This window comes from Spinacia oleracea, chromosome 5, assembly GCF_020520425.1.
Source record: "Spinacia oleracea cultivar Varoflay chromosome 5, BTI_SOV_V1, whole genome shotgun sequence".
NCBI lineage: Eukaryota > Viridiplantae > Streptophyta > Magnoliopsida > Caryophyllales > Amaranthaceae > Spinacia > Spinacia oleracea.
The window spans coordinates 62,153,606-62,297,784 of record NC_079491.1 but is presented as its reverse complement, the minus strand read 5'-3'; the positions used below and the strand labels follow the sequence as shown (position 1 = coordinate 62,297,784).

Sequence of the window (144,179 nt, the reverse complement as noted above, 5' to 3'; positions counted from 1 at the left end):
GCTAACTGTAGACACCTACTTTTGTCCCCATTCCCGCAAGGGAAAGGTTCGATGATGAAAGCATAAAAACTCCACTTGACAACGCATCTCCTATAAAATAAACGAATCTCGATTCCCCATTTCATTTCACCCGAAACCTGCTGTTTATGGAAACCTGCTCAAAATAGTAACTGCTGTAAAAGGTAGCTTCTAAAAGTGGCAAATTATAAAAGATAGAAACCTGTCAGAATTAGATGTTGCACTCCAACATAAATCCTAAAATGAGATAGAAAACTACGAGAATCCTATTCCTAATAGGATTCGGAAATAAGAGTTACGTATTAATTAAAATCCTAACGAACCTAGAGTTCGTAACGGGCCCAGACGCATTCCGTCATGAAATTGATACGCGCTAAAAGACTCGAATTAATCTCAAACTCTCCCGATTCTAGGAATCCGAATCTAACAAAGAAACGGCCCAAACAACAATTTCAACGCCCAGCCCTGGGCGCTGAAATTGCCAGGATCCTATTTTCAACGCCCAGAGCTGGGCGCCGAAATCTTTGACGCCCAGAGCTGGGCGCTGAAAGTACCTGGGTACGTGTTTTTTCCTAACTCTTTGCGGATTAGAACTCTGCAATTCTATCTTTCCACGAACTCTTCCCTATAAATAGGCCCCTAGTTTCGACGTGAAACAGGACACAACAACACATAATATATTCTGAGTATTGACTCTAAACCCCTTAGCCTAAGCCTCTCGCTGCGAAACTGTTCACGCGTTCTGTCGCAATCGATCCATAAATCGAACAGAACGTATCCTGTCCCATAATCAAGATTCGTTAAATAAAAGGAGAAATAGCAAAGTCAAAGTGGTTAGTTTTCTGAGAACCGTGACACACCTCTCAAGGGTGCGTCGTAATGTGTCCCTTTTTGATGATTTAACCGCTTTCCTCGCCCTTTTTATGAACTGTTAAACTAACCTAATTTGAATGTTCTATCACGCCTAACGAATATAATATTTTTGGGAAATCGGATTATCATGCTAGGTCCCTTAATATTATTTAAATTTGATAATCACGATCGAATTAGTATTATATGTTGCATATTGCTAAAATCAATTCAGATTAGTTTAATAGTTAACGCATGTCCCTTCAATTATTTATGCTGAGCTAGTAAGGATATCCTGCCTCTGGAGTTATCGACGAGCGAATTACTCCTCTCGGTAGTTACAGTCCCCCGAACCCTCAATCTCTACCTTGCGGGTGTATATTGAGAGATCCCCACACCAGGGATCACAAGGGAACCTACGGCCGTCGTGGTCAAACATAATTGCACTCCCTTTATGTCACGATAACCGGGTTTTGTCAGTTTTTTCTCATTGTCGTTAAAAACTGAATGGCGACTCCTATATTACTAGTCAATTGGGTGTATACTCACAGGAAATCCAACTACACTTGATTGAATAAAAAGAATCGTCACACCCACGAGGGACAAGGTCACGGATTAGCCTCGCGCTTTTTACGACCCCCTCACAACGTCGAGAAGAGGGGCGCGGATTTCTAGTATTACCCCGTTATGGTTAAGTTTAACCATTTGGTGCAAGGTAAAAGCCACACCTCCTAAGTCATGGAGCCAAGGTCGCCCCAAGAGGAGGTTGAAAGTGGGCTTGATGTCGATTATTTGAAACTCCGTGGTGCGTGCCACAGGCCCGGTTCGTATGGTAAGGTTGATTTTCCCAATACAGGCCTTCGGGAGTTATCATAAGCTCGTACCCCTTGCGTGGAGGTTTGGAAGTCATCGTTTCCTAGCCCCAAGCAATGGGCGGTTCGCAATGGGCAGATATTAACCGCCGAACCATTATCTACGAGCGCTAGGGGGATGTTTTGTCCTTTGCATCCAACCACTAGGTAAAGGGCTTTATTGTGAGCACCCCCCTCTTTGGGTAAGTCTTTATCAGTGAAAACTATGGCCTTTTCTCCGGCATCTCTCGTGACATGGCTAACCAATGAGTCAGGTGTGATATCTGTAGGTACTGAGATGAGGTCAAGTGAGCGAATGAGCTTTTCGCGATGTTCCTTTGAAGTACACATGAGATCCCAGATGGTAATCTCGGCCTTGGTTCTTTTTAGTTGTTTCAGGAGAGGATTTTCAATGACTTCTGCGACGGTGGCGTGCCGTCCATTCTCAGCAGTTTGCCTAACCGGGATGTCGTACATAGGAGGTGGGTGAATATCAGGTTGGTATATTCTTCCGGATCGGGTGAGGTTGTCGACCTCGGGCTCCTGAGGGGTGGTGTCAATGAGAGCATACCCGGGCCAAGTTTCAGTGAAGAGGTCCTGGCCCGACACTTGAGATAGGTAGATATCTTCAGCATCATCATTCCACACACCGCACACTTCTCTCTCGATTCGATCCATAGGGACCACAGCGAGTGATGCACCTTGAGGTGTAATATACACCGTGGGGTCGAAATTCTCTGGTTGGTCGAGAGAGATGGGACAAGAGCCGAGTGGGCTCTTGTTGTTGTTGGGTTTGCCAACGTTAGGGAGAGGTATCACTTCATCCTCTATCATGTCCTGGATCGTATGTTTTAGATTCCAGCAGTTTTCAGTGTCATGCCCATTTCCTTGATGGAATTTGCAGTAAGTACCTTCGACCCAATATTTGCTTTTGACAGGGGGTCACGGGTGGGGCCTATAGGTCTCAGCTTTCCTTAATTGGTTAGTCTTTCAAAGGCTTGTACCAAAGTCGACCCGAGTGGGGCAAACTTTCGGTCTCGGACCCATCTTTCAGGGCTTCTTCGGGCGGGAGTCTCTTCTACAGCATGGACTTCTTGGGCTTGGGATGTGTTACCCCGATTATAGGTGTTGTTTTTATATGTGGTTTTGCTTTGTATGGTTTTGGCGAGGTCGTCCTCGATCTTTATTCCCACATCATAAACTCTTTTGAAAGTGTCAAGTCCCAGGTACCTAAGGTGTTGTCTGTAAGCCGGGTCCAGGTTGTCAATGAATTTTTGGACCAATTCTGTTTCGGGAGGCCTATTGATTAGCTAGGCCGCCTGGTCCCTCCATCTAGCAAAGTAGGTCGTGAAACCCTCATTTTTCTTTTGGAAGAGAACTTCCAGCTCGCGCATGGTGACTTGGAAATCCATGTTCGACGAGTATTGTTTGATTAAGACATTGACAAAGTCTTCCCAAGTGGGGAAGAGCTTAGGGTCCTGGTGATAGTACCATTTGAGCGGCACAGGTTCCAAGGACAAAGGAAAGGCAGGTAAATACATGGACTTGTCCACGCCTTTCAAGTTCATGGCATTCACAAAGCTCAGTAGATGATCACGGGGGTTGTCCGTGGCCTTGAACTTTGGTAAGTCAGATGAACTGAACTTTTCTGGTAGTTTGCCAGGAAAAGGTTCAGGATCGAGGGAGAAGTATTTGCTCCCCATGGTTTGCTGTAGGACCATTTTTTCAATCCTCTTATCGTTATCGAGGTCATTTTTGGCTTGCGCAGCCGCTAAGGCTTCATTTTCCATTTTCAGTTGGCCCATGAGTCGGGTCATTTGAGCCATCTGCTCTTGCAAATCTTCGATGGACATGTTTGAAGGTGCGAATCGAGGTTGGGGAAGCGGAGATCCTTGAAATGAGGGATGACGGACGGAGCTTGGAGTCACTAAACCTGATGTTGGCGATGTATCTTTGAGACGCACTAACCGTTGATTCCCTGATCGGCACCAAGTGGCAGGACCAGTCCTAGGCATAAGATAAGCTAAAGTTTAGGTTCCCAAAGTTTCAAGCATTACTTAGTCTAGACTTCGACTCTCTAAATTGGTTTTTCCACTCTTTCTTTTGTTGGTACACTTTTTGGTTTTTTTTTCTTTTGGTCATTCTTTGGATTTTCGAAATACTTGCCCGTGTGACATTCATAGTTATTAGCATGTTCGGTTTTGGTGCCGAGCATTGTCGTCGTAGGAGGCCTAACAACGACACAAAGAGTTATTAATCTTTTCACGAGTCGCTTTTGAAATCGAGTGCTTTTCTTACGCCTTCGTAGCAATTTTTTTTTACGGACATTTTTTGTGCTACGTATTTTCCGTTTGCGCGGGCACCGAGGCTGCTGCGCCTGACCAGAAGGCCAAGCAGCAACTTCAGCGCCCAGCGAGGGGCGTGAGAAATACTCGCGCCCAGCCAGGGGCGTTGAAAATGAGTCCCTGGCTGGTTCTCGTTTTCTGTCTTCTGTTCATGCGACTTCGATTTGCGTGTTTGCCTAATAACGTCCTTTACGCGTAGCAGCGTTTGTGGGATTCGTTACAGGCCATCCCGAGCGTCGCTTATTTTTGTGGCGACCCTTCGGGTATGCGGAACACGTGTTTCGGTATAACTCCTTAGCAAATTATTCTATGAATGTTTGGGCAATTTTTAAGGTCGTTGGTTTTCTAGGATAGTTTGTCACACACAATCACATATTTCTCTACACATAACTACATTACAAGCATGGATTTGAAAATTAAATGTGTCACGTAGTTTATGATAGGCTTCTATGGGTAGTTTATTTGCGCCTGGCTTGGTACCGCTTCTATCGTAGATCCAACACATGCCCCGGTCGAGGTAGTGCCTTCAACAGACGAATTCCGCCCAAGAGGCCAACCCGCAAGTGCAAGCCAAGGGGGCATGCAGGCGAGAGGGACCTAATGAGCGAGCGATTGGGTTCGGGATAGGTATACTACCTGCACAAGTACCGAGTGGGAAACATGCGCGGCGTATGCACCCCCCTATTGGCGGAAAAAGGTATCCTTAGTCCCAACTCCCGAGGGAGCCGAGATTCGTTATGTTGTTCTGCCCGTTCACATTAATTTGCTGATTTTCAGGTCGTCCCAACTTGATGGGGAAATAAACGCGGGGTAGGATCGTTTCACCCTTCGGCTATTTTGATTACCTACAAGCACGAGTATTTCCTTCACTATCCCCAGTGGAGTCGCCACTGTGAGGGGGTCGAAAAAGCACAAGGCTAATGCGTGACCTCGTCCCTCGTGGGTGTGACGATTCTTTTTATTCAATCAAGTGTAACTGGATTTCCTGTGAGTTTACACCCAATTGACTAGTAATATAGGAGTCGTCATTCAGTTTTTAACGACAATGAGAAAAACTGACAAAACCCGGTTATCGTGACATAAAGGGAGTGGGGATCTCTCAACATACACCCGCAAGGTCTCATTGAGGGTTCGGGGGACTGTAACTACCGAGAGGAGTACTCGCTCTTCGATAACTCCAGAGGCAGGATATCCTTACTAGCTCAGCATAAATAATTGAAGGGACATGCGTTAACTATTAAACTAATCTAAGTTGATTTTAGCAATATGCAACATATAATACTAGATCGATCGTGATTATTGATTTAAATAGTATTAAGGGACCTAGCATGATAATCCAATGTCCCGAAAATATTATATTTATTAGGCGTTATAGAAAAATCAGATTTAGTTAGTTTAACAGTTCATAAAAAGGGCGAGGAAAGCAATTAAATCATCGAGAAGGGGCACATTACGACGCACCCTTGAGAGGTGCGTCACGGTTCTCAGAAAACTAACCACTTTGACTTTGCTATTTCTCCTTTTTATTTAACGAATCTTAATAATGGGACAGGATACGTTCTGTTCGATTTATGGATCGATTGCGACAGAACGCGTGAACAGTTTCGCAGCGTGAGGCTTAGGCTAAGGGTTGGAGTCAATACTCAGAATATAATTGTGTGTTGTGTGTGTTCTTTTCACGTTGAATTTGGGGCTGTATTTATAGGGAAGAGTTCGTGGAAAGACAGAATTGCAGAGTTCTAATCCACAAAGAATTAGGAAAAAACACGTACCCAGGTATTTTCAGCGCCCAGGCCTGGGCGCCAAAGATTTCGGCGCCCAGAGCCAGGCGTTGAAAATAGGGTCTGGGCTGTTTTCTTAGTCAGATTCGGATTCCTGAAATCCGTAGTGTTTGAGACTTAACCGAGTCTTTTAGTGCGTATTAATCTTGTGACGGGATGCGTTTGGGCCCGTTACGAACTCTAGGCTCGTTAGGATTTTAATTAATACGTAACTCTTATTTCCGAATCATATTAGGAATAGGATTCTCGCAGTTTTCTATCTCATTTAGGATTTATGTTGGAATGCAACACCTAATTTTGACAGGTTTCTATCCTTTATGATTTGCCACTTTTAGAAGCTACCTTTTACGGTAGTTACTATTTTTAGCAGGTTTCCACAAATAGCAGTTTTCCATAAATATTAGGTTTCGGGTGAAATGAAAAGGGGAATTGAGATTCGTTTATTTTATAGGAGATGCGTTGTCAAGTGGAGATTTATGCTTTCATCATCGAACCTTTCCCTTTCGGGAATGGGGACAAAAGTAGGTGTCTACACATTCTCAAATCTTTGAGCCCTAAGCTCTTCCGTTGCCACCACTTCAGGTGCAAACCTAGATAACTCTATAAACCTAGAATAGTATTCCGTCACAGACAGACTCCCCATTTTGAGTTCAATGAACTCCTGCGCCTTTTGCTTCTTCAGATAGGGTGGGTAAAACTTGTTCCTTAGTGCAGTTTTGAATGCTTCCCACCCAAAGTTAGGTGTGGCTCTAAGGGTATTCTCACTTCGTTGCCACCATAAATCAGCTTCACCTCTCAGGTAGTACACAGCACTGTTCACCCTAAGGTTTTCGGGGCAATTCACAGCTACAATGAGTTTATCAAACTCTCTCAACCAGTTTTCAAGCACACTTGGTTCGATCTCTCCGCTATATAGTGGAGGCTTGCTTTGAGCTATTTTCTTAAACATTTCCCCAGCCGGATCATGCACTAGGTTGGCTCTAGTTTGAGCTAGGTCTCGAACTACCTCAGCTAGTTGTCTAACCACTTCAGAAATCTCTTGGTTAGCCATATCCCTTCTCCTGAATAAAATAAAAAGGCTAACTTTAATATTGGTTGGACATGAAATTACTAAGGCACTAGTTCGACAACGAATCTACTCACAACAAGAACACGTTTAGGCGCACCCTAGGGGAAGAGTTGGCGCCATTTTTGGGCCTTCTCACCCCACTATTCGATGCAAGTAAATTTAGATGGTTGCTACTAGACCACCTTGCACATAAAATTTCATTGAAGAAATAACAATTAATCCCTTTGCGATACCCACAAGGCTTAGAATTGAGAACTGAACTTAAGAGATAACGAAAAGGAAATTCTATTCTTTTATTAGAACTCCAATGAATAATTCTTACATCCACTAATGCCATAACATTTATTCTCCAACTATAATAAAACTTAAAACCATAAATAGTAGCTTTGCCACTTTATTAATCAACGAAAAATAAAACTAAGGATTACATTTCTCTAGAGACTAACGTCGACACGACGATCATTTCTTTCCTTGTATTGCTCTGGAGTAAAGTCTTGATCATTAGGATCATCCAAGTCTTCTTCCGGATCCGAGTCTTCATCCATAGCCTCATCATTTTGCTGTGGTTCACTATCAACCACATTGTTCTCTTCAAGCTCATCTTCAGATCCACTGGATATCACAATGGTTGGTTCAGGAACTATAGGATTAGGATTTTCAATCTCTACCACATCATCATCACTATCCTCCTCAACCTCACTAGCTTGCTCATCATGGATCATGCCATCCTCACCATCACTTTCTAATCCTCCATAGCCCATACCTAGACCCGCAGAATACTTCCCATCCTCATAGCTATTTTCCGCAACCTCTAAGATAGTAGCAAGAACCTCAGAATCATACTTCCACCTACCATCACTAGTCCTATATTTGTACAAATTAGGGGTACCATCACCAAAATGCATGTCACTGAACTTGTTCTTGAGGTCTATGTAAGGGTTTTTATGGGGCAAACAATGAATAACCATACTAGCCATCATGTCTTTGTGCCTAAGGTGGGGCATATTCTTGGTCGAAGCCAAATAGTCACAAGCAAACACGATCTTCTTAACATACATGCGAGGAGTCTCATTATCCATCTTCTCTAAGTATCCTAGACTGGTGAACTTAGAAGGTAGCATTCTTAATTCCTGAAAATTCACAACTAAAAAGTCTTACTAACGCGTTTCCATAGAAATTCCAACCCCAAAAGGATACAATAAATAGTTCGTGGAGCCATACAATTTTCCATGCACAAATATATGCTCAACATGAAATATGATGCAATTAATCACATAAAGCAAGATAAAACACGGTTAGAACATATACATGGCAATTAATAATTCACATAATCACATAAAATGCATACTTAAACTAATATGCCCTTCTTAGTCTATCCATTTCTCACTTGAAAATAATATTAATTTTCGAAATTAATTAAGAAATAACTCCTAACTTAGTTGAAATTATTTAAATTAAAATCGAAAATTAATAAGAATTATTGATTAATTAAATAATTAAATAATTAAATTTCGGATAATAATAAAAGAAAAATCCGAAAATTAAAATAATAAAATATAAATTCGAAAAATACTCGAATAAATAAATAAATAAATAATTAAAATAATTCGGATAATTAAATAAAAGAATTTCTGAAATTAATAAAATAAATTCGAATTTAATTCGAAAATTTCAAAAAAAAAAAAATCGAAAAAACTAATTAAATTAAATAATAATCCAACTTTTCAACTTATTTCAAACGACCCATAATAATTAATATTTGACCCTTAAAATATTGAGTACTCAAAATAATACGTTTTGACTTTAGGAAAATAATATTTAAAAATCCTAAAGTTCCGCATTAGTCTCCGATTACCACTTTGTAGTATTGATTATTACAAAGAAAGAATGAAACTAAGCTCTAGTATACCACTTTGTAGTATTACTTACTACAAAGTAGCCTTAAGCTCTGATACCACTTTGTAACACCCTAATAATTCCTGGCTTTTATAAAATCATTTTCCAACTTAAAATAAAGGAATTACTAAAGCATTACCGCCACCGTGATAACGGTTAAGGCTATTACCAGAATTACGCAGCGGAAATTAATGTCAACTAACTTTCAAAAAACATAATTAATGCAATATTGAGGCCTCCTACAATTTGGAACCATAATGGCCCAAAAACCAAAGTATAAATAGTTTAAATACGAAAACATAATTAAAGTATAATTAAATAATTCAAAATACAAAAACATGCAACTCTCTCGATCATCCCAAGCCACATGATTCCGATCTACCAACCTGCTATTTTATTCTACTCCCCATCAATGCAAGTGCAAATGATAGATCATCATAGGGTCATTAAGGCAAAGGCCATGACCAAAACACACAAAGCACGTAGTCAGCAAAAGCTGAGTACTTACAAGAATAGAGTGAATGAAACTAAAACATGCATCACTCACTAAGTACTAATCAACATGCAAAAGCCATAAAATAATAAACAATCAATCATGAACATAAGACTCGACTCTTGACTCGACTCTTGACTCACAATTCAATTAGAATAAGCTTCGAACGGGCCAAAAGAAAGTTCCATAAAGGAATAAGGTGATGGGAGCCAACCATACACCAAATAATAAATAATGAATTCGGGCTATACCGAGTGTCGGGCCATACCGACGGAATTCCTGCGCATATTATAAATGAAACAACGTCTTGTATCATTAGTAGGAGTACGAGCTTTCCGGAAAGAGTCCACCCATTGTTCATACTCAAGGTATATACGTTCCAAGAGTTTTGAAGCTTGTTCTGGTTGCACTTTACGTTTATTAATATTTTATTAAAGGTGAACTCAAGACTCAACAATGTACATTCATACAATTAATAAACAACAACCAAAACAATCTTATTTTAATGCGTTAAGACTTGTGATCAACCAAGCAAGACTCTTGTGAAATTACTACCATGTTCCTCCTCACCAAAGTGAGACTTCACATCATGCATATTAACATGAGGGTTGTGCCCTTGCACGACAAATCCTAATTCGTTTCATACATAATATTCCCAACTAAACCCTACATGTGCGGTGGCTTACACGAGCTAACCCTTCACATGTGGTAAAATAAATAGTACAAAGAGGTACGAATAATTGGCTCAAAGTATGCTAGACATCTGTAGACACCTACTTTTGTCCCCATTCCCGCAAGGGAAAGGTTCAATGATGAAAGCATAAAAACTCCACTTGACAACGCATCTCCTATAAAATAAACAAATCTCGATTCCCCATTTCATTTCACTCGAAACTTGCTATTTATGGAAACCTGCTAAAAATAGTAACTACCGTAAAAGGTAGCGTCTAAAATGGCAAATCATAAAAGATAGAAACCTATCAGAATTAGGCGTTGCACTCCAACATAAATCCTAAATGAGATAGAAAACCGCGAGAATCCTATTCCTAAAAGGATTTGGAAATAGGAGTTACGTATTAATTAAAATCCTAACGAACCTAGAGTTCGTAACGGGCCCAGACGCATTCCGTCATAAAATTGATACGCGCTAAAAGACTCAAATTAATCTTAAACTCTACGGATTTTAGGAATCCGAATCTGACTAAACTAAACTGCCCAGACCCTATTTTCAACGCCTGGCTCTGGGCGCCGAAATCTTCGGCGCCCAGGCCTGGGCTCTGAAAATACCTGGGTACGTCTCTTTTCCTAATTCTTTGTGGATTAGAACTCTGCAATTCTATCTTTCCACGAACTCTTCCCTATAAATAGGCCCCTAGTTTCGACGTGAAAGAACACACAAAAACACATAAATATATTCTGAGTATTGACTCCAACCCTTAGCCTAAGCCTCTCGCTGCGAAACTGTTCACGCGTTCTGTCGCAATCGATCCATAAATCGAACAGAACGTATCTTGTCCCATAATTGAGATTCGTTAAATAAAAAGGAGAAATAGCAAAGTCAAAGTGGTTAGTTTTCAGAGAACCGTGACGCACCTCTCAAGGGTGCGTCGTAATGTGTCCCTTTTCGATGATTTAACTGCTTTCCTCGCCCTTTTTATGAACTGTTAAACTAACCCCAAATCTGAATGTTCTATCACGCCTAACAAATATAATATTTTTGGGAAATCGGATTATCATGCTAGGTCCCTTAATGCTATTTAAATCAGATAATCACGATCGAATTAGTATTATATTTTGCATATTGCTAAAATCAACTCAGATTAGTTTAATAGTTAACGCATGCCCCTTCAATTATTTATGCTGAGCTAGTAAGGATATCCTGCCTCTGGAGTTATCGACGAGCGAATTACTCCTCTTGGTAGTTACAGTCCCCCGAACCCTCAATCTCTACCTTGCGGGTGTATATTGAGAGATCCCCACACCAGGGATCACAAGGGAACCTACGGCCGCCGTGGTCAAACATAATTGCACTCCCTTTATGTCACGATAACCAGGTTTTGTCAGTTTTTCTCATTGTCGTTAAAAAACTGAATGGCGACTCCTATATTACTAGTCAATTGGGTGTATACTCACTGGAAATCCAATTACACTTGATTGAATAAAAAAGAATCGTCACACCCACGAGGGACAAGGTCACGCATTAGCCTCGCGCTTTTTCGACCCCCTCACAGTGGCGACTCCCCTGGGGATAGTGAAGGAAATACTCGTGCTTGTAGGTAATCAAAATAGCCGAAGGGTGAAACGATGCTACCCCGCGTTTATTTCCCCATCAAGTTGGGACGACCTGAAAATCAGCATATTAATGTGAACGGGCAGAACATCATAACGAATCTCGGCTCCCTCGGGAGTTGGGACTAAGGATACCTTTTTTCGCCAATAGGGGGGTGCATACGCCGCGCATGTTTCCCACTCGGTACTTGTGCAGGTAGTACACCTATCCCGAACCCAATCGCTCGCCCATTAGGTCCCTCTCGCCTGCATGCCCCCTTGGCTTGCACTTGCGGGTTGGCCTCTTCAGAGAAATTCGTCTGTTGAAGACACTACCTTGACCGGGGCATGTGTTGGATCTACGATAGAAGCGGTACCAAGCCAGGCGCAAATAAACTACCCATAGAAGCCTATCATAAACTACATGGCATATTTAATTTTCAAATCCATGCTTGTAATGTAGTTATGTGTAGCGAAATATGTGATTTTGTGTGACAAACTATCCTAGGAAACCAACGACCTTAAAAATTGCCCAAACATTCATAGACTAATTTACCAAAGAGTTATATCAAGACACGTGTTCCGCAAACCCGAATGATCGCCACAAAATAAGCGACGCTCGGGATGGCCTGTAACGAATCCAACAAATGTTGTTGCGCGTAAAGGACGTTATAAGGCAAGCACGCAAGACGAAGTCGCATAAACAAAAGACAGAAAACGAGAACCAGCCAGGGACGCATTTTCAACGCCCCTGGCTGGGCGCCAGAATTTCTAACGCCCCTCGCTGGGCGCTGAAGTTGCTGCTTGGCCTTCTGGTCAGGCGCAGCAGCTTCGATGCCCGCAAGAAGGGAAAATACGTAGCACAAAAAATGTTCATCAAAAGAATTGCTACGAGGGCGTAAGAAAAGCACTCGATTTCAAAAGCGACTTGCGGAAAATTAATAACTCTTTGTGTCGTTTTTAGGCCTCCTACAACGGCAATGCTCGGCATCGAAACCGAACATGCTAACAACTATGAATGGCACACGGGCAAGTGTTTCGAAAATCCAAAGAATGACCAAAATAAAAATAAAAAACCCAAAAAGTGTACCGACAGAAGAAAGAGCGAAAAAAAAAAAAAACCAATTTAGAGAGTCGAAGTCTAGACTAAGTAATGCTTGAAACTTTGGGAACCTAAACTTTAGCTTATCTTATGCCTAGGACTGGTCCTGCCACTTGGTGCCGATCAGGGAATCAACGGCTAGTGCGTCTCGAGGATACATCGCCAACACCAGGTTTAGTAACTCCAAGCTCCGTCCGTCGTCCCTCATTTCAAGGATCTCCGCTTCCCCGACCTCGATTCGCACCTCCAAACATGTCCATCGAAGATTTGCGAGACCAGGTGGTCCAAATGACCCAACTTATGGGCCAACTGAAAATGGAAAACGAAGCCTTAGCGGCTGCGTAAGCCAAAAATGACCTCGAAAACGAGAAGAGGATTGAAAAAATGGTCCTACAGCAAACCATGGGGAGCAAATACTTCTCCCTCGAGCCTGAACCTTTTCCTGGCAAATTACCAGAAAAGTTCAGTTCATCTGACTTACCAAAGTTCAAGGCCACGGATAACCCCCGTGGTCATCTACTGAGCTTTGTGAATGCCTTTCCTTTGTCCTTGGAACATGTGCCGCTCAAATGGTACTATCACCAGGACCCTAAGCTCTTCCCCACTTGGGAAGACTTTGTCAATGTCTTCATCAAGCAATACTCGTCAAACATGGATTTCCAAGTCACCATGCGCGAGCTGGAAGTTCTCTTCCAAAAGAAAAATGAGGGTTTCACAACCTACTTTGCTAGATGGAGGGACCAGGCGGCCCAGCTAATCTACAGGCCTCCGGAAACAGAATTGGTCCAAAAATTCATTGACAACCTGGACCCGGCTTACAGACAACACCTTAGGTACCTGGGACTCGACACTTTCAAAATTGTTTATGATGTGGGAATAAAGATCGAGGACGTCCTCGCCAAAACCATATAGAGCAAACCCACCTATAAGACCAACACCTATAATCGGGGTAACACATCCCAAGCCCAAGAAGTCCATGCTGTAAAAGAGGCTCCCGCCCGAAGAAACCCTGTAAGATGGGTCCGAGACCGAAAGTTTGCCCCACTCGGGTCAACTTTGGTACAAGCCTTTGAAAGACTAACCAATCAAGGAAAGTTGAGACCTATAGGCCCCACCCGTGACCCTCCTGTCAAAAACAAATATTGGGTCGAAGTACTTACTGCAAATTCCATCAAGGAAATGGGCATGACACTGAAAACTGCTGGACTCTAAAACATACGATCCAGGACATGATAGAGGATGAAGTAATACCTCTCCCTAACGTTGGCAAACCCAACAACAACAAGAGCCCACTCGGCTCTTGTCACATCTCTCTCGACCAACCAGAGAATTTCGACCCCACGGTGTATATTACACCTCAAGGTGCACCACTCGCTGTGGTCCCTATGGATCGAATCGAGAGGGAAGTGTGCGGTGTGTGGAACGATGATGCTGAAGATATTTACCTATCTCAAGTCTCGGGCCAGGACCTCTTCACTGAAACTTGGCCCGGGTATGCTCTCATTGACACCACCCCTCAGGAGCCCGAGGTCGACAACCTCACCCGATCCGGAAGGATATACAACCCGTATATTCACCCACCTCCTATGGACGACATCCCGGTCAGGCAAACTCCTAAGAACGGACGGCACGCCACCGTCGCGGAAGTCATTGAAAATCCTCTCCTGAAACAACTAAAAAGAACCAAGGCTGAGATTACCGTCTGGGATCTTATGTGTACTTCAAAGGAACATCGCGAAAAGCTTATTCGCTCACTTGACCTCATCTCAGTACCTACAGATATCACACCAGACTCATTGGTTAGCCATGTCACGAGAGATGCCGGAGAAAAGGCCATAGTTTTCACTGATAAAGACTTACCCAAAGAGGGGGGTGCTCACAATAAAGCCCTTTACCTAGTGGTTGGATGCAAAGGACAAAACATCCCCCTAGCGCTCGTAGATAATGGTTCGGCGGTTAATGTCTGCCCATTGCGAACCGCCCATTGCTTGGGGCTAGGAAACGATGACTTCCAAACCTCCACGCAAGGGGTACGAGCTTATGATAACTCCCGAAGGCCTGTATTGGGAAAAATCAACCTTACCATACAAACCGGGCCTGTGGCACGCACCACGGAGTTTCAAATTATCGACATCAAGCCCACTTTCAACCTCCTCTCGGGGCGACCATGGCTCCATGACTTAGGAGGTGTGGCTTCTACCTTGCACCAAATGGTTAAACTTAACCATAACGGGGTAATACTAGAAATCCGCGCCCCTCCTCTCGACGTCAGTTGTACTATGGTTGGAACGGCCGAAACTGCAGACGACCTTTATGGGTTTCAAATGGAAGAAACAATCCAGTTCATCGAAGATTATGATCCAGCATTCCTAGACCCGCATGCATCCCGAGTCATCCCTAGAATGCTGTTAGCTCAAGGCTATTTTCCAGGAACCCCATTGGGCATAAGGAAGAAGGAATGCACATTCCATCCTTTTCCCGACAAATTTACTCCCTTTGGCTTAGGCTATGAACCAACGGAGGAAGATATTGCTGACCGCCTATCTAGGCTACGCCTTAACAAAACCAAACAAACCACCCTCCTTCCCCCATATCAAAGGACCCTTAACGGGATGTTCATTCGGGAAGGAGAAGAACACCCATGCTGTGATTTCCCTAAACCCTTCGTTCAGGATGGCTTGCTAAAACCCGGATTTGAAATTTTCCATGACTGCCACACCTTGGATGAGGCACCCCACCTCACCAAGACTAAAATAGCTGAAATATTGGACAACCAGGCTCTGTGGACATTGTTTAACGAATTGAGGCCTATGGAGGACGAGACTGTGATGACTACCCTAGCTTTACAAGATGAAGGTTTCGATCCAACCCGGTTAATCTGTCCTGCATCAACACTAGAAGAGGTCGAGAACGGATGGGTGAAGATATATCAGTGGGTCAACGCAAAAGGAATGGAATTCAAGATGAGTACCGGTGAAGGACCGAAGTTTTATGAGACTAAACCCCAGGCTTGAGCCACATAGAGCAGCATTAGTAAAAGCGCCTAGTAGTTCTTTAGATTGATAGAAAAAAAATAATAGAGACTTTAGATGGTCCTAAGGCCCTTTAGAATATGGGTCAGTTTTATTTCAGTGTGTTTTCCTTACTTTCCAAATCAATAAAGGCGTAATATTTCTCCTGAAAATTTTATTCTAACACTAAATAAACACCAAATGTACTTGCAAAAAAATAATAATAATAAAGAAGCGGCCCACTATAGGCCCAACAGACAAAGCCCACTCGGTTTTGAAATAGTGCCATGAGAATCAATTCCCGAAACCCACAAAATAAACCACATTATCCCATTCATATCCCCAAAACCTAAAAAGCCAACCAGTGTCAGAACCAATCCATGCAACCTAAAATCAAAGGAAATAAAAAATTTAAAACAATGCAAATGTTACCAAAAAAACAGATTCATAAAACATAGATTCCATCATACCCTTCACTACCAACCTACCTCCAAAGCCTACACAAAGATCTTCATAAATTCCGCACCCTAACTCCATTTTCAAAACTGTTTTGAGTAACCAATAGAAAAAATTAATCTGGACAAAAATGCATTTCACGCTAACAGTCAAAAAGCCTCCAAAATAGCCTCAAAATTAACTTTAGCTACAAAGAAAAATATCAAGGCACACAAAAAAAAGAAATAGAAATAAACGCAAGAACATGTGAAGCAAAGCGTCAAAAACTGACCGCCCAAGTCATTTTCGGCGCCTAGGGCTGGGCGCCGAAATTTCTTACGCCCCAGCCTGGGCGTTGAAACTCTCTGCCTGCCAAAAGTTTTCGTTTTCGAAAAGTGCTCGTCATTTTATCCGCACACAACGGAAAAATAACGAACACTTGGGGGGTACAGTACGTATCCAAATAGGTTTACCAAGAATACAACTATACAAATTGGTCGAATTTTACGCAACCTATGAAAAAAAAACGGCAGATGAAAATAATGGCAAATGCTTCACTCATTTGACCAATTAAGTAATATGTTTCCACTTCAGGACATATCTACCGAAATCCGGCATACTAGAACTTATTCTAAAGCTAGAACTACGCGCGACCTGATTCTGACAAGATACGTAGGCAATCCTTACCAAAGGATTCGGTCGAAATAATAATAATAATAAATTATATTCTTTGTGTAAAAAAGTGTTAGACATATAAAAGAGGAGAAACAAAATCGAATGGAAACTAAAAATATGCCTTTATTAAAATATAATAAGAAGGAAAACAAAGTGCTAGGAATAAAAACAAACACAACTGAAATAAATAAAAGGGCACCTACACCCTAGCAAGAACTACACTACTCTAGTTCTTCCGGATCATCAAATAATGTCTTGTAGAGAGCAATGTTCGCAGGATCCACCCCCACAGTCTTCTGCGCAGCCCCAATATCAATCTCCATAAGAATCGGCTCCTGGACACTAACTTCCAAAGATGTCAAGGCTTCAGAAACATTCTCGATTATAGCCCGCTCAGCCTCGAAGGCACAGGCAATGGTGGGAGAAGGATTACTATCATCAACTGGACTAGCCACTATTTCTACAGGCGGCTGAACCTTCCTAACCCATACATTGTTCTGGCGACGATCTCCGCGAGAGCTTGCATTTCTTTTAACAACAGCAGGCCCCTTCATGTTAGGCATCTTTTTAGGCCTGACACTGGAACGGGGAAGAACTTCCTTTCGCTTTCGATCAGGACGAGCTTTCACAGTCTTAAAACTATAGGTACGAGGTCTGGCAGAATCATGACCCTCGTACTAAACACGAATATGAGGTATCAAAAGCTCAGCCGGCTCCCCATTACGAGCCTCGATCCTCACATCTTTGTCATCGGAACTCATCCACAACTTATAGTTTTCAGAAAGACCCACAAACCCATTTGTAGCTACGGCCCAACGCGGGAGACCATCATAATACTTGGCCCACGCTAGGACCCGTGTTTGTGCAAAGGTCGCTACCTTAGGTGGTACCGTATCAGAAAAGGGGATAGTCTGCCTTAAACCATATTGACGCATAACTCGGTAAGGGAAAATATAAATGGGACGAGATAGCCCCAACAAAGAAACATTAACCGATACATCAGACCCCCCTGTCATAGTAGTCAAACCCCACCATGGTACCACCCACTTAATAGAACAAATGCCATAAGTAAAAAAGGAGGTCCATTCGGCCTCGTCCTGGCCTTGGTACAAGTATTTTCGGTTACCCAAAGCTATAGGGCGATAATGTTTAGGATCGCAGGAGCTTCCAAAAGTCTAAGCCGTTCCGCAAGCCAAATCTGCAAAAACAGGTACGATCGAATCAAAAGAATGAAAAGAAAGAAAAAAAAGGTTCCTGAGGCGCAGTTTCAACGCCCAGGACCAGGCGCCGATTATTCCAGCGCCCAGCCCTGGGCGCTGAAACTCAGCCCCAGGCAGAAAGAAATATGTGCAAAAAAAATATACATGTGCGCAAGGAAAAGATCGATTACCTGCAGCAATAGGGGACTCCCCTTAAAATATTCAGATTTGGCGCCCTTCTTCAGTTCATCCGCATTCAGCAAAGTCTCAGCAACAACCAACGGCATAATAGAATAGCAACTTTCCATCTGGCTAATCAAGGGGATCAACCTTATGTCACCGAACTCACCATTATTATTCGACAGCAAGTAATGATTCAGCCAACAAAATACAAGGGCTCGAATGTTCAATTTTTGTTCGGTCATATTCTTACTAGGCCTAAAGTGATGTTTTACAAGTTTCGCCAAGTTAACCTTATCATCTACAACAATTTCAGCAAACATGTTATCATCTAGACCTAGGAAAGCCCTTATGGTTGTTTTACCCTCTTCAATAGTGCCAGGGGTAACAGGAGTAGCATTAGTAGGATAACCAAGGATCGCAGCAAATTCATCAGGCAAAGGACATATTTCATTGCCAAAAAAAGAAAAAACATGATGATCGGAGTCCCAAAAGCTTAGGGCAGCATGCAGAAAATTATAATCAATATTAATTTGTTGTAAGCCTAAAAATGTCTCTAAGTGGTATTCTTTTAACAAAGCTTTTTCTGTGGGAGTAAGGGCTCGTAGCCAACGCCTAACAGTCCGTTGGAGTGAGAAAGTAGGGATCGACATGGCAAAAGCAGTAAATAATTAGAGCACAGCAAAAAGAGAGAAAGAATTTTAGAGTGATGGAAAATAAGGACATATATAGCTGAACGCACCCAATAACATCCTGATCCCATTCGGAAACGTGTTTAGAAATCCGAAAATCAAATATTACCAGGAAAGAACTTTCAGCGCCCACCCCTGGGCGCCGAAATGTTTAACGCCTGATCTTGGGCGCTGAAAATGCAGCCCAAGGCCCAGATTTCACAAAACACGGAATAGGAAAGGACTTAAGACCGTGTTGCTAAAACACGAGGCCCTATTGCAAGTAAGAACAAGCCCAAAGCACCTTTAGCTCCCAAATAAGCAAAAAAAAAAATAATAACATTAAAACTTGGTCGAAACTTAGACCCGTCTCATGTACACTTTTCAAAAAAAAAAGCAAGTTAAACATCATGGTCATTCTTCGAAACACCAAAAATATGTGTCGTCAAGTCATTGGTTTTCCAAATAAAAAATGTTTGTCTTTCAAAGGATTAATCCGGGCCAAGCCAAAACCGGATGTCGCCTGAAAACTGAAGTCGCACTCCACGGCTTCGCTAAAATAGCACACTACTATAGGAGGTCGCTCGCACATACGAGCGTGACCCCAAACATGATTACAACATGCAAAAAAACAACCGATGAGCCCCAATGCTTGGGGGCTCACGAAAAAATAAACTCCAACGAGGGGCGCGCAATCAAAATCACATTCCTAGACTGCGCCACACACCATATCATGTTTGGATATCTCAAAAAAATATTGTTAAACAAAAATATACGCAGTGTGGACCCACTCATAGGACACATCTAATCAGGAAATATTACGACCCACCAACAGGTTGTAATCCCAAAAGCCCTTCTACATAGGCAAAATAAGAAATTCAAAAATGGCTCGCCCACCCTCAGCGGGCGGGGTCTGCGTCACTAAGCCGCGCATGTCCTCAGTTTTCGAAAGAAATGAAATCTTCAAATTTAAAATAGGCTCGCCATCTTCAGCCGGCGGGGTCTACGGCGCAAACCACGTAGGTCCTTATTTTCGAAAAAGCAAAATAAATTTCAAAACAGATTCGTCCACTTCTATCGGACGGGGCATCCACCCTCAGCGGACAGGTTTGCCATCTTCAGCCGGCGGGGTCTACGCCACAAACCGCGTAGGTCCTTATTTTCAAAACATCAAAACAGATTCGTCCACTTCTATCGGACGGGGCGTCCACCCTCAGCGGACAGGCTCGCCCACCTTCAGCGGGCGGGGTCTGCGTCACTAACCGCGCAGGTCCTTAATCGCTGCAGCGATAACCTTTTTTGGTTTTCCCTTTTTCCAAAAATTAAAGGATTGGTTTTCCCTTTTTCCAAAAATTAAAGGATTGGTTTTCCCTTTTTCCAAAAATTAAAGGATTGGTTTTCCCTTTTCCCAAAAATTAAAGGATTGGTTTTCCGTTTTTCCAAAAAAGAACGATATACCGGATTTTCCTTTGTTTTACGTCCTATAAAAACAAGGGGGTTTTCTCGTTTAGCTAGCCCTGAAAATGAGAATCTTTAAAAACGTTTTACCTCGTGATTGGGCTTGGCCAGGCCCAATTACACTTTACAGCTTTAATTTCGAAAACATCTATAGCTACTCCCAATGACAAAGTGAGGGAGTTTCTACGCACCTTTAGATCCTTCCAATGACAAAGGGAGGAAGTTTCTATACTATCAGTTGACAAATCCTGATGACGCGTGAGGGATATGTCGACACTTCAAGTGATGACCCTTAAGTCAAATGTTATCACTCGGGGGCTCGTGAGACCCTCGCAAAACAGGTCACATACACCATGGCTTGTGTGACGCACTCCGTCTAATACTTTGACCATCGTCTTACTCCAAGACTCAGTCAAAGTGGGGGCTAACTGTAGACACCTACTTTTGTCCCCATTCCCGCAAGGGAAAGGTTCGATGATGAAAGCATAAAAACTCCACTTGACAACGCATCTCCTATAAAATAAACGAATCTCGATTCCCCATTTCATTTCACCCGAAACCTGCTGTTTATGGAAACCTGCTCAAAATAGTAACTGCTGTAAAAGGTAGCGTCTAAAAGTGGCAAATCATAAAAGATAGAAACCTGTCAGAATTAGGCGTTGCACTCCAACATAAATCCTAAATGAGATAGAAAACCGCAAGAATCCTATTCCTAATAGGATTCGGAAATAGGAGTTACGTATTAATTAAGGAAAAATTGATATTGACAGTTCCAACTATGGCCGTTTAACTTTTAAAGGTCTCAACTTTTGATTATTCTAGAGTGGTCTCAACTTTAAGGTGTGTTTTCCAAGAATGGTCCTTTGGTTTATTAAACTATTAATTAAGTTGATTTAAGCATATCATACTGTTCCATTTACTTCATTTAATTATAAAATATGATTATTGCACGAGAGATATGAGTGTTAATTAAGTTATTTAGCACTTAATTTTAACTAAGGGACCATTTTTGGAAAACACTCTCTATAGTTGGGACCACCCTGACATAATCAAAAGTTGGGACCTTTTAAAGTAAATCGGCCATAGTTGGGACCGATAATATCAATTTTTCCATTAATTAAAATCCTAACGAACCTAGAGTTCGTAACGGGCCCAGACGCATTCCGTCATAAAATTGATACGCGCTAAAAGACTCAAATTAATCTCAAACTCTACGGATTTTAGGAATCCGAATCTGACTAAACAAAACTGCCCAGACCCTATTTTCAACGCCTGGCTCTGGGCGCTGAAAATACCTGAGTACGTCTCTTTTCCTAATTCTTTGTGGATTAGAACTCTGCAATTCTATCTTTCCACGAACTCTTCCCTATAAATAGGCCCCTAGTTTCGACGTGAAAGAACACACAACAACACATAACTATATTCTGAGTATTGACTCCAACCCTTAGCCTAAGCCTCTCGCTGCGAAACTGTTCACGCGTTCTGTCGCAATCGATCCATAAATTGAACAGAACGTATCCTGTCCCATAATTGAGATTCGTTAAATAAAAAGGAGAAATAGCAAAGTCAAAGTGGTTAGTTTTCTGAGAACCGTGACGCACCTCTCAAGGGTGCGTCGTAATGTGTCCCTTTTCGATGATTTAACTGCTTTCCTCGCCCTTTTTATGAACTGTTAAACTAACCCCTAATCTGAATGTTCTATCACGCCTAACAAATATAATATTTTTGGGAAATCGGATTATCATGCTAGGTCCCTTAATGCTATTTAAATCAGATAATCACGATCGAATTAGTATTATATGTTGCATATTGCTAAAATCAACTCAGATTAGTTTAATAGTTAACGCATGCCCCTTCAATTATTTATGCTGAGCTAGTAAGGATATCCTGCCTCTGGAGTTATCGACGAGCGAATTACTCCTCTCGGTAGTTACAGTCCCCCGAACCCTCAATCTCTACCTTGCGGGTGTATATTGAGAGATCCCCACACCAGGGATCACAAGGGAACCTACGGCCGTCGTGGTCAAACATAATTGCACTCCCTTTATGTCACGATAACCGGGTTTTGTCAGTTTTTCTCATTGTCGTTAAAAACTGAATGGCGACTCCTATATTACTAGTCAATTGGGTGTATACTCACAGGAAATCCAATTACACTTGAATAAAAAAGAATCGTCACACCCACAAGGGACAAGGTCACGCATTAGCCTCGCGCTTTTTCGACCCCCTCACAACATCCCGTACAATAGCATACAAATAAATAATCCATCCCTTGCATGTGAAACAAACCATACATGCATAAATATTGAACAATATGATTGAAAATGAAATCCATACTCATAATAAACTCAACATTCTTGTTCAACCAACAATTCAATAATTCCAATAATATTAATCCACATGATCGTTCACCAAAGCATATATGAATCCACATAATATAATTCACATCATCAACAATCATGTAATGTCCTTGACAAAAGTGTGGTCGCCCTAGACTTGTACGTACCTTGAATACCTAAGCGTAGGGGCCACTTTGCAATAACGAGCACTCAACTAGAAATCACCTCCTATCATCAAAATAATGAGACTTAAATTATTTTCATGTTCATTAAATTTCCAGCAACTTTATAAAATCTAAAACCTCATTTAAACTTTAGAATTCAATCGTTTTTCAATAATATAATCGTCTCAATTTGCAAAACCAATCTCTTGTACGAAAACATACTTTTTCCGCCTTTAAAACCAATAAAAATCAACACTTTAAGCCTTTATTCAAATCTGAAAATATAATTGATTATCATAATTAAAATCATCACCTAATTATGCTAATCAATTGACTCATTAGGTCTAGGTTAAAACCCTAACTTGAAAATCCCAATAAAACTAATTTATTATCATAAAAATCAATTCTTTATTCCATAAACAAATCTGAAAATTCGTCATTTAATCATTAAAACAAGCCTAATGAATCACAACACGCAAATCCTCAAACCACGGTATTCATAACCGGTTCCCAGCATTTTAATTACTCAAAACAATACTAATATTATAATTTAAAATACGGAATTGAAATAGAATAGGTAAGGAAGAAGAGAATTATACCAATCCGGCCTATAGCACGGAACAACCACGAATTAGAGTGATTGGGCGAAAAGGAATTGAATTACGAACACGAACAACACACACAGCGCAGGGACGAAAGGATGCAGCAGCGCTTGCGCGCGGGACAGGGCACACGGCACGCAAGGGCGCGCGCGCGAGAGGAGGGGCGAGAGAGCGAGAGGTGTGCGTTGAGCACACGAGCAACAACAAGGCACAGCAGCAGCGCAGGCACGAGGGCTCGCTGCGGGCTGCGGGCGAGAGAAGAGAGACGAGAGGGAGTGTGGGCGCTGGCGCGCGAGGGAGCAAGGGAGCGAGAGGGGGTGCTGGGCGCTGGCGCGCGAGAGAGAGCGAGGGAGGCAATGCAGCGCGCGCTGGGGTGTGAGGCCGAGCAGCACGACGCAACAGCAGCACGAAGGCACGAGCACGGGGTTGTGCGGGCGTGCTGACGAGCCGAGCAAAAGAGGAGAGAGGAAGAGTCATGGGCAAGCAAAGAAAAAGAGAGGGTTTATGAGATTTTAGGGGCTCAATTAATGATGAGGAGTCCTATTTATAGGCTCCTTATTTTTAATGGGCTAGGCTTAGGAAAATAGGATTGGGCCTAGGAATTAAGTGGTTGGGCTAGCCAAGAGCTTAGAATTAAATTCTTTTGATTGGGCTTGTTTAATAAACGAATTGGACTTTTTATTTAAAACCCGAAGCCTTTAAAAATCATTTGCAACCCATTTAATTTCCCTACTCAAGAATTAAATTCGTTTCGTAATTAATTAAAATAATAAATATTCTAATTAATTAAAATACATTTAAATAAAATACATTTAAATATTAATTAAATGCTAATTAATCGTAAAATTCTTTCTAAATATAATAAAATATACTTATAAATATTATAAAAATACGAGGTATTGCAGCTAGCCCTAAAGAGTTTATCTTATTACAATTATAACAACCAACCAGGAAGAACAACCTTCCGTAGCAATTTTCCATCATATGTAAATGCAGTTCATTACCTCAATCGTCTAGAAAATCAAGCATGTAACTCCAATTCTAGGTAATGTATTAGCTCCGAATATAACTGATGTGAAAAAATAGAAAATCAAGTTAAAAACAAAGCAAAGCTCCAAATTAAACTAACATTAAACTTTACTTCTCCAATGACGTTTTTCTTTCATTTTTATTCTTCTCATTTCCAAATTGATTCCTGGAACTAGGTCTAAAAAAGACTAGAGTGTTAAATTCCATAAAAATTTTCGGCATCAACACACAATATATTTTTGATCAAACTCTAGAACAAGAAAAAGCACAATAACTATCCAAATCACAAAGCTTACTCTTCTGCTATATCTATTCTCATGTTAGTTGGAATGCGCTACCCAAGGAAAGAGCGACTTTATAAATACTTTTTGTGGAACTTATAGCGGAAGAGTCATTAAGCGACCAGTTCCTGCTAGTAGCAATATAGTTCAGGCTCATCGTAGTTCTCATAACGAGTTTTCCACGTATTCATTCTCATTCCTTTCATCAAATCTTTGAACAACTATTTGTCAAGAAATGTAAGTTAGTGTAGCAAAACTAACAGGAAGTATAAGGAGATAACTGAAGTAGCTAGGTGAAACGTACCTTGATTTAAAGGGGATATTGTTGGACAGTGTCAGCCAAGGTAACATCAATTTTGTCATGAGGGTATCCATCAAAGATGTCCTCAAGCCTCCTTTCCCATCTATCCAACACAACTGAGTCTGTGAGATGGGAATTTGGACCATTCACTAGCTCATCAATCCTCTGTGTCCAAGTTGTCAACCATGGCAGCATAGTATTATCAGTGAAATCTTGTTTCTAGACCAGGGTAGTTTTAGTTGAAAGGAATTAGATTTAGGGAGAGTGGGAGACTGCACCATATATAGCCCATATTACTTTCTTCCTTTCTTCAGTCAATAACAAACTACCGTTACCAAGATTCAAAACATAAAGGCATGAACTGAGCTACAGATAACACACACAAAATAACATATAAATAGATAAACTAAGGTTGAGCCTCTGTGAGACATATATATCTCAAAAAGATAGCATGATTACAATTCAAGTGATATGATATATGTTATTGGGAATTGACTTGGTTATAATCCACTTTGTAACTTATGGCCAGGGTGCAGCTAGCTCCTAGGTGCAAATCAAGACATTATCTATGACAAAGTTCTTGTTTAATTAAGACAATATCTATAGCAAGCAAGCTAAATTCAAAAAATCAAACAGATGAAGTTTGCATTTTGTAAAGTAATATAGAAAACAAAATTTAAAATCCTTCACATTTAGAGTTCCAACTTTCAATTATGTTTGGTATTCTCTATGAACCTTCTTAAAATTTGGGCCAAAATCCTCTAATACAACAATTACCGTCCAAAATCGAAATAGATGAGAGGGATAATGTGCAGTTACCCACTATTGCGGTTCTGATGTTAGGGAGGCAACCATTAGAGGTGAGATTGTAGGGTTGGCAAGTAGAGTTGCTCAACTTGAAGCTTGAATAGCTATATTTGAAGCAATACCTTATCTCACATCTAGATCAAAATCCTTTTTTTATCAGTTTCAGCTAGTAAATACAAAGTATCAAAATTTCAGACCCTCTTTATTCATAATTCATGCTTTGAAGAATGGTCATGGTCCATCTTTGTCAACTACACAAATTACAAACTGCAGCTACAATTAAACTAATTTTATAACTCATGAACAAGTCATAATTAGATAAACATGAGCAGCATCACCAAAAGATGATGGTAATCCTCCATCACGCACAAAGGCCAAAACATTATAATTTTACATTTAATTAAAAAGATCATGAAGCTCGATTGATACAGAACCATAATAATCAATACATAAGTAATTAATTCGATGTCTTACCTCGTATTATAACCGGAGAGATCCACAAATCCATAAATTCGGTTAATTTGCAAGAAATTTGATGAACCCTAAAACAACCTCTATGTCGGTGAGTTGCGATTTCCGACTTACGAACTTCAAACCCTAAAAAACCAATTGCAGTTAATTGGGAATCCCGCTCTCCAGATCCAATTAACCCTAAGAAAACCTCTCTTAGTTGATTCATAATCATTCTCTTTAGATTCGATGAAGTTGAGTCCCTCTCTTCCTCTAATATGTCGTAAGTTCTAGAAATAGGGGAGTTTTGAGGGTTTCTTTTATTTTGGATTTCATTTTATTTTTTTGTTTTGTTTCTGAATAAGTGTGAAACGGTACTGAACTTTTGGGAGTAAATCCGAGAGAGGTTAATAAATTTTTGCCCGCTTAGACTATATTAACCATAAGCGTTGCATTAGCATAGTTTACCGTCCCATTAGATACCCTATTGCAACGGTTACACCTATCCGTCGCATTAGCCTAACTTTTTAGAGAGTAATAGAAAAAACTGTTGCATTAGCCTTATTTATTGCAACGGTTATAGATAAGATGTCGCATTAGCCTTATCTGAACCGTCGCATTTGATTAAAAATTGCTACCTTTTTAGTAGTGGAAAGAACAACAAAAGTAAAAGAAAAGAACATTCAAAATCTGCGTGAATACTAATAAAAGACACAAAGAACATTACCAGTACATAAAAGAACAACAACAAAGCCTAAACGAACATATTAAGATAGAGAAACGAACAACTATAAAGAATTTCAAAACAATACCAAAAGAACTGCGAGTAACTGCGAAGTAATTGCGAAATGAAGTAATTGCGAAATCATAATCATCAAAATATATAATCTAAATACATTAATCAAAGTAATTGAGAAATCAAACTTATCTAAATAATAAAAAACACGACAAGTGCGAAATCAAAATCATTAAACCATGTAATTCGTTATTAAAAAAATTAAAAAATTACCTTCACAAATCTGATTATCAGCTGAGGAATTCAAATTTGAAGAAGAAGAATCAATAGAATTTGATATTAAAGTAGAAAAATCAACAAATATCTGAGAATTTTCCATTACTTTCTCTCTCTAAAATCAAATTTACATTTTACCACATTTTCTCTCTCCTCTTCACATTTTCTCTCTCCTCTTCACAAATTCTTATTTCAACATTATGAAAAATACAGGAAGATATAACCGCAAAAAGGAGTAAAAACAAAAGAACATAGTAAAACACAGCTAAATAGAACAGAGCATTCCTTGTTTTTTTTTTAACAAAAAAAGTTCGTTTGTTCTTTTGTTCAACAAAAGATGTTCTTTTCTTCTCCAGATTTAATAAAAAAATGCGCGTTTTGTATTTAATGGCTGTCGTTAGCAATTGAGACTTCCACACGGAGTTGTTCCAACCACCTAACAAGAGTAATAGTATTCGTCCTCGTCCCATTATGGGAGACACGAATTAGGTGTCTACAATAGTTCATGTCCAGATTTGTACTGTTCATGTCCATATCAGAAACGATCTGTCCATATCATATCCAGATCAGAACCATATTTGTACATATCATCCTCAAATTAGAACCGATATGTACAGATCATATCCAGATCAAAATTGATATGTCCAGATCATAATCGAACTATCTAGACCATGTTCAGGTCTATCTAATATAAGGAATAGTTAAATCATGATCAAAGTCAAATAATAACAATATTATAAATTTGTGTAACATTTATTTTACACGTAAGTCGCTTAATATTAATAAATTTAGATTTTTCTTTAAAATTAATTCTGAAAAATTAGATCAGACTAGAGCAGATCAGAAAAATAAGTTCAGATAAGATCATATCAGAAAAAATAAGTTCAGATAAGATCATATCAGAAAAAATAAGTTTAGATCAGATCAGACCAGATCAGATCAGATCACATCACATCAGGAGAAATAAGGTGAAATAAACGATGCCTAAATCTAACGAATTTATCCCAAAAACCTCACCATTGTTTCTCTTGAAGTCGCGCCAATACATGTGAGTATATATATTCTTCTCCCAAATCCATGCACAAATTAAGAAAATAAAAGAAGAAATTGTGTGATTGAGATTTATCATTTTCGACTGATAAAAATCACACATTAGATTGTTATAGATCTTTTTAACATTTTCTTAACTTTTATGTAGGTAATTTGTGATGAAATATTGAAATTGGTATATATTAAACTATTGGTGAACTTCTCAAAAAAAAAAAAAATACTATTGGTGAAGATACTTTCTGAAGAAAAATAAGGTAGTCACCCTAAGTTAATACGGAGTAATTTTTATTTACCTTAATGTCAGCATACATGGATTCTAAAATCCACTTATGCATCTGGTGCATAAAATACTAGTATAAATATAAATATAGTTGTCTAGTCATGTAGATGGTTTGGGCCGGGGTGGCTGGGTACGGATTGGGTCACTACGAGCCTACGTTGCTTTTTGGTCATATTCAGGGTGTGTTCTATGTTATGATGTTCATTTATTTATTCCGACCTTATCTTATATGAGTTTACTTCAATTTATTTGAACTTATTTTAGTTATAGATTATAGTTAATCTACTCTTACATTTTATGAACTTATCTTATATAAACTTGACTGAAATCATCTTTTAGTAAAATAGGTGGAAATAAAGTAAACAAAATATAACCTCATTCGACAATTCGTATCATGGTGTACTAATTAGGTATATTGGAATTGGTGTTATTGGCCTATTGGGTACTAATTGTCTGATTCAAGACAATGTATTATTGGGTCATTATCAATTTTAGTCAACAATATAATTTGATTTCCGTGTTCCAAATTTGACTTAAAACAAGTCATTTTGAGTTACATATCATCGATTGAAATTGGATTATCACGTATGTCGGAATTGGTGAGTGGTGACCCCGCTAATCAAATATAGGTGCAAAACGCAAGTTCAACTTAAAATTGACATATGTCATGATCTACTTATTTATTTGAGATGATTTTTGTTGGAGTTGAAAGCTTGTTTCAATAGCTTCGCAATGTCTACTCATAAGCTCGTTTTGGATAGAGAAAATTATGTTAGTTTTACGAATACCTGTCCGGGAGGAGGGGTGTGTGCGAGAACGAAAAATGTATGCGAGGGCACACAATGTAGAAAATGAGGTAGTACCTAAATCGACTTTGGGCACACAAACATGAGAGTTTTTACGGGTTCAATCTGTTTTTAAACCGGGGTTGTTGTTCATTTAATGAACTAGCATAAAAACCTTTTTGGGGCATTAATTGTATAAACCCACATATTAGAGATAGAAAGATAAGGTTTATGAATAAGTTCTTCATTTTTTTTCACTCTTGTGCTTGTGATTGAGAATTACAAAGAATTTTTTTTCAAAACTCTCGTAAACTCTAATTCTAAAGCAATCCAGTATAGTCTCCTCATTTAGGATGAGTTTTATAGTCTTCAAGCATATTGCTTGAAAAAAAAATTCACCTACCAAAATTGTGTCATTTTGTTTTCTATTTTCTTAATTATTCCAATTTATTCTTCCTTAATCATAATTCCAATAATCACCAACTACTATGACAACGTAAAATTTATCTTAAAAACAAATAGATTGAATATATTATTTGAAAAAGACCTCCAACAAAACAAAATTAAAAAAAAAAAGACAAACTATTGTGGTCGAGATACATCTAAATATCTAATATACTATAGTATCCACACAAGTCACACTATAATAATGACGTTGTGGCATATATTTTAGTTTAGTGCTTCATGCTTGATAAGAGAACCCAAAAAAACAAAAACAAAAACAAAAAACTTAAAAAAGCATGGAAAATATTGAAGCTAGAGAAGTGGTTAACTTTGGGAAATCTCTTATAGTGCCAAGCGTACAAGAGCTAGCTAAGGAGTCCATCACTCAAATCCCTTCAAGGTATGTCAGAGATAACAGCGACGGAAGCTTGCCGGACCGTCCGGTTGGTGAATCGTCGGCGTTATCAGTACCCGTGATTAATCTTCAAAGACTTCTTGATGTCCATGGTGATTCTAAGGACTCCGAGCTACACAAACTTCACTTTGCTTGCAAGGAGTGGGGTTTTTTCCAGGTACTAGTTGTACCTTTTATTACTAGATACCATGTACTTAATTTTATGAAAACCTTTGTATTCTCCACTTTTAACGAATTTAATCCGATTTTTCGTCCAGGTGAGCGTCACTTAACCAACGTTTTTAATTTTAAAATTAAATTAAAGACGTATTATTAGATTTCTATGTAAAGAAGTTAGATAAATAGGGTTAATATGGATCAAAAGTTGGATGAAAATCATTAAAAGATGGTGAATTTTGCATATTTCAAAAAATTAAGATTGTAAATCTGAATTTATATTTTATAAGTGATTAATACAAAAATTTGAAATTTAAAAGGTGGTTAAATCAAAATTTTGATTAAAGCATTATTTATATAAGCCAACTTGTGAAAAGTTAAACGTCTATCTAAAATATAATTAATTTGTGGGATAATTTTGATAGGTAATAAACCATGGGGTTAGCACTTCATTGTTGGAAACATTCAAGACAGAGGTAGTTGAGTTTTTCAAGCTTCCAATGGAGGATAAAAAAAAACTATGGCAACAAGAAGACAACCATGAGGGATTTGGGCAATTGTTTGTTGTATCAGAAGACCAGAAACTTGATTGGTGTGATATGTTCTACTTGACTACCCTTCCTCTTAAATTGAGAAGGCTTGATCTTTTCAATAAGCTACCACGAAACTTAAGGTTCTTCTCTTTCTTTCTCTGTTTTTCTTTTACAAAATAATTAATATTTTGTTTTACGCGTTGTTTGGTTAACAATAAAATATGGAGGAATTGAAAATTCATGGAAATTTATAAATAGGGTAGTTATTTAGTTGAAATAAAAAAGTAAAAATAAAGAAAGTTGAAATGAATGGGAAGTTAGAATTTCTACAAAACATGAGAAATAAATTACCTAGCCCCCCTTGGTGAATCAAAATTCTCCGGATTTTCTAAAATTTGTATGGCCTGTTTCATTTGAGATTCTGGAATTTGGACAAATAACTTGTTTGGATAGTCCAAGAATTTGGATTTACATTTGGCCCAAATCAAAGCTTTCCAAAAATAAGAACAAAATAAATCATTCGAAATTTAATTTCTCTCTCCTCTGCTTCACACTGGTCCATCTTTTCATCTCTCCGCTTTCTCTCTCTTGGCCGTCATTTCTAACCTCACAACATTCTCTCCTTAAGTTCTCTCTACTCGTTATCCTTAGTTCTCTCTCCTTTTTCATGCACACGAACAGTGATTTCTATCTCCTTCCCTTGTAATGTCTTTGTTGTTTCACAACTCCTTTGTCGCCCGCCATCGTTGTTGTCATCGCCGTCGACTAGTGTTTCAAGATATCCGGCTTGACACTTATGTGCACCTCGAGATGATTCACGTGGAGCTGTAATGAGAGGGCAATGAACGTAACAAGATTATTAGAAGAGTTAGGGTTTGATTTCCCCCCAAATTTGAATCTTGTTTACAATATGATTTTGATTTTCATTGTTGATTAATAAAATAAACTAGCCTATTTAATTGTGAATTAACAAAAAAAAAATTAATTTTAATTCAAATTATGTGTTGATCTGACTAGGATTAGAGTGTTTAAATTATTGAAAAGTTAAAAAAAACAAGCATGCAAAAATACGCATCAACAAATTTATTTTCTTTGATTAACATGGTAGGGATAATTAATAAAATAAGATTTGAAGAGTAATTTATTTTGGATTTTCTAATTTCATGAAATAATTTGTGTATTTAGAAAGCAGGGTTGTGGAACTAAAATTCTAGAGTTCACTTTAAATCCCGTTGATTCCCGAACAACATATTAGCATTTAAAATTGTGGAATTGAATTCTCATGTTTCCCAAACATAAAATTAGGAATTGAATTTCAACATTTCAATTCCAGAAATTGATCGAATTCCATGATTTGAAATAAGGGTGATGGTAAAGGTCGCAAGTTGCAACAAAATCTAGTTGTATCCTACGTGTCAGATTCTAAATGGTACATATGGGCGCCACGTAAGTCATGCGTCATCAAAATATTTTTACTATCAATGCAATACTTTTATTATGAAAATATGTAAATAAAGTAATCGATACAAAGAAGAAAATAAATGTTTCCTATACAAATCATAAATTTTTTTTGAAATAAAATTACATTATTCAATTTGTAAACTAAAATATTAAGATTTTCGTGTCTTTTTTGTAACATGTATAATAGTTATATAAGTTAAATATTTTAGTTTTCAATTTAAATCATGATACATACCATGTCATGTCATCATTGTGACACGCTTTAAAGTTCGCAAGTTGCGGCCTTTATCATTTTTGTTAAAATTAATTCCATGTTTTTAAACACAACCTAACGAAATTCCCATGAATTTAACAAGGGAAGTAATTTTCTTTGAATTACAACTTCCTATGAGATTTAATTAAATGTCAATCAAGCAAACACTTAGTTTTGAATGACGGTTAATTCTTATAAAAGATGGCATAATTGAAAGATTTCGCATCGACAAAATTTAGCTAAATTATTTATTGGTACCTGTTTTGGACAAATTCTGCTTAGATCCGAGCTTGTCTTTGTTAGGTTATGATACATATGACAAAACATAAATCATGTGGAAAAACCATAAAGCCAGGAAACATATTATTCACACATAACGATTTAGCATAATTCAGATGCATACACTTTGTTGCGTGCCCTCCCTAGCTGCGCCCGAACCGAACAAGAACAAGTCTTTAGGACTCCAAGTGTCGTCCCTCCGTAGATAGTCCACAGCACGTCCGGATCCGCCTTAAGCTTGACCAACTAGAATCGCCCTTAAGGTAGTATAGATTTCGGCTAAATAGGGGCAAGAGAGTGGCTGATTTTTCTTGAAAATCTTACCTTTGAATACTTCAATTGTTTCTATTAATTATGACCCTAGGAACCTATTTATAGAGGTATGGAAAAGGAATTATAATCCTACTAGGTTTTGGATTTATTAATTAGAATCCAGCTTGAACTCTAAATAATAAATTTAATCTATTAGGATTAGGATTTAATCAATACACGAATTCCGATAGGATTAGGATTCGTTACGAACATGAGCATCGTGTGGCCACGAGCATCGCACCACCCGCGCAGGCCTTGCGGCCCACACGAGCAGTCGCTGCTCGCAGCCCAACAGCATGCTTAGCGTGCGCGCGCCAAGGCCTTGCGCTGGGCCTGGCGAGGCTGTGGCAGCTCCATGTTGGGCGCTCGGCTTGCTGGGCGCGGGCCTGGCTTCGTGCTGGGCCTTCGTCTAGCAAGCCTCGTCCGATGCTAATTCGTACGATGCGCTTCCGATTAAATTCCTTCCTTTTGAAGACCTTTTTGCCCCCACGCACCATAAGCACATCTTGCTTATCACTTTTGAGCGTCTTTTCAGCGGTCTTCAGCATACCGTGAAGCTCAGTGAGCGTTTTGTCCAGACTATTCATACTGTAGTTCAGTTTGAACTGATCATACCCTCTATGAAGAGAATGGAGGATGGTGTCTACAACCATTTCCTGAGAGAATTGCTGATCCAGCCGACTCATATTCTCAATGAGTCCAATCATTTTCAGAACATGTGGACTTACGGGCTCGCCTTTCATAAGCTTGGTCTTAAGAATTTGCCTATGAGTCTCGAATCTTTCGACTCGAGCCAGATCTTGGAACATGTTCTTTAACTCACTGATGATCGTGAAAGCATCTGAGTTGATGAACGTTTTCTATAGATCTGCACTCATGGTTGCAAGCATTAGACATTTCACATCCTTGTTGGCATCAATCCAACGATTGAGGGCTGCCTGAGTGACCCCTTCGCCTGCGGCTTCGGGCATCGCCTCTTCCAGGACATACTCCTTTTCTTCCTGCACAAGAACTATTTGCAAGTTCCTTTGCCAGTCAAGGAAGTTTTTCCCCCTCAACTTCTACTTTTCGAGAATTGATCGAATGTTGAATGAATTGTTGTTTGCCATAATTAAAACTACAATTGAAAAGAATAAACAAATAAATAACCATTCACAATTTCTCTTAATAAACTTAAATTCTAGCATACATGCATAATTCAATGTTCATTCAGCATTTTATTCAAGTTATGTGTTCCGGCAGGTGTGAATAAAATGATTCCAAGACCCTAAAATCCATTGAAGAATTAAGCACATTATGTATTTAGACTCAATTCTAAAATCTTTTAGGTAAGCAAAAGACTTTTGCTAATAGTCTAGAAACTACTCTTGGTTGATAGGTACGTCTTAGAACTTATTAGGTAAACCTATCGATTTTGCCACGACATAAAAGGACTCCTTACTTATATCGTTGAGTTTCACCAAAACTAACATGTACTCACAATTATTTGTGTACCTTACCCCTTTAGGACCAATAAGTAACACCTCGCTGATCGAGCGAAAACTATTACTAGATTGATGTAAAGGATATCCAAGCAAGTGTTTATTTTGGCATGGCACCTTTTTAACTCAATTTTTAAGTTTGGAACTTAAGGCTCTTACTATGTTGGTTAGATTTTAAGTGAACTAAAATCCTTAATCATGCAACATAATCAAGCCACAATCTCATGCATAATTAAAACATATTTAAAGCATTAAATAACTTAAAGCATGTATAAGATCAATGTGATCTAGTATGGCCCGACTTCATCTTGAAGCTTCAACTTCAAAGTCCGTCTCGAAAATGGTAACTTCGTCTTGAAATTCACCGAGGGAGACGCCATTTTCTTCAAATAGGATAAGCTATAATTAAACTAATTACAACTATTTGATGGTGCGCAGACCATATTTAAATTGAAAAACAAATTTGGTGCATTAGACCAATTACATTCAAATTAATGGTGCGCAGACCATATTTTCTATCCTATTTGGGCCATACTAGTCACTCCATAACCTGCAAAACAGTACATATACAATATATACCATTCACCCATTCATTATCATGAATGGCCCACATAGCTGGTTAGTAAAACACGTTATGCATCACATAAATATTTGCAGCAATTAATTAAGGGCACCAATAATCTACCAATTATTCAGTCCTTATTAATTCTAATCAAGTTGTTTAACCTTAAAGGATTTGTAGACCTAATCAAGAGTTTATGACTAAAAATGCTCCCACTTAAACCAATAAATTCACATGCTTTACTAATTTTAAACATAAAAATGTATTTCTAGTCTAACCGAAAACATACAAATTTAATTAAAATTTAAAGATCATATAAATTTATAATCGAATCCATTAATTTAAAATATTTCAGTTGAATTAAACGAATTTAAATTAATTCAAGATTTAATTTTAGTAAAAATAATTAGTATAAATAAAATTTATAATAATTATAATATTCAAAATTAAAATCCAAGAAAACAATTTAAATTACGAATTTTAAAATTAATTAAAATCGTTTCCGAACTGAAAATTAGAATTAAATTCAAAACGCATCAATCGGGTCAAGACGAGGCCATGGGCTTGCGCCCATGCCCCGTCGAGTCCACGAGGCAGCATCGCCCCTCACGAGTGATCGCACAGCAAGGCACGAGCAGCTTCCACGCGCAAACGCAGCAAGCCGAGCCACGCTTGCGCGCAGCATCGCTCGCTGCTTCGTAGCGCAACAGTTGTTTGGCGAGGCTGGGCGAGGCAGCGCTCGTTGCTGCGAGGCCCCCCTTGCTGCCCGCGCGCACGCGCCTGCAATTCTCGCTCGCCTTGCTTCTTCGCCCATCCGCCCATGCATCATCGCAGCACTCGACGCAAGGCAATCAAAGATTCAAGATTTATCAACAAGAATCGCAAATATTCAATTTAACATTTTAAATTTACAAACTTTTGCGTTCGAAAAACTAAAACCTCCGAAAAGTCATAGTTAGGCTTCGAATTAGGGAATTCTGGGTTCGGCCGAAAATTAATATTTTTGTCAAAAATTTAGAACGCCTTTTACATGCGGAATTGACACAAAATTTACTCGATTTGGATGAGTAACGAAGAAACTGCCGAAAAACTGCGTACATATAATTAAATAAACGCAATTTGCAATTAATTAACAATTACGAAAATTAATCACCCCTTTTAATTCTTTGCAAATTTGTAAAATTTAACCATATTTTATGCAATTTAGATTATGAAAATAATAAGAGGCTCATGATACCACTGTTAGGTTATGATACATATGACAAAACATAAATCATGCGGAAAAACCATAAAGCCAGGAAACATATTATTCAACATAACCATTTAGCATAATTCAGATGCATACACTTTGTTGCGTGCCCTCCCTAGCTGCGCCCGAACCGAACAAGAACAAGTCTTTAGGACTCCAAGTGTCGTCCCTCCGTAGATAGTCCACAGCACGTCCGGATCCGCCTTAAGCTTGACCAACTAGAATCGCCCTTAAGGTAGTATAGATTTCGGCTAAATAGGGGCAAGAGAGTGGCTGATTTTTCTTGAAAATCTTACCTTTGAATACTTCAATTGTTTCTATAAATTATGACCCTAGGAACCTATTTATAGAGGTATGGAAAAGGAATTATAATCCTACTAGGATTTGGATTTATTAATTAGAATCCAGCTTGAACTCTAAATAATAAATTTAATCTATTAGGATTAGGATTTAATCAATACACGAATTCCGATAGGATTAGGATTCGTTACGAACATGAGCATCGTATAGCCACGAGCATCGCACCACCCGCGCAGGCCTTGCGGCCCACACGAGCAGTCGCTGCTCGTAGCCCAACAGCACGCTTAGCGTGCGCGCGCCAAGGCCTTGCGCTGGGCCTGGCGAGGCTGTGGCAGCTCCATGTTGGGCGCTGGGCTTGCTGGGCGCGGGCCTGGCTTCGTGCTGGGCCTTCGTCTAGCAAGCCTCGTCCGATGCTAATTCGTACGATGCGCTTCCGATTAAATTCCCGGTTCCGGAATTCATTTCCGATACGAACAATATTTAATATTTCCGATTCCGGAATTAATTTCCGTTTCGAACAAATATTTAATATTTCCGTTTCCGGAATTATTTTCCGATTCCGATAATATTTCCGAATTTGACAATATTTTCGTTTCCGGCAATATTTCCGATTCCGGTAATATTTCCATTTCCAATAATATTTTCCGATACGTACCATGTTTCCGTTTCCGGCAACATCTACCACTTGGATAATATTTATATTTCCGATACGATCCATATTTCCGTTTCCGGTAATATCATCGTTTCCGGAGTATTCATTTCTTGTTTGTGACGATCTCAGCTCCCACTGAAACCAAGATCCGTCGATTCCGAATATCCATAGATGGAGTATTTAATGCCATTAAATACTTGATCCGTTTACGTACTATTTGTGTGACCCTACGGGTTCAGCCAAGAGTAAGCTGTGGATTAATATCATTAATTCCACTTGAACTGAAGCGGCCTCTAGCTAGGCCTTCAGCTCACTTGATCTCACTGAATTATTAACTTGTTAATTAATACTAAACCGCATTTATTAGACTTAATATTATATGCATACTTGGACCAAGGGCATTATTTCCTTCAGTCTTGAGGATGGTGCTAACAATCGATTGAGCTAGATAATGCAAAGTGACAAGAGTAAGTCGTAGAAGCATAAATGAGAGTATTATTATTGAGAGGAATTTCTTATTTTCAAACAGAATTACCTAAGCCTTTTTATAGGCTTTACACAACGGAATGTAACGTCTAAATAATAAATACACATAATTAGACGTAAAGTAGACAGTTAGGGCTGTACTTTAATCGGTTTGTAACCGCTGCTTCCTTCACAACCGTTAAGAGCAAGTTGGCAAGATGTACCGTTCTGCCTTGCTGGCAGCCACGTGTGCTCCATGGTGGCACATTTGGACAGGTCACCAAGAGGATATTTTCCCCCCTAGCAGTACCTTTTAAACATAGCTAAGCAAGTAAGCACACCTTAGTACATAGTATATCTTGGATGATCGCACACCCAACTGATGATGAGACATACAGAGTACGGAATTTTTAATAAGCAATCCATCAAATAACCAACACTACGACAAAAAATGCTTTCAATAGCGCTTAATAATGCTTTTAACAGCGCTTCTTAAAGCGCCGTTGATGGCTCCGCTATTAAAAGTAAAAGGCACCTTTTAATAGCGCTTTTCAAAAGCGCTGTCATATGTTATATTAGGATAATTCAAATGTTTCTTTCATAGCACTTTATAAGCGCTATTAAAGAAACACTGTTAAAGGTTTACCGCCAAATTTTAAATTATTTTATAATAGCGGATGTATATGAAGCGCTATCAAAGTTATATATATATACCTGAAAAATATTTTATTTTTTGCCACAAAATAACACCATATATTGAAGAATAGTAAATAGTTGAAAATTAATTTCCAAAACTCAAATAAAAGATTTTTTGCAATTGTCACCCTAGTAAAACTGACTACATAGATATAAAATAAAATTCTAAACATTAAACTACGTAAAATACATTAATTTAATAGCCTTATGTTTGTTGGTTCTTTCAACATAACCTAGCTATTGTACAGTTGCTGAACAACATGGTGCACCCATTCGGTTCTTACTTCGTCAATCTACTCTGGCATAACTTGAAAACTGACAATCTGAAAAGTAAAACAATGGGGTATAAGTATTCATACGTATATAGAAGGGAAAAAACCCAAAAGAATTACTATTACCATAAACAATAAGTGCCATACATGAAGGGAAAAAAATTGAACTTCACATTATAGGAATAGATTACGATGCCGTTGGAAAAGAATTACGGATAATGCCTTGCTGATTTACAGGGTCGTCTTGAACATTTTAGAGGTCCTATGCTATTCACAAAAATTAGGCCCCTATGTTTAAAATATGTCCATTTTTTTCATTTTAATTATGTTAAATATGCAGTACAATGTAAAAAAAATAGTACTTTATATTTTTTGTTATTAAAAAGTAATAATAAATATAAAAAAAATTAGTACTTTAAAGTTCAAAGTAGTATTTTCGTGCCCAGAAAAAAAAATGAAGCAATATACTCCATCAAAATTGGCTAAATTGATTTCCATCAAAAAAGAGGGTAAGTATGTAAAGTGCCTAACACTAATCAATTGCGATCTACACTATTCTGGATTGTGAGCAGTATTTCAGTAGACTGCAGCCCCTTCGGTCCTATGTGTTGGAATCTTCCAAGCTTCAAAGTAATTAGAAAATTAGGAATTCAATAATTCATCAAGAAAGATAGCAAACTCACGAAATACAGAAACAAGAAGTGTAAATAATCAAAATATTCACCAAAATTAAGAAAAACCATACCAGGAGGCAAGAGAAACAGCAAAAGTTCTGACTTTTGAGTTCACAGATACTCCATATCAAGTTTCTATTCGCAAATATTCCCTGTTTTTTTTTATTTGTAAATAAATTAGGTGGTTTAATTGAGGGAGGTATAGAATTGATTGTTAGTTGATTTAACCAGAGTGTTTTATGGGAGTTGGCTAGATGAAGGAGAAGAACTAATGAGCTTGTTTAGATAATTAATTACAAGAATTAAAGGTGAAACTGGTTCAGATAAGGATCATAGTCAGTGTGGTGGTAAGAAATTTAAGAATACAAGTAGCAGATCTCCTATCATTACGACTCTAAGGTTCCTACTCTTCCTAGGGCCTGGCTAATTAAATCATTGCAGCCAGTTCATGATTTCATTCATGTGTGAGAACCTTTTACACATATTGATAACAGAAAATTAAGTACTTGTACTTGGAGACTGATGCCACTGTTCTTCTACATTTTAAAGTCACAATTCCATCTCTGCAATTATTAATGCAATGTGCATGGTGATTAACAAGATTTCCTGATATAATCAAATTACTACAAGAACTCCTATAAAATTTGTTACTCCTACATTTGTTCTTTTTGTAACTGAGACAATTATTTTCAAACAGAGCGAGTACAATACAGAATTGGAAATGTCCTAGCTTTCGATCCAAAACAACACTGCTTGTTTCAGTATTCATAAACCATTGCATATGATTATATGAACATCTAGATTATTGGCAGTTAACCAGATTTTGGTGTAATTAAAAGCATGATCAAAACTCGGTACAAGGAAGAAAAGCATCACAATTTGGCTTCTACATCATGTTTATTCGAGTTTACCTGATCACTAGGCTTAGTCTGCAAGAGACTAAAAGCATCATGGACTCTTCCCCATCCAGGAGGCTGTTCAAATTCCACTCGTATGGATGCATTGATGGCTCAATCCAATCTTCGTTTGCTCATTCATGTCAATGTCTACATCAGATCATATCTCTCCGGTGGTGGAGTGTGAGCATGAGTTCGGATGGATATCCTAGAAAAACTTCAAGCAGATATTCTCCTGCAATTGAAATCCACAACACAAAAAATTCATAATCAAATCGAAATATAATCAACAAAATCAAGGAAAGGGAGGGTAATTAACTAAATCCATTTTTCTGTTCTCCGCAACTCTTTTCTCTTAAACTTGAGAAGGAGTATGCTTACCCCAGATCCATATTATATCAGTTGCATTTATACTGGTAATCGTTCCTGTAGGGTCTAAGACAACCATAGTGGGAATTTCATCGATTTGCCATTCCTTTTTTGTATAGTTAATCTTATTTGAGCTGAGTGACCATGGTTGTTGAATTGGGTACCTCGACGGGGAGTTTGATAAAACATTCAAGATTATAACTACATTATTGCTCCAATTTCCAAAAGTTGAGATGGGGATCCACAAGATATCATAGCTTATATCTAGCTCTAGCCTACTGTGAAGAGGATGATTGTATGTCTACTAAACCAGTGAAATAAATTCATCTACAACATCAGTTGTGGTTTTGAAATCAACAGGACAACCATTCCAAAATTATTACACAAGGTTAAAACTTAACACAATAAGCTTTGAATAGAATTTTCCTTATAAAATAGTTCTGATAAAACAGCAGTTCTGGTTCGATATTAATAGTTCCTGATAAAAGTTAATTGGCAGATCCAATTAAAGTTCCTAATAAAATCTTTCTCTGAATCCTATGATCTACTTTTTTAAGGCAGAAAGTGGAGCTAACTTCCATTAATTAAGCTCTAAGTAACCGAAAATCTATATCTCTCTCCACCTAATTCCAATTCCTTTAAATACAATCAGAATCAGTCAAAATTGGTTACTTGTTGACCAAATTGAATCATACTCATCCAACCAAACAATCAAAAACATATTTACTCGACAAAATAGCATTGAATCACAGAATCAGACAAGTTTAAAACCAAATCACTGAAAGAAGAGAAAGAAGACGTGATCGTGTTCTCTTACTCCATCGAACATTTTGATGAAAACCATCTTCTTGTCTGTTACTTAAGTGATGTGAAGCATGTTCTTGAGGTTAGAGATCTTCAAACCGGTTCTCTATTGCATAACTTACCCTTTGACATTGGATCAGTCGATGACATCTCTGCAAGGAAAAAAGACAGTGTGGTGTTTTTTAGGATTACAAGGTTCCTGTCTCCAGGCATAATTTACCATTGTGACTTAAAATCTGATGTTCCAGAATTGAAGATATTCAGAGAAATTGCTGTCCCTAAATTTGATCGTGATGAGTTTCAGGTTGATCAGGTAATATCTCTTACTCCTGTTGTCAGTATATTACGGAGTATATTTTTTGATCGTGTTAAGTAATGTTAAGCCGTTCTCTGTTTCTTCTTTTGTTGTGCTTGCTTTTCCTCACGACTTTGGCGTTTCGAATTAGTTTTGAAATATTGGCAGTCATGTACATGCTTTGCAAGTTTAAGACAACAGAGATAATATACCTTGATGTTAAGTTCCATCCATGAAAAGTAGTGAATTCGAATATGTTAAAACACTTGAAACACTATTGCGCATCAAGAGTCGCCTAAGGAGAATTGAGACTAGTAAGATAAAGTGATAAGCATCCTAAAAAAATATCTCACTTCCAGTTGGTATTATGTTTTCTTAAAAATGAAATAGTCACATTAGAAGATAAAGTGATCAGCATCCTACTGTGGTTTTCCAAAGTTCCAGAAAACGTAATACTCTAGTGCAATAATGAAATCCAAATAATCCAACAACATATTATCAAAATAGAGAATCAAAACCCAATTACAATCTAAATAATCACTACATACGTGAACCAATTCAGAGGAACAAAACCCTAAAACCATAATAATCAATCCTAATCGAATGCAAACCCCCTTCACCACAAAACCGTTCAAGAACACTAATTAACAATAATCCAACACTTAAAACGCAAATTAGGAACAACCAAACATAAAATCAACAGATATTGCACATTTTATGGATGGATTACCTTCATATTCTCTTTCGCCGTGAGAAGAAGAACCGTCGGGCGGAGAAAAGCCGCCACCTGAAGGAAATCGCCACCACCGTAATCGCCGCCATATGATTGATTTTTGTAGGCTGGTCTCGCCATCTATTAGGGTCTTGAGGCTTGAGGTTTTGCAGAGTGAAGAGAAGCCAGAGAAGGAAAAAATGCGGTTTTCTTTTTCATCTTTGTTTTAGTTTTTTTAATAGAAATATTTTTAGAAGCTTTATAATAAAGCAGTAATTTGAGAGCGCATACGACTTAATATGGCAGCGCTTTCTATATAAGCTCTACAATATTGTGTACATATGATAGTGTTTTTTATATAAGCGCTATAATATGTTGTTTTTTATACTTTTGATAGCGGAAGAGGTAAAACCGCTATTACAAAAACGCTATTAAATGATATTTCTGTAGTAGTGCAATTACGAATTACCTAGAACCCTCCTAAGTACTTAGTAATTAATAACCTCCTTAATAATAAGTACCTATTTATATTGTCAATTTCATTAATACTTTGTTTGGTTAAGAGGCAAAAAGGAGAAAGGGAAGGGAAAGATAGTGAAACAGGGTCCTTTGATAAAAAGGTTGGGAAGGAAGGGAGTGAGAGGGAAAATTCATTTTTCCTTCCTCTTTTTTGCCCTTCTACTTAGTACAAAGTATTTTGTTATTCACACTGTAATATGAAAATGATGCAGCTGTCAAAAACTGACCCGACCCGAGAAACCGACCTGAACCGATCTGGATTTTTAAGGATCCGGACCCGATCCGATACCCGAAATTTTGTTAAAATAGGAAACCCGTAACCCGATCGTATCAAACCCGTTAAAACCGACGACCGATTTCGACCCGTTAATGCATGACCCGGACCCGAACCTGATACCCGGCAGAAATATAACCGACAACAAAACTGAGTTAGCTTACCCGACCGAAAAATGACCCGAACCGATTCAACACCCGACCCGATGTCAACCCGAAACCGATTATAACCCGATGAAACCTGTTATTGACTCAATTCGTGACAACCCGTTACCTGAATTTACGTGACCTGTTGACAACCCGATTTGTCATTTACCTAACTAAATAATAACTTAAATCAAGTTAATATTATTTTTTATAATTACCTAATCTAGAACAAGTGAAAAGCGTGAAACCAAATTTATAAAAGTTAATTATAAGGTTAAAACTTAACTAATCCTAATAGCTATCGTACCTGGTCTTAACCCGTGTCCGATAGTGAACACGACCTGAATTTTAACCAACTCAATAATTATCCGATCCGAACTTGACCCGACTCGTTAAGACCCGAACCCGTAATTGTACCCGACTAGAAAAAGACCCGACCCGAACCCGAACCGAACCCGACCTATACCGAAATGGAAAAATAACCCGACATGACCCGATAAATATTCAACCTGACCGAACCCGACCTGAACCCGACTTGCACCCGGTGATAAAATGACCCGACAAGAACCGACCAGATAATGACCCGAGACCTGAGATGAGCAGACCCGGACCCGACTCGAGTAACCGTTTTGACAGCTCTAATCTCCAACAACGACCCCGTGATATACTCCCTCCATATTTTAATATATGTTGCAGTTTGACCGACATATAATTATAGAAGGGTAAGTTAATTTTATAAAAATAAGATGTAAGTGAGGCTAGTGTGAAATGAACAATATAAGAAAAGCTAACGAGGTTATTAAAGTATCTATAACTATATACTAAAAGAGACACCAGGAATGACACGTGTCATTTCCTGATTTTTTCCCGCCAAAATGTTTTATTTTTATTTTTTTACTTTAAAATAAATAAATTACATTATGTTTTGTAGGAAACTAAGATAAAAATATATTTTAATTACCATAGATGTGTATTGCATAATATATTATTGGAGGTAAATCAATATTATGTTTTCCTTTATGATATAATTTTTATTTATGTATTATTATAAATTTTTAATCTGATAAGAAATATAAAAAATATTGATAAATGAACTTCTAATGTTAGTCTAATATTAATAATATAATACATGATAACTGGTAAGTAAGAATGTTAATTAAAATAATAATACATGGTAAGCAGACTAACATATAAGTTTATTTATCAAGATTTTACTCAATTCCAAAATATGTTGTATTTGACTAACTCAATCAAAAATTAGTCTTGAGTCATTCGGGTTTGGCTAACGTTGTTAGATCGTTCTACATACAAGTAAACGACTATAATTTTTAACTTTGTACAGTAATATGCAAATTTGGTTCATTTGAATATATTTTTTTACACAACATTGAATTTATACTTTTTCATATATCCTTTTTCCTTTCATGTCTTCCTAATATCACAAGTCTTTTAGTTACTATTAAAATAATAAATTGTTTTAATAATAGACGTGCGTTGCACGGGCCCTAAACTAGTTTAAAGATAAGGAAAAGTGATAATTATTATTAGTGGGCCCCATAAGTTACTCCCTCCGTATTTATTTAAGGGATACACTTGGTCGGGTACGGGTATTAAGAAGAATAATTGAATGAAATAAAGTAATAAAACAAGCGGGGTTGGGTATATATTTTAATAGGTAAAACAAGTGGAGACCAACTATAACCACATATTAAAATACAATCGCTTTAAGAAAGTGCAACACATATTAAAATACAATCGCTTTAAGAAAGTGCAACACATATTAAAATATGGGAGAGTACATTTGTATTGAAATAAACTTTATTGTTGTGTATATTGGACACGTAAGAAGGTAGGTTATAACCAAGTCAAGAGGACCAAAAGATATTGCACGCACTAGGTGTATAACAAATTCTTTGTACGCCAGAGTAATTTTTAACCAGTTTTTGGTAACTTTTAACATGTTTTTATTAACTTTTATACTTCCTTCGTTCCATAAATATCGCAATATAGTTGACTTTTACTCCTCTAACACATACTTTGACTGTTAATATCTCAAATCGTGTATAAGTAAAAATTATAAAAAATTGACATTTAGAAAATATATATCTATACGAATCTAACATGACTCCACATGACAAAAAAATTCTTACATATGAATCACAAAAAATGGCCAAAATCCTAGTGTGAATAGTGTAAGAAACCAAATGGTGCGATATTTAAGGAACGGGTGAAGTATTATAATTTTTTAATGGATAAATACTAATTTTAAAGGGTTACATAATTGCCTTTATACATGACTAGCAATTTTGAAAAGATTATTTTTATTAAAGAGGAATATTTTATCGCTAAAAATTAGATAAATTTTACATTATGTCTTTAACTTTTAAACATTTTCATTTAATTTTACTCTAATATATAATATTTATTAAATAGAAATTTGTGAAAGAAGATTGAGGGTTTAATTTTCACTAGAGACACTTTGGGGGTGGGCTTCCTTTTATCCTTCCCCACTCCTCCCAAAGTATATATCTCGCTAATCCGAGTCAGGATCACTCAAAGAGAGATTTCGACCCTGAAAGATCCTTTATCTTATCTTTGAAAAAAAGGAAAAAAAACTAAGAAGTACGTCAAACGTGATAGGACCCTAGTAGTATATCAACTACCCACAAGTATCACCTCCAAGACAATCAACCAAACAATACAACTCCAATACACCACAAATAATCCACCAAACAAACAATCTAGAAATCAACCAATAATGGACAACAATTAATAATCAAATGAGGAAGAACAAAATGCAATCAACACACACGAATTATACGTGTAAAAACCCTTCGATGTGAAGAGTAAAAATCACGGGACTTGTGAGGAGTCCACCCTTGTCACCTTCTCTTATTATGATAAAATTGAGGGAAAAAGAACTCAAATCAGATATTCAAAGTTTCACAACCCACCAACACTTCCATACATAAGAAATGAACAATTAAGAGACAAGAGATGAAAAATATTACCCAAAAATGCAAGTTCTATCCAACAACTATCAAAGACAAACCAAAGATTAAAACGACGATCCAATTATTCAAAATGAGGCCCTATGTATTCTCAACAAGCTGACCAAAAATCAGTAAGATCCGGCCGTTGAAACTCTTGCAAAACACAGTTTTCTGATGACTTATGCAAAGTACAAGTAGTAACATAACTTATGCACAAAATTGGGTTGGACCCACAACAATCTCCCCCTCCAGCCCATCACGGGGAAGATACGATCACTACAATGATCACTTGAACCTCATCCTGATAAGCTTACTACAAAGCTCAACCTTGCTCATGGGAACTACCTTTGTCAACATATCTGCACCATTCTTGTCGGTGTGGAATTTCTTCAGTTTCATTCTCTTTTCTTCAATTACATCTCGCAACCAATGATATCCAATATCAATGTGTTTGGTGCGAGCACGATACATTGAATTCTTGCTCAAATCCATAGCACTCGGACTATCACAGAATACTACATACTCACCTTGCTTCAAACCCAACTCTTGAAGGAACCTCTTAAGCCAAAGCATCTCCTTGCTTGCTTCCACTGCTGCAATATACTCTGCCTCAGTTGTGCACAAAGCTACACATTTATATAGCTTGGATTTCCATGAGATGGCCGCCCCTAAAAATGTAAACACATAACCTGAGCTAGACTTTCTATTATCAAGATCATCTGCCATGTTTGCATCAGTATAGCCTTCAAATATAGGTTTGCCACCTCCATAACATAGACTCGAATTGAAGGTGCCCTGCAAGTATATGAAGATCCACTTCACTGCTTTCCAGTGAGCATTACTCGGATTGGATAAAAAACGGCTCACCAAACTAATCGCATGTGCAATATCAGGTCTAGTACACACCATAACATACATCAAAGAACCAACAACAGAAGAGTTAGGAATGATGAAGTTACCTCCAGGGAACTTTCTGAAATACACACAAGGATCGGCTGTAGTTCGTTTATAAACATTGCTTGTCATAAACGAATCAAATTTCCAATACCACTGCCTTGGTGCCTGTTTAAGACCATAAAGACTCTTCTTTAACTTGCAAACAAGTTTATCTTTTCCTTTTTCTTCAAAACATTCAGGTTTCTCCATGTAGATCTTTTCATGCAAGTCACCATGAAAAAATGCAGTTTTCACATCAAGTTTCTCCAACTCAAGATCAAGACGTGCTGCTAAAACCAACACAGTTCTGATAGATGTCATTTTGACCACTGGAGAGAAGGTCTCATCAAAGTCAATGCCCTTTTCTGGTTGCATCTCTTTACCACCAATCTGGCTTTGCGCTTCACTATCTTCTCACCATCTTTCTTGTTATTGAAAATACATCTGTTTCTCAAGACTTTCTTGCCCTTGAGAGGCTTCACTAGCTCATAGGTGTCATTCTTTTCCAAGGAATCCATCTCCTCCTTCATTGCATCGAGTCACTGATTTTTTATCATCATGAGACAACACCTCTTGATAGATTTTTGGCTCTCCATCTTCACTAACTAGAATGAACTCTGAGCTTGGATACTTTGTTGAAGGTTTACGCTCTCTAGTGGAACCTTGAACATGAGTATCCTTCCCTTGAGGGGTAAGTTGCTCTCCCTGCTCATGAACCTCTTCATGAACCACTTCCTCATGTACATCTTCCTCATGGATTTCTTCATCAGATGAAGACTCATCAAAATCATCATAATCATCAATTTGATTTGGTACATTATCATCAGGTTGTACTTCACCAACATCATCAAGTATATGCTCGCGATTCTCATTTGCTGGCTGAATAACAGAAGGAGTAGAAATAGAACCATTAGTAGTACTAAAAGACAAATATGAAGTAGAAGTGTACCTTGTACTCATAAGATATTCACCCTTCTCGTGCTCAAACAATACTACATCTTTGCTTTTTACTACTTCTTATTTTCTGGATCATATATTCTGAAACCATACTCTTCATCCACATACCCAACAAATACACATTTATTGGATTTCGAATCAAGCTTTGACCTTTGTTCTTTAGTCACATGCATGTATGCCTTGCTACTAAAGACTCTCAAATGTGAATAAGTGGGCTCACGTCCCTTCCATGGGCTCTCAGGAATGTCAAGAACAAGAGGAATTGATGGAGATAAATTAATCAAATACACGACACATTGCACTGTTTCGGTCCAGAATGTCTTAGGAAGATAAGACATTCTAAGCATGCACCTCACCTTCTCTACAATGGTTATGTTCATCCTCTCAGCAACTCCATTGTGTTGTGGTGTGTCGGGATGTGTGTCTTCTCATGTCTAAGGCCATGTTGTGAGCAATAATACTTGAACTCATTCGAAGTATCCTCACCTCCATTGTCAGAATGAAGACGCTTCAACTTTCTTTCGGTCTCCCTTTCTACCATGACATGAACTTTTCTGAAAATCTCGAACACCTGGCTTTTATTCTTCAGCATATATACTCAAGTTCTTCGAGTAGAATCACCAATAATGAAAGTGACAAAATATCTATTTCCACCAAGAGACTCCACCTCGATAGAACCACAAACATCATAATGAACTAACTCCAACTTTTCTTGCCTTCTGGTGGACTTCATAGAAAAGGAAGCTCTATGTTCCTTACCTGCCAAACAATGATCACAAGGGTCAAGAGAAACTGTTTTATCAACAGTAATAAGAGATTTACCTACTAACAGTTTGATCCCCTTGACATTCATATGCCCTAGCCTTCGATGCCACAAATTTGAAGTCTTCTTTTCTTCAACTGCATTCAGCTCACCAGAACATACACTTAAGTATGTCTTATACAAAGAACAACACAACTCGCCTCAAGCAAGTGTCATCAAGCCCTTAGAAAATTTTCACTTACCATCACCAAAGCTATGTCGGTACCCTTCTTGATCAAGGACATTTGGAGACAACAAGTTAAGGCGTAAATCAGGAATATGACGCACATTCTTCAATGTAAGCATGCACCTAACACTTGTCTTCACACGAATATAACCCAACCCAATAATGCTAGCTGATCTCTTGTTCCCCATCTTCACACTACCAAAATGACCAGATTGATAGTTCGTAAAATACTCCCTTTTGGGAACACAATGATATGAAGCATTTGAATCTACAAGTCACTATGTGTCTGAACTATCTACATGATGACACTCACTAGTTGCACAAATCAAAGAGACCTCATCATCACTCTTAGAAGCGGTTGCTACAGTATTTTTATCATCTCCCTGCTTTTGTGAGTCTTGCTTCTTACCTGTTCTTTATTCCAACGGTAGCAAATTTTTTTGATATGGCCAGGCTTGTTGCAGTAATGACATGTCCTAGTCTTTTTGTCTTTAGACTTTGACCTCCCCTTTGAGTTATCACGGCTTTTGGGACCCTTACTCTTGCTTCTTCCACGATTCTCAACAACAAGAGCATGTGAATTATCAACTCCCATCTCCTTTCTTCTTTTCTCTTCATTGAACATGCTATATTTGATCACATCCAAAGATAGGACACCTTATGGAGAAAAGTTACTAATAGTCACAACTAAGGTTTTCCAACTATCTGGAAAAGAACTCAACAAGAACAAAGCCTGCAATCCATCATCAAGAACAATCTTCATAGTAGTTAGCTTGTTAATAATATCCTAAAAGTCACTCAAATGCTAAGAAACAGACTTTTCACCTTTCAATTTCAAATTAACAAATCTTTGTTATGTGCGTTCTTCCATTCATAAAGACCTTCCAATTTCTTCCACAAATCATATGGGTAAGACTCTTGAGACACATGGTTAAAAATACTATTATCAACCCACTGTCTAATAGTTCCTAGAGTTTTCCTCTTTACTTTCCCTAATCTTTCTCTTCCATTTTCTCTGGTTTTTTATGTTTAGAAATGGTGTCATCGTCTTTTGCAGTTGTTGCAATTATCATATAAATCTTTGCAATATAGCAAATCCTCCATCATCGGTCTCCAGATGGAGTAATTGGTTGATTTCAATTTAACCATTGAACTACCTCCACTACCACTAGTAGACTCCATAACAATGATAAAGTTAAACGCCCGCTCGGATACCAACGGATAGGACCCTGGTAGTATATCAACTACCCACAAGGATCACCTCCAAGACAATCAACCAAACAATACAACTCCAATAAACTACAAATAATCCACAAAACAAACAACCTAGAATCAACACATAATGGACAGCAACTAATAATCAAATGCGAAAGAACAAAACGCAATCAACACACACGAATTACACGTGGAAAACCCCTTCGATGTGAAGAGTAAAAACCACGGGACTTATGAGGGTTCCACCCTTGTCACCTTCTCTTATTATGATAACATTTAGGGAAAAAGAACCCAAATCAGATATACAAAGGTTCACAACCCACCACGACTTCCATACAATTAAATGAACAATTAAGAGACAAGAGATGAATAATATCACCCAAAAACGCAGGTTCTGTCCAGCAGCTACCACAGACAACCAGTCCTCAAAACAACGATCTAACTGTTCAAAGTGAGGGCCTACGTATCCTCAACAAGCTTACCAAAAATCAACACGATCTGACCGTTGAAAAACTGGAAAAAGACAGTTTTCTAATGACTGTCCTGAAAACTCCGAACTGCTCTTCTCTTCTCTTTCCTCTACTTTTTGTGTGTGTGTTTTCGGATTTTTGTCACACTCATTTGCTGCCTCTCAAGTCATCCAAAGGTAACCCTAAAATTCTTAAAGAAAGTTCAACATAACCCAACATTGGGCCACAACAATAAGTGAAATATTGGGCTTCCACTTAAAACACACGTACAAATATTGAAATAACTTATGCACAAAAGTGGGCTGGACTACACAAAAATACGAAGTACTCCCTCCATCCCTTTTATATTTCCCCATATTTCTCGTTTGGGTTCTCTTACTACAAACCTTTAGTGATAAATTTTCTCGTTTGGGTTCTCTTACTACAAACCTTTAGTGATAAATTTTCTCGCTTGCTCTCTAGTTATGTAATTCCTTCATTTCTATATAGTTGCAACACTTCCCTAAAATGAAATTCTCATAATAGTTGCAACACACCTAAAATGAAAACATTTTTTACCCAAAGTTACAATTTTACACCTAAGATGAAGCAAGTAATAGGACTAAAGTGGTTTTGGCCCCACTCAAGTACCACTTTCTTAAATACCGTGTAAAAGGTATGTTGCAACAATAAAGAATCGGAGGAAGTATATCTCTCTCCTTATATAACCACCTTATCAACCCATGGGCAAATTTTACACATAATTCTTAATACAATAAGTTTTCACTATGGTACAAACAAAAATGGAAGAAGGGAGTATTTCCTCCATGTAGAATTAATTGACGTATTTTCTATAATCAGTCGTATTTTATTAATTGGTGCACTTTTCATTTATTGAAGTTTTCACCTTTATTTCATACTTTTCTTTTTACCCCAAAGATCTCACTAGTAATATATTATCATTTATTAATTATCATTTCTTTTTGAAGTATTTTAATATCCCACCTATCTTTTACTCTCTCTATTCTTGAAAGTTCTTCTTGTTTCATTTTTTGGCATTCCTAAAAGTTATTCCCATTTCTATTTTTGGACATATTTTTTATCTAAAATATCCTTATATTTCAACTTAATTACATACAATACCTATTAATCTTTTCATATTCTGCCATTAATTTCCCCACCATCCCTTATTTAATTCATTCACATTCTCTCATTCACCCACCCAACTCCACTTTTATGATTTTTTTATTACTTTATTAAAAATATATTTTCTCTCCTTCATTTCTTTATTACTTTTTCTTACACCCAATCATTACTCTTACATACAATCATTACAAGATTCCATTTTCTTAATTTTCACCCCAAACCTCTAGGAAGAACTTAAAGGAACAGAGGGAGTATTACAATCTATTGTTGTCCATTTACTCCATTTACATTTTATTTTAGACTATAGGGGTGACACTGACGTAATGTTAGCTAGTTGCCTTATAGGGGTGAAATTGACGTTGATGTTGCTGCTACTTTGGCTGTTTCACCTTATCATGTCGAATAAGAGATGGATTTGTCGAAGATTAACAAAAATGGCTACATGTACTATAAGGGAATGAAATAGTTTCATATTCTTGGTTTTTATTGGCCTAAAATTTCTAATTTAAATACCATTTGAAATTTTAGATTTAAATTTCAATCCCATGTGAAGTTGCTTATATAAAAATAACCATTGGGAGCCCAATGTATGTTACTATTTGGTACCCTGGGGGTACATGTAGCAGCTTCCGAAGATTAATCATATTCCAAAAACGAATAAACTTGAGGATACTTGTACACTACTACATCCGTCCCAAAATTATAGTCCTATTGTCTAAATCGGGCGTCCTAAAATTATAGTCCTGTTTTTAATTTTGGCTATTAAGGTCTCCACTTTCTCATGTACTATATTAATTAAAAATGCATTGAAAAACCCACCCATGTACTATATTCCACTTTCCTATGTACTATATTCTCTTTTTCATGTACTTAATTCCACTTTTACATTCAACTCAATCATCATTTGTACTTTATTCCACTTTTCCATGTACAATATTCCATTTTTCTTAAAACTCGTGTTTTTGGTCAAACGGTACTATGAACATGGGATGGAGGAAGTAGACGATATTTCTTCCGTTTCGAAATACTAGACACACTTGGACTTTCGAAATTATTCACAAATTTCAATTTGACTATCATTTGTGATTTATGGGTAAAGAAAAATATAGTCCTAGTCTTGTTTGATTCGTCTCGATATGTACTTTCGAAATATCAACTTTTTATAATTTTACGAATAGAAAATTAGAGATACTAATGTCCAAATGTTTACATTGACAAGCGTGAAAAGGTAAAACATCCACAATATTTCGAAATAGAGGGAGTATATTATATCTAGGGCTGGCAATCCCTAACCCGACCTGATAACCCGACTCGAACCCGACCTGAAATTATTGAGAGAAACCCGAACCCGAACCCAACCTGAACCGAACCTGAATGACCTGAAATCGACCCGATATGTCCCATTTATCATATTTTGTAGTAATATTAAATTTTACAATATTTCTGATATTTTTGGACACAACCCGAAATCGACCCGAAACCACACCTGAACCTGACCCATTAACCCGAATAGCCACCCCTAATTATATCCCTCGATCTTTTGAAAGTTTTATTATGTATGTCGTTTTTATCAAACTAAGGGTGTGAGTCTACTCTCTTACGGATTAGTTGGATAAAGTCATAAGAAAAATATCGATTCTCATATACATCATTTCTATATAATGTGATTCTTGCATGCTCTCTTAAGTTCATAAGAGCACTTGGGGCCTGCAACTTGTGGATGTTAGAATAAAACAAAGAAGAAAAAGTGCTAGTAATGGAGCGATTTCCAACAATAATGTTAGAAAATGTTGAAAATTTCAAAATACGCCACAATTTATGTTGATTCTCATTCTAACGTTCACGTAAGCAAAACTTACTAACAAATAATTTTTTTTTCTTCCAGTTTAACGATGATTTCAAATGACTGTTTTGTATTGAAGTAAACTGATATTTGAATTTACAGTTATATATAATAACTGTCAATTCAAATGGCGGTTTACTTGTAAAAATAATTTATTAAATATATTAAAATGCACTATACACACCCACACAGAGAGACAAATTGTGTAAAACATTACTCAGTTAGTTTCTAGGACTGACACACGCATGGCCACCTACGTAGTAGTTTTTATTTTGCAGGTAAAATTAGTTCATTAATAAAAAGTCATACGACATCTACAATAGAAATCAAAATTAACAAATACATAACAATTTGGGTCAAATGAAATTCTAATCCGACAAAACCATGATTGTTGTAGATGAGATCTAACAATGATGAATACCCTCTTTCACATTGATATTTGAAACAACCTTCAACAAGGGGGTCTTTCAATATGTTTTAGTTTTGAGATTGGAATAAATCCAATTCAATTGATTGTAGATGTAGAACTAACATCAGTTGTAACACCACACAAATCTTTATCAATAAATCAACTTTTCCTGCGAAATTGAATACATATTACCATACTCTAACAAGTAGAGAGATAAAATCCAATAATTGGGTAGAAAATAACCAATAAATAGGTAAAGAAACTCTCCAATAGAGAGCGAATGAAGTTCTTATTTCAAACATGAAACCAAAATCTAGAAAAAATAAGAAAAAGAGGGTTTACCATCAACTTAAAGGTTGGTGGTAGCCCCTAGACAATTAGAGTTTTGAAGGAGGAAGAGAGAGAGATGAGAGGAAAAAAGGGGTAGGAGCGGTGATTTTGTTCCCCTCTATTTTTCACTTACATAATAGTTTGTACCATCTAAAACTAGAGCTTTTCTGAGTTAATCTCCAAGATTAACAATATGAAGTAAATCAAGTAGAATTGAAGGTAAATAAAAGGAATAGCAAGGGCATTAATTAACCTATTACCTCTGGCCCTCCAAGCTAATATAGATAAATTGTAGATAGATTTTAGGTCATCACCTCGTTTAGCAATATACTCCCTCCGTCCCGCAGTACTCGACCCGGTTTGACCGGCACAGAGTTTAAGGGACTTGAATTGACTTATTTAATTTAATAGGTAGTAGTTGATAGTGGGGTATTATTTTAATGTAGTTAGTGAGAAATGTGTAAAGGGGTTGGGTTGGGGGAGAGTAGGGGTTGAATTTTTAATTACTTTTTGTATGGAGTATGGGGTAGGTGGGTTAATAGGGGTAGAGTGAGAAATAATATAATATTGTTAGAATATTTCCATTTTTAGAAACAGGTCAAGTATTAAGGGACGACCCGATAAGGAAAACAGGTCAAGTATTCCGGAACGGAGGGAGTATATGTGGTCCGTACGTAAAATGTTGAAAGCATTGTAATGAGATTGTTGGTAAAATATGTGTAACAGGGTAACATTGGAAGCGTACATAGTATCAATAAAGGGTTTAGCTAGAAGTCTGTTGAAGCAAATGGCAAAAGCATTAGAGATGGATGAGGGTGAAATGGTAGAGTTATTTAGTGATGGGTGACAATCAATACGAATGAATTACTACCCGCCATGTCCGGAGCCTCAGAAAGCATTAGGGTTCGTTATTCCCCTTGAGAATGCTTTTGTGGTCAATGTTGGAGACGGCATGGAGGTATATATATAATTATATATGCATTGCATGCTACTAAATAATACATGATCGAGAGAATTGAAGCTAATTAATTTAATCATGGTAACTAATTAACTTTAAGTGTTAATTTGCAGATTTTAAGCAATGGAGTGTACCGAAGTATAGAACACAAAGCAACAGTGAACTCGACTAAGGAGAGGATATCAGTTGCCACATTTTATAGCGCCAACATTGATTCCGATTTAGGACCAGCTAAGAGCATTGTTGGTCCTCTTAATCCACCACTGTTCAGGACTGAACCGTTGGAGCAATACTACAAGGGGTTCTTTGCAAGAAAGCTATACGGAAAATCGTATTTAGAAGTTATGAGGTTACAACAAAAGGAGTTTAATACAACTTAGTATGCCGAGTAGGCGAATGTATGCATTTGTGCAACATACATGATGTTTATCTCCACTCTCCTCTTGATTGTATTATTTGTATAATTGCAAGGGAGTCGGTAATTCGGTATGTTAGTTTCACTTTCATTTTAACAAGGTTAATAAAAATTCTAGTTTCGTTTGAAATGGAACTTGGAATTATAAGCTTGATATCTACGATAAATTTGGAATTAATGTTTGTTGATGCTAAAAGCAAACAAACAATTTATATCACCTTATCTTGTAGGGTAATCAAGGTGTCAAAGGGTATGCCCTTAGTAATGACTGGCCTATGAAGGCCTCAGCTCGCTCATGAACTGGTAATTTTAGGAAAATTACCAAATGAAACAATCACGTAACACTACAAGAAATTGTACTATTAACGACGGGAAATTCCGTCACTAAAGGCCAATAATTGTTGATTAACGACGAGATTTTCCGTCACGAACCCGTCATAAAAGGGGGTCGTCGTTAATGGAAAATCCCGTCATTAACCCGTCGTAAAAGAAATTTGCGACGGTTGTTCCCGTCTTTGTTGGGTTGTTATCCCCGTCGCAAAATGTAACACCCCGACTTCTAAACACCATTAATTAGGTTAATTATCTTTAATTAGCAGCGGAAACTCTAATTTATCGGAGCGTCACATGCCGTATTTCCCTCGTGGGAAATACAAGGCGACATAACCTTTTTACATTTATTGACTACTGATGAGTAACAGTAATTATACTTCACTTCGATTAATTCTTTAATATTTACATCGAAATCTAAATGAAATTTAATAAATATTCCTAACATTGATTAAACATAAATATTAAAATCCAACTCAATAATTGAAATTTGACTTAGAGTTTAATTTGTTCATCCATTATTACTAGTGATACATGATTATCTTTATTAAGCATCGATCGTGAATTTGATGGTTGCATCCTCACTCTAAGGCATCCCCTGATCTTCTTCGTACCTAAAACAAAAGCAACATCGTGAGCCGAGGCCCAGTAACATACTACCCTAACAGCATAAATTCATTTCAATTCATTTTATTTACTTTGCAATCAGGGAGAATAGAACATAGTAAAACACTTTCATAAATGCATTATAATAAAACATCATTTATAACTTGAAACTTTAATAGTTCCCATTATCTTTCATAAAACCTTCATTTTACTTGGTAACTGACAAGTTAGCCTTGCGGGACGTCTCCCACCTTGCGATTGTCCTCAAGGAGCACTCTCCCTTGTTGGACATACGCCCGTACCTAAATATTTTCTCTTTTAGCTTGCGGTAACCCTCAAGGAGCACTCTCCCTTGTTGGGTGTCCCGCGGTACGGCGGTACGTGCACGACCTAGAAATAGTAACCCCACTAACTGCCAGAACCTGTTACACTTTTATTTATCATGTTTCGTATCTTATTCGTAACTCATAAACATCATCTTTATAAAATCATTCATAAACACATTTGAGTATAATCATTCATAAAACATGCTTATAAACACATTTCATATCCCACAATCCAATAAAAACATATCATTATAAACACATTTCATAATCTCATAAAACACATTTCATAAGTGGATTGTGGGTGTTAGCAATAGATGTTACCTCAACCGTAGTTTATACTTCCTGTTCGATGGACCGTTCTTCCTGAGCTCCGAAGTTCGATTTCTTTAAAGAAATTTATTGAATTAATAAATAAAAATGTAAATAAAATAAAAGCTATTGTTCTTTAAAACCATATTTCTATTTAAATGAACTATATTACTAAAATTAATCATTTGAAATCAAATTATACGTAAATACTGAATTTTGTTTCAAAAATTTATTTAGCATTAACATTGGTATAAAAAGTAAGAGTTTAGTTACATGAAATTTGATTTAAAGCTTACCTAAAATAGGTAGTGGGCTAGTGGGCCATCAAATAAATAGAATGGGCTGCTTTGAATTAGGAAACCAAAGTTCCAACCAAATTGGAATTTGGTTCCTGATTATTTCAACGTGAAGTGACGCAAGGAGAAGAACAAGAGGAAGTGCAGCCGTGCAGTGGTGCGCGACTGGGTGGTTGGTCAGCGGTTCGATACCGGAGGAGGGAGGCGCGGAAGAGGCAACGCGACAGCAGGAAGGAGGAAGGGGAGGTGGAGCGTCGCGACAGCACGGCGGTGCTGGTGGCTGGGCTTGAAGGCAGGGGAGGTCGAGCGAGGGGGAAGAGAACGGCGAGGGGTGTGGGGGTGGTGGTCGGCTGAAGGTGGCAGAGACCTGGGCGGCACGAAACTGGAAGGTGAACTCCGACAGAGGGCGTGAGGTGGTTGCTTTCAGGCGGTGGTTTGATGGTGGTTGTGGTGGTGGTGGTGGTTCCAAAGCATAAATAAAGGTAGTAAAAATGGTGAAAAGGTTCATGATTTCCAATGGTGAAAACTGAAATTGAGGTTGTTTGATTGTGCAGATTTGAGGAATTATTTATAGCAATGAGAAGTTGCTCACTTACGTAATTGATGATCCCATTTGCAAAAGTTCAAGTTGACAATTGTAAGAAATAGAGGAGAGTAGGTGATGAGTAATGAGGTCTAGTGATTTTAGGTGAGTGAATCAGCAAGGCTAGAGCTAATTAGGTGATGTAGATGGCAAACTCCATGGTTTACACGGCAGAGGAGGAGAGAAAGAAGAGTTGACTTGGTTTACAATGGAGTCAAAGGGCATTTTAGTAAATATGTAATATTGGGCAAATTTTCAGAATTTTATTGCTATTTTTGGAATTGGAAAATAAAATGGAAAAAAAATGACTTTGAGTAAGATTAATTTCCAAAATAATTCTTTTTATAAAGTGCTAATAAAATAGATTTAGTTTTCGAATAAAATAAGAACGTTCCGAAATTATTAAAAATCCGAAAATAATTAAAATTTAAAAAGGGCGTTAAGCTCGTAAATATGAAATTAAATTATAAACTTGAAAATAAATCGTGTCGCAATATTAAAAATTCAAGAGAAATAAATCTTCGTTAATTAAAATAAAGTTCGAATTTAGGATTTAAAATGATTTTAAGCGAAATAAAAATAATTAAGCATAATTAATCGAGTTTTAAAAATTCGGGGTATTACATTCTTACCCCCTTAGAAAAAGTTTCGTCCTCGAAACTTGAAAATTAGATTTATAAAATGATTGTTGAAAACTGAAAACGCTCGAATAAAAGTATGATGTTTTGTATTAAAACCAAGATCTCACAATTTCATTCCAATTCCGACAATGTCTAGCTTTCATTCCGCCATCTTCTTTGATGACTCCGCTTCAACTCGAGACCTAGAATCGAAGAGTAAAGAATACAAAAGGGGCAAAATTATATGTTGATCCTTAATCGTCATTAAGGTCAATTACATTCCGCCATCGTCTTTCGTATCTCCACTTTACTTCATAAAATAGGATCGAGGAGCAAAGAACATAAAAGGGGCAAACTTGTTAGCTTAGACTAAGCTCCCATTTTACTTAGTGAGATCCCGTTTGAAAATATTTTCCACCAAAATAGTAATTTTTAATACAAAATTATAATTCTGAATATATATAATAAATCAATTATAATAGTCAAATAATTTGTAAAAATCATTTATTATAATAATCTCGTACTCTGAGCTCAGGAGAACTTCCATCGAAGGCGGCTTCCATGTAAAAAGATTAGTTATTACTAATGCAATCATGACATCATAAACATAATCCATAAAGTATATCATAATTCATAAATTGAAATTTCGCTTTCAACATAAGCATAGCATTCATATCATAATCATTTGATCTAACACATGAGCATGGTTGATAATACGTTTACATAAAACATCGCGATTCGTTCATTATATCATTCTTAGGCGACTATTTGGAGATATTGCGTTTTCGTTTGTTCTTGAGCTTCATTGCTGCAGGAATCTTTTCGTTGACTTTCTTTATTCGATTCGTTTTGATTTCGATTTCCGCTCTTTTCTTCTACGTTGAATAACTTCGTTGACTACGTTCGTTGCAGGGGTTCGAGTCGATCACGTGACAGAAATTACATCGTTGGACATACGACTTCGACCGTTACTTATCCTTAATATTTTAAGTCAATAAATCTCGTATTTTGTGGATAATGCTAAGCCATCAAGCGTGCCTAGCTTCTAGAGAACTTAGTTCAGACTACCTGGTTCTACAGACATGTCATTTTGTCGATTTTCTATTCTCAATTCCATTGAATTCCTCAATCATTCATAATTCTTTTCGATTCCATAACATTCATTGATATCATCAACCTAATAGACAAACTAATTCTCAATAACTTATTTGGTAAGGTCCTCAAAACTTTGTATGCAAACCCACTTTCATATTTTTACCATAAATCATGCTCGATTTCGCATAATATTCTTGCATAACCTTTAAAATTTCTAGCCTAGCTTTCTTAACAGGGGCATATCAGTCATCTTTTAGATAATAGACTTTTGTACTTATAAACACCAAAATATTCATCATGAATAACACAGGAAGATTACTCTAGAATCAATTTCATTCATAACTTGAACACTTAAAACCTAGAATAACCTCAACTTAATTAGTGATCCATCACTCATGAAATACAACCTTATGCTCATTTGGTACTCTAATTTATACCATCCTTAAAGATTTCGTAACCACAAAAATTCCTCAAAACAGTTCATATTCGTAGAATCTTTTCGCATCGCGCTTCTTCCAAGAAAAGAGTAATGCTTAAACTTTTCCTAGTCTGTCTAGGGTAGGAAACTCATAATCATGACATGTGGCAATAAACATGAAATCATGGGAAGTTCGGATCCAAAGTGAGAGATCTAAATTATAATAATATCAGCGTTGGCGTCATTTTCGTCCTTCATCATGTAAGCTCTTACATATGTTGGTGGTCGTGATGGATTATGATTAACCTTAGCATCGTTGCTTCGTCCGTGATCGATCGAGGTTGCTCCTCCAGTATTCATGGGAGGTGGTTTAGGACAGTCTCTGACGAAATTATCTTTCCCTCCACATCGATAACACGTATTCGTTTCTGTACGACATTCGTTTTCTAGTCGCCGGGCATTGCAAGGTCTCGAATAGTTGCTCCATATGATTGATCTAGTCTTCGAATTCCATCGAATCGGGCTTGCCGTCATAGATTGGTGGGTTCGAGGGTGAAAATTTTCTCGAATAGTGACGCATTTTCGTTCGCTTTAGTGTCTTTCGTTTGCCGAGAATCTTTGACTAATTCAGTTGACATCGTACTTGTCGTTCCTAATCTTTTCATCATCTCCTCGTGGTCTTCTATAGATTGATCGTCATAGGAGTCATCATGGAAATCATCATTGTGGACGACATCATCGTGAATGTTGCCCTTGCTGTGAGCTTCGTTCGCGGCATCGTTAGTAACCACGATCATCGATTTTTCGCATAACATATTTAATAAGGAAAGCATAAATAACAGGAAAAATGAATCCCTTTTATCCCGTGCGTTCCTACGCTCTCACTCATTTCATTTTCACTTAACATTATTTTAACTTATTCTTTTTAACTTATGCCCTAAAACTCTTAATTTGCTTAAAGCCTATTGAATTATATTACGTGCAAAACCCGTAAGATTTAGCACTTATGGTCCAGAACCTTTGCTCTGAATACCAAACTGTAACACCCCGACTTCTAAACACCATTAATTAGGTTAATTATCTTTAATTAGCAGCGGAAACCCTAATTTAGTCGGAGCGTCACATGCCGTATTTCCCTCGTGGGAAATACAAGGCGACATAACCTTTTTACATTTACTGACTACTGATGAGTAACAGTAATTATACTTCACTTCGATTAATTCTTTAATATTTACATCGAAATCTAAATGAAATTTAATAAATATTCATAACATTGATTAAACATAAATATTAAAATCCAACTCAATAATTGAAATTTGACTTAGAGTTTAATTTGTTCATCCATTATTACTAGTGATACATGATTATCTTTATTAAGCATCGATCGTGAATTTGATGGTTGCATCCTCACTCTAAGGCATCCCCTGATCTTCTTCGTACCTAAAACAAAAGCAACATCGTGAGCCGAGGCCCAGTAACATACTACCCTAATAGCATAAATTCATTTCAATTCATTTTATTTACTTTGCAATCAGGGAGAATAGAACATAGTAAAACACTTTCATAAATGCATTATAATAAAAACATCATTTATAACTTGAAACTTTAATAGTTCCCATTATCTTTCATAAAACCTTCATTTTACTTGGTAACTGACAAGTTAGCCTTGCGGGACGTCTCCCACCTTGCGATTGTCCTCAAGGAGCACTCTCCCTTGTTGGACATACGCCCGTACCTAAATATTTTCTCTTTTAGCTTGCGGTAACCCTCAAGGAGCACTCTCCCTTGTTGGGTGTCCCGCGGTACGGCGGTACGTGCACGACCTAGAAATAGTAACCCCACTAACTGCCAGAACCTGTTACACTTTTATTTATCATGTTTCGTATCTTATTCGTAACTCATAAACATCATCTTTATAAAATCATTCATAAACACATTTGAGTATAATCATTCATAAAACATGCTTATAAACACATTTCATATCCCACAATCCAATAAAAACATATCATTATAAACACATTTCATAATCTCATAAAACACATTTCATAAATGGATTGTGGGTGTTAGCAATAGATGTTACCTCAACCGTAGTTTATACTTCCTGTTCGATGGACCGTTCTTCCTGAGCTCCGAAGTTCGATTTCTTTAAAGAAATTTATTGAATTAATAAATAAAAATGTAAATAAAATAAAAGCTATTGTTCTTTAAAACTATATTTCTATTTAAATGAACTATATTACTAAAATTAATCATTTGAAATCAAATTATACGTAAATACTGAATTTTGTTTCAAAAATTTATTTAGCATTAACATTGGTATAAAAAGTAAGAGTTTAGTTACATGAAATTTGATTTAAAGCTTACCTAAAATAGGTAGTGGGCTAGTGGGCCATCAAATAAATAGAATGGGCTGCTTTGAATTAGGAAACCAAAGTTCCAACCAAATTGGAATTTGGTTCCTGATTATTTCAACGTGAAGTGACGCAAGGAGAAGAACAAGAGGAAGTGCAGCCGTGCAGTGGTGCGCGACTGGGTGGTTGGTCGGCGGTTCGATACCGGAGGAGGGAGGCGCGGAAGAGGCAACGCGACAGCAGGAAGGAGGAAGGGGAGGTGGAGCGTCGCGACAGCACCGCGATGCTGGTGGCTGGGCTTGAAGGCGGGGGAGGTCGAGCGAGGGGGAAGAGAACGGCGAGGGGTGTGGGGGTGGTGGTCGGCTGAAGGTGGCCGAGACCTGGGCGGCACGAAACTGGAAGGTGAACTCCGACAGAGGGCGTGAGGTGGTTGCTTTCAGGCGGTGGTTTGATGGTGGTTGTGGTGGTGGTGGTGGTTCCAAAGCATAAATAAAGGTAGTAAAAATGGTAAAAAGGTTCATGATTTCCAATGGTGAAAACTGAAATTGAGGTTGTTTGATTGTGCAGATTTGAGGAATTATTTATAGCAATGAGAAGTTGCTCACTTACGTAATTGATGATCCCATTTGCAAAAGTTCAAGTTGACAATTGTAAGAAATAGAGGAGAGTAGGTGATGAGTAATGAGGTCTAGTGATTTTAGGTGAGTGAATCAGCAAGGCTAGAGCTAATTAGGTGATGTAGATGGCAAACTCCATGGTTTACACGGCAGAGGAGGAGAGAAAGAAGAGTTGACTTGGTTTACAATGGAGTCAAAGGGCATTTTAGTAAATATGTAATATTGGGCAAATTTTCAGAATTTTATTGCTATTTTTGGAATTGGAAAATAAAATGGAAAAAAAATGACTTTGAGTAAGATTAATTTCCAAAATAATTCTTTTTATAAAGTGCTAATAAAATAGATTTAGTTTTCGAATAAAATAAGAACGTTCCGAAATTATTAAAAATCCGAAAATAATTAAAATTTAAAAAGGGCGTTAAGCTCGTAAATATGAAATTAAATTATAAACTTGAAAATAAATCGTGTCGCAATATTAAAAATTCAAGAGAAATAAATCTTCGTTAATTAAAATAAAGTTCGAATTTAGGATTTAAAACGATTTTAAGCGAAATAAAAATAATTAAGCATAATTAATCGAGTTTTAAAAATTCGGGGTATTACACAAAAGCCCTTTTAGGACGGGATTTTTACCCGTCGTTATTGGGTTGTCATAAAAGATACTCTGCACAAATTTTTGTAGTGTAATGAACAATTGGAATAATTAAAGTACGTATAACTAACGACAAACAAAATTCTTATAAATATCATTAATTTGATAGAATATCCATTTTCAATGAAGCCAAAAATTGATTTGTTCTTCTAGTTGTGTGATATAATGGAGTCAATCAAAATGGCTCTTAAAACCTGTTCGCTTAATTCGTTTCCATGAAGTAGAAGATGGTCGTCTCGTTATTACTTTTAGGTCAATTGAAAACAACCTCTCTACAATTGCAGGGGTAAGATTGTGTACGTCCGACCCCCTTACTCCGCTTCTTGCGGGTGCCTCTTTGAGACAATGGGATAATGATAATGTATGATCATTGATTTGATAGAAAACCAAATTAGTCAAATATTAAATCACGAGGATTTTACCTCCATGATTAGATGCTTGGAAAGTATACTCGCGTTTGAACTGTGACATTTCAATACACAAAAGTGATTACATACTAAAATATTCTATTGTTAGGCTACTAAGCGTAAGGCTATTCTATGTGCTAAAACTAAGAGAAAACTAGAAAATGTTTTGTAGATGTTGATTGCTGTCTCTTGCTTGAATATGTTGTTTGATATTATCGACCCCCTCGGTTGAGGGATGTTATGAAGAGATAGAGGTCATCTCCAATAAGAGTCATCGTCCGGTAACTGTTTGCTTTATGAGAAGGAGGGACTTGAAGCTACATCATCCTTAACCGCTCCTTCTTATTCTCCTTCGTCTTTCTTCCTCCGTTGGCACTTCGTGTTTAATCATGGGCCTTGTCGATCTTTTGATCCGCTTTGTTCTTTCACCTTTGGGCCTTTGTCAATGAGCCTTATACCTTTAATTGCACTTCAGTCAATTGTTATTAGATCTTCAGTCAAATGTGCCCCTTCTAAGTTCTAAGGGCAAATTAAAATTTTGTACTTTGCAGAAGAAATGCCCCTTAATTTGATAAGAAAACTGTCGTGCACTTATCCAAAATTATTTGTGGAGAGATATGGATGTTAAACGAAGATACAACATTGAATATTTACTTATACCCTATTACATTTTGCATTTACCTAGAGCTTAAAAAAAAGTAAGTGAACTAATGAAAACTTTTACGGTTAATTTTCAATCAATTAATATTTAATATTTAATATTTAATATTTAATATTTTTCTGGATTCAAAATGTGATTCTTTTAGTTTAATAGAATTAAGAAGGACAAAAAATTATTGTAGTAGATGGACGGTGGTCCGTGACATAATTTGGCTTACTTACCGAGTACTGACACAGGGGTGTATTATACTTGCATACACTGATAGAAATACAAAATAATAATGGAATATTAGGTCCACTTTCCTATAATCCAATTGTTTAGCATTTAAGTAAGGATTAATTGGGTGTTTGGAACACGGTAGGCTTAGAAGTTAGAACATGGAAAAAGAAGCATCAGAAGTGGTCAACTTTGGGAAATCTCTTCTGGTGCCAAGCGTACAAGAGCTAGTTAAGGAGTCCATAACTCAAATCCCTTCAAGGTATGTCAGAGAGACCAACGACGCCCACCCGGTTGACCAATCATCGCCGTTATCTGTACCCGTCATTGATCTTCAAAGATTACTACTCTGTGATTCTATCAACTCTGAGCTAGACAAACTTCACTCTGCTTGCAAAGAGTGGGGTTTTTTTCAGGTACCATTGTGATTTTCTTTGTCTACACATATGCTCTCAAATACCAAGTATATTATTAGTCTCTCATTATTTAAGCTTATCGAATCTGTAAATCCATCAACTTTTTTTGTTTGAATCTAGAGCTTAAATTCTGTTCTTTTCGACTTATTTTGACTTATTTCAGATAAAATAAGTTCAGTTAACATCAGATAAGTTAAGATAATATAAGTTCAGCAAACATATAAGTTTTTTTTTCCAGACATTTTCACACACAAATAGTTTTATTTCAAACAAAATAAGTTTTTATCGGATAAAATTAGTTCAGATAAGTTCAATTAAGTTTAGATATATTCAGTTAAAATAAGTCCAGAAGATAAGTTAACTAAAGCGATTCTTGTATTGAACCTCGTATTGAACACCATAAATTAACTAATGTAGTAGAAGTCTGTTCAACAATACTGGTATATTAGGTGGTGAACCATGGGGTGGACACTTCATTGCTGGAAACATTCAAGTCAGAGGTAATTGGACTTTTCAATCTTCCAATGGAGGAAAAGAAGAAACTATGGCAACAAGAAGACAATCACGAGGGGTTTGGTCAATTGTTTGTTGTATCAGAAGACCAGAAACTTGATTGGTGTGATATGTTCTATATGTTCTTGTCTCCTAACCTTATACTTTATATTTTAGGACTTTTTGTTAGAAATGACCTTTTATAAAAGTGTTTTTGTGGGAAATGTATTTTTATAAGGAAAATGGTAATTTGGTACCTTAATCGTACAATTTTTTGTTGACTAGGACTTTTTGCCGAATTATGGGAGTTGACCTAAATTTCAGGCGTTGCTTGTGACACGTGTCAACCGATAACTGACACGTGACAATAATAAGGGTAAAAATAATAATAGAATTTCTAAATACCCTTCAAAAGACTAGCTGACTAATTAAACTCAAAAAAAAATCTGCAATTATTTGCTCTCTCCTCTGCGCGACTCCATTGCAAGGAGCAGAGTAAGATACAAGCCCGAGCAAAGGACTTCGCCACTTTAATTTGCTGCCACGAATTATGATTAACACCCACACGAGTCAGGTATGATGTTTTTTCCTCTCAAATTCCTCCTCAATTTTTCTAATTTAACCTCAAAAGAATTAGGGTCTTTCGATTAATGATGAATACGAATTGAGGATTTTCTAATTCGTAGTGTTTGTGCAACCCAAAACAACACAAAAAGGGAATTTCAGTATGGGGTTGGGTCATTAGTCCATGTTATAACTCCAAGCCACAAAATTCCCTTGTTTGATCAAGATCTTCTCCACAACCCATGTTAAAAACAGCAGAAGAGAAGATTGCACTGATTTAGTTCTTAGCAGCCATTAACAAAGCTTGCTAAGATAGAGAGAATTTTATTGAGAGAATTGCTTAGAGTGTACGCTTATTACAACAGAATGATTAATTAAGCTTAGGAAAGGAAATAATCTACTTATATAAGACAACAATGCCTTGCTGTCATAGCCAATCAGAAGCCAGCATAATCCTAACAACCAATCACAGTGCAGCAGTACATCAACCAATCATATTGCAGCATTGCTAACAACCAAGCTGATGCTGGCAGCACATGTCAGCAATTCAGTTACAAGAGCTGTAATCCTGTGTGGGCAAGACTAGCTTGTGTATGGTGAGGCTGCACTTGTGTGTGTTGATCATTCTGTAATCCAACACCCCCCCCTCAAGCTAGGGGTACTAGGAGAGAGGCCTAGCTTGGAAAGAAGCTCAGTGAATTGAGGTGAAGGCAAAGCTTTAGTAAACACATCTGCAATTTGAGAGTGAGTTGGTAAATAAGTTAATTGAAGCAGACCCTCCATGACCTTTTCTCTGGTAAAATGACAGTCTATTTCTATGTGTTTTGTTCTTTCATGGAAAACTGGATTCTTGCCTATGTATATGGCTGACTGGTTATCACAATGCAATGTCACTGGTTTAAGATTAGTAATCCCAAACTCTTCCAAAAGTCTGACCAACCAAGTCACTTCTGAAGCAGCAGCTGCCATGGCTCTATATTCAGCTTCTGAAGAGCTTTTAGAGACTGTCCCTTGTTTCTTTGACTTCCATGAGACAGGTGAACCACCCAAGAGTAAAACATAACCAGTGATGGACCTTCTTGTGTTGGGACATGAAGCCCAATCACTGTCAGAGAAGGCCTGTAAGGTAAGAGAGGTGGAAGCTTTGAGTAATATACCTTGACCCTCAGTGTGTGAGACATATCTAAGAACATGAACTAGAGCTGCAACATGTGGTAGTCTAGGCATGTGCATAAACTGGCTCAGTAACTGTACTGCAAATGAAAGATCAGGTCTTGTGTGTGTGAGAAAGTTCAACTTCCCCACAAGGCATCTGTACAGTTCTGGATTGGTGTATGGTTGTCCCTCATCAATTAACAATTTGGTGTTGATAGGGAGAGGAGTCAAAGCTGGTTTCTTGACATCAAAACCACTGTCAGCTAGCAAGGATTTAGTGAACTTCTTTTGAGTCAAAATTACACCATCAGACATGTACCCAACTTCTATTCCCAAGAAATAACTCAGAATACCAAGATCTTTGATGCTAAAAACATCATTCAAGTGTTTCTTCAAAGCTGTAATGGTTGGTAAATGATTACCTGTAAGCAAGATATCATCCACATATACTGCAGCCAAAGTGATATACCCCTCATGCTTCTTGATAAACAGTGAGTAGTCATTTTTTGATTGGATGAATCCTTGTTTCTGCAGTTCACTGTGTAACTTAGCAAACCATTGTCTGCTTGCCTGTTTGAGCCCATACAGTGACTTGGTAAGTTTACACACTTTGTTCTCTGGATTGGGAATCCCTTCTGGCATTCTCATGTAAACTTCTTCATGGAGATCCCCATGAAGAAAAGCATTGTTTACATCAAGTTGGTAGATATCCCAGTTCATGTTAGCTGCCACTGCAATAATACATCTGACTGTTGCCATTTTCACTACAGGAGAAAAAGTCTCATCATAATCTATGCCATATTTTTGTGTGTAACCCTGTGCAACAAGTCTTGCTTTACATCTTTCCAGACTTCCATCAGCCTTAAGTTTAACCTTGAACACCCATTTGCACCCTATAGGCTTCTTACCAGTAGGTAAGGTCACAACTTCCCATGTATGATTTGCTAACAAAGCTTCAATTTCTTTCTCCATGGCCTGTATCCATTATGGGCTCAAAGTAGCTTCTTTGTAGTTCTTTGGTTCTGTCAGACTTTCTAGCTTGGTAATCAAGGCATGATGACTTTGTGGCACACAGGTATAAGAAACAAGATTGCACCAGTGTGTGGAAGTAAAGCAATGGTAGTTATCTAGGTATGAGGGTGGTTTGGATGTTCTTGTGGATTTCCTGATAGGTGTGTTATCAGGGTGATTTATGAGAGGAATAGAAGAAGAAGAAAGAGTAGAAGGAGATAAGAGATCAGAAGAGATAGGAGAAGTGTTAGAAGCAGAAGGTGAAGGAGAGAGAGATGGAGAAATAGAGGAAGTTGTAGAAGAAGATGGAGAGATAGTGGACTGTATAGTAGATGAAGATAATGGTGTTTGTTGAACTGTGGAGATAGGAATATCTAGATTAGGTTGTAGGGGTGTGTGTACTGGTAAGAAAATGTATGGAGGAAAGTCTAATACTGCAGAAGTTGTTTCAGTAGACAAATGGAAAGGAAAATGTGTTTCATGAAAGGTAACATCTCTGGAGATGCTGATTTTGTTTGACTCAGTATCCAACACTTTGTACCCTTTCTGTGTAGGTGAATAGCCAATAAACACACATGGCTTTGCCCTTGCATCAAACTTGCTTCTGTCCACCTTAGTAGTGGAAACATAGCACAAGCACCCAAAAGATCTCAGATGTGTGTATGAGGGTTTGTGACCATGTAACTTTTCATAAGGAGTGAGATTCCCAATACTTCTTAATGGAATTCTGTTAATAAGATAAGTAGCACACAAGACACATTCTCCCCAATATCTGATAGGCAACTTTGATTGAAAATGCAAAGCCCTAGCTGTTTCTAGCAAATGTCTGTGTTTTCTTTCCACAACCCCATTCTGTTGTGGTGTTCCACTGCAACTGGTTTGATGCACTATGCCTTTGTCTATTAAAATCTTTCTCATTTCTCCTTCACACAATTCTAATGCATTATCTGACCTGACACACAAAACTTTTGAACTGAATTGTGTCTCTACCATTTTCAGAAAAGAATCAAGAATAGGAACAGCATCAGTTTTAGATTTTAACAAATGAGTCCAAGTTGTTCTGGTAAAATCATCAACTATAGTAAGAAACATAGTACATCCATTGTGTGTTTTGTGCTTATAAGGTCCCCAAGTATCCAAGTGTACCATCTGAAATATTCTTGATGTTTTGATACTACTAACTGGAAAAGAATTCCTAGATTGCTTAGCAGTTGGACATATCTGACATATAACATCATGATTGGAAACATTTCCTAAGCTATCAATCACATGTTTCATTTTTAAGAAAGGCATATGTCCTAATCTCAAATGCCAAACCTGAGCATCTGCATTATTGGTTGTAGTTGAAGCTGAGAGACAACTTGTGGCTGATTGAACTCCATTGTCTTCATTTGTATTTACACTGTACAATCCAGACTTCATTTTACGAAGAACCTGTGGCCCTTTCATTGAATGGCCCTGAATGAAACATTTATCAGCAGTAAATGAGACAGTGCATTGCATATCTGAACATAACTTATTCACAGACAATAGGTTGTATTGAAAATCTGGAACATGTAGAACACCCTTCAGTTGTATGTTCTTGTCTATGGTCACAGTTCCTTTGTGATATACTGACACCTTTCTTCCATCAGGTATGGTGATATACTCATCATTTTAATTAACAGATTCATATTGATCAAACATACTTAGGTTTAAGCACATATGATCAGATGCACCACTGTCCAATAGCCAGTTGGAATTAGAACAAGTAAGAAAACAATAAGTATTACCTGCCATGAATGCATGGCCTGATGTATCTCCTTCTTCAAACTCAGTATCTGGTGTGACCTTGTCTGGCTGTTGTTGGTGCTTATTTAGCAGGTTCAACAATTGAGTACATTGTTCAGCAGTCAGAAATCCAGGTTGGCTTTGTTGTGGTTCCTTTTCTGGAGTATAAAATTGTTGTTGATACTCTGTCATATCATCTCCATACCCTTCATCTGAATATGCTGCTGCAGCTGCTCTCTTATCAGTTTTGAATCCTGTAAAACCAGGTGGAAACCCATGCAGTTTGAAACATCTTTCTGTACTGTGTCCATTGACTTTACAATGATCACAGAAATAGCTTGCCACTGGCCTTCTGAAATTTGCAGACTTATTTCCTCCAAAATTTCCATAAGCACTTCTTCCTGTGTTAGAAGATTGTTGACCTCTGTATCCACCTCTGTGATAATCATTGTATCTCCTTCTATCAACAGCAAATGCATGAGAATCATGTGATGGCACTGGAGTACTTATCTCCCTTTGCCTCTCTTCTTGTGCAAGCATTCTGTATGCATGTGAGATTGTAGGTAGTGGTTGTTGCATCAGCAGATTACCCCTAACAATAGCTAGATGTTCTCCAAGTTTCATCAAGAATTGCATAAGTCTCTGATCTTGTTGCATCTTGAAGATCTTTTGTGTCAGATTGCATGTACAAAGATTACAAGTACATGTAGGCAAAGGATTTGCAGCACTGATCTTATCCCACAAAGATTTTATCTCAGTAAAGAACTCTGAGATATTCTGTCCACCTTGTTTCATTTCTGACACTTGTTGCTCCAGAGAAAACAACTGAGGTCCTGAAATGAAGCCAAACCTATCTTCCAAGTCCAACCAAATCTCTCTAGCTGTTTGAAAATATAAGACACTCTTTGCAATAGTAGAATCTAGGTTGAATAGCAGCCATGAAATCATCATATCATTACATCTCATCCATGCATGGTATGTTGGATGATCAACATCAGGTTTTGTCAAAGTTCCATTAATGAAACCTAATTTGTTCTTAGAAGAGATGGATATCATCATGCTTCTTTTCCAGTCACCATATCCATCTCCTTTAAACTTGATAGAAACCAATTGATTAGCTGTGTTATCAGTAGGATGAAGGTAGAAAGGACTAGTAATATCCTGATTAGGTGTAGTATTACTGTGATCTCCCATTTTCAATTGAAAGAGAATCTAAAAACAGGTTCAGATACTGAGGTTGATGAAAAGGAATACAGGAATATCAACTGAGAATGACTATTACTGAATCACCGAATCTATCACTAGATTTAGGAATCTAACTAAACAGATTTCCAGAATTTGCAGTAAATTGCAGAAAAAAATTGATTATCACAGCTTCGAATCAAAGAATTTGCAGAAACAAATCATACCATAATCAACAGGACTGATTGTAGAAACAGGAACTCGAAATGCAGCTTTGTATCACTGCTCTGATACCATGTTAAAAACAGCAGAAGAGAAGATTGCACTGATTTAGTTCTTAGCAGCCATTAACAAAGCTTGCTAAGATAGAGAGAATTTTATTGAGAGAATTGCTTAGAGTGTACGCTTATTACAACAGAATGATTAATTAAGCTTAGGAAAGGAAATAATCTACTTATATAAGACAACAATGCCTTGCTGTCATAGCCAATCAGAAGCCAGCATAATCCTAACAACCAATCACAGTGCAGCAGTACATCAACCAATCATATTGCAGCATTGCTAACAACCAAGCTGATGCTGGTAGCACATGTCAGCAATTCAGTTACAAGAGCTGTAATCCTGTGTGGGCAAGACTAGCTTGTGTATGGTGAGGCTGCACTTGTGTGTGTTGATCATTCTGTAATCCAACAACCTAAAAATGTAGCCGTTAATTTCTTCCCTTCAATCAAAAGATCAGATATAGACTAAAACGAAAAGCGTAAAGAACTTTTAGGAACGGGTACTTCATATATTTTTTTCCTTGGTTGAGGACTTGAGGAGAACATAACCATATTCCATAAGTGATTATAATCTTATCCCCTTCCCTTGTGGGAGCCATTGTAACCAAGAAGTACGTACATGAGAATATGAGATAAATTTGTAAAAGCCCGCTTGTATCACTGCCATGTGCGTCTCATCCTACACATACATACGTAACATACCTCTTCCTACATCGATTGCCTAACTAAAATGTATGACATGACAGGGTAACAATGGAAGCTTACATAGCATCAATGAAGAATCTTGCTCAGACTCTCTTGAACCAAATGGCTAAAGCATTAGAGATGGACAAGACAGAAATGGTTGGGTTGTTCTCTGATGGGGTGCAATCAATAAGAATGAATTATTACCCTGTATGTCCAGAGCCTCAAAAAGCCATAGGCTTCACACCTCACTCAGATGCAGATGCCCTTACCATCCTTTATCAACTTAATGACACCCAAGGCCTCCAGGTTAGGAAAGATGGTAATTGGGTGCCTGTTTTGCCCCTTCACAACGCTTTTGTGGTCAACATTGGAGACATCATGGAGGTATGGTATTTTCTTATATTGGATTTGTCTTATGCACTATAATAAACAAACTTCAGCCTATGTATTGTGTACCATACATCAAATGTGAAGTATATAATATACTTCCTCCGACTTTTAATACTCGCAACGTTTGTGATTTCTACACTATTCACATTCTATATTTTGACTTTTGCTAGTGATATATATATACGTAAGTTAAAACATAGTTATGTGAGATCTTGTTAGATTCGTTTTAATATGTATTTTCAAAATATTAATTTTTCATAATTTTTGCTTAAAGAGAATTAAAAATATTAATGATCAAAATTGTGCAATGAAATGCGTGAAAGTGACAAATGTTGCGAGTAAAAATGAACGGAGTAAGTATAGTAGTATATGGTTTGGTGCATGTACCATAAACGTTTATTACGTTTGTCTTTTTAAGACTACAGTTGTCAAATACCGCACGAGGCCGATTGAGTCTAATCAGGTCCAATCATTTTGATTGAATTTCAATATACGTTAGAATTCCCCCTCACAAGATATGAAAGTCTCTTAACTTTACCCGTTTGATTTTAATTCAGATACATGTTGTGTTTGTGCTAGCTTGTGCTTGAATTGTGTTATATGATCATGATGCATTATGTCCATACAATAATATATTACCTAAAACCTCAAGTGTCATGATACGTACTAAGTGTAAAAATTGATTTGGGACGGAAGGAAGGGGTAGTACTATACGGAGTATGTCTTAGTGTCTTACCGTTATTTAAAATCTTGGTTTGCAGATAGTGAGCAATGGTATATACCGAAGCATTGAGCATAGAGCAACAGTGAACTCAACAAAAGAGAGGGTATCAGTTGCCACATTTTACAGCACAAACCTTGATTCTGAATTAGGACCAGCTAAAAGCATCGTTGGTCCGCTTAACCCTCCACAATTCAGAACCGAACCAGTGGGACAGTACTTTAAAAGGTTCTTTGCAAGAAAGCTCGATGGAAAATCATATTTAGATGATATGAAATTACGACATAGGGGTACATGACGTATCTTAATAACGAATTTGAGGGTCATTTTTTTTAATTCGTTATGCTTTGAATTGAACCGAATTGATTTTTTTTTTTTTAACCCTTATTGGTATATAGTTTGGAATTAAATTTGTCCCTCTTGAAAAAAATAAATTGGAGAATGAAGTATTTGCTTATAAGCTAAGTTGAATATAAAGCTATCCATCTCCAGTAAAGTGGTTTTCTTAATTAGGGGATATTAGCAAAAGTAAGTAGGCATCACTATTTATTTTGATATTGATTTTCTGTGCTGTGTTCTTCGTCCACCGGATGAAGCAACATTTTTGGGAAAATTATTACATACACCCAAATGTTAGGGGTATTTTTATTCTCATTTCTGATAAAGTTATGAGAAAGCTTAATTATATTGATACTTATGAGGTGGAGTAGTGTTGTTCCTATGATTTTTTTTTTTAAAAAAATTTGGTTGTGTTTTGTTGGGAAGAACATAGGAAGAAGGCAGGGCCGTCTCCGACAATTTGGAGGCCCTGTGCTAAAATATAGATATTGGGCCCCTATAAATTTTTACGGCAATTATTTAATGTAAAACACATAATTATTACATTAATATTGTTTCATTTATACAAAATATAGTCAAATTAATAATATGGTTTAATGTAAAACACATAATTATTATATTAATATTGTTTCATGTAAAGGTTTGATGGACATGAAAAAAATAAATAAAAAAAGAGGGCATGGGAAGAATCAAACACGGGTCTCAACTACCACACTTATGAGCCCTTGCCAACTGGGATAAAGATTACATATTGCATAATAAAGTAGTGTTAAATATATAATATTTGTTCTTGGGGTTTAACCAACATAATTTCTTTTTGGGGCCCCAAAATTTTGTGGTCCGGTGCCGGAGGTCCGCCTGGACCTCCCTTTAGCCGGCCCTGGAAGAAGGAAGAAGAAAGGTTGGTGCTTTTTGAGTGAATAACATAGGAAGAAGAAAGAAGAAAGGTCGGGGGTTTAGAAGTTGAAGTAGGGGTAGAATAGTAAAAGCACACTAAAGGAGACTTAACGTCGTAAGTCATTAAGGTTCATTAAGGGTATTTCATGCAAGAAAATAAAACCTCATGGGTATTTGAGAAATACCTGAAACTATGAGGGTATTTGGAATAAACTTAAACGTCAGGGTATTTCATGCAAAATCCGTTAATTTTAAATAAAAAATATAATTTTCCTTATTTACTTGGATAATAGCGGGTAATTATATTTCCAAATAAAATCTTTGATTTTATGCCAACCGTCGTGTCCCATGCCAAGCGACGTGACACCCTAGGTTGCACCAAAGCGGATACGGACACGGACACGGACACAATACGGGTACGGGAATACGACATCTTAAAAATGACGGACACGGGGACACGGGAAATAATAATATTAAAATAATATAATATATCAAAAAACAAGATAAAATTAGAATCATTAATAAAAATAATATGAAAAGGTAATTAAATTTATTAACGAAATTCAAATAAGAAAATAGAACTATTCTACAAAAAATGACACGATAATCATCTCCTCCTACATCCCACATTTTTGTTCTTCCCTTGTAATAACTTTTACTCCTCCTGGGAAGTAGACGGAGAGCGTTGTGAATGAACACCAAGCCTTCATAAACATAAGATCAGATTCAAATGATAGATGGAGTAACCCTCAAAGGAGACCTTAATTAATGTCATGGTGGCTCGTGAATCTGATCCTACGTTTATGAAGGTTGTTGATTGCTCAGGAGACCTTCGAAAGAATTGTGAAAAAGAAAGTAGTAATCTGAAATATTAATTAATATTGAAATATGTGTCCAAGATGTGTCAATCGTGTATCCAGCCGTGTGTCTCGTGTCCTAATTTTTCGAAAAAAAACCGGACACGTGATTTTACGTGTCGGACACATATTTTCGTGTGTCCAAGGCGTGTCGGTGTCCAATACGTGTCGGACACGGGACACGGCAGCCGAATGGCGTGTCCGTGCTTCCCAGGTGACACCATGCACCATGCAATTCTATAAATACCTTAGGGTGACCTTGCTTCAAAATTTGCGAGAGGAGATTCTACATTACATCATCATACCCTGTTGTTTATCCAGGCCCGTAAATTTTATCTTTGACAACCCGGCCCGGACCGAAGCCACCAAGAAAATGGATGATGAACTTAGATATTACAGTTGGGGATGGCGTTCGTGGGTTGCTTTCTTTTTAATGATTGGTTTCACAGTAGGTTTTCCTTTAATCCTGAAGCCTGATATCTCGCCGGTCCTCGTGTGCTTAACTCCCATTCCCTTAGGATTTGTGATAGTGTTGATCGCCTGTGACTACCAATATCATGCAGTTGTTGTGCCGGAACTTGAAAGATTCAAGGCCAAATATAAAGATTACTAGTTAGTATTATTATGCATGTATGAGTTCGTATTTATGTGGTTTGCAATTGTACGTGCTCTACATTGATCTTTATGTAAGAAAGATCTTGCTTCATTGGTATCATGTTTATACTATTTTTTTTACGCAGTATGGCATATTTTATGCCTAGTACATGCATATTGTAATGTCTTCTAATTAAATTTATTTAAATAAAGCTACTAAATCTCTATTATAATGTTCAGATTCTTGGTTACTGCCCTTTAATTTTTTTTAGTTTTAACTTTAATTCATTTTCACAAATCATAAAAATACAATTGTAATTGACTAATTGAGCAACCTTTGTTCAGATCAATCACAAATTAGTTTGCTCTATTGTAAACGTTTGATTTTGGATATAACATCTACGAACATATTCTAAATGTGGAACCGCTTTTTCATGATCTGATCCTTATATTAATTATTGTATCCCTAAAAAAAATATCCGAAGGACGGAGGATAAATGGTTAATTATTCAACGTATGTAATCAAAAATTATATATCTCGACTCAACTGGGGATCGAACCCAGAATCTCTGGTTTCGTAGACCAGCGCCTTATCCATTGGGCCATTGAGTCATTTAGTTGTCTACAAATGTAGTAGATAAAATAATACAGTGTAATGACTGACTATTTATTTACTAAACGGTGGACACATTGACATAGCGATGATTCGATGAACTATCAAATTTGCGTTGATACGAACGTGATACCAAAAATAGGAAAGTTTGTCGCTTTTTCAAATTGTTTGACAACTATTTCAAACTTTTTTACTCCCTTCCTCCGTTTCTTTTGTTGTGGATCCATCTTACTTTCGTGCATAAATTATATGTTAATATTTGTGTTGGTGAAGAAGTGGAAGTCCAATGCTGCACTTATTATTGTGGCCTAATGATAAGTTTAAGGTATTCTTTTTGCTGACTAGAGATGCAATAAAAGAATGTGAAAGTAATCAGAAGAAAAAAACACACACACACGAAAAGGAGAGGAGAGAAAGAGAAGAGGGCCACTCGGATTTTTCAAGACATGCTTCACAAAACTGTTGTTGGTCGGAGTTTCAACCGTCAGATTGTGCTGATTTTGATCAGCTTGTTGAGGACACATATGGCCTCATTTTGAACGGTTGGATCGACGTTTTGAGCTCTGGTTTGTCCATGATCGCAGCTGGACAGAACCTACGAATTGGATGATATTCTTCATCTTTTATCGCTTAACTGTTTGTCTCTTATGTATGAAAGTGTTGGTGGGTTGTGAACCTTTGTATCACTAATTTGGGTACCTTTTCCCCTCAATTTTATCATAATAAGAGAAGGTGACAAGGGTGGACTCCTCATAAGTCATGGTTTTTACTCTTCACATCGAAGGGGTTTTCCATGTGTAATTCGTGTGTGTTGATTGCATTTTGTTCTTCTGCATTTGTTTATTAGTTGTTGTCCATTATTGGTTAATTGCTAGGTTGTTTGTTTATTGGATTATTTATGGTATATTGGAGTTGTATTGTTTGGTTGATTGTTTTGGAGGTGATCCTTGTGGGTTGTTGATATACTACTCGAGTCATATCAGTTGGTATCAGAGTAAATATTTAATTTTATCTTTATTATGGAGTCTACTAGTGGTAATGGAGGTAGTTCAATGGTTAAATTGACATCAAACCAATTATTCCATATGTAGACCGATGATGGATGATATGTTATACTACAAATATTTGTATGATCCAATTGAAACAACCACAAAAGCCAATGACATCATTTCTAAACTTGCAGTTGGTTGATATTAGCATTTTCAACCATGATCCAATTGAAACAATCACAAAAGCCGATGACACAAGTTCTAAACTTGCGGTGGGTTGATATTAGCATTTTTAACCATTTGCCAATAGTAAAGTAAAGAGTAAAGTGAAGAGAAAAGTCAAGAATATTGTTATTTATTCAATGATTCATTGCGCGTTAAAATGTCAAGTAGATGGTGTAATCATTTCAGTTGTCAAGTTAAGCATGTTAGTGGCATTTCTATTTCATATATGTACTCAGCTTTGCTAATTCGTGTTGTCTTGATTGTCTTGGTCATGGCCTATGCGTTAATGAACCTGTGACGATCTATACTTTACCATTGTGATTATGGTTAGCAGTTCACAAGTGTTCTAAGTGAAAAAGCATGCCGTTATCATTTCATTCGGTTATGAGTGTGAGTGATCGTTTATGCTTTTAATGCTTTTATTTCAAGTATTTAAAGAATTTTAAAGGTGTTGAATTAATAGTTTTTTTTAACTGAGTTGAATTAATAGTTTGTGGGCCTTTAATGGTTCCAAGTTATATGGACTTTAATTCCATATTGGACTTTGCAAAGCATGTTAAGTAGTATTAGTTAAGTTTCGCTGCGAAATTTTGATAATAGCCTTAACCATTTTCATGGGGGCGGTAATGTCTTTGAAATTCCTTTTATTTATTAAAGAAAATAGTTCAAAAAATAAAGAAATTATTAGGATGTTACACAGTGGTATCAGAGCATAGCTCAAATTTGTGCTTTTTTGTAATAAGTCATAATACAGAGTGGTACAATAGTGCAAGTTAAGAAAATACTTTGTGGTAAGTAATACTTCAAAGTGGTACCTGAAAACAACAGGATAAAATTTCATGTTTGAATATCACTAAAGATAAAAGTGTATTTTTGGGATCCTAAATAGCAGATAGCAAAGTTTTCAAGAAAGGTTGGATTTTTCAAACAGGAGCAAAAGGACCCAAATTTAATTAAGGGATCTGAAATTTTTAGAAAGGAGTAAAGGTCCGATATTTTTTTAGAAAAAGGGATGCTTTTTTTTTTTTTAATAATAATTTCGAAATCTATTTGTTTTTTAAAAATCTAATTATTTGAATGTCGAAATTTTTGATAATGAACAATTTGATTTTTAAGAATTAATTAAAGATTATTCGAATTTTAATTTAATTAACTCGACTCTAGTTAGAGTTTTATTTCATTCTAGTGTAACATATTAACTCGACTGTTTTTCTATTAACTCGACTCTAGTTAGAGTTTTATTTGATTCTAACCAAGAATTATATGCTTTACTGATTTTATAAACATAAAAATGTCTTTCCAAGTCTAATCGGAAACCCCATATTTAATTAAAAATTTAAAGCTCATATATTTAATATTTTAAATCCCTTTTGATTGATTTTAGTTGATTAAAATAAATTAATCATAATTTATTCATGGATTTAATTTTATTAAATAATTAGTATTAAATTAATTATAATAATTAAACTAATAAAATTAAATTCCGAGAAAAAATTACAAGCGCGAAATTCAAATTTAATTAAATTCGTTGCTTAACGAAAATTATATCGATCGTTGGGTCAAGGTGAGGCCATGAGCACGAAGCCCATGCCTCACCAAGCCATACGTGCACAACACAACTACACTAGAGCGCAACAAAACATCGGGTGATCTCTCTCTGGCCCGCGTTGAAGGAAATAATGCCCTTGGTCCAAGTATGCATTCTATGTTAAGTCTAATAAATGCGGTTCAGTATTAATTAACAAGTTAATAATTTAGTGAGATCAAGTGAGCTGAATGCCTAGCTAGAGGCCGCTTCAGTTCAAGTGGAATTAATGATATTAATCCACAGCTTACTCTTGACTGAACCCGTAGGGTCACACAAATAGTACGTAAACGGATCAAGTATTTAATGGCATTAAATACTCCATCAATGGATATTCGGAATCGACGGATCTTGGTTTCAGTGGGAGCTGAGATCGTCACAGGCAAGAAATGAATGCTCCGGAAACGATGATATTGCCGGAAACGGAAATATGGATCGTATCGGAAATATAAATATTATCCAAGTCGTAGATGTTGCCGGAAACGGAAACATGGTACGTATCGGAAAATATTATCGGAAATGGAAATATTGCCGGAATCGGAAATATTGCCGGAAACGGAAATATTGTCAGAATCGGAAATATTATCGGAATCGGAAAATAATTCCGGAAACGGAAATATTAAATATTTGTTCGAAACGGAAATTAATTCCAGAATCGGAAATATTAAATATTGTTCGTATCGGAAATGAATTCCGGAATAGGGAAATTAATCGGAAGCGTATCGTACGAATTAGCATCGGACGAGGCCTGCCAGACGAAGGCCCAGCACGAAGCCGGGCCATCGCCCAGCAAGCCAGCGCGCCACAACGCACCAGCCAAGGCTGCGCCAGGTCCACCGCAAGGCAGGCCCAGCGCGCGCCAACGCTGCGGCAGCGTGTGGGCCTCGCAGCAATGGGCTGCGAGCTCGGGGGCTGCGCGCGCGCGCATGGCGCCCCTCGTGGGCTGCGCGCGCGCGCATGGCGCCCCTCGTGGGCTGCGCGCGCGCGCATGGCGCCCCTCGTGGGCTGCTGTGCGTGCGTGTGTGTGTTAGTGTGCTATACGAATCCTAAAGCCATCAGGTTTCGACTAATGATTAAATTCCTAAACCTAAAAGGATGAATTAATTAAATAAGAATTCTATTAGGATTCTAGTTTAATTAATTCGTATCCTAATAGGATTACGATTCCCTTTCCATACCTCTATAAATAAAGGCCTAGGGTCATTAATTTGTAGAGAGTATTCAAGTATTCAAAGTGATTTTTGAGAGCAAAAATTCAGTCATACAATTGCCTATACTAGCCGAAAATTCTAAGTACCTTAAGGGCGATCCTAGTTGGTCAAGCTTAAGGCGGATCCGGACGTGCTGTGGACTATCTACGGAGGGACGACACTTGGAGTCCTAAAGACTTGTTCTTGTTCGGTTCGGGCGCAGCTAGGGAAGGCACGCAACAAAGTGTATGCATCTAAACTATGCTAAATGATTATGTGTAAATAATATGTTTTCCTGGCTTTATGGTTTTTCCGCATGATTTATGAATTGTCATATGTATCATAACCTAACAGTGGTATCACGAGCCTCTTATTATTTTCATAATCTAAATTGCATGAACATGGTTAAATATTACAAATTTGCAAGAATTAAAAGGGGTGATTAATTTTCGTAATTGTTAATTAATTGCAAATTGCGTTTATTTAATTATACGTACGCAGTTTTTCGGCAGTTTCTTCGTTACTCATCCAAATCGAGTGATTTTTGTGTCAATTCCGCATGTAAAAGGCATTCTAAAATTTTGACAAAATTAATATTTTTCGGCCAAACCCAGAATTCTCAAATTCGAAGCCTAACTATGACTTTTCGGAGGTTTTAGTTTTTCGAATGCAAAATTTCGTAAATTTAAGATGTTAAATTAAATATTTGCGATTCTTGTTGATAAATCTTGAATTTTTGATTGACCTACTGTATATGTTTAACAAGTTTGAATGCCTAGCCTTGTTAATTATGCAATCTAATTTGTAATTAAGATTAATTTGTTGAAAATTGGAATAATTTAGAATTAATTTGATTTTCATAATTAGTTATAATTTAATTAGATACCTATGATTAAAAACCACCATAAAAATTGTAAATTTATGTTAAAATTTTAAATTTTTATGACCTAGACTTGAATCCATGTTAATCGGAAATCAATTGAATAATAAATTTTCGATTTTTCGCCCTAAAATTATGAAATTAATATTATTTATTAATTTGTCATTAATTTTGAATATAAATTTTAAATTTTTATGCGATTCGCTCATATAACTTGCACGCACAAAGCAATGGACGCTACGTGTTACCCTTAAGGGGTGTTGTATAGTGCGGGCATGTGACGACGAGCAAGGGAGCTCGTCGCCCATGCGGCACGAATGCAATGAGCAAGGCCATGGTGCACGAGCACAAGGCAGCAGCCCTGCCTTGTGTCGTGGGCTATGTGCGATGGGCGTATGGGCGAGGGCGAGAGCAAGGCACGAGCAGTCGCGTGTGGGCAGCAAGCGAGCTGCGCCACAGCGCGCACTGCCTCGCGCAAGCGTGCGGAGCCTCGCGCGCAGCGAGCGCAAGCTCGCGTGCCACGAGTGCTACGCCCAGCATCGATCGCTCGCGCGCAGCGAGCGTTGTTGTGCATGCGACAAGCGCTGCGCCCAGCGATGGCGTGCAACGTGCTTGTTGTGCATGCGACAAGCGCTGCGCCCAGCGATGGCGTGCAGCGTGCTTGTTGTGCGTGCGACAAGCGCTGCGCCCAGCGATGGCAAGCAGCTTGCTTGTTGCGACGTGCGACGAGCGCTGCGCCCAGCGATGGGCTGCGGCAGCATGCTTGTTGCGTCGAGCGCTGGCGCGCGCAGCGAGCACCAGCTCGCGTGATGCCTTGCGATGGTGAGCAGCAGCGATGCGATGCAGCGCAAAGGCTGCGCGCACATGGCCAGCGATGGCTGTGTGCGTGTGGCCCTGGGCGTGCATTGCGTGGGATTGTTGCGTTGCGATTAGATCGTTTTGAAATTTTAATTTGAAATTTTCAGTTTACGTAATTTTAATTAATTTTAAAATTAATAATTTAAATTATTTTCTTGGATTTTAATTTTGAATATTGTAATTATAATAAATTTTATTTATTCTAATTATTTTACTAAATTTAAAATCATGAATTAATTTAAATACGACTGAAATTAAATTAAACTTTTTGGATTCAATTATAAATTTATATGAGCTTTAAATTTTAATTAAATTTGTATGTTTCCGGTTAGACTAGAAATACATTTTTATGTTTAAAATTAGTAAAGCATATGAATTTATTGGTTTAAGTGGGAGCCCTTTTTAGTCATAAACTCTTGATTAGGTCTACAAATCCTTAAGGTTAAAACAACTTGATTAGAATTAATAAGGACTGAATAATTGGTAGATTATTGGTGCCCTTGATTAATTGTTGCAAATGTTTACGTGATGCATAATGTGTTTTACTAACCAGCTATGTGGGCCATTCATGTTAATGAATGGGTGAATGGTATAGATTGTATATGTACTGTTTTGCAGGTTATGAAGTGACTAGTATGGCCCAAATAGGATAGAAAATATGGTCTGCGTACCATTAATTTGAATGTAATTGGTCTAAAGTACCAAAGTTGTTTTTCAATTCAAATATGGTCTGCGTACAATCAAATAGTTGTAATTAGTTTTAATTATAGCTTATCCTATTTGAAGAAAATGGTGCCTCCCACGGAGATTTTCAAGACGGACTTTGAAGTTAAAGCTTCAAGATGAAGTCGGGCCATACTAGATCACATTTATCTTATGCATGTTTTAAGTTATTTATTGCTTTTAAATATGTCTTAAAATGCATGAGATCAAAAGCTTGATTATGTTGCATGATTAAGGATTTTAGTTCACTTAAAATCTAACCAACATAGTAAGAGCCTTAAGTTCCAAACTTAAAAATTGAGTTAAAAGGTGCCATGCCAAAATATACACTTGCTTGGATATCCTTTACATCAATCTAGTAATAGTTTTCGCTCAGCGAGGTGTTACTTATTGGTCCTAAAGGGGCAAGGTACACAAATAATTGTGAGTACATGTTAGTTTTGGTGAAACTCAACGATATAAGTAAGGAGTCCTTTTATGTCGTGGCAAAATCGATAGGTTTACCTAATAAGTTCTTAGACGTACCTATCAACCAAGAATAGTTTCTAGACTATTAGCAAAAGGCTTTTGCGTACCTAAGATGTTTTAGGATTAAGTCGACAAACTGTGCTTAGTTCTTCAATGATTTTAGGATCTTGGAATCATTTTATTCACACCTGCCGGAACACATAACTTGAATAAAATGCTTAATGAACATTGAATTATGCATGTATGCTAGAATTTAAGTTTATTAAGAGAAACTGTGAATGGTTATTTATTTGTTTATTCTTTTCAATTGTAGTTTTAACTATGGCAAACAACAATCAAAACATCATCATGGGTTCTGAGCTTATGGTCAAGCTGAACCTGGCAAATTTTCTTGAATGGGAAGCTAAGCTAGTTGAAATAGTCAGACTCAATGGACTTGAGTATGTACTATCACATCCCATGCCAAGCTACTATGCCAAAGACATGACCCCTGAGAGATTTTTCGCCTGGGATGCGGATCTCAAAAAGGTTATGAGTCTCATGCTGAACAATATCCCTGATGATTGGGCTAGAAGGTTTGTAGCCTATGAACCTTTTTCGCTCATCAAGAATCTGAGGGATATCTGTCGTGGAAGCACGGAGGACAGGGACCTGAACGTCCATGAGTTGATTGAATCAATGTCTGGTCTAAAGGTTAGTTCTCCCAACAGGTGTTATAGGATGGAAGTCCAAGAAACACATGTTCAGCTCCTTCGCACTAAACAGAGGGTAGGCGTCCCACTGAGGTTCCATGTGGATCTTATGCGTTCATACTTTGATCGCCTAAGTCTACTAGGAACACCAATAAGCGAAAGGATGGCAGTCTCTATCTTGCTCAATTCACTACACAGTGGGTTTGGTCGCTTCAAGCAACTATACCTAAGTGAACCAAGAGAAGAAACAGTTGCAGAATTTGTTCACATTGTCAGAAAGGCTGAAATAATACTGGACTGTGAAGCCAAAGATTTACTCAAGGCTAGAAAGAGACCGTTCAAGAAAAGTGGAAAGTCCAAGGGCAATGCTAAATCAAAGCAGGACAAGTCCACATCAAGCTGTCTTTATTGTGATGGAATAGGCCATTACAAAAGAGAATGTCCAAAGCTAAAGGAAGATCAGAAGAACGGAACAGTCATTCCATCTTCAGGTATTTTCGTTATAGACTGTATACTTGCTAATTCAACTTCTTGGGTATTAGATACAGGTTGTGGCTCACACTTATGTTCCAATCCACAGGGACTAAGAAGAAGTAGAAAGTTAAGCAAGGGAGAAGTCGACCTACGAGTGGGAAATGGAGCACGGATTGCTGCATTAGCTGTAGGAACTTATTATTTGTCGTTGCCCTCCGAGCTAGTTTTGGAACTGGAAGAGTGTTTCCATGTTCCAAGTCTTACTAAAAACATCATTTCAGTTTCTTGCTTAGATGCTAAGGGATTTTCCTTTTTAATAAAAGACAATAGTTGTTCGTTTTATTTTAAAGAGATGTTTTATGGATCTGCTAGATTAGTCAATGGACTTTATTTATTAGATCACGACAAACAAGTATATAACATAAATACCAAAAAGGCCAAAAAGGATGATTCAGATCTCACCTATCTGTGGCATTGTCGATTAGGCCATATAAACTTGAAACGCTTAGAAAGACTTCAAAAGGAAGGAATTCTAGAACCATTTGACTTAGAGGATTATGGTAAATGCGAATCATGTTTACTTGGCAAAATGACAAAGCAACCTTTCTCTAAAGTTGGAGAAAGAGCAAATGAACTATTGGGTTTAATCCATACAGATGTATGTGGACCAATGAGTACAAATGCTAGAGGTGGTTTCAGCTACTTTATCACTTTCACTGATGACTTCAGTAGATATGGTTATGTCTACCTAATGAAGCATAAGTCTGAATCCTTTGACAAATTCAAGGAGTTTCAGAGTGAAGTAGAGAATCAATTAGGCAAGAAGATTAAGGCACTGCGGTCTGACAGAGGCGGTGAATATCTGAGCTATGAATTTGATGACCATCTGAAAGAATGTGGAATTCTATCAGAATTGACTCCTCCTGGAACACCACAATGGAACGGTGTGTCGGAACGGAGGAACAGAACCTTGCTAGACATGGTCAGGTCAATGATGGGTCAGGCCAAGCTCCCATTAGAATTTTGGGGACATGCACTAAATACAGCTGCACTCACTATAAATAGAGCTCCGTCTAAAGCTGTCGGAAAGACTCCATATGAATTATGGTTTGGAAAGCCTCCAAATGTGTCTTTTCTTAAGATTTGGGGATGTGAAGTATACGTCAAACGATTATTTCAGACAAACTTCATCCAAAATCTGACAAATGTATCCTTGTGGGCTATCCAAAGGAAACAAAGGGGTATTACTTCTACAATACATCTGAGAACAAGGTGTTTGTTGCTCGAGATGGTGTCTTTTTGGAGAAAGATCACATTTCCAAAATGACAAGTGGGAGAAAAGTAGACCTCGAAGAAATTCGAGTCGAACAACAAACTCTAGAGAATGCTCAAGATGACATTCAGGATGAAACTCAGACATCTTTAGAAGAATCTGGTGAGAATCATGGTCAATCTAGAAATGTTACCCCGTGTAGATCGCAAAGATATAGATCTCAACCGGAAAGGTACTTAGGTATTTTGACGAACGAGAGCTATGACGTTCTATTACTTGAAAGTGATGAACCTGCGACTTACAAACAAGCTATGACGAGCCCTAGCTCCAAGCAATGGCAAGAAGCCATGCAATCTGAATTAGACTCCATGTCTGAAAACCAAGTATGGGATTTGGTCGATTTGCCAGATGGCTACCAAGCCATTGGAAGCAAATGGGTTTTCAAACTGAAAAAGGACAAGGATGGGAAACTTGAAGTTTTCAAAGCTAGATTGGTTGCAAAAGGTTACAGGCAAGTCCACGGTGTGGATTACGATGAAACCTTTTCACCAGTTGCAATGCTAAAGTCTATTCGGATAATGTTAGCAATCGCTGCATATTACGATTACGAAATATGGCAGATGGATGTCAAAACTGCTTTCTTAAACGGCATTTTAACAGAAACTGTGTTTATGACACAGCCTGAAGGTTTTGAGGATCCAAAGAATGCTAAAAAGGTATGCAAGCTAAAGAAGTCAATCTACGGATTGAAGCAGGCATCCAGGAGCTGGAATAAACGTTTTGATGAAGCAGTCAGTGACTTTGGTTTCATCAAGAACGCAGACGAATCTTGTGTATACAAGAAGGTCAGTGGGAGCAAAATTGCTTTCCTAGTATTATATGTCGACGACATATTACTTATCGGAAATGACATTCCTATGTTGAACTCTGTCAAGATTTGGCTTGGGAAATGTTTTTCGATGAAAGATCTAGGAGAAGCACAGTACATATTGGGCATCAAGATTTACAGAGATAGATCTAAAAAGATGATTGGACTTAGTCAAAGCACTTATATCAATAAGGTGCTTGATAGGTTCAAGATGGAAGACTCCAAGCGAGGCTACCTACCCATATCTCATGGAATAACTCTAAGCAAGACTCAGTGCCCAAAAACACTTGATGAGCGTAGACGAATGAATGGGATTCCATATGCATCATTGATTGGTTCAATAATGTATGCTATGATATGTACATGCCCGGATGTTGCGTACGCACTCAGTGCTACGAGCAGATACCAGTCAGACCCAGGAGAGGCGCATTGGACTGCTGCCAAGAATATTCTGAAGTACCTGAAAAGGCACAAAGATGACTTCCTGGTCTATGGTGGAGATGATGAATTAATTGTTAAAGGCTATACAGACGCAAGTTTCCAAACCGACAAAGATGATTTCAGATCACAGTCTGGGTTTGTCTTCTGCCTCAACGGAGGTGCAGTAAGCTGGAAAAGTGCTAAGCAAAGCACCATTGCGGATTCTACAACTGAAGCGGAGTACATTGCTGCACATGAAGCAGCAAAGGAAGCTATATGGCTAAGGAAGTTCATTGGTGAACTTGGTGTAGTCCCCTCCATTAAAGGACCAATAGCCCTGTATTGTGATAATAACAGAGCTATTGCACAGGCAAAGGAGCCTAGACACCGCCAGAGAGTCAAACATGTACTTCGTAGATTTCACCTTCTACGAGAGTTCGTTGAAAGAAAGGAAGTCGAGATAAACAAGATTGGAACTGATGACAACATATCAGATCCATTGACTAAACCTCTGCCGCAGGCGAAGCACAACTCGCACACTGCAGCTATGGGAATCAAGCATATTGGAGAATGGCTTTGATATCCCTGTTTAATGTTTTAAAGTTTTAGAGTTTAAATCTTTGTAAAACATTATTGGTTAATCATTCACAATAAATGAAGAGAATTCATTTTTCCATTTAATTTGTTGTTTATTAAATGATGAGTCCCTTCAATTTGGCGATATATTCAAGATAGACTGTCAGGACCAGTCCTGTGACTAAGAAATGTCTATCAAGTGAACTTGAATGTCAAAGGTTGAAAATGGTCCCTAGTCGGAGTTTTCTATAAAATTGGACGCATAGAAAACGTTAGACGATTAGAATGCAAGATGACTAGTAGTTCTGTTTCTTGAACTATGTGGACATGGCAATGTCATAATCATTTGCATAGATACTTACTTTGGGAAGACTAGTATCGGACAAGACCTATGAAACTTTACTGTAAGAGATGAAAATCTGTCATAAGTAAATTTCATTAAAATTATTAGACACTAAATCCTCAATACCTGAGTGATTTGAGATTACTTGTTTGAGAACTGGTTGCTTTGACGTTGACCAACCGTCGCACCGTAAAAGGAGGCTATAAAGGCAACGCTCAGGTAATCACCTATCAAACGAAGTCTAATCTCAAGATCGCAAGATTGGGATTGTCCTCCCATAAATCGGGATGAGATGCTTAAAAGTTGTACAAGGCCACTCGGAGAGCTAGAAACTGTGAAATGCATGGCCGTGCTCGGATGAATCATAGGCTATGATTATCTGTTTATTTGATCAGTTGAACTCTGAAACCGAGGAACACCTCTGGACATAATAAGGATGACAACTCTTACCTTATGTTCAAGAGCAAGCATCGAGCGACAAAGGAATTAGGAAATGCACACTTGTCCCTAAGGACAAGTGGGAGACTGAAGGAAATAATGCCCTTGGTCCAAGTATGCATTCTATGTTAAGTCTAATAAATGCGGTTCAGTATTAATTAACAAGTTAATAATTTAGTGAGATCAAGTGAGCTGAATGCCTAGCTAGAGGCCGCTTCAGTTCAAGTGGAATTAATGATATTAATCCACATCTTACTCTTGACTGAACCCGTAGGGTCACACAAATAGTACGTAAACGGATCAAGTATTTAATGGCATTAAATACTCCATCAATGGATATTCGGAATCGACGGATCTTGGTTTCAGTGGGAGCTGAGATCGTCACAGGCAAGAAATGAATGCTCCGGAAACGATGATATTGCCGGAAACGGAAATATGGATCGTATCGGAAATATAAATATTATCCAAGTCGTAGATGTTGCCGGAAACGGAAACATGGTACGTATCGGAAAATATTATCGGAAATGGAAATATTGCCGGAATCGGAAATATTGCCGGAAACGGAAATATTGTCAGAATCGGAAATATTATCGGAATCGGAAAATAATTCCGGAAACGGAAATATTAAATATTTGTTCGAAACGGAAATTAATTCCGGAATCGGAAATATTAAATATTGTTCGTATCGGAAATGAATTCCGGAATCGGGAAATTAATCGGAAGCGTATCGTACGAATTAGCATCGGACGAGGCCTGCCAGACGAAGGCCCAGCACGAAGCCGGGCCATCGCCCAGCAAGCCAGCGCGCCACAACGCACCAGCCAAGGCTGCGCCAGGCCCACCGCAAGGCAGGCCCAGCGCGCGCCAACAATGCGGCAGCGTGTGGGCCTCGCAGCAATGGGCTGCGAGCTCGCGGGCTGCGCGCGCGCGCATGGCGCCCCTCGTGGGCTGCTGTGCATGCGTGTGTGTGTTGGTGTGCTATACGAATCCTAAAGCCATCAGGTTTCGACTAATGATTAAATTCCTAAACCTAAAAGGATGAATTAATTAAATAAGAATTCTATTAGGATTCTAGTTTAATTAATTCGTATCCTAATAGGATTACGATTCCCTTTCCATACCTCTATAAATAAAGGCCTGGGGTCATTAATTTGTAGAGAGTATTCAAGTATTCAAAGTGATTTTTGAGAACAAAAATTCAGTCATACAATTGCCTATACTAGCCGAAAATTCTAAGTACCTTAAGGGCGATCCTAGTTGGTCAAGCTTAAGGCGGATCCGGACGTGCTGTGGACTATCTACGGAGGGACGACACTTGGAGTCCTAAAGACTTGTTCTTGTTCGGTTCGGGCGCAGCTAGGGAAGGCACGCAACAAAGTGTATGCATCTAAACTATGCTAAATGATTATGTGTAAATAATATATTTTCCTGGCTTTATGGTTTTTCCGCATGATTTATGAATTGTCATATGTATCATAACCTAACACGCGTTGATCCATAGCACACATCAGCGAAGCAAGGAGTAGTGCTCACTGGCTCGCTTGCTCGCGCGCTGGGCAGAGGGGCTGGGCGTTGCACGCACATGAGCTCCCTTTCTCAGCGTGTTGCTCGCTCACCCCTTTGCTCGTTTCTTTGTCGCCTTTGTTCACTCTAACATAGCACACACGCACGGGTCGTATCCCGTGTGCGTGCTTGTGCCTTGCTCATTGCTATGGTACCGCATGGGCGACGAGCTCCGTTGCTTGTCATCGTATGCCCGTATCATTCCAACACCCCGTAAGGGTAACACTTAGGGGTGGCAATTGGGTCGGGTTGGGTCAGGTTCCTGTTCGGGTCGATATTAAACGGGTTGGAAACCCCCAACATGCATGAACCTGATCTGTTTAATAAATCAGGTTGAGAATCTAAACGTTTACAAGAAAACGATGACCTGATCTGTGGGTCAATCCGAACCTGATCTGATCAACGAAATTTTTTTACTTTGAATTTGTACAAATTTGTTAACCCATTTAAGCTACTTATTTCGGGTCAACCCGAACCCGTTGTATATAAGACTTTAAAGCAACATATGAATTTTTCCGTATGAGAATGAAAATGAGAAAATAATCCGAAGGATCCAAATTAAGATTGCAAATGATAGATATATTACAAATTTACAAGTAATTGAACAAATACATAGTAGAATTTAAGGTACACAAACTACATCAAATAAGATCTTAGAATAAAAAATAAAAGCTCCAAAGTTCTACGCTTGAAGGCTTGAAGGCAATTGTGTTGAACACATGCAAATTTTCCCCAGCTTCATAACTCGCCTCAGCTACATAGCACAAACAAGTACAATCAATAGACAGAAACAACAACATAATTAATTAAAAGAACCGCTCAACTAAAAATCAACGAAATTATTGTAAATCAAGTTATGATCTTCAAAATGGCTCTTAAACAAAGATACAAAATTATTGTAAAATCAACCTATGATACAAGAATTAATCTAAAATGCACATTTAAACCACGAAATTACTTTACAATTAACATAAAACCCCACTACATTACTTTGATATCACTATATAATCAATTATGAGTAGGAAATTAAAATAAGAATGTATGCAATATAAATCGAACATCTTTAGAACAATAAAAAGTTACGTTTGAGTTGTGCCGCTTGTGTGGGAAGTAAATACGAGTAAGTGGAGCAATGAAGACTGGAGGAGGTAGACGGAGATGATATTGTGAATATCTTTCCTTGGATATAGGAGAGGGAGAGGGAGAGGGAGAGGGTGAGGGAGGGTGGCTGTTGAAAAATAAAATTTCTTCATGCGTGCAATTTTGTGAACATTTATAAAATCAATATTTATATATTTTAAAATTTATGACAAGTTAATAAATCGTATTAATTTCATAAAATTTTAGGCGACTAATCAAAAATTCATTAATTAAAATAATTTCTGATATACTTTAGGGATTAAAATTAGGTTTCATAAAAATTTTAAAGATTGAAACTTTAACAAATTTTAGGTGGCATTTTAGTCATAAGATCCCAATTACATTACTAATTAATTATGAAAATCTAAACAAATTCCAAATTATTTGAAATTCAACAAATTAATTATAATTACAAATTAGGTAGCATAATTAACGAATTTAAAACTTAAAATTGTTAATCTTATGCAGTAGGTCTTTTATTAACTCAAGATTATTAAACAAGATTCGCAAAAATTAGTTTTTAATATCATTAAAATAATATTTATGCATTCAGAGAACTAAAATTTCCAAAAAGTCATAGTTAGGCTTCAAATTTGGGAATTTCGGGTTCGGCACAAAATCTCAAATTTTTGTCAAAATTTTAAAACGCTGTTTACATGTGGAATGCACTATAAAAACATAAGATTCCGAGCATTATTGACAAAACTGCCTAAAATCATGCGAACATATTAATTAATAATCGCATGAATTTGCAATTAATTATACCAAATTAATTCACCCCTTTAATTCTTTGCAAATTTATATAAATCCATATTAATTTAAATGATTATGCAATTAATTAGAGGCTCGTGATACAACTGTTAGGTTATGAACAATCCAATTTCATGCGGAAAAACCATAAATGCCAGAATCCAAATTAAATGCATATAATCATTTAGCATAATTTAGTGAACTCACTTTGTGATGCATGCCTTCCATAGCTGCTCTCGAACCGAACAAGAATAAGTTAGAATGCCAAACGTCGTCCCTTCGTAAAAAGTCCACAATACGTTCGGATCCACCTTATATCGTACCAACTAGGATTTAATATAAGGTTTATGATTTCGCGATCTCACATTTAGGTGATAGGCAAAATGTATTGTATTGTATTTCAATTGATGTATGTTATTCATGACCATAGGCCATGTATTTATAGGAAATAGGAGAAACCCTAGGAGTCAAAACCCTAGAACGTTTTAGGAAAGTTTTAGGAATTTACCAAAACCAAAAACTCAAAAACCCTAGGTGTTGGCCGGCTGCTTGCAAGGAAGGTCTTGGTGCTTGCTTTGTGCGTTGGCCCAAACAGCAGCGCTGGCCTAGCACCAGCTGCGCGCGCGCACTAGGCTGTTGGGCTTGGCGTGTTGCTTTGTGCGCTGGCCCTTGTGGCTTGGCGTGCATTGTTGTGTAGGGCTGTGCAAAACTATCCGAAAAACCAAAAATCCGAAAATCCGATCCGAAACCGATCCGAAAATTAGGGTGCCCGAACCGATAGAGATTTTGGTTTGGTTACCCGATCCGAATCTTTGTTAACTGGTAGGATAACCGATACCCGTTAATCTAATTTCGGGTAACCGAATTACCCGGAAAGGCTAACCATTCAGTTTTCATTTTAAAAAAAAGCTAAACTAAATGGGCCTTTCATTTTTTAGGAAGTAACCTAATTCATTTTCTAGGTCTTCAACATTTTCCGCCGTTCATCCTCTCTCAGACTCTTACTCTCTTTCTCTCTCCTCTCATATGCTGATATGCTTATCATCTATAGATCTCCATCATCTCCTCTTTGATTCTTTGGTCTCATACTAGTATACTACTATTCTCCATCATATCTTCAACACTTACGATATTACGATCTCAAACGCTCATCACTCACCGTCGTCACCGGTCAACACTTCGTCGGAGTTTTCAAGTTGATTAGTTCCATCTTTAACTTTTCGTCATTAGCTTGTTTGGTGTAAGAGGTAGATATGATTTTTGTTCTCTATTCTTCATCCTTGTTGTAATTTTGAGTTTACAAGGAACATATGTCGTTGTGGGTATTAGGCCTTAATCAAGATTATCTAGCACAAACAATTGACAATTATTGCTTATTTTCTATTTTACTTTATTTTGCTGTTATTGTAACTGAATGAATGGAATGTAATCAATTTTTCTTCTTCATGGTTCGTAATTCGGAATTATTTACTACATATTAAATTATAAATTATAAATTTAAACAAAACAAGGAATAAAATTAGAAATTTAAACAAAATTAAGTCCAATAATCGATTCGTTTCGGATAATTGGTTCGGGTACCCGTATATTCGGGTACCCGTTTCTTATCGGTTCGGTTTCGGAAAGCGGTTTTGGCGTTATCGGGTTTTGGGTAACCGAACCGATAAGCTTATCGGTTCGGTTACCCGACCCGTGCTCTCCCCTAGTTATCGGGCATGACTAGAAATCATGTGGGCTTTGCCCGCGCAGGTTCGAATCCTGCCGTCTTGTGCGATGGCCCTTGTTGCCTAGCGTTCTGCGATGCACTTGCGGGCTGGCTCGTTGAGCGATGGGTTGGCCCATGTGCTGGCCTATCTCTCGTCGAGCTTCCGATTTGTTTTTCCAATTTCGGAATTTATTTCCGATTCGAACAATATATACGTTTCCGATAATATATCCAATTACGATAATATTTTTGACTCCGACAATATTTCCGATTCCAATAATATTTCCATTTTCGGTAATATTTCCGATTCCGTCAATATTTCTATTTCCGATAATATTTCCGATACGAACCATATTTCCGTTTCCGGCAATATCTTCGACTTCGATAATATTTATATTTCCGTTATGAACCATTTTTCCGTTACCGGTAATATCTTCATTTCCGGCAAATATTCTTTCTTTGCCTTTTGACAGGCTGTTTAGCTCCTGCTGAAACCAAGATCCCCTACGGGTTCAGTCAAGAGTAAGTTGTGGGATTAATGATATTAATTCCACTTGACTTGAAGCGGCCTCTAGCTAAGCATTTATATCACTTGATTTCACTGAATAATTAACTTGCTTAATTAATACTGAATCACATTTATTAGATTTAGCATTAAATGCATTAAATGCAAATATGGACCAAGAGCACTATTTCCTCCAGATTTTCTACGCACTTTTCAATCTTCAAATTCCATCAGAAGTTGTTATCCATGAGCATACAGGTTGTGAGGGCGTCAAAATCGCAGCCAGGCATGTATTATGAAATACATGCCATGGGCTTGTTTGTAATTTCCCAGCCATTTTGAAATGGTTGAATAGTCAACCCCGTTTGCCAACTTGGATCCCGTTACTGCCAATTTTGTAATATGAATACCATTTTAAAATATTTAGCACCATTTTTGTGATATTAATACCACTTTATAAAATTTAGTACAAAACGAGTACCATTTAAGGAAAATGAATTTCATTTAGAAAAAGTTTAGTACCATTTTTGTAATACCAATACCATTTTTCTAATGAATTGCCAACTCAGCAATGCCAAGTCAGCACACCGTTTTACAAGTGTACAATACCGTTTTACATTTCCCCCCAAAAATATTTACCATTTAGATTTACCTTTTTATTTGGAGTTGACATGTTTTTGCAAATACATTGGACTTCCTCTACAGGTTGTTGCTTCAATGGACTGGACCTATTTATATGCACATTTATGTATTCGATATTTCTCAGTATAGTAGATTCTTTTATGTCACATTTTTAAAGTGCATGAGGCAGCATCCACTACGTACATTGAACAACAGGAGATAGAGTGGTTATTGTAATACCCCAGATTTTTAAACTTGATTAATTATACTAATTATTTTAATTAGCCTTTCTAATTAAGCTTTAATCGGATTAATGAATATATATTTTTTTTTATTTTTTTTTTCGAAAATTTTAAATGTTTTAATGATGAATATTATTTTCAAATTTTGTTATGTATTCGATATTTCTCAGTATAGTGGATTCTTTTATGTCACATTTTTAAAGTGCATGAGGCAGCATTCACTACGTACATTGAACAACAGGAGATAGAGTGGTTATTGTAATACCCCAGATTTTTAAACTTGATTAATTATACTAATTATTTTAATTAGCCTTTCTAATTAAGCTTTAATCGGATTAATGAATATATTTTTTTTTAATTTTTTTTTTTGAAAATTTTAAATGTTTTAATGATGAATATTATTTTCAAATTTTGTGATTAATTAAGGAATTATTTTAATTTTATTTAGATATTTGATTTTTCAGCAAAAAGGAGAATATAAAATCTGAAAATTTCCTAATTACCAAAATGCCCCTATTTGAGTCAAAAGACCAATAAACACTCTCTGTTATTCTTCTTCACCATGTCATCTCCTCCATGAGAGTCAACCATGAGCTTTTGATGTGTCTTCACCATTTTTCATTCAACTTCTTGATTCATCAACCTACCTATAGAATTAAAGACCAAAGCTAGAGTAGCCTCTCTTAATAAGCCATTCTTATTCTCCAAATCTTCCATTTGTCAACACAATTAAGATGAGTTGTTGAATTCATAGAGCACCAAGGCCTCTATAAATAGTTGTCAATTCATCCCCAAATGCAATACAATTCAGATTAACCTTCAATTTCTAAACCACCATTAAAACCCTCTTAAACAAAATAAATTTCTGAAAAATTACCAAAACCACCACATTAACCACCATTGCCTCCCCTTTCTACCGAAAAATCACCACTGTCAACCACCCAGCTCTGCTCACTCTTCGACTCCGGTCACAGTCGAACCGCCCAGCAGACTCACCTCCCCTGTTTTCCTTTCGAGCTCCACGGCGCTGCTTCTGTTGTTTGTGCCTTTGCTTTGGTAAGTAATAACGACCAATTGACCAATTATTGTGAAGCTTTGGTTATATAAGCTCTTCTAGGCCCACTTGCCTTTAGCCCATTAAAGAGTACCCAAGTATTACTACTCTCGTTTTAATACTTTGTGAAAACAAACTTTAACTATTCTAATACTTTGTTATAATTTGTGTTCTTTCACCAACTGTCAACATATTTTCGTTGACTTAATGTCATTTTTTTTTATTAATAATGTTTTATAGGTAATTGATTTATGAAGTTAATAACTATATTTCTAGCAGAAATTAGTAATTTTTAAAGTATTCTTGTTTTAATGCTAAATCCGATAATTCAATATTTTAAAGAAATCGGACTTGGAGCTCAGAAGGAACGAGTTGAGGAAACGGAGTAACGAACTACAAATTAAGGTAACGGCTATTGCTAGTACCCGCAAATCCCTTCTAAATGAGATTATAAAATTACGACGTTACATTTTATCATTTTTATCGTGTTTTATGATTTGCGGGAAAGAGCTATGCTTTGAGTAAACTATTTCATATTTATATGATATTTATGAGAATCATGAAACAGTTATGTATTATTGATCACCTGATCTCAAGAGTTATTTTACTTCAACTGAAGTACAGAGATTGAGAATTATAAAACTCATTAAAACATGATAAATAAAAGTGAAAGACCTAGTTTTGTTGGCAGTATCAGTTCACAGGTTACAGTTCACCATTTACAGTTTCGGTCATGCATGTACCCAGGGGCACAGGCCCACAGTTGAGCACAGGCTCTTATGGACACCGGTCCATCGTGGAAGACGTTCCACCAGTTTATACTTGCCAACAACTAGTATGTTAATAAAGAAAAGGTTACAAACAAACTAATACGATGTTTTATTAAATGTTTTTATGATATTCTATTCTCCCTGTTTTAGTAACTAAAATGAGTTGAAATGATTTTACGTTACTAGAATAGTACATTACTGAGTCTTCGGCTCACCGTTTTGTTTTATGTTTTAGGTGCCGACCGGGACAAACGGATGCGATTAGTGGCAAGGACTTCGTCTTATTAGGGCTCACCTAGTTTAAGCTTAAATTTGTACTAAGTTCAAGTAAGAATTTTTCTACTAAGTTATGTAAGTCACTTTTGAATATTAATATAGAACATAGTTATATTAGTTTTATACAAGTATTATGAGGATATTAGCCTTGTAATTCCCAAGACGGGGTTACGGCGGTAATGTCCCGACCGAATTAGGGTAATTCCGCTGCTTAATTACTTGAGTTAGAGGTCGGGGCATTACAGTTATGAGGTGATTCGTGGCTTTGGATAGTAGCACACTGCACATAATTCTGCTTTCAGAGATGATACACCTTTGTTTTTGGACCATCGTCATTGATCTTTGACGTTTTGCAAGGTTGACAACTATAGCCTCTTGAATCCGTGTCATTCATTTTCAGTAGAGTACCTTGTCTGTTTTGGTGTTGAATTTTTCATGGGTTGATAATGGGATAGTAATAGTTACATTTATTTTTGAGATTTAGGGACGATTCATAGTACTATAGAGTTCTTGATTGATCTACGGATGTTAGGTTATGATACATATGACAAAACATAAATCATGCGGAAAAACCTTAATGCCAAGAAACATATTATTTACACATAATAATTTAGCATAATTTAGGAGCATACACTTTGTAGCGTGCCCTCCCTAGCTGCGCCCGAACCGAACAAGAACAAGCCTTTAGGACTCCAAATGTCGTCCCTCTGTAGATAGTCCACAGTACGTCCGGATCCGCCTCAAGTTAGACCAACTAGAATCGCCCTTAAGGTTACTAGGAAATTCGGTTAAGTGTTTGCAAGTGTTTGGCTTATTTTTCTTTCAAAACTTACCCTTAGAATACTTCAGTCCCATGTCCATAAATTATGACCCTAGGCCCTTATTTATAGAGGTTTGGAAAGGGAATTGGAATCCTAGTAGGATACGATTTAATTAAACTTAGAATCCTACAAGGACTCTAATTAATTAAATAATCCTTTTAGGAATAGGAATTTAATCATACACCAAATCCTAATAGATTTAGGAATTGTGCATGGACACAAACACACACACGCACGGAGTCACGAGGGCGCCCACACGTGCGTGCGCTTGGCCCACGCTACGCAGCCACGCCTTGGCGCGCTGGGCCTGCCTTGCGGTGGGCCTGGCGCTGCCATGGGCTGTGCGTGTTGGCGTGCGTCTTGCTTGCTGGGCGATGGCCCGGCTTCGTGCTGGGCCTTCGTCCGGCAGGCCTCGTCCGATGCTAATTCGTACGATACGCTTCCGATTAAATTCCCGGTTCCGGAATTCATTTCCGATACGAACAATATTTAATATTTCCGATTTCGGAATTAATTTCCGTTTCGAACAAATATTTAATATTTCCGTTTCCGGAATTATTTTCCGATTCCGATAATATTTCCGATTCTGACAATATTTCCGTTTCCGGCAATATTTCCGATTCCGGCAATATTTCCATTTCCGATAATATTTCCCGATACGTACCATGTTTCCGTTTCCGGCAACATCTACGACTTGGATAATATTTATATTTCCGATGCGATCCATATTTCCGTTTCCGGCAATATCATCTTTTCCGGAGTATTCACTTGCTTGTGACGATCTCAGCTCCCACTGAAACCAAGATCCGTCGATTCCGAATATCCATAGATAGAGTATTTAATGCCATTAAATAATTGATCCGTTTTCGTACTATTTGTGTGACCCTATGGGTTCAGTCAAGAGTAAGTTGTGGATTAATATCATTAATTCCACTTGAACTGAAGCGGCCTCTAGCTAGGCATTCAGCTCACTTGATCTCACTGAATTATTAACTTGTTAATTAATACTGAACCACATTTATTAGACTTATCATTGAATGCATACTTGGACCAAGGGCATTATTTCCTTCAGTCTCCCACTTGTCCTTAGGGACAAGTGTGCATTACCTAATTCCTTTGTCGCTCGATGCTTGCTCTTGAACATAAGGTAAGAGTTGTCATCCTTATTATGTCTAGAGGTGTTTCTCGGTTTCAGAGTTCAACTGATCAAATAAACAGATAATCATAGCCTATGATTCATCTGAAAACGGCCATGCATTTTGCAGTTTCTAGCTCTCCGAGTGGCCTTGTACAACTTTTAAGCATCTCATCCCGATTTATGGGAGGACAATCCCAATCTTGCGATCTTGAGATTAGACTTCGTTTGATAGGTGAGTACCTGAGCGTTGCCTTTATATTCTCCTTTTACGGTGCGACGATTGGTCAACGTCAAAGCAACCAGTTCTCAAACAAGTAATCTCAAATCACTCAGGTATTGAGGATTTAGTGTCTAATAATTTTAATGAAATTTACTTATGACAGATTTTCATCTCTTACAGTAAAGTTTCATAGGTCTGTCCGATACTAGTCTTCCCAAAGTAAGTATCTATGCAAATGATTACGACATTGCCATGTCCACATAGTTCAAGAAACAGAACTACTAGTCATCTTGCATTCCAGTCGTCTGACGTTTTCTATGCGTCCAATTTTATAGAAAACTCCGACCAGGGACTATTTTCAACCTTTTACATTCAAGTTCACTTGATAGACATTTCTTAGTCACAGGACTGGTCCTGACAGTCTATCTTGAATATATTGTCAAATTGAAGGGACTCATTATTTAATACTAAACCAAGATTAAATGGAATATGAAAATACATTTCATATATGATAAATGTTCAACCCCTAATGTTTTACAACCATGGGCCTCAAACCCATCTTTAAAACATTTCATGGAATTTAAAGCTATGCTTGATTTCTAGTGCTACAACGTGAGTGTTGCTTCTCACTTGTTGCATAGGTTTAGTTATCATGCTTTGCCAATGTTAATATCCTTTTCATCGAATGTTCTTCGAGATAGGATGATAAGATCGTTTGAGTTTGTTTATTATGTGATCTAGTCTTTCTTACTTCGATAGTGGTTCTACGCATTTTGTAATGAAGAACCATCAAGTCAGCAGACAGGTGATCTACACAAGTTCAGTGAAGAACTCTTTAAAACAACCCTGTTTTATTGCTTCTTAGGCAATAAGTACTTTTACTTCAACTGTTTAGGTTGCTAGTGATGCTTTGTTTGGATTTACTTATCCAAGCAGTTCACAGATATGCGGAAGACTTTCCAACTATATCTTGGAACATAGGAATTATTATTTTTAATTTCCCACGCAACAACTCATGGTCTCCAATCCATGTTGCCATTTCAAAACACGATGCTCTTTAGCTCGTCCTTGTCAATGGATAACTCCAAAGGAATCTTGCTTGATCCTTTGCCAGGGTTTATGCGTGTAGCATCAATATTTAGCATATCTTTATTTCCTTGAATCAAGAACTATTCCTATGTACCTTTTCAAGTACCATAAGTATTCTTGATCTCAATCTAGTTGATCTTCACTTAGATCAATAGAGATTGGTATATGTTCGTCATGCCTAAAGTCATACGATACGTTTTTGGCGATCCTCATATTATATCATACATGATAAATTCTTTTGCAGAATAATTCCCAATTGAATTCTATTTATATAACTTTAGCTCATTCAATTTCAGTAGATACTGAATCCAGCTAAATTCTTTGATATATAATATAGGCTAAGAATCTCACTTAGATCCTTTGATGTTTAACTTAGTAAATGGTTATACGTAGTTCAAACATTCATTACTTAGATTTATTCATATGGATCGAATATCTCCAATGGAGTCTTTCATGTTTGATTTAGTAAATGCCATTACTTAATCCAAAACAATATCATAAGATCTTTGTAAATAGATCTTAATACCCAGTATGTACTAAGTTTCGCCTTGGTCCATCATTGATGAATAATTTCAAACCTAAGTTATTAGCATTTGAATGTTATTTCACAATAGAGAGATATGTGTGTGATACACATAGGACCAATATTAAGTTTTACGTACTCCCACTAAACTTCTTATATATTTATAAGAATCATGTATATTTTATGAAACTAAAATACTTATTAGCTTCACTTAAATACAATTCCAATTTCCAATTGCTTGCTTAAATCTGTACTTAGATTTCATAAGCTAGCTTTTGCTTTCAAGTACTTATTTGGATCCACAAATCCTATGACATGCATAGTTTCTTCCAACATTTGTCTGAGGAAGATGTTTTGTCATCCAATTGCCATATGTACCAATATGCAATCATTGCTTGAATTATAGACTTGAGCATTACGATTATGCATGAGGTTTCAACACAATCCATGCCGTGAATTTTGCTTGTAACCTTTAGCAACTAATCTAGCTTTGTGTGTGAACACAATTCCATGTTCGATGGTTTTATCCTTAAAAACAATTTGCAACCAATAGGTGTTAACCCATTCTTGCAAATCAACAAATTTTCAATTTTGTCATCAAAATATTGGTTATGTTTTATGGCCTTTAACCATCTAAAACATTTGAGTCTATATATGGCCTTTAACCATTTCAGGAAATCTGGGTTTCGTCATAGCTTTCTTACAGGTCACAAACTTATTAATCTACATGATAATAGTTTGACTGCAAGTTGTAGGTTTCAAAGGCTGGAACTTAATGGCTATTTTGTTCCATAATCAGCATACCTAAATTTCTGCTTCAAACACAGAAAGACTCACATTCAAGAAAAACAAAAACAATGTTTGTTTGTTTATTTGAATGAAATGGTCAATTACAGGTTGAGTCAATATGCTTGATTAAAACAAACAACTCTTTAAAGAACTTTACTAGGTTCAAATCAACCCTTTGATTTGAGTTCCACTAATCTTTGGCATTGTTGCTTAGACCATATCAACAAGTTAACATTCATAAGCTCTATTTTGATGGACTTTTGAAAATTGATTGATTTCTAGATCATTTTAAGACAACTAGTCTTACTTGTTGAAAGTAACAAAAGATATGAAGTATTGTTAGAACGCCTAGACAATAGAGTTCAAAGCTAAAGAAAGGTTTTATGACTTTATTATTTCACACAGATTTGAGTGAATATAGGTTTATTTACTCAAATGTGATATAAGTTGAATCTGTTTGGCTAGTTCAAAGATTCAGAAGTATAAAATCCACTTGGCAAGAAATCATAAAGATCTAGGTTAGATCATGTTGATGATTACTTGAGACCAAATATGATCATCAATGATCTAGGTCCATAAGATATGGCATATCTTAGTTGGAATAATCAAAGTCAATTGGTACTTGATTCGATTAATGATGAATCATAAAAAATTTTCCTATAATTTCTAAAACAAAATGCTCAACTACCACCAAACTAAACCAAATTCGTCAAAGCTATTGAAAAGTAATTTCAGGATATCTTTTCAATTAAATATATCTAAAGAGTTACTAAACTCAGTGGGAGCTTAGTGTTTGTTATTCAACAAACTAAGGCCCAAGTATAGATATATGTTTCATTGTGATTTATTCAAATGAGACACAAGGGTATTGTTTCTACCACGAATTTTTGAGAACATAATGTTTGTTTGCTCGAAATAATGTCCTTTTGGAGATTCGTTTCCAAAATGACAAGTGGGAGAAAATAGACCTCGAAAGTTTTCGAGGCGAACAACAAACATAAACGGACATTCCGGAGGCTTTTCGAAGTGCTTCAAGAAATCCGAACTTATTCTTTAAGGACTTTAGAAGTGGCTTTAAAGAATAGACATCTCTTAGAAGACTTTACAAGTGCTTCAAGGAGAACAGAATATTCAAAGGACTTTCAAGTGGCTATTGATATTCTATTGTTTGATGTTCTATACCCAAGTAGGCATAGAATTCAAGTCACTGAAACTATGAGATTCTTCTATTAGATAGTGAAGAAACATAAGATCAGGTCAATGAAACTATGAGATTCTTTAGACCAATAGTGAAGAAACCTACAACTTGCAGTCAAACTATTATCATGTAGATTAATGAGTTTGTGACTTGTAAGAAAGCTATGACGAAACCCAGATTCCCTAAAATGGTTAGAGGCCATATATAGACTCAAATGTTTTAAATGGTTAGAGGCCATAAAACATACTCAATGTTTTGATGACAAAATTGAAATTTTGTTGATTTGCAAGAATAGTTTCACACCTATTGGTTGCAAGTTTGTTTTAAGGATAAAAACCATCAAACATGGAATTTTGTTCACACACAAAGCTAGATTAGTTGCTAAAGGTTACAAGCAAATTCATGGCATGGATTGTGTTGAAACCTCATGCAAAATCGTAATGCTTAAGTCTATAATTCAAGCAATGATTGCATATTGGTACATATAGCAATTGGATGACAAAACGTATTCCTCAATCAAATGTTGGAATAAACTATGTACATGGTATGTCATAGGATTTGTGGATCCAAGTAAATGATTGAAAAGAAAAGCTAGTTTATAAAATCTAAGTACAGATTTAAGCAAGCAATTGGGAATTGGAACTGTATTTTAAGTGAAGCTAATAAGCATTTTAGTTTCATAAAATATACATGATTCTTATAGATATATAAGAAGTTTAGTGGGAGTACATAAAACTTAATTGGTCCTATGTGTATTACACACATATCTCTCTATTGTGAAATAACATTCAAATACTAATGACTTAGATTTGAAATTATTCATCAATGACGGACCAAGGCGAAACTTAGTACATACTGGGTACTAAGATCCATTTACAAAGATCTTAGAATATTGTTTTGGATTAAGTAATGGAATTTACTAAATCAAACACGAAAGACTCCATTGGAGATATTCGACCCATGTGAATAAATCTAAGTAAAGAATGTTTGAACTATGTATAAGCATTTACTAAAGTTAAACATCAAAGGATCTAAGTAAGATTCTTAACCTATATTATATGTCAAAGAATTTAGCTGGATTCAATATCTACTGAAATTGAATGAGTTAAAGTTACATGAATAGAATTCAATTGGGAATTATTCTGCAAAAGAATTTATCATGTATGATATAATATGAGGATCGCCAAAAACGTATCGTATGACTTTAGGCATGACGAACATATACCAATCTCTATTGATCTAAGTGAAGATCAACTAGATTGAGATCAAGAATACTTATGGTACTTGAAATGGTACATAGGAATAGTTCTTGATTCAAGGAAATAAAGATATGCTAAATATTGATGCTACACGCATAAACACTGGCAAAGGATCAAGCAAGATTCCCTTGGAGTTAACCATTGATAAGGACGAGCTATAGAGCATCGTGTTTTGAAATGGCAACATGGATTGGAGACCATGAGTTGTTGCGTGGGAAATTAAAATATTAATTTCTATGTTCTAAGATACAGCTGGAAAGTCTTCCACATATCTGTGAACTGCTTGGATAAGCAAATCCAAACAAAGCATCACTAGCAACCTAAACAGTTGAAGTAAAAGTACTTATTGCCTAAGAAGCAATAAAACAGAGTTGTTTATATTAATGAGTTCTTCATTGAACTTGGGTGGATCACATGTCTGCTAACTTGATGGCTCTTCATTGCAAAATGCGTAGAACCACTATCGAAGTAAGAAAGACTAGATCACATAATAAACAAACTCAAAAGATCTTATCATCCTATCTCGAATATCATTCGATGAAAAAGATATTAAGATTGGCAAAGCATGATAACTAAACCTATGCAACAAGTGAGAAGCAACACTCACATTGTAGCACTGGAAATCAAGCATAGCTTTGAATTCCATGAAATGTTTTAAAGATGGGTTCGAGGCCCATGGTTGTAAAACATTAGGGGTTGAACATTTATCATATATGAAATTTATTTTCATATTCCATTTAATCTTGGTTTAGTATTAAATGATGAGTCCCTTCAAATTTGACGATATATTCAAGATAGACTGTCAGGACCAGTCCTGTGACTAAGAAATGTCTATCAAGTGAACTTGAATGTCAAAGGTTGAAAATGGTCCCTAGTCGGAGTTTTCTATAAAATTGGACGCATAGAAAACGTTAGACGATTAAAATGCAAGATGACTAGTAGTTCTGTTTCTTGAACTATGTGGACATGACAATGTCATAATCATTTGCATAGATACTTACTTTGGGAAGACTAGTATCGGACAAGACCTATGAAACTTTACTGTAAGAGATGAAAATCTGTCATAAGTAAATTTCATTAAATTATTAGACACTAAATCCTCAATACCTGAGTGATTTGAGATTACTTGTTTGAGAACTGGTTGCTTTGACGTTGACCAACCGTCGCACCGTAAAAGGAGGCTATAAAGGCAACGCTCAGGTAATCACCTATCAAACAAAGTCTAATCTCAAAGATCGGAAGATTGGGATTGTCCTCCCATAAATCGGGATGAGATGCTTAAAAGTTGTACAAGGCCACTCGGAGAGCTAGAAACTGTGAAATGCATGGCCGTGCTCGGATGAATCATAGGCTATGATTATCTGTTTATTTGATCAGTTGAACTCTGAAACCGAGGAACACCTCTGGACATAATAAGGATGACAACTCTTACCTTATGTTCAAGAGCAAGCATCGAGCGACAAAGGAATTAGGAAATGCACACTTGTCCCTAAGGACAAGTGGGAGACTGAAGGAAATAATGCCCTTGGTCCAAGTATGCATTCTATGTTAAGTCTAATAAATGCGGTTCAGTATTAATTAACAAGTTAATAATTCAGTGAGATCAAGTGAACTGAATGCCTAGCTAGAGGCCGCTTCAGTTCAAGTGGAATTAATGATATTAATCCACAGCTTACTCTTGACTGAACCCGTAGGGTCACACAAATAGTACGTAAACGGATCAAGTATTTAATGGCATTAGATACTCCATCTATGGATATTCGGAATCGACGGATCTTGGTTTCAGTGGGAGCTGAGATCGTCACAGGCAAGAAATGAATACTCCGGAAACGATGATATTGCCGGAAAAGGAAATATGGATCGTATCGGAAATATAAATATTATCCAAGTCGTAGATGTTGCCGGAAAAGGAAACATGGTACGTATCGGAAAATATTATCGGAAATGGAAATATTGCCAGAATCGGAAATATTGCCGGAAACGGAAATATTGTCAGAATCGGAAATATTATCGGAATCGGAAAATAATTCCGGAAACGGAAATATTAAATATTTGTTCGAAACGGAAATTGATTCCGGAATCGGAAATATTAAATATTGTTCGTATCGGAAAAGAATTCCGGAACCGGGAATTTAATCGGAAGCGTATCGTACGAATTAGCATCGGACGAGGCCTGCCGGACGAAGGCCCAGCACGAAGTCGGGCCATCGCCCAGCAAGCCAAACGCGCGCCCAGCCAAGGCAGCGCCCAGGCCCACCGCAAGGCAGGCCCAGCGCGCGCCAAGGCCATGGCCTCGCTGCGTGGGCTGCTGCTCGCACGCACACGCATGGGCGGCCCTCGTGGCTGCCGTGTGTGTGTGAGTTTGTGTTCATGCATGATTCCTAAAACTATTAGAGTTAGTATATGATTAAATTCCTATTCCTAAAAGGATAAATTAATTAATTAGAGTTCTTGTAGGATTCTAAGTTTAATTAATTCGTGTCCTACTAGGATTCCAATTCCCTTTCCATAACTCTATAAATACGTACCTAGGGTCACGTATTTTTCAGAGATTAATTCAAGTATTCAAAGTGAGTTTTGAGAGAAAAATTCAGCCATATTTCTTACCTAATAGTGCCGAAAATTCTAGTACCTTAAGGGCGACTCTAGTTGGTCAATCTTAAGGCGGATCCGGACGTGCTGTGGACTATCTACGGAGGGTCGACACTTGGAGTCCTAAAAGACTTGTTCTTGTTCGGTTCGGGCGCAGCTAGGGAAGGCACGCAACAAAGAGTATGCATCTAAATTATGCTATATGATTATGTGTAAATAATATGTATTCCTGGCTTAATGGTTGTTTCCGCATGATTTATGAATTGTCATATGTATCATAACCTAACATTTTCGAGATATGATGATAAGATCTTTTGAGTTTGTTTATTATGTGATCTAGTCTTTCTTACTTCGATAGTGGTTCTACGCATTTTACAATGAAGAACCATCAAGTTAGCAGACATGTGATCCACCCAAGTTCAATGAAGAACTCATTAATATAAACAACTTTGTTTTATTGCTTCTTAGGCAATAAGTACTTTTACTTCAATTGTTTAGGTTGCTAGTGATGCTTTGGTTGGATTTACTTATCCAAGCAGTTCACAGATATGTGGAAGACTTTCCAGCTGTATCTTAGAACATAGAAATTAATATTCAATTACCCACGCAACAACTCATGGTCTCCAATCCATGTTGCCATTTCAAAACACGATGCTCTATAGCTCGTCCTTATCAATGGTTAACTCCAAAGGGTCTTGCTTGATCCTGTGCCAGTGTTTATGCGTGTAGCATCAATATTTAGCATATCTTTATTTCCTTGAATCAAGAACTATTCCTATGTACCTTTTCAAGTACCATAAGTATTCTTGATCTCAATCTAGTTGATCTTCACTTAGATCTATAGAGATTGGTATATGTTCGTCATGCCTAAAGTCATACGATACGTTTTTGGCGATCCTCATATTATATCATACATGATAAATTCTTTTGCAGAATAATTCCCAATTGAATTCTATTCATGTAACTTTAGCTCATCTAGTTTCAGTAGATACTAAATCCAGCTAAATTCTTTGACATATAATATAGGTTAAGAATCTTACTTAGATCCTTGGATGTTTAACTTAGTAAATGCTTATACATAGTTCAAACATTCTTTACTTAGATTTATTCACATGGGTCGAATATCTCCAATGGAGTCTTTCGTGTTTGATTTAGTAAATGCCATTACTTAATCCAAAACATTAATATAAGATCTTTGCAAATAGATCTTAATACCCAGTATGTACTAAGTTTCGCCTTGGTCCATCATTGATGAATAATTTCAAATCTAAGTCATTATCATTTGAATGTTATTTCACAATAGAGAGATATGTGTGTGATACACATAGGACCAATTAAGTTTTATGTACTCCCACTAAACTTCTTATATATCTATAAGAATTATGTGCATTTTATGAAATTAAAATACTTATTAGCTTCACTAAAATACATTTCTAATTCCCAATTGCTTGCTTAAATCTGTACTTAGATTTTATAAACTAGCTTTTCTTTTCAAGCATTTATTTGGATCCACAAATCCTATGACATACCATGTACATAGTTTCTTCCAACATTTGACTGAGGAAGATTTTTGTCATCCAATTGCCATATGTACCAATATGCAATCATTGCTTGAATTATAGACTTAAGCATTACGATTTTGCATGAGGTTTCAACACAATCCACATCGTGAATTTGCTTGTAACCTTTAGCAACTAATCTAGCTTTGTGTGTGAACACAATTTCATGTTTGATGGTTTTTATCCTTAAAACAAACTTTGCAACCAATAGGTGTGAAACTATTCTTGCAAATCAACAAAATTTCAATTTTGTCATCAAAACATTGAGTATGTTTTATGGCCTCTAACCATTTAAAACATTTGAGTCTATATATGGCCTCTAACCATTTTAGGGAATCTGGGTTTCGTCATAGATTTCTTACAAGTCACAAACTCATTAATCTATATGATAATAGTTTGACTGCAAGTTGTAGGTTTCTTCACTATCTAATAGAAGAATTGCATAGTTTCAGTGACCTAAACTCCATGTTTCTTCACTATCTAATAGAAGAATCTCATAGTTTTAGTGACTTGAACTCTATGCCTACAAGGGTATAGAACATCAAACAACAGAATATCAATAGCCACTTAAAAGTCCTTTGAATATTGTGTTCTCCTTGAAGCACTTGTAAAGTCTTCTAAGAGATTGTCTATTCTTTAAAGCCACTTCTAAAGTCCTTAAAGAATACGTGTTCGGATTTTCTAAAGAACTTCGAAAAGCCTCCGGAATGTCCGTTTATGTTTGTTGTTCGCCTCGAAGACTTTCGAGGTCTATTTTCTCCCACTTGTCATTTTGGAAACGAATCTCCAAAAGGACATTATTTCGAGCAAACAAACATTATGTTCTCAAAAATTCGTGGTAGAAACAATACCCTTGTGTCTCATTTGAATAAATCATAATGAAACATATATCTATACTTGGGCCTTAGTTTGTCGAATGATAAACACTAAGCTCCCACTGAGTTTTGCAACTCTCTAGATATATTTTATGAAAAGTTATTCTGAAATTACTTTTCAATAGCTTTGACGAATTTGGTTTAGTTTGGTGGTAGTTGAGCATTTTGTTTTAGAAATTATAGGAAAAGTCTTTATGATTCATCATTAATCGAATCAAGTACTAATTGACTTCGATTATTCCAACTAAGATATGCCATATCTTATGGACCTAGATTGTGAAATTACAACACACAATCATTGATGATTGTGGTACCCGATTCTCTACTGTCCTAGATTACGGTCAGAATCCCACATAAGCCTACGGTTAGGCCTGTAATGTTTAAAAATTCGGAGTCGCCACCCTATTTTATCCGATAGGGACCGGATTTTTGAAATCATCATTTTCAAGGGAAAATAATTATTTAATAAAAAATAAATTTCCGAAAACAATGATGGCTCCATAAAATAAAAGGCTTTTTTCTTATGAAATCTGGTCTTTTGAAATCAAAGATTAAGGTCCGGGGTATAAGTTAGGAAGATCGAACGTCTGGAACTCGTCTCTCCCTCTGTTCCAAAACAGGCTCCTACTAATATGTTGTCCCTATTTTTCTACAATAATTGGTTATGATCATTCACAATGTTATTGATTTAATGCATAATGTCACATAATTTGCAAGTAGTCAAACACACTCGGATGCAATATGATATAATATATGATGAGATAAATCTGGTTATGTATGGTGGGTTTGAGCATTAAAGTTGCCCTACGTACCGTTCATTGTGGGATTTGAATCCACTCCCGGATCAAAACCCTACGTAGTTCTGACAAGTGTCCCTTCCTATGTGGTCAATTCCAATAGGTGAAGGAAAAAAGAGTGTTGAATAACTCAAGACAAGGTTGGTAATAGGTCTTTAACTGACTTTCTTTTGTGAATCAGATCGCTCCATCAAGGTTGTGGAATTCACCCCGATTAGTGACACCATAAAGTCTTTTGTGAAAGACAATTCAACAATAAAATGCGTCCCGATTAACGACTTTTGGATTGACTTGTTTCTGAAAAGAAAGTTGTTTTAGACTTGGTGATTTGCTCATTTTGGGTTGAACTTCACTCTATTGAGGATGGATAGTAATGTGTACTATTTGAATGGGTTTTGAGGTAATGTGTTTGGGTTTATAAAATTGACCAGATAAGTTGGGACACTTGATATGGCCTAAAATTGAATAATAGTTTCATAATAGAAATCATGTCATACTAGATTGAGAGTGATTCATTATAGGTAACAAGACTTGATGATGATAGGTTTTATAGGTGGGTGAATCACTTCACAATCCTATATGACTAAATTTCCAATTTGACCCGTTTATTCAATTCAAGGTCATAAACCATAAGTCACTAGGTTTATCTCATGCAAATGCGAAATGATATATGGATCAAGCATGCAAAGTGATTTAACCAATTTAATATAAAAAAAACACTCGAATAATTTATTATTAAGAAGTGTGCATAAGATAATTCCTTTATTGTTTTATTAATTTGATGGTGGAACTTTAGTTTACAATTGCCATAAGTACAATAAATGTTACAATAATCATAATTCCTATCTAATGAGCAGCTTCAAGTCTTGATCCCTTCGCCTTGAACCATGTTGCCTTGATTAGTCTTCATATTTCTTCGCTTTGGATGTTTGGAAAGTAGGGATCTAAGTAAACAAAACCTATATTTTGATTTATTTAGAATTTTCCACTTTACTTAACTCAACCTAAATTGATTTTAGGTAAGTATAACGAAGTGGTAAAGGGTTTGGAGTATTTAAAAATACATAATCTGTTATTTAAGAAAAATAGAATTTTATTTTGGGGAAATCGAATTTTATAAGAGAAAACCAATTTTCCTTTAAAAAAAAAAAACTGTTGAGAAAATTACATCTCGTTGAACTTTAAATTTGGTACCATGACCTCCCCAACTCGGATTTGAGCGTTTAATACTTTTTTGGAAAGATATATGATTTTTATTTAACGTGTTAAAAAATGGATTCAAAATAAAAAGTAAATAATTTATAAATAATTTTTCTTTAAAGCTGCTCCTTTTTGAGACCTTGAAGTCAAATTAAATTATAAATTAATTGTTGGAAAACAAAATCACGTTTTTATTTTTAAAATGGACTTTAGAAACATTTTAGAGTCATGTTTATAAAAATCTCAGATTTTAAAGTTTATTTAATATTTTTAATAAAATAAAACTTATTTATTTGAAACTGTCATTTTCAAGAAACTGTCTTCCTAGATTTCTGTTTTTGAAAATATTCTATAAAATTGAATAAAAATCGTGTGGAGGTGAGAGAGGTCAATTTAGAAAGCTTAGTATTTTTTCTTTCTATGATATTCTTTGAGATTTTCGAAAATAATAATTTAACCTGGTTGAATTTCACTAAATAAGAAATCGGAATCTGAAAAAGACAGTTTTTCTAGTCTGAAGTTTAGGATTTATTGTGATTTTTCTAAAAATTATTTTTGAAAAATTCCAAATGTAGTGGTCTTATAAATACTTCAAGTTTCTGTAAAAAAAATTATTTTGTGAATTTTGAAAAGTGACGATATTTTATATAATTATCAACCAAATTGACAAAAAAATGGAAAATGAAGAAATTGGCTAGTACTATAGTTCCACCATCTTTCTCTTGAATTTTCTTATGCACCTTCTCACTTTAACTTCATTTTGAGAAAAATATTTTTTTTTTGGTGATCAACATACATAAATAAAAACACACTTCACGTACACTCACTCTCGAATCTCGCCCGTGGTCGGTCAAATTCTAGTTGGTTTCCAAATTAGGTAACCTGCACGTATAGTGCCCTAACAGGTTATAGAGCACACATAAGAAAAGAGTTAGTAATGTATGAAAAAATAATTGGAATTCACAAAAATAAAAGGAACAAGAATATTAACTTTGGCTCTGACTAGCAATGTTTGAGAGATTAATCCAAATGATCAATTGAAATTAAAAAAAAGTGACTGCAAAGTGAATTGTCCAAGAAAATTAAATTTCTTTTTTTGATTTTCTGAATATTGATATTAATTAAACTAAAAACTTATTTTTTTTTTGATTTTTCTGATTTCACTTTAACTAAAACTATTTTTTGACTTGAATGAACTATATTTTTTCCTTTTCTACTGGTTTTTTTTAGAGAAAGTGAGTGAATGAGAGATTTTTTTTTTTAGAGAGAGAGTACGGAATGAACTGTTGAAGAAACTCGGTATACATCTGCAATCTCTCATCTCGGACTCTCCATATACTGTGAGGTATTTTGCCCCTGCCGCTAAGGCTGCCTTAACTCCATAAATGCAAGCTTCGTACTCCGCCGTGTTATTAGTCGTTGAAAAACTCAGTTTCACAGCAAAAGGGATATGAGTTCCATAAGGATCAACGAGCAAAACACCCGCGCCATTTCCCCTTCTATTAGATGCTCCGTCAAAGTACATTTTCCACATAGATATCCCAATGTTGAGTAAATGTTCATCCGGAAAATCGTCATCAACTTCATCTCCTGAGATTGGTCCATCAGCCAATGCTTCAGATATCGCCCTTCCTTTAACGGATTTCTGGTTTACACATTGAATATCAAATTCTGAAAGCATTGCATGCCATCTCGCGAACCTCTCAGTGAGAATTGGTTTCTCAAAAATGTACTTGATAGGATCTAGTCTTGAGATAAGGAAAGTTGTATGAGCCTGTAGATAATGTCGTAGCTTCTTAGTGGCATATATGAGGGCGATGCAAGCTTTTTCTAAAGGATTGTATCTGGTTTCATAATCCAAAAACTTTTTGCTGAGGTAGTAGATGGCAATTTCTCTTTTGGTGCCTTCTTGGTATTGAGCCAATAACGCTCCCATGGCAGTTTCTGTGACTGTGAGATATAAAATCAAAGGCTCTCCCGGCTTGGGTGGCATTAATACTGGAGGATTAGAGAGATATTCCTTCATTGAGTCAAATGAGGCTTGGCATTCTTCATTCCATTTTTTTGGAACATTTTTCCTTAACAGCTTGAAAATCGGTTCGCATCGAGTGCTCAGTTGCGATATGAACCTGCTAATGTATTGAATTCTTCCTAGGAATCCCCGAATTTCTTTTTCCGTTCTTGGTGGAGGAAGTTCTTGAATGGCTTTCACTTTATCGGAATCGACTTTGATCCCATCTTTGCTGACAATAAAGCCCAACAGTTTTCCAGCAGTAACTCCGAATACGCATTTTTGAGGATTCAATCTCAAATTATATTTTCTAATCCTGTCAAAAAATGACTTTAATGCACTTATGTGCTCCCCTCGATCGTGGCTTTTGACAATCATATCATCCACGTATACTTCAACCGTATCATGAATAAGGTCATGTAGAATTGTTGTTGCAGCTCGTTGATAAGTGGCCCCTGCGTTTTTTAAACCGAACGGCATTGCTTGGTAACAAAATGTTCCCCATGGGGTGATGAATGACGTCTTTGGCATATCGTCTTCTGCCATGAGTATTTGATTATAGCCCGAGAATCCGTCCATAAATGAGAACATGGCGTGCCCCGCGGTACTATCCACCAGTACGTCAATGTGAGGCAAAGGGAAGTAATCTTTTGGTGATGCAGCGTTTAGATCCCTGAAGTCGATACATACTCTGACCCTTCCGTCTTTTTTGGGAACTACCACTATGTTAGCCAACCATTCAGGGTGTTTGATTGGTTTAATAAAATTGGCGTCGAGTTGTTTCTGGATTTCTTCTTTGACTTTTAGACTAACTTCCGGTTTCATCCTTCGGAGCTTTTGTTGCTTCGGCTTGCTGTTGGGATAAAGAGGAATGCGATGTTCGGCAATGTTACGGTCAACACCTGGCATATCTGCATATGACCATGCAAATACATCTACGTACTCCCTAAGCAATGCAATCAATGCAGTTTGTTCCTCAGGGGAAAGTGAGGATCCTATTTTTACTTCTTTTACACTACTATCAGTGCCAATATTTACAACTATTGACTCTTCTATGGGCGTCATGCATGACTTAGGCTCATCGAAAGATTCATTATCAGATAATTCATTATGATCAAAATTAACTTCTTGCATGCAAATATATTTAGGTTTATTAACACACTCAAGGTCTTCATTTTCAGAATAATAAGACTGGGCATGAAGGGATGATTGGCTAGACGATGAACTATCGGTTTCGTAACCTTCCGAGGCGGAGGAGTGGGTAAGGTGTGGATTTGAAAGATGCTTGGGGATTGGATCACCTAAAACGGGTGGAATGTAAGCTTCTTTGTTCTTGAGGTGGACATTGCCTTCACGCTCAATCCTTGTATTAACCGGTAGAGTAAGCGCCATTGGATCAAGATTTCCTTCATTTCCAAAGTTCGTAAATAATTGCCTCAAAACTCCTTGCTTCAAATATTCGATCCAATCAATGTTCTCTTTAGGCTTAGGTTCCTTGTATAACCATTTTTTGATTAATTCCTCATCTCTAGCTTCAGCAAAGAAGATTTCTAGTCCTGGAAGTCTCTGCTTCTTAACTGGGTCATACCATGGTTCAGGAAATTCGTAGTAGGGCTCGGTATCGTGTTGTAATACAAATTGCCCATTCAATGTGAGGGATGGTTTCTTAATGACATGGAGGTCCTTGCTTGGATCATACCCCAAACCATAGCGATTTTGCTTCTCCATAATGGGGATTGGATGTTTCATGCCTTTGCCGTCACGACCTAAACCTTCGCCTGGGATATATCCTATCTTCATCATCAATTGAAGGCCTTTGGTGAGGGGTTGAAAGGTATTTGTTTTTGGGTCTTGGCTTGAAATATTTGGGTGTAGAGGGTGGTATGTCATTTAGCGGGGGATTGAGGCTTCAATTCAAGGTGATATGCACTTCAAGGTTTTCACCTAAACACAGGATACCCAAGGTCAAAATCATGAGAGAAAGAAGATAGGAAAAAGAAAAATAGAAATAATAATAAAAGAATGTGAATGCAGGAAGCGAAAGTACACGACTTATTGATTTGAAAATTTGACTTTTTTTTAAAATAACGTCATACTTTTGAAAAGAAAAAGAAAATACTTCTACGGAACCAGAAAGATTGTTGGAATTTGACTTTGTTAGATTAGATAGGTGATTGTTAGAGGATCACAGTTGTTTCTTTTATTTGTTGGATAGTAACACGTTGTTTTGCTGTTTTTTTGGCGTTCATCTCCATTCCACTTATGGTATCCGAATGATTACTTCTTACTCCTAACATCAATAATAAGGAAAATAAAATAAAATAAAAGAGTAGGGCCTGTATCCCTTTTACACATTTCTTCCGTATTGAACGTGTGTTTCGTGATAGGATTATGCACTCATGTTGTTTGTGCTAACATGCCCTTGTGAGTCAAGTAGAGTTCTCCCGTATCTTAAGAGCTTTGGTAGGGGCTCTTTTCCTGTTGAAAGAAAAAATTGTTAGTTGTTTAGGGTCGCACCCGAAGGTTGCCTACGTATCTCCACGTGTGTAGTCATTTTGAATAAAGTCTTATGAGTATTTGTGCATGTGATAAGCAGAGAATCAGACCCGTCGTAGTTCTGTACTAAATAAAAGTATTGTTTTGGTTTATTTAAGCAGCTGAACTCATAATTTGAGTTGCCTATGTACCCCCAACGATATAGGTGGGAAGTGTCAAAGGAAGAAAAAAAAGAAATATGAAGGGTGTTTGAAATGAGGGATTTTAGGGGATCAAGCTGCACGTAGTTCTCAAATGGGGGATAACGATTTTTGTGTTTTTTTGGCTTTTGTCTTTTTTTTTTCTTGACTTTCTTTTGTTTTTTTGGTTTTTTTTTTTGGTTTTTTTTTTTTGTTTCATTACAACGCCTTAGCTTCTTTCAGACAGGAAACGCATGACAATATTCCTTCCTTGCTTTCCCTGGTGTCTTAGACCTTAGATGAACCTTTGCCGGCCTTCTCTTTATATCCATCGAATTCAAGAGCGTATAACCATTTCTCCCATGTCTTGCAGACCTGAGCAAATGCCTTCTTAGTGTCTTTGTCAATTCTATTCAGGAAGATATGTGGTTCCATAATCGATTGGATGGAGGTCACAATAGTCGCGGGCGTTTCCTTATTGTTACTATTCATGGCTAAGTTCTCGTCATCCATCCAAATGGGCTTACACTGGTTGATCGATCTGCAATATCGGGGTGGAGGATCCCTTGATTCTGCCAAAGTTAGTCGTCCCATCTTTTCACTGATTGGTTCACGTGTCACAAGCTCAATGGGATCGTCTTCATTTGAACAAATTGACAAAACATTTATGGATACTGATTCTTTATGACTCAGGTGTGATATTTTAGTAATCCGGTTAATGCGCAGACGAAGAGCGTGGCATTTGTCAGTGTCATGCCCATGGAGTTGATGATAGTGGCAATATTTATGGAGATCGGGTCCAATGGGGTCAGCTCCTGGGCGACGAGGAAGTGGTTTGATAATTCCCTTGTCAAGGAGTCCTCGAAAAATTTCTGACGGAGACGACCAACGTCGTGATGAAAGAGGTTGGAAGTGGGTTTCTCTTCGTCTAGGTCTTGTAAGTTGAGAGTTAATCTCCCTTTGTCTGGGTCTTGCATGAACAGAATCAATAATGCCGCGATCAATGAGGTCTTGAATTTCACACCGGAGATCATAACATAAGTCAGTTATGTGCCCATATTGATTGCAATAATCACAATATTTCTCCATATTCGTTTCAAGTGGAGGTAAGGCATGTACATATCCTTTTATTCGGAGAACTCCTTGTTTGCGTAACCGGCTATACACCACACTTAAAGGTTCGTCAATTTGAGCAAACACTCTTTTGCTTGATGACTCGGTATACGGGTTCACCTTTGGCCTTTCGTCAAGTAGCTTGTAACTGTCAATATCAAACCCGTGTTGTTCCATATGACTGAGATCACCATATCTTATCGTGACCATGCGACGATAATAGTAATCATTAAGGTTCCTTAAGATTATCAGCATGAACTCTCTATCGGTAATGGAGTGTCGGAGCTTAGATCTTTTCTGGGAACATCTAGAGCAGAAATGAGAAAACGTCTCATTATTTGTCTGTCTCGTTGCAATCAACGCGTGTTTCTCGGTATCTGTCTGCCTGAACTCGCGAGACCAATCAACGAAAGCTTGTGCCACCTTTTCCCATTCTTGTCTAATAAGTGGGTTCAGAGTGCAGTACCATGACAATGCTGGTCCTTTTAAACTACGATCAAACAACTTAGGGAGATGTTCTTCCGGAATGCCCAAAGGAATTAAAACATTGGCAAACTTGTATAAATGTATTACTGGATCATCAGTTCCATCTGTTTTTTCCAATACCGGAAGTTCTTGATACCGGGCATCATACCTGTACTCTGGGAAGGAGACTAATGCTTTTGTGCGGATTTTAAAACAGGAACTCGTAACATTGAGATCTAGATCATAGTCATCATCTTTTGATCCGTCATGACAGCCTTCAATGCTATCTTCGTGAGAATTGCTACTGTTCCAAGATTCACCTGGTTGTTCTGGTTGCTCGTTGTTTATCCCAACATCTGGAGTTCTTAATTCATCTTCATCCGTTTCGTTATGTGTTGGTCCTTCCTCGTCTTCTCCTAGGTCTTCATCTGGGTCTTCTGATTTGTTGTGCATATTCTCATCGCCAGAGATATCTATCCTCCCATGATCAGAGTCGGTGCGAATGCAATATATATTGAATCCATCCAAACGAGTCCCTTCTTCCTCATCTAGCTGGAGCACGGATTTTTCGACAGAGAAAACATTCGCATCTGCCAAATCGCCCTGGATAGTGACTACTCCATGATCTGTAAGTAATTTCACCTTTTGATGTAAGGTTGAAGCCACCGCCTTATTGTCATGTAACCAAGGTCGTCCTAGCAGCAGATTGAAACATGCTTGAATGTCAATAACCGTGAAGTTCACTTCCCTGACCACAGGTCCACACTTAATGAATAAATCTATGCAACCCAACACTTCTCGTTTTGCATTGTCGTATGCGCGGACTATCTGGCTTGACAGTGATAAATCGGTTTTAGAGTGCCCGAGTTTAGCTAGGAGCCGATAAGGACATACATTGATAGCAGACCCATTGTCGACCAATACTTTCTGTATATTCCATCCATTACACCTTACCGTGATATGCAAAGAGTTGTTATGATTAGGATTCTCGGGAAGATCATCATCCGTGAACATAAGAGTGCGGTCCACACCATGGATGAGTCCTACAATCTGATCTGGGGTAATGGAAGGATTGATCGAAGCTTCCTCTAGGTGTTTAATCACGGCGGTTCTGTGGGGTCCTGAATGCCAGAGTAAATTCCATATAGAAATATTCGCGTTGACCTCTTTCATGCGCTTGACAGCATCATCCACTGCACCGTCTTCCTCGGTCATTAACTCTTTTCCCTTATCTTTCTTTCGTAAAGCTTCCAACGGGTTGTCATCTTCCAGATCAGAAGGTTTGAAGTGACGTCCTGCTCGGGTCAAATGACTTACCTCTACTACCTCATCATCGCTGAGATCATCAAGGCATATAGGACGCCCGTAGTCGTTCGGTGTGGTGGGATGGACCCCGCTATTATTTTCAACAATCGTCATAGCAGAAGCGGAATCTTCATCTTCATCACAGTCTAAAATGAAGAATGCTCCATCATACTCCAGCGTTCCACACATGTCACTAAAGGGATCTTTGCTGAGGGTGAAGCTGAGATCTTTGCAAGGTGTTATTTTAATCTTTTCCTTGGTCGAGAAATCATACATTATACATTTATAATTTTCTGACAAAAGTGTCTCATACACACATGGACCATCTCTAGTGATCAGCGTGGTTGGGTCGAATTCGTCGATAGTGGTGGAAATCATGTTTATGGAAACAGATGACTTGTGATTCGGGAGGGGATTATCTGTGATGTTTGGTTGAGAATTTTTGGCTTTATTGGATGAGGTTCCAACAGAAAGCTTTCCCTCATCTATCAAGTCCTGTACACGATGCTTAAAAGCTGCACAACTTTCAATGTCATGTCCCTGCCCCTGGTGATATTCACAGTGCTTGTTTGGGTTATAGCTGGGGGGTGGATTCCTTGGTGGTCCCATCGGGTTCAAGGGTTGGACTAGGTTGGCCTTTTTAAGCTTTGAGAAGGCTTTGGCGTAACTCATGTTCAAAGGGGTGAAGTTCCGTTGAGGTCGAAGTTGAAACGCAGATGCTGTACCGATGTTATGGATCATATTCGTTGGGTTTGAAGGAGATGCATCGTTGTTAACAACCTTCTTATTTCCTCCGTATCTTGGGTTATACGAAGTATTATTGTTAAACTCTTCTCTTTTAATATCTCCGTTTTTTATGGCATCTTCAATCAAAGATCCGGTTGAAATCAAGGCCTTGAACGATGGGAAATATTGATAAGCCATTTGTTTCTGGTATACCGGGAGGAGGTTCTTGACAATCATTTGCAACTGCTCCTCTTCATTCGGCCTATTTATCATTTTTGCCGCTTTATTTCTCCACCTTGTGATGAAAGATGAGAATGTTTCATTTGCATTTTGAGCTGTGGTCTCCAAATCCCTTCTTGTGACATCAATCTCCTCATTGTACTTATACTGGTTCGAAAATTCTCTCACAATATCAGCCCAGGTTGATTTCTTCGAGTTTTCTAAGTTCAGAAACCAATGCGAGGCAGCCCCATCCAAATATTGCTGAAATAATTGAGCCATCAATGGCTCTTCCACTCCCCATGGACTCATAGCACCAACATAAAGTTTCAAGAAATTTGTGGGACTTCCTGTTCCATCGAACCGCGCGAGGACAGGCATTTTGAACCCAATGGGAAGGCGCGCCTTGGGAAAAAGAGTCAACCCATGGATCTCCATCCACGGCTCAGCTTGGGTCATGCCTTTCAATACTTCTTTCAACTTAGAAATCTCCTCTTCGAGTTTGGTCGGGAGTTCATTGTCATGATTACCTTGCTCAAGATGAAATGGTGATGCGACCTCTGAGTCAGGAGCTGGTGGGTGAGCTTGCACGTTCTGTCTTATGAAATTAACCACAGTCTGCTCAACGGTGTTTTGGCGATCTATTATGGACTGCATCATCCCTTTAAGCTCAGATAAAGGATCCGGATGGGGGCTTGAATTCTGATGATCATTGTCGGGAGTCTGAGCCATATTGCTACAACTAGGGGACGAGAATATTGCCGATGTAGGGCAAGGAGAGAATTCTGCGGATAGAGATTTCTTGCTATGGAATGAAGTGCGGCGAATGAGCCTAGATCCAGCACGGGTCCAGGTGCAACTCCTGACAGAAAAACAAAAATAGCCATTGTAAGTACTCACTTGAATATGATGTTTAAATTGGAAAGTAAAAACAGATAAAAATAACATAAAATAAAAAATAATCATCGGATATACATAATGATATTGATTTTATTTTTATTCTTAAGGAGATGAACGCCGATTTTTGAACAGATTTCGAGAGATTTGGAACTTTGTGTCTTATTGAAGTGACTTATAAAAAAAAAACTTTTATTGCATCCTTAAGATTTTACGGGTATTTAGGCTTCTTTGGGAAGTTTGAAGGATTGTGTATGTCGCAAGTTTCAGATTCTTTATGACCCTATGCGTCTCGAGTTTTGTGACACGCCATAGGTGGAACCCTCATGGTTGTTGGTCTATAAAAACTTAGACTCGATTTGAATTTTCTTCAAGCTTACGAATAACCGAATTCCTTTCTTCTAAAGCTATTCTTCCTCAAAGAATCATATGGATCTTAATACTCCATTTGAAGCTTCTTCGTCCTCCAACGTGCGAGAGTTGATCCAATTCTTCTCTGAGAATCCTGCTTCTTCCCTTCAGGAAATACGAGATAGAGGGCGTGAGGTGATTCTTGCTTCCATGTCCTTAGAGGACCGACTTGTCGTTGACTCCTCTACAGGGTTTTCAAACCAAATTCTTCCTACTACTACTTCTCCTACTCCCTTGGTAAGGCCTGTTTTAGTGGGTAACTTTTCTCAGTTCTTCCGCATATGCGACCCTTCGAATTCCCTATTTTTGTTTGTGGCTGATTCTATGGTATTCGCCATGTCTCTTTGTCTATACTTTCCTCTAAGTTTGTCTTACTTTATTTTGGCCGCTATAAACCAACAAGAGTTTCCTTTTTCGAATGATCGCACAGAAAGTTCTAGCTCATCAACCAATTTGTCCTTTAATCTTCCAAACCGTAGTACACTTAGGTTGTTAATGTGGGATGTCAGGGATCAGTCAACATCTCGTCTCCTTGGTCATCTCGTCATGTTATCCAAAATATACCAACCTACTTGCTTCGTATTACTTCTTTCTGACTCGAAGATCGGTGAAGAAGTGGCTAGGGGCTTGGGTATTAAGACCTTTGGTATCCTCCCTGGGTCTGGTTCATTTCCACCCATATTATTTTTTTGGAACGACACTTGTTTCTTTTCTGTGACACAATTGGCTGCAGAGTCAATCACTTTATCGGTTTATGTTTCACCACAGGCTATCCCCACAAGAATTCTGGTACATGAGAGGCAGGGTCCGCGCCAAAGCACGGCTAATCGTCCATGGTTGAGTCTATTTGAATTTTCATCACTAGATCGTTTACAAATGGCGATGGGTGGTCCTTCTAGTTACCAAAGTTCTAAAGAAGACTTCCTTCGGAAGATTCCTCCTTCTAGGCTTTCCTCATTTGCCATTCCTGAGACTTTATGGTCAATAAGTCAAAAGGGTCTCTTTATATTAGTAGATGGGTTTACTAAAGCCTTGTCTTCCGGCCCTTGGCAACGTTCTAAGACACATACTCTCTCATTTGTTGTCATGTCTGATGGGTCATATAAATGTAGGGGTGGGTTTATAGTGCGGGACCCAAGACAACACTGGGTGGCCGGTTTTGCTTCTAAGGTTCAAGGGCAAAGCCTCTCCTCTTTCGTTTTATCTATTTTGCAAAGAGGCTTGAAGAAAGCTAGAATGCTGCAAGTGAAACAGTTGGAAGTATTGGTGGACGTCGAACTCCATACTCTAGCCTTGGCTAAGCTAGACATCTCCACAACTGCTCCCGAGCGCGAATTATGCGGTATAATGCAATTAATGCGATTCCCTGGGTGGGAAGTCAGTATCCGCCATCTTCCACAGGAAAGCCTCAAAGGGGCTATGCTTATCGTAGACTTTTGCCAAAGGTTTCCATGGGGTCATTCAGAGGAGTTCGAAGTTCCACCAATTCCTGAGATATTACTCGCCCAGTATTGAAAATTGTACATTTTATACTTGTTGTGATCGTACTTTGGAAGTAAATAAATAAATAAATAAAAGGAGTTTGTGTATGTTGGTCGAAAGGGTATTTTACTTATCGTGGTTGGTTTGTTCAAGCACGAATTAGAACTTTTTGCATGATTTTGGCATAATTCAGGGGTTAAATTCGAAAATTCAGGATTTTCAACAAAATTGAAAACTATTTTTGCGAAATGGAGAGAGAATGAAGAAAAATAAGTTATTTGAAAGATAAGTTATTTATTATTTTGCAAGACCAAATTCTCAAAGATAACTATCACTTTTTACTTTTCCATTTCCCGCCTTACGAAAGTATTGAATGATAAAGTAAGGGAAGAGAATAAAGAGATGGGGCCTGTGTCCCTGCTAAAATAGTGATGACACCGCTCTAGATGCTTGATTACATGCGTACCTTGAAACATCAAAGAAAAATTGTTAAATATAGGGGTCGTGCCTGAAGGCTGCCTACGTATCCCTGGGTGCATAGGTGCTTGATGGTGTAAGAGTGTTTACAGGGAATCAGACCCAACGTAGTTCCAAAAATGACAATAAAGAAAGAAAATATTTATTTTGCGACTGAACTCAAAGTGAGCTGCCTACGCACCCCTTCACAAAAGTGGTGTGAAATGATGCAAACATACATGATGATGAATTTTTTTTTTAATTAATTAAAAAAGAAAGGGGGGATCAAGTCGCACGTAGTTCTAAAATTTCTATCTCTTTTTTTTTTTTTTTTAACATAGGAAAAATAAAGAACGCAATGCATAGGCTACAGGTGAGTGGTGATGAGGCATCTTGAACCGGAAGAGACGTGTAATCCTTAATCGTAACGCCAAGTAACGAATTCTCCGGTCTCCAGGCGTTGTTCCCAATCTTCTTTGCGCTTGGCAACATACAAGGGGTTGTCTTCTCGATCTAGGATCCATGATGCCCAGGCCTTGCATACCAATTGACACGAAGCTAAAGTCACGGGATCAATCTTGCGTAGGAAAATATGAGGCTCCATAATTGACACGATGGAGGCCACCTCATTAGCCGATGTCATTATTCCTTCACATTGTACCGCATGTTCCTGATTGTAAAGCCACCCAAGTCGTTCACGCAGCCTTCGTGCCTTGATTTTATCTGGCATCCAAGTTGGATGGTCGCGTTCTGACTCCGAAATGGGCCAGTACTGTGAGGTTATGATACATATGACAATTCATAAATCATGCGGAAACAACCATTAAGCCAGGAATACATATTATTTACACATAATCATATAGCATAATTTAGATGCATACTCTTTGTTGCGTGCCTTCCCTAGCTGCGCCCGAACCGAACAAGAACAAGTCTTTTAGGACTCCAAGTGTCGTCCCTCCGTAGATAGTCCACAGCACGTCCGGATCCGCCTTAAGATTGACCAACTAGAGTCGCCCTTAAGGTACTAGAATTTTCGGCACTCTTAGGTAAGAAATATGGCTGAATTTTTCTCTCAAAACTCACTTTGAATACTTGAATTAATCTCAGAAAATATGTGACCCTAGGCACGTATTTATAGAGTTATGGAAAGGGAATTGGAATCCTAGTAGGACACGAATTAATTAAACTTAGAATCCTACAAGAACTCTAATTAATTTATCCTTTTAGGAATAGGAATTTAATCATATACTAACTCTAATAGTTTTAGGAATCATGCATGAACACAAACTCACACACACACGGCAGCCACGAGGGCCGCCCATGCGTGTGCGTGCGAGCAGCAGCCCACGCAGCGAGGCCATGGCCTTGGCGCGCGCTGGGCCTGCCTTGCGGTGGGCCTGGGCGCTGCCTTGGCTGGGCGCGCGTTTGGCTTGCTGGGCGATGGCCCGACTTCGTGCTGGGCCTTCGTCCGGCAGGCCTCGTCCGATGCTAATTCGTACGATACGCTTCCGATTAAATTCCCGGTTCCGGAATTCATTTCCGATACGAACAATATTTAATATTTCCGATTCCGGAATCAATTTCCGTTTCGAACAAATATTTAATATTTCCGTTTCCGGAATTATTTTCCGATTCCGATAATATTTCCGATTCTGACAATATTTCCGTTTCCGGCAATATTTCCGATTCTGGCAATATTTCCATTTCCGATAATATTTTCCGATACGTACCATGTTTCCGTTTCCGGCAACATCTACGACTTGGATAATATTTATATTTCCGATACGATCCATATTTCCGTTTCCGGCAATATCATCGTTTCCGGAGTATTCATTTCTTGCCTGTGACGATCTCAGCTCCCACTGAAACCAAGATCCGTCGATTCCGAATATCCATAGATGGAGTATCTAATGCCATTAAATACTTGATCCGTTTACGTACTATTTGTGTGACCCTACGGGTTCTGTCAAGAGTAAGCTGTGGATTAATATCATTAATTCCACTTGAACTGAAGCGGCCTCTAGCTAGGCATTCAGTTCACTTGATCTCACTGAATTATCAACTTGTTAATTAATACTGAACCGCATTTATTAGACTTAACATAGAATGCATACTTGGACCAAGGGCATTATTTCCTTCAGTCTCCCACTTGTCCTTAGGGACAAGTGTGCATTTCCTAATTCCTTTGTCGCTCGATGCTTGCTCTTGAACATAAGGTAAGAGTTGTCATCCTTATTATGTCCAGAGGTGTTCCTCGGTTTCAGAGTTCAACTGATCAAATAAACAGATAATCATAGCCTATGATTCATCCGAGCACGGCCATGCATTTCACAGTTTCTAGCTCTCCGAGTGGCCTTGTACAACTTTTAAGCATCTCATCCCGATTTATGGGAGGACAATCCCAATCTTGCGATCTTTGAGATTAGACTTCGTTTGATAGGTGATTACCTGAGCGTTGCCTTTATAGCCTCCTTTTACGGTGCGACGGTTGGTCAACGTCAAAGCAACCAGTTCTCAAACAAGTAATCTCAAATCACTCAGGTATTGAGGATTTAGTGTCTAATAATTTTAATGAAATTTACTTATGACAGATTTTCATCTCTTACAGTAAAGTTTCATAGGTCTTGTCAGATACTAGTCTTCCCAAAGTAAGTATCTATGCAAATGATTATGACATTGCCATGTCCACATAGTTCAAGAAACAGAACTACTAGTCATCTTGCATTCTAATCGTCTAACGTTTTCTATGCGTCCAATTTTATAGAAAACTCCGACTAGGGACCATTTTCAACCTTTGACATTCAAGTTCACTTGATAGACATTTCTTAGTCACAGGACTGGTCCTGACAGTTTATCTTGAATATATCGTCAAATTGAAGGGACTCATCATTTAATAAACCACAAATTAAATGGAAAAATGAATTCTTTTCATTTATTGTGAATGATTAACCAATAATGTTTTACAAAGATTTAAACTCTAAAACTTTAAAACATTAAACAGAGACATCAAAGCCATTCTCCAATATGCTTGATTCCCATAGCTGCAGTGTGCGAGTTGTGCTTCGCCTGCGGCAGAGGTTTAGTTAATGGATCTGATATGTTGTCATCAGTACCAATTTTGCTTATCTCGACTTCTTTTCTTTCAACGAACTCTCGTAGAAGGTGAAATCTACGAAGTACATGCTTGACTCTCTGGTGGTGTCTAGGCTCCTTTGCCTGTGCAATAGCTCCGTTATTATCACAATACAGGGCTATTGGTCCTTTAATGGAGGGGACTACACCAAGTTCACCTATGAACTTCCTTAGCCATATAGCTTCCTTTGCTGCTTCATGTGCAGCAATGTACTCCGCTTCAGTTGTAGAATCCGCAATGGTGCTTTGCTTAGCACTTTTCCAGCTTACTGCTCCTCTGTTGAGGCAGAAGACAAACCCAGACTGTGATCTGAAATCATCTTTGTCGGTTTGGAAACTTGCGTCCGTATAGCCTTTAACAATTAATTCATCATCTCCACCATAGACCAGGAAGTCATCTTTGTGCCTTTTCAGGTACTTCAGAATGTTCTTGGCAGCAGTCCAATGCGCCTCTCCTGGGTCTGACTGGTATCTGCTCGTAGCACTGAGTGCGTACGCAACATCCGGGCGTGTACATATCATAGCATACATTATTGAACCAATCAATGATGCATATGGAATCCCATTCATTCGTCTACGCTCATCAAGTGTTTTTGGGCACTCAGTCTTGCTTAGAGTCATTCCATGAGACATGGGTAGGTAGCCTCGCTTGGAGTCCGCCATCTTGAACCTATCAAGCACCTTATTGATATAAGTGCTTTGACTAAGTCCAATCATCTTTTTTAGATCTATCTCTGTAAATCTTGATGCCCAATATGTACTGTGCTTCTCCTAGATCTTTCATCGAAAAACATTTCCCAAGCCAAATCTTGACAGAGTTCAACATAGGAATGTCATTTCCGATAAGTAATATGTCGTCGACATATAATACTAGGAAAGCAATTTTGCTCCCACTGACCTTCTTGTATACACAAGATTCGTCTGCGTTCTTGATGAAACCAAAGTCACTGACTGCTTCATCAAAACGTATATTCCAGCTCCTGGATGCCTGCTTCAATCCGTAGATTGACTTCTTTAGCTTGCATACCTTTTTAGCATTCTTTGGATCCTCAAAACCTTCAGGTTGTGTCATAAACACAGTTTCTGTTAAAACGCCGTTTAAGAAAGCAGTTTTGACATCCATCTGCCATATTTCGTAATCGTAATATGCAGCGATCGCTAACATTATCCGAATAGACTTTAGCATTGCAACTGGTGAAAAGGTTTCATCGTAATCCACACCGTGGACTTGCCTGTAACCTTTTGCAACCAATCTAGCTTTGAAAACTTCAAGTTTCCCATCCTTGTCCTTTTTCAGTTTGAAAACCCATTTGCTTCCAATGGCTTGGTAGCCATCTGGCAAATCGACCAAATCCCATACTTGGTTTTCAGACATGGAGTCTAATTCAGATTGCATGGCTTCTTGCCATTGCTTGGAGCTAGGGCTCGTCATAGCTTGTTTGTAAGTCGCAGGTTCATCACTTTCAAGTAATAGAACGTCATAGCTCTCGTTCGTCAAAATACCTAAGTACCTTTCCGGTTGAGATCTATATCTTTGCGATCTACGCGGGGTAACATTTCTAGATTGACCATGATTCTCACCAGATTCTTCTAAAGATCTCTGAGTTTCATCTTGAATGTCATCTTGACCATTCTCTAGAGTTTGTTGTTCGACTCGAATTTCTTCGAGGTCTACTTTTCTCCCACTTGTCATTTTGGAAATGTGATCTTTCTCCAAAAAGACACCATCTCGAGCAACAAATACCTTGTTCTAAGATGTATTGTAGAAGTAATACCCCTTTGTTTCCTTTGGATAGCCCACAAGGATACATTTGTCAGATTTTGGATGAAGTTTGTCTGAAATTAATCGCTTGACGTATACTTCACATCCCCCAAATCTTAAGAAAAGACACATTTGGAGGCTTTCCAAACCATAATTCGTATGGAGTCTTTTCGACAGCTTTAGACGGAGCTCTATTTATAGTGAGTGCAGCTGTATTTAGTGCATGTCCCCAAAATTCTAATGGAAGTTCGGCCTGACCCATCATTGACCTGACCATGTCTAGCAAGGTTCTGTTCCTCCGTTCCGACACACCGTTCCATTGTGGTGTTCCAGGAGGAGTCAATTCTGATAGAATTCCACATTCTTTCAGATGGTCATCAAATTCATAGCTCAGATATTCACCGCCTCTATCAGACCGCAGTGCCTTAATCTTCTTGCCTAATTGATTCTCTACTTCACTCTGAAATTCCTTGAATTTGTCAAAGGATTCAGACTTATGCTTCATTAGGTAGACATAACCATACCTACTGAAGTCATCAGTGAAAGTGATAAAGTAGCTGAAACCACCTCTAGCATTTGTACTCATTGGTCCACATACATCTGTATGGATTAAACCCAATAGTTCATTTGCTCTTTCTCCAACTTTAGAGAAAGGTTGCTTTGTCATTTTGCCAAGTAAACATGATTCGCATTTACCATAATCCTCTAAGTCAAATGGTTCTAGAATTCCTTCCTTTTGAAGTCTTTCTAAGCGTTTCAAGTTTATATGGCCTAATCGACAATGCCACAGATAGGTGAGATCTGAATCATCCTTTTTGGCCTTTTTGGTATTTATGTTATATACTTGTTTGTCGTGATCTAATAAATAAAGTCAATTGACTAATCTAGCAGATCCATAAAACATCTCTTTAAAATAAAACGAACAACTATTGTCTTTTATTAAAAAGGAAAATCCCTTAGCATCTAAGCAAGAAACTGAAATGATGTTTTTAGTAAGACTTGGAACATGGAAACATTCTTCCAGTTCCAAAACTAGCCCGGAGGGCAACGACAAAAAGTAAGTTCCTACAGCTAATGCAGCAATCCGTGTGAAGGAAATAATGCCCTTGGTCCAAGTATGCATTCTATGTTAAGTCTAATAAATGCGGTTCAGTATTAATTGACAAGTTAATAATTCAGTGAGATCAAGTGAGCTGAATGCCTAGCTAGAGGCCGCTTCAGTTCAAGTGGAATTAATGATATTAATCCACAGCTTACTCTTGACTGAACCCGTAGGGTCACACAAATAGTACGTAAACGGATCAAGTATTTAATGGCATTAAATACTCCATCTATGAATATTCGGAACCGACGGATCTTGGTTTCAGTGGGAGCTAAGATCGTCACAGGCAAGAAATGAATACTCCGGAAACGATGATATTGCCGGAAACGGAAATATGGATCGTATCGGAAATATGAATATTATCCAAGTCGTAGATGTTGCCGGAAACGGAAACATGGTACGTATCGGAAAATATTATTGGAAATGGAAATATTACCAGAATCGGAAATATTGCCGGAAACGGAAATATTGTCAGAATCGGAAATATTACCGGAATCGGAAAATAATTCCGGAAACGGAAATATTAAATATTTGTTCGAAACGGAAATTAATTCCGGAATCGGAAATATTAAATATTGTTCGTATCGGAAATAAATTCCGGAACTGGAAATTTAATCGGAAGCGTATCGTACGAATTAGCATCGGACGAGGCCTGCCGGACGAAGGCCCAGCACGAAGCCGGACCATCGCCCAGCAAGCACGCGCGCCACAAGCCCAGCCAAGGCAGCGCCCAGGCCTACCGCAAGGCAGGCCCAGCGCGCGCCAAGGCCACGGATGCGTGGGCCGCGCTGCGTGGGCTGCTGCTCGCACGCGCATGGGCAGCCCTTGTGGCTGCCGTGTGTGTGTGAGTTTGTGCTCATGCGTGATTCCTAAATCTACAAGAGTTAGTGTATGATTAAATTCCTATTCCTAATTGGATAAATTAATTAAATAGAATTCATGTAGGATTCTAATTTCAATTAATTCGTATCCTACTAGGATTACGATTCCTTTTCCATAACTCTATAAATAAAGGCCTAGGGGTCATTATTTATACACAAGTTTTAAGTATTCAAAACTAAGATTTTTAAGCAGAAAAATCAGCCAATATTCTTGCCTACCTAACCGAAAATATTAGAACCTTAAGGGCGATTCTAGTTGGTCAATCTTAAGGCGGATCCGGACGTGCTGTGGACTATCTACGGAGGGACGACACTTGGAGTCCTAAAGACTTGTTCTTGTTCGGTTCGGGCGCAGCTAGGGAAGGCACGCAACAAAGAGTATGCATCTAAATTATGCTAAATGATTATGTGTAAATAATATGTTTCCTGGCTTTATGGTTTTTCCGCATGATTTATGAACTGTCATATGAATCATAACCTAACAGTGGTATCACGAGCCCCTTATTATTTTCATAATCTAAATTGCATGAACATGTTTAAATATTACAAATTTGCAAGAATTAAAAGGGGTGATTAATTTTCGTAATTGTTAATTAATTGCAAATTGCGTTTATTTAATTATACGTACGCAGTTTTTCGGCAGTTTCTTCGTTACTCATCCAAATCGAGTGATTTTTGTGTCAATTCCGCATGTAAAAGGCATTCTAAAATTTTGACAAAAAAAGTTTTTTTCGGCCGAACCCAGAATTCTCAAATTCGAAGCCTAACTATGACTTTTCGGAGGTTTTAGTTTTTCGAATGCAAAATTTCGTAAATTTAAGATGTTAAATTAAATATTTGCGATTCTTGTTGATAAATCTTGAATTTTTGATTGACCTACTGCATATGTTTAACAAGTTTGAATGCCTAGTCTTGTTAATTATGCAATCTAATTATTAATTATGATTAATTTGTTGAAAATTAGAATAATTTAGAATTAATTTGATTTTCATAATTAATTGTAATTTAATTAGAAACCTATGATTAAAAACCACCATAAAAATTGTAAATTTACGATAAATTTTAAATTTTTATGACCTAAACTTGAATCCATATCAATCGGAAATCAATTGGATAATAAATTTTCAATTTTTCGCCCTAAAATTATGAAATTAATATTATTTATTAATTTGTCATTAATTTTAAATATAAATTTTAAATTTTATGCGATTCGTTCATATAACTTGCACGCACGAAGCAATGGACGCTTCGTGTTACCCTTAAGGGGTGTTGTATAATGCGGGCATGCGACGACGAGCAAGGGAGCTCGTCGCCCGTGCGGCACGAATGCAATGAGCAAGGGCGTAGTGCACGAGCACAAGGCAGCAGCCCTGCCTTGTGTCGTGTGCCACGAGCTATGAACGAATGGGCATGGGCGAAGAGAGAGCCAAGGCAGTCGCGTGTGGGCAGCAAGCGAGCTGCGCCACAACGCGCGCTGCCTCGCACAAGAGCGCGCAGCCTCGCGCGCAGCGAGCGCAAGCTCGCGTGCCACGAGCGCTGCGCCCAGCATTACTCGCGCGCACAGCGAGCGATGTCGCGCGCCCAGCGAGCGATGTCGCGCCCCAGCGAGCGATGGCTCGCGCGCACAGCGAGCGATGTCGCGCGCCCAGCGAGCGATGTCGCGCGCCCAGCGAGCGATGGCTCGCGCGCCCAGCGAGCGATGTCGCGCGCCCAGCGAGCGATGTCGCGCGCGCGCACTGCGAGCGATAGCTCGCGTGCGATGAGCGCTGGCGCGCGCAGCGAGCACCAATGCGTGCGGAGGCTTGCGATAGGGAAGCAGCAGCTATGCGACGAGCGCATGGGCTGCGCGCACATGGCCAGCAATGGCTGTGTGCGTACGGCCCATGGGCGTGCAACGCGTAGGGTGTTTGCGTTACGATTAGATCGTTTTGAATGTTTAATTTGAAAATTTCAGTTCACGTAATTTTAATTAATTTTAAAATTAATAATTTGAATTATTTTCTTGGATTTTAATTTTGAATATTATAATTATAATAAATATTATTTATTCTAATTATTTTACTAAAATTAAAATCATGAATTAATTTAAATACGACTGAAATTAAATTAAATTTTTGGATTCAATTATAAATTGATATGAGCTTTAAATTTTAATTAAATTTGTATGTTTCCGGTTGGACTAGAAATACATTTTTATGTTTAAAATTGGTAAAGCATATGAATTTATTGGTTTAAGTGGGAGCGCTTTTTAGTCATAAACTCTTGATTAGGTCTACAAATCCTTAAGGTTAAAACAACTTGATTAGAATTAATAAGGACTGAATAATTGGTAGATTATTGGTGCCCTTGATTAATTGCTGCAAATGTTTACGTGATGCATAATGTGTTTTACTAACCAGCTATGTGGGCCATTCATGATAATGAATGGGTGAATGGTATATATTGTATATGTACTGTTTTGCAGGTTATGAAGTGACTAGTATGGCCCAAATAGGATAGAAAATATGGTCTGCGTACCATTAATTTGAATGTAATTGGTCTAAAGTACCAAAGTTATTTTTCAATTCAAATATGGTCTACGAACCATCAAATAGTTGTAATTAGTTATAGCTTATCCTATTTGAAGAAAATGGTGCCTCCCACGGAGATTTTCAAGACGGACTTTGAAGTCAAAGCTTCAAGATGAAGTCGGGCCATACTAGATCACAAATATCTTATGCATGTTTTAAGTTATTTATTGTTTTAAATATGTCTTAAAATGCATGAGATCAAAAGCTTGATTATGTTGCATGATTAAGGATTTTAGTTCACTTAAAATCTAACCAACATAGTAAGAGCCTTAAGTTCCAAACTTAAAAATTGAGTTAAAAGGTGCCATGCCAAAATATACACTTGCTTGGATATCCTTTACATCAATCTAGTAATAGTTTTCGCTCAGCGAGGTGTTACTTATTGGTCCTAAAGGGGCAAGGTACACAAATAATTGTGAGTACATGTTAGTTTTGGTGAAACTCAACGATATAAGTAAGGAGTCCTTTTATGTCGTGGCAAATTCGATAGGTTTACCTAATAAGTTCTTAGACGTACCTATCAACCAAGAATAGTTTCTAGACTATTAGCAAAAGGCTTTTGCTTACCTAAGATGTTCTAGAATTAAGTCGACAAACTGTGCTTAGTTCTTCAATGATTTTAGGATCTTGGAATCATTTTATTCACACCTGCCGGAACACATAACTTGAATAAAATGCTTAATAAACATTGAATTATGCATGTATGCTAGAATTTAAGTTTATTAAAAGAAACTGTGAATGGTTATTTATTTGTTTATTCTTTTCAATTGTAGTTTTTTAATATGGCAAACAACAATTCATTCAACATTCGATCAATTCTCGAAAAGGAGAAGTTGAACGGGAAAAACTTCCTTGACTGGCAAAGGAACTTGCAAATAGTTCTTATGCAGGAAGAAAAGGAGTATGTCCTAGATGAGGCGATGCCCGAAGCTCCAGGCGACGGGATCACTCAGGCAGCCCTCAATCGTTGGATTGATGCCAACAAGGATGTGAAATGTCTAATGCTCGCCACCATGAGTGCGGATCTGCAGAAAACGTTCATCAACTCAGATGCTTTCACAATCATCAGTGAGTTGAAGAACATGTTCCAAGATCTGGCTCGAGTCGAAAGATTCGAGACTCATAGGCAAATTCTTGAGACCAAGCTTAAGAAAGGCGAGCCCGTAAGTCCACATGTTCTCAAAATGATTGGACTCATTGAGAATATGAGTCGGCTGGATCAGCAATTTTCTCAGGAAATGGCTATAGACACCATCCTCCATTCTCTTCATAGCGGGTATGATCAGTTCAAACTGAACTACAGTATGAATAGTCTGGACAAAACGCTCACTGAGCTTCACGGTATGCTGAAGACCGCTGAAAAGACGCTCAAAAGTGATAAGCAGGATGTGCTTATGGTGCGTGGGGGCAAGTTCAAGAAATCTGGAAAGAAGAGGAATGCTAAGAAAGGTGGCAACAAGGCCAGCCCAACTAAGCAAACTGGCGCCAAATCTGCAAAGAGGAAGGTCAGTCAACCCACTTCTGAATCCGAATGCTTCTACTGCAAGAAGAAGGGGCATTGGAAGAGAGATTGCTTGAAGCTAAAGGAAGATCAGAAGAACGGAACAGTCGTTCCATCTTCAGGTATTTTCGTTATAGACTGTATACTTGCTAATTCAACTTCTTGGGTATTAGATACAGGTTGTGGCTCACACTTATGTTCCAATCCACAGGGACTAAAAGAAGTAGAAAGTTAAGCAAGGGTGAAGTCGACCTACGAGTGGGAAATGGAGCACGGATTGCTGCATTAGCTGTAGGAACTTACTATTTGTCGTTGCCCTCCGGGCTAGTTTTGGAACTGGAAGAATGTTTCCATGTTCCAAGTCTTACTAAAAACATCATTTCAGTTTCTTGCTTAGATGCTAAGGGATTTTCCTTTATAATAAAAGACAATAGTTGTTCGTTTTATTTTAAAGAGATGTTTTATGGATCTGCTAGATTAGTCAATGGACTTTATTTATTAGATCACGACAAACAAGTATATAACATAAATACCAAAAAGGCCAAAAAGAATGATTCAGATCTCACCTATCTGTGGCATTGTCGATTAGGCCATATAAACTTGAAACGCTTAGAAAGACTTCAAAAGGAAGGAATTCTAGAACCATTTGACTTAGAGGATTATGGTAAATGCGAATCATGTTTACTTGGCAAAATGACAAAGCAACCTTTCTCTAAAGTTGGAGAAAGAGCAAATGAACTATTGGGTTTAATCCATACAGATGTATGTGGACCAATGAGTACAAATGCTAGAGGTGGTTTCAGCTACTTTATCACTTTCACTGATGACTTCAGTAGGTATGGTTATGTCTACCTAATGAAGCATAAGTCTGAATCCTTTGACAAATTCAAGGAATTTCAGAGTGAAGTAGAGAATCAATTAGGCAAGAAGATCAAGGCACTGCGGTCTGATAGAGGCGGTGAATATCTGAGCTATGAATTTGATGACCATCTGAAAGAATGTGGAATTCTATCAGAATTGACTCCTCCTGGAACACCACAATGGAACGGTGTGTCAGAACGGAGGAACAGAACCTTGCTAGACATGGTCAGGTCAATGATGGGTCAGGCCGAACTTCCATTAGAATTTTGGGGACATGCACTAAATACAGCTGCACTCACTATAAATAGAGCTCCGTCTAAAGCTGTCGAAAAGACTCCATACGAATTATGGTTTGGAAAGCCTCCAAATGTGTCTTTTCTTAAGATTTGGGGATGTGAAGTATACGTCAAACGATTAATTTCAGACAAACTTCATCCAAAATCTAACAAATGTATCCTTGTGGGCTATCCAAAGGAAACAAAGGGGTATTACTTCTACAATACATCTGAGAACAAAGTGTTTGTTGCTCGAGATGGTGTCTTTTTGGAGAAGGATCACATTTCCAAAATGACAAGTGGGAGAAAAGTAGACCTCGAAGAAATTCGAGTCGAACAACAAACTCTAGAGAATGCTCAAGATGACATTCAGGATGAAACTCAAAGATCTTTAGAAGAATCTGGTGAGAATCATGGTCAATCTAGAAATGTTACCCCGCGTAGATCGCAAAGATATAGATCTCAACCGGAAAGGTACTTGGGTATTTTGACGAACGAGAGCTATGACGTTCTATTACTTGAAAGTGATGAACCTGCGACTTACAAGCAAGCTATGACGAGCCCTAGCTCCAAGCAGTGGCAAGAAGCCATGCAATCTGAATTAGACTCCATGTCTGAAAACCAAGTATGGGATTTGGTCGATTTGCCAGATGGCTACCAAGCCATTGGAAGCAAATGGGTTTTCAAACTGAAAAAGGACAAGGATGGGAAACTTGAAGTTTTCAAAGCTAGATTGGTTGCAAAAGGTTACAGGCAAGTCCACGGTGTGGATTACGATGAAACCTTTTCACCAGTTGCAATGCTAAAGTCTATTCGAATAATGTTAGCAATCGCTGCATATTACGATTACGAAATATGGCAGATGGATGTCAAAACTGCTTTCTTAAACGGCGTTTTAACAGAAACTGTGTTTATGACACAGCCTGAAGGTTTTGAGGATCCAAAGAATGCTAAAAAGGTATGCAAGCTAAAGAAGTCAATCTACGGATTGAAGCAGGCATCCAGGAGCTGGAATATACGTTTTGATGAAGCAGTCAGTGACTTTGGTTTCATCAAAAACGCGGACGAATCTTGTGTATACAAGAAGGTCAGTGGGAGCAAAATTGCTTTCCTAGTATTATATGTCGACGACATATTGCTTATCGGAAATGACATTCCTATGTTGAACTCTGTCAAGATTTGGCTTGGGAAATGTTTTTCGATGAAGGATCTAGGAGAAGCACAGTACATATTGGGCATCAAGATTTACAGAGATAGATCTAAAAAGATGATTGGACTTAGTCAAAGCACTTATATCAATAAGGTGCTTGATAGGTTCAAGATGGCGGACTCCAAGCGAGGCTACCTACCCATGTCTCATGGAATGACTCTAAGCAAGACTGAGTGCCCAAAAACACTTGATGAGCGTAGACGAATGAATGGGATTCCATATGCATCATTGATTGGTTCAATAATGTATGCTATGATATGTACACGCCCGGATGTTGCGTACGCACTCAGTGCTACGAGCAGATACCAGTCAGACCCAGGAGAGGCGCATTGGACTGCTGCCAAGAACATTCTGAAGTACCTGAAAAGGCACAAAGATGACTTCCTGGTCTATGGTGGAGATGATGAATTAATTGTTAAAGGCTATACGGACGCAAGTTTCCAAACCGACAAAGATGATTTCAGATCACAGTCTGGGTTTGTCTTCTGCCTCAACGGAGGAGCAGTAAGCTGGAAAAGTGCTAAGCAAAGCACCATTGCGGATTCTACAACTGAAGCGGAGTACATTGCTGCACATGAAGCAGCAAAGGAAGCTATATGGCTAAGGAAGTTCATAGGAGAACTTGGTGTAGTCCCCTCCATTAAAGGACCAATAGCCCTATATTGTGATAATAACGGAGCTATTGCACAGGCAAAAGAGCCTAGACACCACCAGAGAGTCAAGCATGTACTTCGTAGATTTCACCTTCTACGAGAGTTCGTTGAAAGAAAAGAAGTCGAGATAAGCAAAATTGGAACTGATGACAACATATCAGATCCATTAACTAAACCTCTGCCGCAAGCGAAGCACAACTCGCACACTGCAGCTATGGGAATCAAGCATATTGGAGAATGGCTTTGATGTCTCTGTTTAATGTTTTAAAGTTTTAGAGTTTAAATCTTTGTAAAACATTATTGGTTAATCATTCACAATAAATGAAAGGAATTCATTTTTCCATTTAATTTGTGGTTTATTAAATGATGAGTCCCTTCAACTTGACGATATATTCAAGATAGACTGTCAGGACCAGTCCTGTGACTAAGAAATGTCTATCAAGTGAACTTGAATGTCAAAGGTTGAAAATGGTCCCTAATCGGAGTTTTCTATAAAATTGGACGCATAGAAAACGTTAGACGATTAGAATGCAAGATGACTAGTAGTTCTGTTTCTTGAACTATGTGGACATGGCAATGTCATAATCATTTGCATAGATACTTACTTTGGGAAGACTAGTATCGGACAAGACCTATGAAACTTTACTGTAAGAGATGAAAGTCTGTCATAAGTAAATTTCATTAAATTATTAGACACTAAATCCTCAATACCTGAGTGATTTGAGATTACTTGTTTGAGAACTGGTTGCTTTGACGTTGACCAACCGTCGCACCGTAAAAGGAGGCTATAAAGGCAACGCTCAGGTAATCACCTATCAAACGAAGTCTAATCTCAAGATCGCAAGATTGGGATTGTCCTCCCATAAATCGGGATGAGATGCTTAAAAGTTGTACAAGGCCACTCGGAGAGCTAGAAACTGTGAAATGCATGGCCGTGCTCGGATGAATCATAGGCTATGATTATCTGTTTATTTGATCAGTTGAACTCTGAAACCGAGGAACGCCTCTGGACATAATAAGGATGACAACTCTTACCTTATGTTCAAGAGCAAGCATCGAGCGACAAAGGAATTAGGAAATGCACACTTGTCCCTAAGGACAAGTGGGAGACTGAAGGAAATAATGCCCTTGGTCCAAGTATGCATTCTATGTTAAGTCTAATAAATGCGGTTCAGTATTAATTGACAAGTTAATAATTCAGTGAGATCAAGTGAGCTGAATGCCTAGCTAGAGGCCGCTTCAGTTCAAGTGGAATTAATGATATTAATCCACAGCTTACTCTTGACTGAACCCGTAGGGTCACACAAATAGTACGTAAACGGATCAAGTATTTAATGGCATTAAATACTCCATCTATGAATATTCGGAACCGACGGATCTTGGTTTCAGTGGGAGCTAAGATCGTCACAGGCAAGAAATGAATACTCCGGAAACGATGATATTGCCGGAAACGGAAATATGGATCGTATCGGAAATATGAATATTATCCAAGTCGTAGATGTTGCCGGAAACGGAAACATGGTACGTATCGGAAAATATTATTGGAAATGGAAATATTACCAGAATCGGAAATATTGCCGGAAACGGAAATATTGTCAGAATCGGAAATATTACCGGAATCGGAAAATAATTCCGGAAACGGAAATATTAAATATTTGTTCGAAACGGAAATTAATTCCGGAATCGGAAATATTAAATATTGTTCGTATCGGAAATAAATTCCGGAACTGGAAATTTAATCGGAAGCGTATCGTACGAATTAGCATCGGACGAGGCCTGCCGGACGAAGGCCCAGCACGAAGCCGGACCATCGCCCAGCAAGCACGCGCGCCACAAGCCCAGCCAAGGCAGCGCCCAGGCCTACCGCAAGGCAGGCCCAGCGCGCGCCAAGGCCACGGATGCGTGGGCCGCGCTGCGTGGGCTGCTGCTCGCACGCGCATGGGCAGCCCTTGTGGCTGCCGTGTGTGTGTGAGTTTGTGCTCATGCGTGATTCCTAAATCTACAAGAGTTAGTGTATGATTAAATTCCTATTCCTAATTGGATAAATTAATTAAATAGAATTCATGTAGGATTCTAATTTCAATTAATTCGTATCCTACTAGGATTACGATTCCTTTTCCATAACTCTATAAATAAAGGCCTAGGGGTCATTATTTATACACAAGTTTTAAGTATTCAAAACTAAGATTTTTAAGCAGAAAAATCAGTCAATATTCTTGCCTACCTAACCGAAAATATTAGAACCTTAAGGGCGATTCTAGTTGGTCAATCTTAAGGCGGATCCGGACGTGCTGTGGACTATCTACGGAGGGACGACACTTGGAGTCCTAAAGACTTGTTCTTGTTCGGTTCGGGCGCAGCTAGGGAAGGCACGCAACAAAGAGTATGCATCTAAACTATGCTAAATGATTATGTGTAAATAATATGTTTCCTGGCTTTATGGTTTTTCCGCATGATTTATGAACTGTCATATGAATCATAACCTAACACCGTGCTCCATTTCCCACTCGTAGGTCGAATTCACCCTTGCTTAACTTTCTACTTCTTCTTAGTCCCTGTGGATTGGAACATAAGTGTGAGCCACAACCTGTATCTAATACCCAAGGAGTTGAATTAGCAAGTATACAGTCTATAACGAAAATACCTGAAGATGGAACGACTGTTCCGTTCTTCTGATCTTCCTTTAGCTTTGGACATTCTCTTTTGTAACGGCCTATTCCATCACAATAAAGACAGCTTGATGTGGACTTGTCCTGCTTTGATTTAGCATTGCCCTTGGACTTTCCACATTTCTTGAACGGTCTCCTTCTAGCCTTGAGTAAATCTTTGGCTTCACAGTCCAGTATTATTTCAGCCTTTCTGACAAGGTGAACAAATTCTGCAACTGTTTCTTCTCTTGGTTCACTTAGGTATAGTTGCTTGAAGCGACCAAACCCACTGTGTAGTGAATTGAGCAAGATAGAGACTGCCATCCTTTCGCTTATTGGTGTTCCTAGTAGACTTAGGCGATCAAAGTATGAACACATAAGATCCACATGGAACCTCAGTGGGACGCCTACCCTCTGTTTAGTGCGAAGGAGCTGAACATGTGTTTCTTGGACCTCCATCCTATAACACCTGTTGGGAGAACTAACCTTTAGACCAGACATTGATTCAATCAACTCATGGACGTTCAGGTCCCTGTCCTCCGTACTTCCACGACAGATATCCCTCAGATTCTTGATGAGCGTAAAAGGTTCATAGGCTACAAACCTTTTAGCCCAATCATCAGGGATATTGTTCAGCATGAGACTCATAACCTTTTTGAGATCCGCATCCCAGGCGTAAAATCTCTCAGGGGTCATGTCTCTGGCATAGTAGCTTGGCATGGGATGTGACAGTACATACTCAAGTCCATTGAGTTTGACTATTTCAACTAGCTTAGCTTCCCATTCAAGAAAATTTGCCAGGTTCAGCTTGACCATAAGCTCAGAACCCATGATGATGTTTTGATTGTTGTTTGCCATATTAAAACTACAATTGAAAAGAATAAACAAATAAATAACCATTCACAGTTTCCCTTAATAAACTTAAATTCTAGCATACATGCATAATTCAATGTTTATTAAGCATTTTATTCAAGTTATGTGTTCCGGCAGGTGTGAATAAAATGATTCCAAGATCCTAAAATCATTGAAGAACTAAGCACAGTTTGTCGACTTAATCCTAGAACATCTTAGGTAAGAAAAAGCCTTTTTGCTAATAGTCTAGAAACTATTCTTGGTTGATAGGTACGTCTAAGAACTTATTAGGTAAACCTATCGATTTTGCCACGACATAAAAGGACTCCTTACTTATATCGTTGAGTTTCACCAAAACTAACATGTACTCACAATTATTTGTGTACCTTGCCCCTTTAGGACCAATAAGTAACACCTCGCTGAGCGAAAACTATTACTAGATTGATGTAAAGGATATCCAAGCAAGTGTATATTTTGGCATGGCACCTTTTAACTCAATTTTTTTTAAGTTTGGAACTTAAGGCTCTTACTATGTTGGTTAGATTTTAAGTGAACTAAAATCCTTAATCATGCAACATAATCAAGCTTTTGATCTCATGCATTTTAAGACATATTTAAAAGCAATAAATAACTTAAAACATGCATAAGATAAATGTGGTCTAGTATGGCCCGACTTCATCTTGAAGCTTTAACTTCAAAGTCCGTCTTGAAAATCTCCGTGGGAGGCACCATTTTCTTCAAATAGGATAAGCTATAACTAATTACAACTATTTGATGGTACGCAGACCATATTTGAATTGAAAAATAACTTTGGTACTTTAGACCAATTACATTCAAATTAATGGTACGCAGACCATATTTTCTATCCTATTTGGGCCATACTAGTCACTTCATAACCTGCAAAACAGTACATATACAATATATACCATTCACCCATTCATTATCATGAATGGCCCACATAGCTGGTTAGTAAAACACATTATGCATCACGTAAACATTTGCAGCAATTAATCAAGGACACTAATAATCTACCAATTATTCAGTCCTTATTAATTCTAATCAAGTTGTTTTAACCTTAAGGATTTGTAGACCTAATCAAGAGTTTATGACTAAAAGGGCTCCCACTTAAACCAATAAATTCATATGCTTTACTAATTTTAAACATAAAAATGTATTTCTAGTCTAACCGGAAACATACAAATTTAATTAAAATTTAAAGCTCATATAGATTTATAATTGAATCCAAAAGTTTAATTTAATTTCAGTCGTATTTAAATTAATTCATGATTTTAATTTTAGTAAAATAATTAGAATAAATAAAATTTATTATAATTACAATATTCAAAATTAAAATCCAAGAAAATAATTTAAATTATTAATTTTAAAATTAATTAAAATTACGTAAACTGAAAATTTCAAATTAAACATTCAAAACGATCTAATCGCAACGCAAACACCCTAAGCATCGCACGCCCATGGGCCGCACGCACACAGCCATCGCTGGCCATGTGCGCGCAGCCCATGCGCTCGTCGCATAGCTGCTGCATCTCCCATCGCAAGCCATCGCACGCTGTGGTGCTCGCTGCGCGCGCGCCAGCGCTCGACGCACGCGAGCCATCGCTCGCTGTGCGCGCTCGCCAGCGCTCGCTGCGGGCGCTCCATCGCTCGCTGTGCGCGCGACCCATTGCTCGCTGTGCGCGCGAGCCATCGCTCGCTGTGCGCGAGCAATTCCGCGCGATCAACGCTGGGCGCAGCGCTCGTGGCACGCGAGCTTGCGCTCGCTGCGCGCGCTTGCGCGAGGCAGTGCGCGTTGTGGCGCAGCTCGCTTGCTGCCCACACGCGACTGCCATGCCTTGCCTTCGCCCATGCCCATTCATCCATAGCTCGTGGCACACGACACAAGGCAGGGCTGCTGCCTTGTGCTCGTGCACCATGCCCTTGCTCATTGCATTCGTGCCGCACGGCGACGAGCTCCCTTGCTCGTCGTCGCATGCCCGCACTATACAACACCCCTTAAGGGTAACACGAAGCGTCCATTGCTTTGTGCGTGCAAGTTATATGAACGAATCGCATAAAAAATTAAAATTTTTATTTAAAATTAATGACAAATTAATAAATAATATTAATTTCATAATTTTAGGGCGAAAAATCGAAAATTTATTATTCAATTGATTTCCGATTATCATGGATTCAAGCCTAGGTCATAAAATTTAAAATTTATCATAAATTTACAATTTTTATGGTGGTTTTTAATCATAGGTTTCTAATTAAATTATAATTAATTATGAAAATCAAATTAATTCTAAATTATTCTAATTTTCAACAAATTAATCATAATTACAAATTAGATTGCATAATTAACAAGGCTAGGCATTCAAACTTGTTAAACATATACAGTAGGTCAATCAAAAATTCAAGATTTATCAACAAGAATCGCAAATATTTAATTTAACATCTTAAATTTACGAAATTTTGCATTCGAAAAACTAAAACCTTCGAAAAGTCATAGTTAGGCTTCGAATTTGAGAATTCTGGGTTCGGCAGAAAAATACTTTTTTTGTCACAATT

At 37.7% G+C, this 144,179-nt stretch overlaps 3 protein-coding genes, 2 long non-coding RNA genes, 1 other non-coding gene and 1 pseudogene across 11 annotated transcripts; 2 read left to right on the top strand and 5 right to left on the bottom strand.

Moving 5' to 3' along the window:
- Nucleotides 1–7,180: 7,180 nt before the first annotated feature.
- Nucleotides 7,181–26,684, bottom strand: LOC110805178 (uncharacterized). 6 transcript variants are annotated; one of them, XM_056827866.1, is made up of 5 exons: nt 26,299–26,684; nt 24,732–25,182; nt 24,411–24,475; nt 22,808–22,868; nt 7,181–8,043 (listed from the first exon to the last, which is right to left on the bottom strand). In XM_056827866.1, the coding sequence occupies exon 5, from the start codon at nt 8,032–8,034 to the stop codon at nt 7,348–7,350; it is 687 nt and encodes a 228-aa protein (XP_056683844.1). In that variant the 5' UTR covers nt 8,035–8,043; nt 22,808–22,868; nt 24,411–24,475; nt 24,732–25,182; nt 26,299–26,684; the 3' UTR covers nt 7,181–7,347. The 6 variants fall into 6 exon arrangements, 4 of the variants coding, with proteins under 4 accessions (XP_056683844.1, XP_056683846.1, XP_056683843.1 ...); XM_056827868.1 differs by lacking the exon at nt 24,411–24,475 and having other exon boundaries at nt 25,021–25,182; XR_008920442.1 differs by lacking the exon at nt 7,181–8,043 and adding an exon at nt 8,050–9,208 and having other exon boundaries at nt 23,027–25,182; nt 26,299–26,681.
- LOC130460593 (uncharacterized) lies at nt 16,895–22,808 on the bottom strand. Its single transcript, XM_056827864.1, has 2 exons — nt 18,184–22,808; nt 16,895–17,991 (listed from the first exon to the last, which is right to left on the bottom strand). The coding sequence occupies exons 1-2, from the start codon at nt 18,823–18,825 to the stop codon at nt 17,926–17,928; spliced, it is 708 nt and encodes a 235-aa protein (XP_056683842.1). The 5' UTR covers nt 18,826–22,808; the 3' UTR covers nt 16,895–17,925.
- A 3,370-nt stretch (nt 26,685–30,054) lies between the features above and the next one.
- LOC110805174 (protein SRG1-like) lies at nt 30,055–56,408 on the top strand (annotated as a pseudogene).
- Nucleotides 56,409–56,959: 551 nt separating this feature from the next.
- On the bottom strand, nt 56,960–58,297 carry LOC130462088 (uncharacterized). Its single transcript, XR_008922219.1, has 3 exons — nt 58,128–58,297; nt 57,844–57,906; nt 56,960–57,204 (listed from the first exon to the last, which is right to left on the bottom strand). It is a non-coding gene; the product is annotated as an uncharacterized lncRNA (long non-coding RNA).
- A 3,598-nt stretch (nt 58,298–61,895) lies between these two features.
- On the bottom strand, nt 61,896–63,406 carry LOC130462087 (uncharacterized). Its single transcript, XR_008922218.1, has 3 exons — nt 63,208–63,406; nt 62,924–62,986; nt 61,896–62,283 (listed from the first exon to the last, which is right to left on the bottom strand). It is a non-coding gene; the product is annotated as an uncharacterized lncRNA (long non-coding RNA).
- Nucleotides 63,407–65,762: 2,356 nt separating this feature from the next.
- LOC110805182 (protein SRG1) lies at nt 65,763–74,876 on the top strand. The gene is made up of 8 exons (XM_056829695.1): nt 65,763–66,163; nt 66,613–66,858; nt 68,028–68,256; nt 69,574–69,729; nt 71,249–71,318; nt 71,422–71,643; nt 73,365–73,689; nt 74,457–74,876. Exons 1-8 carry the CDS (start codon nt 65,909–65,911, stop codon nt 74,712–74,714), a joined length of 1,761 nt encoding a protein of 586 aa, XP_056685673.1. The 5' UTR covers nt 65,763–65,908; the 3' UTR covers nt 74,715–74,876.
- A 2,766-nt stretch (nt 74,877–77,642) lies between these two features.
- On the bottom strand, nt 77,643–77,715 carry TRNAR-ACG (transfer RNA arginine (anticodon ACG)). Its single transcript has one exon. It is a non-coding gene; the product is annotated as a tRNA-Arg (tRNA).
- Between the last annotated feature and the right edge of the window lie 66,464 nt (nt 77,716–144,179).

What these genes read in the sequence shown, in the direction of transcription:
- LOC110805178 (XM_056827865.1), bottom strand. Translation starts at nt 8,034, where the DNA reads ATGCTACCTTCTAAGTTCACCAGTCTAGGATACTTAGAGAAGATGGAT.
- LOC110805182 (XM_056829695.1), top strand. Translation starts at nt 65,909, where the DNA reads ATGGAAAAAGAAGCATCAGAAGTGGTCAACTTTGGGAAATCTCTTCTG. An exon ending in AAGAGTGGGGTTTTTTTCAG is followed by an intron (nt 66,164 to 66,612) that starts GTACCATTGTGA and finishes CTGGTATATTAG; the next exon opens with GTGGTGAACCATGGGGTGGA. An exon ending in AGCAAATGCATGAGAATCAT is followed by an intron (nt 71,644 to 73,364) that starts GTGATGGCACTG and finishes ATGACATGACAG; the next exon opens with GGTAACAATGGAAGCTTACA.
- LOC130460593 (XM_056827864.1), bottom strand. Translation starts at nt 18,825, where the DNA reads ATGTCGATCCCTACTTTCTCACTCCAACGGACTGTTAGGCGTTGGCTA. An exon ending in GGAGTCCCCTATTGCTGCAG is followed by an intron (nt 17,992 to 18,183) that starts GTAATCGATCTT and finishes CTGTTTTTGCAG; the next exon opens with ATTTGGCTTGCGGAACGGCT.